Source organism: Cynocephalus volans, chromosome X (genome assembly GCF_027409185.1).
Source record: "Cynocephalus volans isolate mCynVol1 chromosome X, mCynVol1.pri, whole genome shotgun sequence".
In the NCBI taxonomy this organism is placed as follows: Eukaryota; Metazoa; Chordata; class Mammalia; order Dermoptera; family Cynocephalidae; genus Cynocephalus; species Cynocephalus volans.
This window is the reverse complement of record NC_084478.1, coordinates 126,679,623-126,823,801: the sequence shown is the minus strand read 5'-3', so window position 1 is coordinate 126,823,801 and position 144,179 is coordinate 126,679,623. Positions and strand designations below refer to the sequence as shown.

The window sequence follows — 144,179 nt, the reverse complement described above, 5'->3', positions numbered from 1 at the left end:
CAGTTATTTGGGGCATATACCTAGAGTGTGGCTGGAGGGGAAGGAGAGGAGGTCAGAGAAGCCTGGGGAACACAGACCATCTAGGGGGAGTCTTGGTGGCCATTGTGAAACCCTGGCTTTTCTTCCAAAGGGAACGGGGAATCATTGGAGAGTAGAGACGTGGCCACATGCGATGTACGTTTCAGTGGATCACCTGGCTGCTGTGCTGAGCGTTCACTGAAGGGGAGGGAGGGTGGAAGCAGTAGCTAGTTAGGAGGACACTACCATCACCCAGGCAATGTGACAACATCGTGGTGCTGACTGGATGGTGGCAGAGAACGTGCTGAGAGGTCATCCGATTCCAGATATGTTTCAGGGTGGAGCCATGAGGACTTTCTGGCTGACTGGCACCAAGGCCCACAGCAAGGTTTTCTACCCCAGCATTTAGAAGAATGGAGTTGACATTGCCCAAGACAGGAAAGACTGCAGATGGAGCAGGGTTGAGTGGGGAAGGTTAAAGGCTCTATTTCAGCCATGTGCGAGGGGTCTCGTAGATGTAAGGGAGACATGGAGCAGTCAGTTGGACATGCCAGTCTGCGGTTCAGAGCAAAGACTCAGACTGGAGTGTAAATTTGGAAGCTATTGGAACGTAAATGTCATTGAGAGCCATGAGGGCAAACGACATCACCAAGGAACGAGTGTGGATGGAGAAGAGAAGAGACCCACGGGCCATGCCCTGGAGTCCTCCAACCTCGAACACCAGGAGAAAGGAGACTGAAAGGAGCAGCCAGGAGCACAGCCAGGCGTGCACGGTGCTGGATGCGAGTGGACTTCTGCGTCCAGGAAAAAGGAAGGACTGGCAGCGTCACATGTGGCTAAGAGGCACACGCAATGAGGACTGAGAACCAACCAGTGGTTTTAGAGGGCCAGGTCATCTCCAACCTTGACACGTGCAGTTGCAGCGGAGTGGTGGGGTTCAAAGCCTAATTGGAGTGGGTTTAGGAGAGAACCAGGAGAGGAATCAGAGGACCTGGTATAGACAGCTCTTTACAGGAGTTTTGCTATAAGGGGGAGCAAAAAGCAAAACACAAGGAGAGAGCAGGTGTCGGGGAAGTGGGTCAAGAGCAGCCTTTGTAGCATGTGTCAGCTGCAGGAGCGATGCAGCCCAGGAGGGAAGCAGATGATGCGAGGTGTGTTTGGGGAGGGGGTTGCTGGAGGGGGGCCTCTGAGTAGCGGAAGGGCGTGGGATCTCCCACTCGGGCAGAGCTTAGCTGAGGAAGTGGACAGGGCACTTGTAGCAAAAGGCAGGTGCGGATACTAGCAGGTGGGTTGACATAGGGGTGTGCACATCTTGTTAGAAGTGTGCTGCTTTCCTAGGGGAGGAGAAAGCAAGGTCATCGGTTGAGGGTGAGGAAGGAGGAGGAGGTCTGGGGGGTTTGAGAAGGGAGGAGATGTGGGTACCTTGGGCCCCTTAGAGACTTGTGACCCCGAATTTAAACTGAAATCAACCCGTGTGTTTACATTTCTCTCCTATGACCAGCTGTGCGTTGTGGGTGTGGAGTAGGGGGAGCATTGAGCTGACCAGCACTGGGCTTGGCCAAATAAGACCAGCAGAGTGAGAAAGGGACACTGGGGTGACAGCACCTGCCATGGCTTGAAGCTGGGGAAGTCCACTGTTAAGGTGGTAGGACCACAGATTGGGGGGCCCAGTGGAATAGAAGAAGGGTAGATTTGGGGTACCTAAGCACGTGAGCTAGAAAGAACAGGGATAGCAATCAGAGAGTTGAGTCTTATGGGTAGAGAATACAGATGATTTTTTGTTTTTTCCTTTTTTTCAAGGTATATTTTCTGTAAGGTATATGTATTCTTTTTTTGTGACATAATTATTTTTCAAAGAGAAAGAAATGTGTTTTGAAGTGTGGATAGGATTGGAATAGATGGAGGTGGTCTCGTGGAGGATGTTTCAGGAAAAGGAAGTACAAAGTTGGTGTGTATTTCACGAACACGAATGCTCCAGTATGGCCGGGCCATGGGGTCTGTAGGGTTCATGGCTGGAAGGAATGGAGACAGGCAAGGATGCCCAGGAGGAACCTGCACTTCGTTCAGAAGAGACTAGGGAGCCACTGAAGGGCTTTGAGGAGGGGAGATATCCAGAACACAGATGGGCCCTTGGTCACATGTCAAAGGAGGAGACATTGAAACTGAGCAAGCTTCACCCCTCTCGGTGAAAGTTCCTGGGGCTGCCACCCTCTCCTCCCCGTCTCTCTCTTCCTCCACCCATCCTCTCTCAGCTGGGACTGTTGTGTGCGTTGCATGTGTTTTGTGTAACAGCAACAACAAAAGGCATTATTTTTAATTTCTGTTCTTCTCCGCTGTAGTGGAGCTATTTTTAGGCTTTGGCGGATCCCTTAACGTGAGGGTCATTTTTGAATGATTTTGGATTGAAAGAGTTGCACTAATGGTGGTCATCGCACTTGAGTTTGAAAAATGAGGCTGTAGGCTCACGTTCCAGGATCTCATCAGCCCAAAGGGTCATTGGCCACGGCCCCCACAGCTGGCAGGTGGCGAGGACACCTCGGAGGGCAAGTGGGGCCATGCTCTGCTCTTGATTCACTGATGTGAGGACAGGGCTGGCTAACCTGCCACTGGCATGGCAGTGGCAGATGGGGCGGGTGGTGGCTTCCTGTGGGAAGACTGATTCTCCCTGGACATGCAAGGCTGGCTGCCCATTGCAGTGCAGTCGGGTAGTTCTAGAATTCAAAGCAGTCGCCCACTGCACTTGCCAGCAGCACTGGCCGGCCCAGCCGTGGGTGAGGATGTGCCTTTGAATCGTTTAGTCTCCATGACGTCCACAAGTTAGACCTTAGCTGCCTGCTGGGGCCTTGCCTGCTCCCAGCCCTGTGGGGAGGGCCCCGGAGCCCCGGCATCTGCAGGGATGTGGCCTTCTGCTTCTGCTTCAATGGGGGACTGCTGCCTCCCAGGGGCCATGGCCAGCCCCTCCTTTCCACAGGCTCTTCGTGACGCTGTGATAGATTTTGACCGTGACCCTCAGGAAATCTCTTCCCATGACACCAGGAGGAATCATCCTCACGCATTTGGTCCACACCCGCTGCATCAGGAGCAGCCTCCTGCCCCTTTGTCCTCGGGTTCTGTTGGCCCACGCAGGTGCAGACAGAGGCCTCCCGGGAGCCCTCGTGCCAGCCTGGGCAACTGTCCTGCCCTGGCCTTGTTTCAATGAGGAGGCGCTAAGGGGACCTCGTGGTTCTGTTCTGAGAAATGCCAGGACTTCTGATATGGAGACTGGTGGGCTGTGCCACACAGGGCTGTTTCCAGCAGAGAGGGGGCCAAGTCACACTATGAAGGCTTCTCTCCGTACCACCCACAACCGAAAACTATCCCCCAGAGAGAACCAAGTTGTATTAAAATATCAGGCTGCTTGGCAGGAAGAGATGTTACCCAAGGGGCAATCCGAGAGGGCTCTGGAAGGAAGAAGACAGTGGAGGTGAGCTCTGGATCCCTGCCCTTTCCCCTCCCCCGTTCTTCCTAGCACCTCCCTGTCCTCTCCCTTCTCCATCTTTCCTCCCTCCCTCCTTCCCTTTCAGCTGCAGCCAGAGCACACTCCCTGCTGTCCAGTTGGTCCCTGAAGCACCGTGGAGCCCTTCCTCACAGGGGTCATCGCACAAAACTGAATGAGTAGTGCTCATTCACTTATTCAGAAGATATCTAACAAGTGCCTACCCTGTGTCGGGCAAGGCACCCGCTCCTGGGAATACGAGAGATTACAGGGACCGCATCTCTGCTCCCAGGGAGGGACCTGACAGTCCTCTGGCAGAGGAGCTCCCCAGGACAGTTCTGCTGGTACAAACACAATGCCAGAGCCCCATCTCTGTAAGTGGAATTTCGTGGTTCTGGGCTGGACCCAGGAATCTACATTTTCTAAGGAGCCGTCAGCGTGGCGCTGCAGCAGCTGAGCCCTAGACCAGCCGCTGGGGCTCCTGAGGCTGTGCCCATAACCACAGCCTCAGAGTGTTTGTTGTGTGACTGTTCCCTGTGATGTCCACTGTCCTGCCTGCCTTGGAGGGTTTAGAGAGCAGAGAGTCTTGGGGCAGGTGTTAGTTATACACACTTGTCAGTGGTGGACATTTTCAGACTCTGAGCACAGGCTTTTGGGAAGATCGTTCTAACCTGTCAGAACCTCGTGATGTGCTCACAGCTGCACCCTAGAGAATGGAGGTGACAACAGGGCTGTCTTCTTCCCCTCATCCTCTGCAGACTCCAGCATGCCCAGGGATGCTCCTTACAGCCAGGCATGGGTGTCACTGACGTGTCCATAACTCAGGTGGACCTGGCTTTAGCTCTCGCAGAGTGATCCTGCAGTTTGCCTCTTCAGGCTGTGTGATAAAGCCTTCTTTTTCCTGCCCTGGATCGTAAGTAGGAGGAGATAGCATATGGCATTGTCCCCATAAGTTGAGGATGGCTGACCGCAGATGCCGGGGCAGAGGGGAGAGCCAGGCCTCTCGGTGATGGGAAGCCAGGTCACTGGACAGCCACTCCCCTGTGCACCTGCCTCCTCCCTCTGCTCCATCCTCCATGGGCACAAGGCCCAGCATGGCAGTAGCCTGAGCCCCACCAATGCATTAGATTGCCTTGTCCAGCTCTCAGCTCTGTCTCGATTCCAAGCTCAGGGGACACATAATTTGGTTAACCTGGTTTGGGATCAGTGCTCATTTCAGGTTCAGCTGACTGAGGCCAGGAGATGGGCTCATATCGTACTGTTCCAGTTCAGAGATCAGGCTGGTTCTCTAAGAGGGGCCAAGGGTTTGGCAGAAATGGCTGACGAGGAAGCCTCTGCTGTCCCTGGGGGATCCAAGGGCGGCACAGCTGCGCTAGCAGATGTCAGTGTCCTGTGCACAGCCATGATTGATGCGGGATTTCTGGAAAACATGGAGGAGCCTCATTGCAAGCGGGCAAAGTCACATCATTTATTGAGCTCCCGCTCTAAGCATGGGCACATTCCATATCTTCTCTTGTTTAATCCACACAGCAACACTCCGTAGAGACTTAACTGGGATCAGAATGCTTCTGATTAACGTAACACGATTGTGCGTTTCAGCAGCAGCGCTAGCATTCCGCTCTGCGTGTGCTTCTCCCGTGTACCCACGGCTGCGTCACTACGTGGGTACCAACAGGTGTTCTGCGGAGTCAGAAATCTGGACAGTAAGGTCAAAGTCCAGTCAGAAATCAGAATGAGCAGATGAGAGTCTGAGATGACGGTCCACATTTCTCCAGAAAATTCTGCGTAATAGCTTCCTGGTGGTCTCCTGTGTGAGACGTCTCTTTGGCCCAGAAAAGCATCATAATGGTATTTCTGAGCTTTGGCAGGGTGGGAGTTTGCCAGCTCCTACATGAAGCCTTTTCTGAAGGGTGTAGTAAAGCACAGGGCTAAAACTCAGGGCTTTGAAGTTAGGTGTTGAGTTCTATCCTGTGACTCAGCAGGTCACTTAACTTCCTGTCACATGGAGATGGTTCTGCCTCCTTTGCAGGGTGGTGCAGGTGTTCACCTGGGGCAGGGCGTGGAAAGGGCTTTGCACCTCGTGCTTGAGACAGTCATTGTTGGATACGTGGTTGCAACAATAGCAATTATATTGTTATGTTCACTCTCAGTTGCTGGAATGAGGGAAGCCTGTCTGTGTTTCTCTACCCCTGCAGCAGAATGCCTTAGGCATGGTGGATGCTGAGACATCTGCCGAGTGACTTTATTATAAAAGGGTGTCTATGAAGTCTGCAAACAGAGGCAAAAAGACATAATAAATGGCTTACTGATGCTACACTAACGGTACACGGCATAACACGAGTACAGTGCAGTACGATATGTAATATGTACCAGTGTGTTGCCCCTCATTAGCAGTGCAGGGTTCCACGCGTCCTGCAGAATTGCAGTGAGCATGGAGCATTAAGAGGGCAAATGTGTGTGATGTCGCCTCACATCGTTTCTGTCTCTGATCTTCGTTGAGTCAACTTGGGCTCTTAGCCTACCCCAGAAGAAACAATCAAGGGGATCAGTACATACAAAAGTAAACTACTTTTTCCCCAGATTTTACAGTCACCCCGTAGATGCTCTTTGCATCTCTCCCACTCAGCACCCTGTCTGTGGGCTGAGGCACCTCTCTGCCACTTATCATTGATATCCCTGGGTACTGATGGTTTCCTGCCTAGTCGTCTCCCTTCTCTAGAGACCCACACCCTGAACCACTTCCTCCCACCTTGGCATGGAGATTGGGTGTCTTGCTTCTGACCTTCCATCTCCAGTCTCCCCTTGGAGCAGCCGTCTTGCCAGATCTCTTCTCCTTCCTGGGGATGGGAGCAGATGCCCCTTGCTCCTCACCACTGAGCTTCTTTGAGGCTGCCCCTGGATCCCATCCTGTCACTCAGCTGTGCCCCTAACGCAGGGACAATCACGCCCCATCCGGGCAGACAGCACGTGGGGCATGAGACCAGTCTCCATGCAGTTGACAGAGGACGCCTTGGGGGCTCCAGAGGTTCTGACACTAATAGGCAGCCTTATGGAGGGGGTGGTGACCCAGGGCCTCAGGGGAGTGACTTGACTTTCTGTGCTGGGCCAGCGCCAGTCCGGCGGGCGGTTGCTACACCAGGGTTTCTGGGGCTGGTGCCTCCACGATCTTGGCTTCTTTCTGTGTCCCGCAGGATGCCAGCCATGATCGGCTGCTCCTTCGTGGTCAACAGGAAGTTCTTTGGTGAAACTGGTCTTCTGGACCCTGGGATGGATGTGTACAGAGGAGAAAACATCGAACTTGGAATCAAGGTTTGTGACACGGCGTCCCTCCCTCTTCATCTGTTCTTGCTGCGAGCAGAGCTGCTTGGCCATCCTCGAGGGGAATGTGAAGCTTCTTGTAGCTGATGAGTGACAGATTCACTTGCCACGCCCCCACCCCGGGTAGGACGTCATAGCAGGGTTGTCACCCCTCCTTCCACGGGGGACTCCTGGGCTGTCCTCTGTAGGGGTTGATTTGTTTCCCGCCTGGGTGACTCACTCTGGATGTTGGTTCCTGCTCCTATCCAGGGTTGTCTTTTCCTTATGTTTTTCTTAAAATTAAGTGATCTTCTTAAATTACTCTTTCCATCCTAAGTGTTTCGGTAGTTCATGTACATCAAAGAACCGTAAGATGCCAGAGGAGGGAAGCGCCAGGTTCCGGGACCCTCCCTTTTCTCAGAAGTGCTTCTAGGAGAGCGTGATGCGGGAGGGGACCAGGAGGGAGTGGAGTGGGCCCATTGCTGGGCCCCAGCCAGGATCAGCTCCACTGTCAGAGATGCTATCTGCCGGGCTCTGCTTAAGATTTTGTTCAAAGGAAGAATTCCACTGGAAAAAAATGAAAGTTAGAAACCATTGATGCATTCCAACCTCCTAATTTTAGAGTTAAGATGAATGAATCCCAGCAAAAGACAGATGGGTGTAGGAGGGACTCCTTTAGTATCCACTGACAAAGGGTCTCTGCTTGAGCAAACTTTTGTCAGGCTCCTGAGCCTTCTCCTAGGCCCATCTGTACACTTCTTGTAAAATCCAGTCTTAGCAAGAACCTTAAGTCAGTTTAGCAAAAACCTCCTACCCTTCATATTTGATCACCCTCCATATCTGATCAAGTTTCTTATCCTCCATCATTTCCCAGGTGATGTCTGATCACCTGGCCTGTCTTCAGCAAGAATCCTTTTAGTTCGGTGTAGCCAGAATCCACCTTCCACCTGATGTTTCCTCTTAGCAATTTCTCATTCACTGACCCCCACCCTGCTCCTTGGCTATAAATTCTCAATTGCCCACGCTGTACTCAGAGTTGAGTCCAGTCTCTCTCCCCACTGCAAAATCCCATCAGAGTGGTCCCTACACCTATCACAATGGTCCTGAATAAAGTCTGCCTTTATCATACTTCAACAAGTGTCATTGAATAATGTTTTTCTTTAAGACTGGTAACCACCAAGCAGGGAACTTGCTTCTCCAGGCTGGTGCATCTTCCACTACACTCTGAAGATGCTGGGGGAAGCCAGGCTGGGGTCTCTCTGTCTGTTGCCCCCTGTCCTGAACCTTTCCATACATGAGCGCTGGCAAAGCAGGCTTGTTGGCAACAACTCAGGACACAGTTGTAAGGTTTAAAGTTTATTAAATTTCTTCTGCCTTACTCTGCTGTATTCTCATTTTTTATACTTATTTTTATCCTTCCTAGGCATTTACCCAGTGTATACTTATTTTTACCTACCCCCAATCAAAGCCTGCTCTCTGCAGTTGGTTTCACTGGTTTATTCCCAACTGCTTGTCTGGAGCAAAGGCAAAATGTCCACCAAACTGAGAAGGTACCTTGAGACTGAAAAACGAAACAGGCAATTCCATGCAGTAAAGTGAAGGTTTTTATTAAGGGGTAACTTACGCACAGGATGATGGATTGGGCAGACAAAAACTCACAGGCATACACAAAGTTTCTCTGCATTACCTCCTGGTCAAACTCAGGTTTATGCAGTCAGTTCGCACAAAGCAGTGGAAAAGGTCAAAGGTAGTTACTCATTAAAAAGCAAGCTAATGTAACTAGCTCCAAATGTTGATGCGGGTGGTCAGGCTGGCCTATTGCCCACACTGGTACTTAATGATTTCTTCTTAATAGTCAGCAGGCTGTTCCTGTCTATTGTTCTACCTCAACCCTAGCTACTGTATAACTTTTATGGGCAAAGCTCTCACAAAGGACATAGTAAGCGGTAAGGGTTCAAGATGGAGTGAGCTATGCTCATAGTCCCACAGTGCTGAAGACCTTTAAGACACCCCATCGGACCCTCATCTGCACGTGAGCTCTCTTTGTGGAATAAGGGCTTTGTGCCCTTATGTAATCAGTGTCCAAGCTGCACAAGTGAAGGGAATGGTGGGGTGTTGGGAAAATATAGGAAAAAGGTCAGGGCCCCTCAGATGTTCAGAATCTTGCTGAGCATTTGATGTAAATGGGCACGTGGGCTCAGGTGTTCCTTTAGTTATTGTCTGACGTAATTGCTCATGTGCACCCAGGTGTCCTGGGTTATGGACTTAAGTATAAAGGATGAGTGGCTGTGATCCACAGTACCTCCCACCCCCGGGATGACCCCGTGGGGGCAAGTGCCACGGGGAGGCCACTTTGCTGCTGGAGACTGTTGCTACTGCTGCTAGTGTCCCCCGGACCCTCCACAAGGCCACCGCCACCACCGGACCTGTAAGCTACCAGACCTATAAGCTGCTGCTGCTGCTGAGGACTGAACTCATGTCATCTGCCAACAGCTCCTGGAATTTTCCCAGTTACCTAGCATGGACCTGCATGTGAGGGGTCTGGGGACCCAGTCTGTACAATGGGTTTGAAGGGTCTGAGCCCTAGCTCTGACAATATAAATGGAAACTTAGTATGACTAAAATAATAACTAAAATAATGAAACATTTTGTCTTTAGTTATGATTTGCCTTGCTTTACAGTGGGGACATTCCTGACTTCCTAAAATCACTCCCTTGTGAAGACTGCACACTCTTCTTTCTGTGCTTTCAATTCCAGCCTGGTTCTTCACTCAATGGAATTTGCCCAGAATTCCTTTGTAAAGCCGAGCAATTCAGAAGCCCATGATCCTAGCTAATATATGTGTCATTCATCCTCTTTGAATTTGATTGAAGAAAAGATCTGGACCCAGCATGGTGATCCTTGACGTTCAACTTAAATGTCAGTCCTCTCCCCATCTTCTCGTTCTTGCTTGAGCCTTTCTGCTTTTTTTCCTTAGCACTCCTCAACTTCTAGCATACCACAGAATTTACTTATCTCTTATGCATGTTGCTTTTCTTTCTCTTCCCCTCACTAGATTTCAAGCTCGGGGGGGGGGGCGCAGATCTGTTTTGTTCACCTTTGCATCCCAAGCGTGCAGAACCACGAGTAGAAGCATGGAGTGGGGGAGACGAGCCAGACTGGAATACGTGGAAGGTTAATTGGGAGGTGAGAATCTACCAGTCCAAATAACTGTTCCAGGTACTTATCTGTGAGAGGAAGGAGGTGAAGGAGGCCCTGCATGGAGAGAGTTGAGCTTTTATGTTTTTTAAATTTTATTTTGAAGACAAGAGAGTTAAATATCTCTGTGCTGTGAGAAGGGAGCCAGTGAAGGGTAGAACCACAGAGGAGAGGGCAGGGCGGTGCACGAAGGCCTACCCTTGCAGAGATGAAGCCAGGTAGGGGATCATCGTGGCCAAGAGAGACCCTCCCATGTGGGTGGCCACTGCAGGCTGTGCCCAGTGGACCACAGAGGCTGTGACAGTAGAACTCATCGTTAAGGCTCTCTGGGGAGATGTTTGGCTCTCCACACTCACAAAGGCACTTGCTTCCCCTCCCCCAACTTGTAGATTTACTTTGTAACAGTTTCATTGAGACATAATTGACATAAAAAAATCGGATATATTTTAGGTGGACAACATGATGTTTTGATAACATATATGGTGTGAAATGATCACCACAATCAAACTAATTAACAATCATTACTTCTACCGGGTTACCAGTTGGGGGGGAGGGAGAGAAGATTTAATGTCTGTGCTCCTAGCAAATTACAGTATTGTTAGGTATCATCCTCACAGACCTTCAGAAAGGACTCCCCATTGCTTTGCAGCAGCCCAGCAGGAAAGGTCTGAGGGCAAGGTTCTGCCAGTCTCAGTGGTGATGGTGGCAGCTGCCTGGCAGGCAGGACTGTGTGGCTGTTCACCATCCCTGAACCCTGATGGAGGCACAGGCCTGTGCCCCTGGTCCCTGCACCTCCAGCTGCGGGGCCAGCGAGTGCCAATCCCCACACTCCTGGTTGCCAAGCCTGAGAGAATGGGCCCTGCGGAGTGGAGTCTGCCCCCAGGGGGTTGCTCCCTGGCTTTGTCTTCTCATTGACAAGGGGGCTCCTGCTGCTCAGTCATCTTTATTAGAGTATCAGATGGATCTGGGCATGGAAGTCACCCTCGAGGGCAGTCACCTGCCTCTTACTGCACTCCCAGCACAGCCAGCATCTTGCTAGAGAGGTGGGAATGATTTTGCCTCTTACTTCCCATAGACCACAGTGTCCCACAGGCTGTGAGCTGACACCTGATAGTCTTGCCTCTCTGCCAATCTTTAAGGTGGGACCTGAGCGCTGTTGGTTCGGCAAAGGCCAAGGCCTGGGCTCGGGGTCTACACATTTTCCTGTGTTTCTCAACACCTGGTCCTCAACCAGCAGCATCAGCATCACCTGGGAACTTGTTACAAATGCAAATTCTCGAGCCCCATCTCAGACCTGCTGAGTCAGGAACTCTGGGGTGGGACCCAGCTACCTGTGTTTAACAAGCCCGCCAGGTGATTCTGTTATGCACCCAGGTTGTCGAGCTGCTGGTCCACACCTGAGATCAGCCAGCTCCCAGGAAAGTACCTGCCTGCATCTGAAGGGAGCCCAGGCGAGCCCACCTCTTCCCAGTCCCTCTTCCGGGTGCCCCTCCATGGCCACCCTGGCCCACAGTGAGTCTTCTCCTAGCTCCAGCCTGTGCAGCCAGGCACCAGCGTCTGCCTCCTCGTAACTTCATGTGCAGGTATCTCAACCAGGTGACTGCAAGGTTCCTAGTGACAGGGCTCCTTTTTCAATGAAATAATGTATGTAAGGTGCTTTGTTTTATAGACTGTATTCCTTCTTTAATTTTGTGCTATTTTATGCTGCTTAGAGCACACATTAGTTGAATAATGAATGCACTCTTAAGAAATCTATCCCCACTGCTTGAAAAAAAAAATCAGCCTATGTAAATATATACGCACACATAAACATATATATAATTTTTATGTAGTGTACACACACGTTTACATACACAAATTTACCTATAAGAAATAACACGAGGCTCTATGCTTTAGTTAAATGGAAAAATTTTAATATAAGAACACGTTCTTGGTGACTTGTCACCAAGAAATAGGTCCATGTGTGATCATTCTAACTATTCTCTGAAATTTTTTGTTACTTTTTGATTTCATCCTAAGTAGAGGCAGCACAAGAACAGAAAGTCTTACTGTGGGTCAGGAACATAAATCTCAGAGTCGACTCTAGGGTTGTTGCTTGGATGCAAGGCAGCTTGTCTGTGACCAAAGCAATCAACACAGTAAAGGGGAAGAATGCTCTCCCGGGACCAAGAAAATAAATGAGGCTGGAAGTGGTAAGTTTTCATCTCATCTCCATTAACCAGAAACTATTAACAAGGAGTATTACAGTAACATGTCTAAATGTTAAGAGAAAAAAATTATCCAAGGAGAGAACACATAGGCTACTTGTAAATGATGCAAAATCAGATGGCCTCAGATTTCTCCAGTATATCAGTCAACTTGAGAGGAAAAGGCATCATCATCTTCTGAGCCTTTGTGTAAAAGGTGGCACCCAAGACTGCTGAATCCTGCTGGGCAGCCATTCTTACAGGGAGACTGTGGAAATATACTTCCAGATTTTCAAACCATCAGAAAATGTCTCAGCTAAATTAGGAACCCCGACGACTGAATAAAAGGCAGAATTCCTGTGTGTAACGTTGCTGAAATATCTGTGAGACCAGTGACCCACTAGGGACGTAGGTGGTGAGAGGGTTTGGGGATGCACAGGTGTGATAACCCTCCTGCCTGGTCCAGCTCAGTGCAGGGCCTGTCCATGGTGTAGCCTTTGCAGGGGACCTGCTTGCAGGTCCCTGAGGGGCCACGGCAGTCCCCAGTGCAGAAGTTAGACACTGGCTTGGCCATGTTATGGTGAATGACAGGCAAAGGGTGGACGCATTTTAATTCACATGGGGCAGAAGTGATGTTCTTAAAAAGCAGAGTTTAACCTGAAGGCCTTGATTGCTGGTTGCATAGTTCACCATGCCCTGAGTCACATTATGTCCCTGAGGACCTGGGATGCCATTTTGACAACACAGGGGGACTGAGATTGGCATGTCTGCCATCTTTCCAGCTCAGTCCATTCGGACTCAGGGCACCGAAGACCTGAAGTGCCCCCTGCAGACTCGGGCCTCACTGTTCCTGAACCTCCACCATAGATTCGAAGGCTTGCCTCCTTCAGAGGGGTTATTTAGAAATTAGGGGCACTCTGGTGTGGCCAAGGCCCCAGGACCTCAAATGAACATGGCGTGGGCACTCACACTGGTCTCGTCGCCCTGTCTCTTGTTTTCAGCTTTACCCTGCTCTCCACTTGTCTGCAACTGGCTCAGACACACCCTGCCGACTGCCACCTGATATACACTCCAGCTGCCCCACCGTAGCTTTAGCAATCATCATCCAGCATCCATGTTAACCAGGAGAGATCCCCCTGCGCTCTCTGAGACCCCTGGCATTGAGTACCCTGGTGTCCAGAAGTCACTTGTGACCTTTGTCATCCATTTAGAACTCTTGGGCTCAAGTTTGCTATATCCATTGACTGTCGTGATTTGAGTCATGGTCACTCCCAGAGGGGACCAGACCATCAGTGCTTTTTCATTTTCTTAATCCTTAGATTGCATGAGGCTTTGGTTCTCCCTCCACTACTGGCATTGGTCATGGTTAGATTGAAGACATGGTTAGAAGGAAGTCCTCTTTGGCTGTGTGAATGTCTTCGTGGTGTAGGGTTAGGGTATCTCTGTGATAGAATTCGGAGCAAAGTTCCTAGTGTGGAGTTTGTTTTGAGGTATCACAGATTGGTCTTTAATCGAGGTGCATGTTCTGGTCAGCAGTTCATGTGAATGTGTTTGCAGTAGAGACTTGTGCATGCCTTCTGCACTCCAGCAGGCACTTGTGCTGGAGATACACATCCTTGCATGCGGTTTCCATCTTCATGAGATTTGTGGTCAGGCAGAGACACCATGCATTAAACAGACAATGACCAATGAGATAGTCTTCAAGACAGGATGGGGGTGCTATGCGAGAGTATGGTAGGGAATATAGCCTAGTCTGGGGAGATGGGAGGATCCTCCCTGAGGAAATGACGTTTAGGAATTTAAAGATGAGTCTAATTTAGATAGGGAGAGAAGGAGGTGTGCGGGTAAGAGTATTCCAGGCAGAGCAAGAGGCCTACGCAAGAATTTGGAATTCCAAGGGGGCAGTGTGTTCTAGGAACTGCGGGAGGTCAGGATGGCTGGGGCATAGAAAGGGGGAGGAAAACCTGCCAGGCAGAGGAAGCAGCAGTGGCAGCAGTCTCGCCATAGCCTAGATTATGGAGGATTTGTAAGCATCGATGTGGCTTTTTCTTAAGGACCACTGTGGACATTTTTGATAGCCAGGTAGGTAGGTACATAGGTAGATAGATAATAGATAAATAGATAGGTAGGTACATATATAGATAGATAATAGAGATAGATGACAGATAGATAGATAATAGATGGTGGAGTGATGATAGATAGATAGACTGACAGAGGATAGGTAGGTAGATAGATGATCGGTATATAGGTAGGTAGGTAAGTAGATAATAGATGGCTAGATGATTGATAGATGATAGACAGATTACTGATAGATAGATGATAGATGGATAGATCCGTGTACCCATAATCAACCTCCTTTAAAGGGATTTAAGGGAAGTAAGATGATCAGACTTTTCAAAAAAATAAATAAAAAGATCATTACGACTGCCATGTGGAAGACGGATTGTAAAGCTGAGTCCACTCAGGAGGAAGGGCAGGAGAGAGAGCTGAGGCTTAAGATGTCCTTCATGTTCTTCATCTATTTACCTCTCTGTGATCTATTCTGAGTAGTTTCTTAGGTTCATCTTCCATTTCACTGATTTTCTCTTCATTTATGTCTAATCTGATTTACATTCTATCCATTGAGTTTCTAAACCTAATAAATATTTTTCCTTTCTAGAAGTTCTATTTCAATATTGTCCAAATCTACCCATTCTTTCTTTATAGTGTTTTCCTCTTTTATTGTGTTTTTTAAAAATCCTTGCTTCGGGTCTTTAATTATGTTTAGCACACCCATTTTGTACTTTCCATCTGATGATTCTATAATGGGAGTCCTCTGAAGAACTATCTGGCATCTCAAGGTCTGGCTTCCAGTTTGGCCAGCATCTTTGGGAGTTTCCAAAGAAAAACACCTTTGGTGAGCCCATCATCACTCCTGTGCAGGGAACTGATGACAGTGACAGTGTTGAGGAGCTACCCTTGCTGGGCTTCCTGGGACACAGAAATGAATAGTGGGGGAAGAAATGGCAAAGGAAAAGCTATTCCTTTCATTCCAGGCTAAGTGTGGGTGAGAGGTTTGCTTGTCAGCTTCTGTGCGCCACACTCTGGAAATCACACAGACCTCTGGATGAAGCTTTGATGTTACTGACAGGTTTGTGCTACCAGGTGGAGGCCAATTAAGGTTTATGGACTCAATAAAACATAGCTCTGTGGTCAGATTCTACATATCCTGAAATATTTACCAAGATCTGTATGTGAAAACCTAGAAATTGTTCATCTCAGACCCATCAACTCACAAAAGAAAAACAGTCTCAGAAAAGGGCAGTTATCTGATCAGACTCACACAGGAAATTCAGGACTATAATCCACTTCTTCTGCCTCCTATCTTCATTTCTTTTTACTGCAAGATGACATTCTACCGCCAAATCATTTGTAGCCCCTAATATTTTCTGCCTCCAAAGTTCTATAGCTCTGTTATTAACATCAACAACTGTTGAGTGGCCCAAATTGTAACTCTGGGTGGGATCATGGTCCATTGCTCTCCCTCAGTCCACACATCCTATCCATCTTCAGATCCTAGAAATCCGTCAGATCCATTCACTTCTCTCCATCTCCACTACCTTCACCCCAGTCAGTTAACACATATTTATTGAAGACCTGTGATTCTGAGGTGTGTGTGTGTGTGTGTCGGACAGAGAGAGAGAGCAACCCGTGCAACTAACACTAACAAATGCATGACTAAAAACATTGGATGTGCAGTTTAAATGGATAACCTATATGGAATGTGAATTATATCACAATGTAGCTGTTTAAAAATGCATCTAGATCATTTGTGCTTCTTTTTCTGCGAAACTCCTATTTATTTATTTTACCCACTTTTTTAGTGAGTTGTCTTCTTGTTAGTTTATAAGAGCTTCTTATATATTCTGTATTACAATCCTTTGTTAAATATACTTGCTTAAATATACTTTTTTAAGGGTGAAATATAACATACAAACAGCCAACTGCAAACCCATACAGTTTAGCAGTGATTATGAAGCTAATACCCATATATCCACCACACGAGTCTAGATATAGAATATTACCCAGCAATGCGGAAGTGCGCCCATGTGAATTACAGCCAACTTTCTCTACAGTAAAGGGGGGCTTTGTCATAATCGTTTTGTTTTCATTTTTTAAATTTTACTGCCTTTAAATACATTCATTAACAATATTGTTTAGTTTCACCCAACTTATGAACTTTTTATTCAGGTTTAATTTTCAAAAGTAACTTGCATAGGTTTTGAGTCCACAGTTAGATGAGTTTTGACAAATGCATATCATAGTGTGTCCACCACCCAAATCAAGATGTAGAATTTTTATATGACCTCAGAAAGTTCCTCATTCCATTTTCTACTCTATCTTTTCTCATCCAAAGCAACCACTGTTCTGACTCCCACCAGTATAAATTAGTTTTCCATGCTCTCATACTTTATATAATTAAAAGCATACAGCATGCACTTTTTGTATCAGGATTATTCACCCCAACATAATGTTTTTGAGGTTCATTTGTTGTGTGGCATGAATCAGTATTTTATTCATTCTTATTGCTGAATTCCATTGTATGGATATATCAGAATTTGTTTAACCCTTTACCTGTTAAATGACATTTGACTCATTTTATTTTTGGCTTTTATAACCCTGCTATGATGTTCATGAACATGTTATACAAATACTATACAAATATTTTTGTAGACCTTAGGTCTTATTTATTTTGGGCAAAATACCTAGGAGTAGAATTTCTGGGACATAGGGTTGCTATTTTTTTAACTCTATTTAAGAACTGCCTGGTTTTGGTTAGATTCCTAAGAGATTTGTACACGGAAAGATGATTGGAAAGTGCTTTTTGGAACAACATCTGTAAGAGAGTGAAGGACGTAGGGAGGGAGAAGCAGCAGAGGGAAGGATCAACTGTGAACTGTTACAACAGAGACTCCATCCAATTCCATGGGGAACTCTGCAGCTGTCATGGCCCTTCAGAGTTGTCCTGAATTGAGGCAAAGGGACCAAGTCTTTATACTCTTGCATTGATCAGGCATCGGATGTAGGTTTCTCCTGGGGAGATTATATAACCTTTGGGTAGGTTAAGCCTTCCATTTAAAAAGCAAAGATTGTCATATTAGACAAAAAGATTAACCCAATTATATATATATATATATATATTTTATAAAACCCTACCATATGTAGAAACAGATAAATGAGAAATAAAAGAATGGTAAGTGACATACCATGGATTAGCCATACTAACAACAGATAAAACAGATTTTAGAGCAAGGAATATTATCAGGGATCAAAAGTAGATATTTCACAATGATAAAGGAGTCAGTCTACCAAGAAGACATACTAATTCTAAGTGTGTTTGCACCTAATAACAGAGCTTCAAAATAAATGAAGCAAAACTTGTAGAAGTAATAGACAAATTCACAATTATATTTGGATACTTCAGTACCTTTCCCAATAATTGATAGAACTAGTACACAAATATTAATAAAGATATGAAAGACTTGGACAGCATTATCAACCAATATGACATAATTGGCATCTACAGAACACTCCACCTAAGAACATCAATATACACATTCCTTTCAGAATACACTTTTTTTTTAGGTGCATATGGAACATTTACCTAGATAGACCATGTCCCGGGCCATAAAACAAGTCTGAATAAATGAAAAAGATTGGAGCAATAAAAGTATGTTCCCGTACAACAACAGAATTAAGTTAGAAATCAATTAAGAAATATATCTGGAAATCCCCCCAAATTTGGAAATTTAACAATAGACTTCAAAATAATCCATAAATCAAAGATGAAATCCCAAGGAAAATTAAAATTTTGGGAATTGAATCAAAATGAAAATACAACACATCATAATTTGTGGGATGCAACTAAAGTATTACTTCAAAGGATATTTAAATGCTTAGATTAGAAAACCTTATAAAACTAGAAAAAGAAAAGGAAATTAAAGTCAATGTAAGCTAGAAAACAGACAAAAAGCAGTAGAGAAAAGCAAAGACACTAAAAACCGGGTCTTTGAAAATATCGGTAAAGTCAGTGAGCTTTGAACGAGATAGCTCGGAACAAAACAAGAAAGGACACGCATCACCGCATCACCGATATCAGCAGTGACATAGGTAACGTAGCCACAGACCCCACAGCCGTTAAAAAGATAAGAGAGTATCATAAACAAGCATATGCCAAAAAAGTCAACAACTTACAGCAACTGAGCAAATTCCTATAAGATACAAACTACCAAGAAGGTAGTAGATCATCTAAACTGGTGTATATCTATTAAAGAAATTGAACTAGTGGTTAAAATCTCCCCACCAATAAAATTCCAGTCTGAAATGACCACACAGGTGAATTCCACCAGATATTTCAGGAAGGAGTAATACAATTCTACACAATCTTTCCCAGAAAATTGAAGAGGAGCAAATACTACCCAAGTCATTTTACGGGGCCCTTTTTACTCTGATGCCAAAGACAGAAAAAGACCACACAAAAAAGGAAAATGACAAGACCAATATCTCTCATTAACTCAAATGCAGAAACTCTCAATAAAATATTAGTAAACTATATTTAGAAATGTATAAAAAGACTTATACTCCACGATAAAATGAGATTTGTACAGGTAGGAAAGACTGGATCAACATTTGGAAATCAATTATTGTAGTCTGTATTGACAGGCTAAAGAAGAAAAATCATATAATCATATCAATTTAAGGCAAAAAAAATCTTTTGACAAAACTCAACACTCATTTATGATAAAAACTCTCAGCAAATTGATAATAGTGGGAAATCACCACAACTCGATAAGGAGCATCTACAAAAAACGTACGGATAACATTGTACTTAAAGGTAAAAGACTGTTTTCCCCCTAAGATTAGGAATAAGGCAGGGGTGTCTGCTCTCAGCTGTCATCACTCTTATTCATAATAGCACTAGAAGCTCTAACCACTGCAAAAAGGCAAAAGAGAATGCACAGTTGGCAAGTAAGCACATGAAAAGATGTTCAACATTATTGGCCACTGGAAATATGAACTAAAATCATACTGAGGTATTACTATACACCTATCATAACTACTAAAAATATTATTTTCTATTGAAACATGATTGATTACACATATTTGTAGAGTACAGAGTTGAATATCCATACCTGTGTACAACATGTGGTGATCAAATCAGGACAATTAGTATATTCATCATTATACAGTGTAATCAATTCTTTGTGACCCTTTACCAATTTCTCTCTAAACCTCCCTCCAACTCCCCCCTTCCCACCTGTGATAACCTTAGTTCTGTTCTCTCCTTTTGAAAATTCAATGTATGATTGTGATTGTTGTATCTTTCTTTCTTTTTTATTTGTCTATTTTTTTAGCTTCCACTGTATGAGTGAGGACATGCAATATTTCTCTTTCTGTGCTTGGTTTATTTCACTTAGCAAAATTTTCTCCAGCTTCATCCATGTTGCTGTAAATGGCAGAATTTCATTCTTTTTCGTGGCTGAGTAGTATTTCATTGTGTATGTATACCACGTTTTCCTTATCCAGTCATCCATCAATGGACATTGTATTAGCCCGTTTCTGTTGGTTACGACAAAATACCTAGAACTGGGTACTTTGTAAGAAAACAAAATTTATTGCTTACAGTTTCTGAGGGTCGGAAGTCTAAAGTCCAGGGAACACATCTGGTGAAGGCCTTCTTGGTGGTGACAGTGACCCAGGGGTCGCACAAGGCAGAAATCCAGAGCAGAGAGAGAGAGAGAGAGAGAGAGAGAGAGAGTGTCGCTCATGTGCTCTCTTTTTAAAGTCCTCAGAACCATGCCCATGGCCACCATTATTAATCCATTCATGGTCCTCAGAATCTAATCACCTCTTCAAGGTCCCACCTTTCAATTACCCTAATGGGATTTCACACTCTCTTAACAGTCACAGTGGTGATCAAGCTTCTAATACATACAACTTGGGGGACACAATTCAATCCATATCAGATATTTAAGTTGTTTCCAACTCTTGGCTATTGTAAATAGAGCTGCGATAAATACGAGAGTGCAAGTATTCCTTCAACATTATGGTTTCCATTCCTTTGGATATATACCCAGCAGTGGGATTGCTGGATCGTATGGCAGTTCTATCTATAGTTGTCTGAGAAAGCTCCATGCTGTTTTCCATAACTGCTGTACTAATTTACAGACCCACCAACAGCATAGAAGGGTTCGCCTTTCCCCACATCTTTGCCAGCATTTGTTATTCTCTGTCTTTTTGATAATAGTCAGTCTAACCAGAGTGAGATATCTCAATGTGGCTTTGATTTGTATTTCCCTGATGCTTAGTGATGTGGAGCATTTTTTCATGTACTCGTCGGCCATTTGTATGTCTTCCTTTGAGAAATGTCTATTCAGCTCCTTTGCCCATTTTTAAATTGGGTTACTTGTTTTTTTTATCTTTACTATTAAGGTGTTTGATTTTCGTGTACATTCTGGATATTAATCTCTTGTCGGAAGCATACTTTGCAAATATTTTCTCCCATTCTGTAGGTTGTCTTTTCACTCTGTTGATTGTTTCTTTTGCTGTATATCTGCTAAAATTAAAAATAGTGACAACTCCTAACACTGGCAATGATGTGGAGAAACTGGATCCCTCATATATTGCTGATGGGTGTATAAGATGGTACCATGACTCTGAAAAAGAGTTTGGCAATTTCTAATAAAATTAAACATGCAATTAGAATATGACCCTGAAATTGTGCTATTGGGCATTTATCACAGAGAAATGAAAACTTAAGGAGATTTATCTTCAGGGCTCAGTCTTCACCCAGTCTTTGTCCTCTCTGGCAAGGAGTGGACTTGTTTATCTGACCCCAACCCCTCAGGACCCACCTCCCTCCCTCCCCTCCCACACCTGCCTCTTCCCTTCCTTCCCCCACCCCATCATCACAAAACACGCAGACATACACTTTATTTCACAAGGGGCACATTTTATTTTAATTAGCACCATCGTGTACCCCGTTGGTATAAAATTCACTGGCCACTACCCGGCATCCAGCCCTCTGGAGACTTCGCAGTTAGTTTCGAGGTCTCCGGTCTCACAATTACGTTCGTGGCTGCCATGTCCCTACTTGAGATGGGGGGTATCTTCTCATCTTTTTGGTCCTGCTCTGGCTCATTTTCCTGCAGTTCCTCATTCATCCAGTGATAATGGCCGAATAGTCAGCTTTTTCCCTTTTGGGGGTTCAGCTGAAGGAGTGGTCATTTCTGGAGTGGCGTTTTTTTCTCAGACTCCTTTGCAGGGGTCTTTTAATTTTCATGGATGTCTTGGGCCCCTGTAAGGACAACAGGGAGATCACAGAAGGGCAAGGTTTAGGGAAGAGGATGGAGAAGGGATGGGAACAGGGGCTTCCTGAGAATGTGTGTGGGCTGAGGGGGTTGCACGAGGCGAGGACAGGGTAGGAGTCTTGGGAGAAAGGAGTCAAGGGGAAGACGAGAAGGAGCTTGGGTGGTCATCTCACCTTGCCCTTTCCTCTGGACTTGGGTGGAGAGGGGTTCTTCCTCTTCTTCCCCGATTTGGTGTTTCTGGTGAGCTGTGGTTTCCTGGTCTCTTTGCCATGTCAGCACTGCCCAGTGGTCTGTCCCAGGGCCCCTGGCCTCCCTATATACGCCCTGCACAGGACAATGAGCAGCCACAGTCTATGCTTCATTTGGTCAGCAAGCCAGTCCCCCAGCCTGTCTAGCCCTGTCCTGGCAGGGGTGGCTCAGACATCACAGTGGCCCATCCTGACTCCTCCGGGAGTGGGGGGAGGCCAAGGTGCCCTGGTTGGAAAATGGGGTGTTTTCTTAGCAACCGACAGCGCCTTCTGAACAAACCTGCCACACTCCTCATGGTTCAATTCTGGGGGATCACATGGCAAGGAGAGGGTGTCTTCTCCAAGCCCTTCCCCAGGGCCACCTCATTCAGTGGCTCATTCTGTTCTCTCCCACCCTTCACCATTACCTGGATTTTGTATGTCCTACCTACCCATGGTAATGTGGCCACGCTTAAGTCTGTGTGGAAATATGAATCATCCTACTACCTTCCTAAAAATTTCTCTTATGTACCCTGAAGACCACTCACTTCCTGGCTGCCACTAGGAAACTTTTCTATCCGACTTGCTTTTCCCGGTGTCCACAGATGTCCTCTGTGTTTTGTTTTCCAGTCTGAAATCACTGCCTTCAGGCTGGCAGACTCAGTAAATAAACTTGCTCTTCTGCGTATCCCAGTCTTGTTTCGAATCTGGGGGATCTACTTATCTCAATAGATGTAGTACCGAGACTTGGATTTTAACAGTGTGTGTGCAGGGGTGAGGCAGATATTTACATGCCCGATGTTGTGCTGGATGTTTGCATGGAGGAAACTATTATCCAAGAATAATAAATTCATGATAGGGGGAGGGAGATTGCTCAGTATGTTACCTGGGATTCTGTTGAGTGCAACAAGGAAAATATTAGGCCTCCAGATTGGAAAAGGAGAACTAAAACTTTTTTTCACAGGCCACAGTTTTGTCTATGCAAAACGCTATACCAATCTAAAAAAAATGCTACCAGAACTAATGATGGAGTTTGGCAAAGTTAAAGAACACAAGATCAATACACAAAAATTAATTGTAGTTTTATAAACTTGCAATGAACAGTTGGATATTAAAATAGACAACAGTGTCTTTTAAAATAGCTTTAGAAAATAAGAATTATGTAGGATTAAAGCTGACCAATAGTTACATTAATAAAAGTTCAACATCACTATTTATTAGGAAAATTACAATCAAAATCACAATGAGATATCTATACACCTATTGGAATGGCTGAAATTGGAAAGAATCACCCCATCTAATGGTTATCAAGCATGCAAAATACTGGAACTTTCATACATACCTTGTGAGAATATAAAATGATACCTTTTCAAAAACAATTTGACAGTTTCTTAAAAAGTTAGTCATATCCCTACAGTGCACTGCAAACAACCCCCTCTCAAGTATTCATATAACCCTTTTCAAAATTCAAGCTAATCTACCATGACAGACAAATCTATAGTTGCTTGGGACTGGTGATACAGGAAGGGGCTGGAGGGAGGAATTGCAAAGGATTAGGAGGAATCTTTTAAGTGTAATGGATATGTTTCCTATCTTGATTGTGGTGATGATTTTGCTGGTGTATAGATATTTAAAACTTTTCAAATTGGACACTTTGGGAAATTTATTGAATGTCGATGTCAACATACCTCAACCAAACTCTATTTTAAAATTATATTCTCTACAGAGTAAAGCAACTTTTGAAAAGATTAAAGATAAGAGATTTCTGCGGAGAGTATTTTGTCACTTTATACTGGGATATGGTGGTGACAAAAGTCAAGGCTGGCTTTTATTCAGTCTTATCACTGTTGTAAAATTCTCCATAGAGATTCAACTTCCACTTCTGAGAAGATGGAGTAAATGTGTTTTCCCCCATTTCTCCTGCTAAGTACAACTAAACACTAAGAACAATATATGTAAAACAAGCATAAGAAGAATGAACAGTGGAGAGAGAAAGGCAGGCTGGTGAAGACCTTGGGGTCCAAGGAACCACACAGTGGTGAGTTCCTTGGGTGTTCCTTATGCCTCATATAACTCAGAAATGGAGCTTAAAAAGCTAGCAAATGAAAAGGCCAACAGGTGCAGATGGTAATAAAAGCCTCAACCGAAGCCTGCTCTGTCTACCTCCCAAAAAGGAAGAGGGCAGCCTAGTAAGACGGAAATCTTTTAGACAGTAACTGCTCTGCTCCCACCAAACACCACCACCAGAAAAAATAAAAAAATAATAATAACTGGTGTCTCCCCTCACACCCACATCAACAAAATGCAAGTAGGAAGCCTAGACTGGTGGTAGCTGATGTGCTGGTGAAGAAGCCCATGCACTGCTGTCCCTGGAGGCCCCCTCCCATTGTGGAATTAGCTCAGGGTCATCCCATGATACCTATCCTCTCTACCTTTAGAGTACCTCTGACCTCAAGAGAGACCCCTTCCTTTGCTCTGTGAAGTACTCCAAGTCCCAATAGTGGGGATCCCCAGAGAGGGTTTCCCACAAAAGCGCAGGATCTGCAGGACACCTTGAAGTGAGCATAAAATGAAGGAAGCAAAAACCCTGAAACCCTTCCTCCCATCAAGAGCTCACATCCTGGTGAGGACGGAGGTAGGACCCTGCTCCTGTCACATGTGGATAACCTGGCACTGCCTCCAGGGGGGTAAAGTCTTCCTGGGCTTGTTCAGAGTGTCAGCCCAACATCTCTTGTCACGAGTCTCTGAATCGTGCTGTCAGGCCATTCTTGTTGAAGCTCCAGGGCTCCAGATTTCAGCAGGGGATGCTGTGGGAGGTGGAATGAACAGATCATCGATCCAGGTAGCTTTCTCCCAAGCCACCTCTACATTCCCGATTGTGCTCTTTGAAAAGAAAGGCCCATGAAGGTGGCAAGGCAATCTACGTTGGAGACAAAGGGCAGAAGGAGCTGCCACTTCCTCTCGTTCCCCCACTCATATCATCTGCATCCTTTCTGATACTGACCTGACCAGCGTCCCCAGCCTCCTTCAGTCCTTTCCCGTCCGGCATTATCAATGCCCTACTTGACCCATGCTGCTAGCTCTCTAGATGACAGATATATATGAAGGTTCGTTTTACTATTCTACATAATTTCATGTATGGCTGACATATTTTACAACAATTTGAAAACTAGGTCTAATTCCTCTGCTATTAGCTTTTGTATAGCGTCAGGAGGGTTCCAGTTGCATTTTCTATCCTATTTAGAGACACAGTTGTTTCACTGTGATTTATTAAAATGACTGTCCTCTCCCCCTTACTTCGCAGTAGCACCATTTTCATAAATGAAGGGTCCATTCAGTACCCAATTTCAGAGTAAGACCTTTCAACTTTTCCCCATATAAATATAATGTTTGCCATAGGTTTTTCATACATATTCTTCATTTCGTTGGCTCAATTTACTTTTTTTCAATTTTTAATAAACTTCTTTTAGAATAATTGTAGATTTACAGAAAAATTACAACGATAGGACATAGAGGGTGCATATGTCTCACTCAATCTCCCCTGTTACTATCATCTTAGTATGGCACAATTGTCACAACTAATAAACCAAAACTAATAAAATGTTATTATCAAAAATACACACTTTATTCAGATTTCCCTTCATTTTTATCTAATATTCTTTTTCTGTTGCAGGATTCTACCCAGCATTTCACACAACATTTACCCATGATGCCTCCTTAGTCTCCTCTCTTGGCTGTGACAGTTTCTCAGGCATTCCTTGTTTGTGATGATCTTGACAGTTTTGAGGAGTGCCATGCTAGTCAGGCATATTTTAGGATGACCCTCTTTTGGAATTTTTCTGATGATTCTGTCGTGATTACACTGGGATTATGAACTTGGGAAGGGGAAGACCACAGAGGTAAAGTGCTATTCTCATGGCATGGTATTAAGGACATATACTACCAACAGTGCCTTACCACTGTTGATGTTAATCTTGACCACCTCCCACAGGTGGTGCTTTTCAGGCTTCCCTACTGTAAAGTTACCCTTTTCCCCCCATCCACACTGGAAGAACATCACTAATACACAGCCCACACTTGAGGAGTAGAGAATACCTGCATAAATGGTCAGCAATTCTTCTGCACAGGAGATTTGTCTACTCTTCTCCATTTCTTTATTTATTCGGTCATTTGATTATATCCTTATGTATTCATAGCACTATATTTTATACTTTGAGATAACATTTCTTTCACTACTAAAGTATGTTATTTTTATTGAATACATTTAAGATGAATTGAGATATGATTTTTCTCACTCAATATATTAATGTAGTTAGCCAGTCTTAGTACTATTTGCCCACAGACCCATCACTCATTCTTCTGCTCTGCTCTCTGCTATACAGGGATTGACCCGTGCAGGCTACAATTTCTAAGCTCACCAACATTTGGCTGCCATTTTGGTTTAATCAACTGGAGGGACCCACAGGAGATAAAACCAGGACCGAGCAGCCAGAGTTTTTCTCATTCTTCCTCTGCACCAGGTGGCTTCTCCTTAATGACTAGATATTTTCCTTGGCTCCATCACATATTTCCATGAGCCACCATCACGTTGTCCCACCATGACTTCAGATCCTGTCAAACTCAACACATAGGCTCCAGTAACATCCTCTCCTCTCAGCCTAGAGGTGGGATTTACTACTTCATGTTGCTAATTATTGGATTCTCCACCTCTGCCATCTTTGGCTTCTCCTACACTTATGTAACCAGTCCCCTGCATTATATTCCTTCTGTATTAAATGTTCAGAAGGGTTTCTATTTTCTTAACTGTTACAACTTGGCAATTATATTGATTGATCTTATAGTGTTAAACTTCTTTGCACTGCTGCAACAAAACCAACTCTGTCAACAGCATTTGAATATGGTTAAGTCCCTTCTATAACTAATGACAAAAATAAAACAAAACAAAACAAAATGTCCCTGGATCCTGAGATCTCCTCCAAATGACATTCTATCCCTCTCAAACTTTTCACAATCTTCTGAAAAATAATTTTACACCCCCTTATATGGGGATATATATGGAAAAAATAATAGGATAAGTAATAGAGTAATATACTCAACTTTTGAAGGGTTCAAGCAATACACATAAAGTATTTAACACTGAATGTGTGATAAGGCTCAAGTGATACTCAGAGGGAAAAGTATATCCTTAAATGTATTAGAAACTTAAAAAAAACATTTAAAACATCCAGGCAAATCAAAAAGCTGGGGAATAAATACAATATCAAGTCGAAGTTAGAAGAAAGAAGGAAATAATAACGATAAATGCATTAATAATGAAACAGATATCCGAGATAACTAACAAAACCCAGTTCTTTGAAAATGCTTATAAAATAGACTTTTTTTTGCAAAGATGATCAATTACTAAGAAAAAAAGGCATAAACAAAGAATAGAAGTTAAACTATATATGTTAGATATAGATGCAGGAGAGGTGTTTCTAAGGCAACACTATAGATATGACTGTCTACCACTGGTCTTCCCTGCTGCAGCTCCAGACTTGGAGTCATTTTTCACAAAGGTTGCAGTTAGACAAATTCTCAGATGTGACAGGGAGGACATCTCCCAGAAAGCATTTGGTCATGAAGCCAGTTGCCAGGATGGGGGCCCTCATGAGTGACGTCGGAGGGGTCCACTCCCCAAAACAAAGCAACTTCAAAGACTCCATCTCGTGCTGTCTGGTTAGCTCAGTTGATTACAGAGTGCTTTGATAACACCAAGATCAAGGGTTTGGATCCCTTCTCCATCCAACCACCAACATATATAAAGAATCCATCTCCACCCGTGCCGTAAACCCTGCAAGGACCCAGACAGAGGAGTCAGGGTGACCAATTCCCCAATTTTCACCTATACAAGGATTCACTTACACAAGTCCATTTCTGCCTCAAGGAATCGGGGAAGTGTGGACCTCGGTCCAAGAGGGGCATATTCAGGTAGGCCCAGGGAGGTATCACAGGCCTCCTAGGAATGAAGGTGAGGACCTTGAGGGTGAAGTAAGGGGACCCATACAGTCCACTTTTCCTGGACACTCCTGGCATGCTGCCGGAAGTCACGTCCTCTGACTTCCGCCTTGGGGAGTCTGAGAAACCGGAGCGGTTGCTGTGAGGTGCACTATTCCAGTCGGCAGAGGGGACCTTGATCAGTCTGTGCTAGAGTCGAGGTGAGACTCTCAGCGGGGCGAGGGACTCAGAATCATGCAGCTGTGCCCCTGCTGCCACCCGTGGACCACTCGGGGCAGACTTGTGAGGCTTAGCCCCACTCCCACATTCCCACCTCGGGAACTCACGGAGTTAGGCCTTGGTGTGACGGGGCAGATTCAGGTCACAGGGGACAGGGCTCTAGCCTCTGCCTGCAGCCAAGTTGAGGCAATAGGGGGTTCACTAGAGGGACCCACGGATTCCATTTAAGGCAGGACACGCCGAAAACGGTGCCGGAAGTCACGTCCTCTGACTTCCGCATTGGGGAGTCTGAGAAACGAGAGAGGTTGGTGTGAGGTGCACGATTCCAGTCAGCGGAGGGTGCCGAGATCGGTCTGTGCTAGAGTCGAGGTGAGACTCTCAGCGGGGCGAGGGACTCAGAATCATGCAGCTGTGCCCCTGCTGCCACCCGTGGACCAGTCGGGGCAGACTTGTGAGGCTTAGCCCTACTCCCACATTCCCACCTCGGGAACTCACGGAGTTAGGCCTTGGTGTGACGGGGCAGATTCAGGTCACAGGGGACAGGGCTCTAGCCTTTGCCTGCAACCAAGTTGAGGCTCCAGGGGGTTCACTAAGGGGAACCACGGAGTCCATTTCAGGCAGGACACACCGAGCATGGTGCCGGAAGTCACGTCCTCTGACTTCCGCCTTGGAGGTCTGAGAAAATGGAGGGCCTTGGTGTGAGGTGCACACTTCCAGTCGGCGGAGCGGACCCAGCTCTGTCTGGGTTAGAGACGAAGTGAGATAATGAGGCTGGACTGAGGGTCCGGAATCTTCCAGCTGTGCCCCCGTTGTCAGCCGACAGCCACTCGGGGACATACTTGTCAGGCTGAGGCACCCCTCCCCCATGCCACTTCAGTCGACTCTGGAAGTCAGAGCTTTTTTGTGATATGGGTGACTGGGTTTGAATAAGGACAGGACCAGGCCCTGTCAGGCGCGAATGTCAGGACCCTGTGAAAGAACTGAGGAGACCCACAGAGTCCATCTCCACCCCCGCTGTCAGCTTCGGAAGCCCCAGGAATGGCGCCCTAAATGACATCCGCTGACTTCTGCCTTTGAGATGGGGAAGAGGCGTGGGCCTTGATTGGAGGATAGGGGGCCGAGGCTCTTCCGGGTAGACAGGTGAAAACACAGAGAGAAGAGGGAATGGGCATTAGAATCCAGAACGAGGGAACGCCACAGAAGCCTGAGCCTGTTGTCAGCCCTGGGAGGCCTTGGGCATGTGTCCTGACTTCCACATCCAGGTGTGGGAGAGAGCAGGGGCCTGGTATTAGGAGCATGAGCTCAGAAAAGCAGAGGGATGGCCCAGGATCTACCTGGAGTCAAGGTAAGGATTCAGGGGACCCAGGAGCCCAGGTAAAATGGGGCCCAACCCCGCCCTGGGAGAACGTGGGCAGGATTGCCAAAAGTGTTGCATCCTTGCTTCTCCTTTTGGGGAGTCAGGGAGGTGAACACCTTTGCCTGAGGGACGACTGGGGATACTGCCACCCCAGAACAGCAGAGAGCTCCCAGGAACACACTCTGTCACTACTGTCGGCCCTAGAAGCTCCAGGCAGGGTGACCAGATATGATGCTCCTTCGCTGCTGCCTCGGGGGCTCTGAGGGTGGTGAGGATTTTGGTCTGAGGTTTGAAGCCTCAGGTCGGCACAGGAAAGAGTCCCAGGCCCTGCCAAACATACAGGTAAGGACACAGAGGGAGGAATAGTAGGGACCTCCCACCACAGAAAGCGAGGACCCAACAACTCCCCACCCCTGTTGTTGGCCCTGGGAGGACCCAGACAGGGCTGTCTGGATGTGGCGGCCTCTGACTTCAGCCTGGGAGGATGTCAGGGAGGAAATGACTTTGTTCTGAGGGAAGTAGCCTTACATCAGCTGAGGGACAAGTGCCAGGTATTTCAGAAGTTGAGGTAAGTACCCCTCGTGAAGACTAAATATACCTACCCATATCAGAAAGGACACTACAGAGTCCAGCTTCCATGTTCTCAACCCCTAGGTGATCCAGGTAAGGGTAGCCGGCTGTGACATGCTGTCGATTCCACCATGGTGGGGAAAGGGGGTCCTCAAGCACGTGAGAGCTTGGCCTGAGCTAAGGGAGGTGATGCCAGCTCAGCATAGGCTTGGTCTAGACCCTGTCAGGATTACAGGTGAATACTCTGAGGGTGGACTGAGGGATGCCCCAACCCAAAACAGTCTGGACCGAGGCCTTGCTGTCTGCCCTGGGACATCCTGGGCCAAAGTGCCCAGATACGATGCACCCTCACTTTTATCTTGGGCCTCTCAGGGAGGTGAAGGTCTTGGTCTGAGGGGCAACTTCAGGTCAGCAGAGAGAGCCACATCTGGTCACAGAAGGATTCATCTGAGGCTTAGCCAGGAGTCAAGGTGATAGATCTAGTTGAAGGTAACCCCTAACTCCCAAAAGAAAGGACCCCACAGAATGCAGTGGTCCCTTGTTCTCTACTCTCTGAGACCCCAGGCAGGGGTGACCCACCCAGGACATGACACCTTGTCACTTCTGGCTTGGGGTTTTCAGGGAGCTGAGGGCCTTGGTTTTAGGGGTGAGATTGGACCAGAAGGGAGAGAGACATCCGATCAGCTGAGGGAGGAATCCCAGGATATGTCAAGGGAAGAGATTTTGGTGAGGACTGAAGGTATCCCCAGCCCAGAACATAAAGAGGGCCCCACAAATATCCACCGTGGCCCTGATGTAAGCCCAGGAGACTGTGGGGAGGCCTTCAGACTGAGCCTCACTTCTGGCTCAGGAGTCTCAGAGGGCAGAGGACCTTGATCTGAGAGGGCCATGCTCAGATTGACAGAGAGATTTGTCCCAGGCCCTACCAGGAGTCAAGGTGAGGGCTGAGGGGACCACCCAGACCAGAACACACACGACTCCAGCGCCTCCCTGTTCCTTCTGTGAGCCATGGGAAGACCCAGGGAACAGCGGGTGGTTGGGCTCTCACTTCCTTTTCCAGTGTCTCATGGAGACAGGGCTTTGGCATAAGGAAGGTGGCCTCACGTCAGCAGAGGGAGAGTCCCAGGACCTGCCAGACATAAAGGTGATATCACGCAGACCGCTCACTCCAGGACACATGGATCCCACTTAACTTGGCTCCTCCTGCGGTCCTCCCTGGGATGCCCTGGGCATGTGTGGCCAGATGTGGGCCCCTCTCTGGCTTTTGTTCCATATCAGGGGTGTGAGTTCTTGTTCTGAGAGTTTCTCAGGCCAGCAGATGGGTTGGGTCCGGGTCCTGACGACGTAAAGGTGAGGGCTCTGAGTGAGTATGAAGGGGACCATTCATTCACCACAGAACAGTGGGGACCTCACAGAGTCCGGCCCACCCCTCCTGTCGGTACTGGGAGTCCAAGGTGTCTTTGCAGTCTGCAGCTTGAGGACTTCCTCTATTCCTCTTACAGGAGCTCCAGGAACTGAGAGGTGAGACCTTGGTCTGAGGCAGTGTCCTCAGGTGACAGCAGAGGAGGCCCAGGAGAGCCAGGCGTCAAGGTGAGGTGCATGCCCTGAATGAGTTACAAGAGCCCCACCGGCCCCAGAACAGAGGGGACCCCACAGTTCCCGGCCCCACCCACACAACTGTCAGTGCTGGAGCCTCATTCTCTGCTGGCTGCACCCTGCAGAGCCATCTCATTCCCCCTTCATGTCCACAGGAGACAGGCCGACCAGGAGGACAGGAGCCCTGTGAGGCCCTAGAGCACCAGTGAAAGAGAAGACCTGTAAGTAGGTCTTTGTCAGAGCCCCCTAGGGTGTGGTTCTAGGCTGAGGCCACTCAACCGCTCTCTCTCTCCTCCAGGCCTATGCATCCCCATCCCCGTCACCCAACTCCAGCCCACACTCCTGTTTTCTGCCCCCAGGGAAAGTCGCGATGCCTTATTGTGACAAGAGTCAGCTCTGCGAGCTTGAGGAAGACCTTCGGGCCCAAAGAGAGGCACCAGCCCTGGTGGGTGCGCAGGTTCCTGGTGATGAGGACGACATGGAGGTGTTCACCCCCTCTTCTTCTTCCTCCAACTCCTCTGCCTCCACCTCTCCTCTGATCCCAGGCACCCCGGAGGACGTGCCTACTGCTGGAACACCAAGTCCTCCCCAGAGTCCTCAGAGTGTCTGCTCATCCCCCACTGCCACTGTCTCCCCTCCATGGAGCCAGGCAAGCGAGAGCCCCAGCATCCAAGAAGGGGAGGGCCCGAGCAGCTCACAGGATGTGGGATTCCCTGAGTACTTGCTCCAGGGTGCACCACAGGAGATGATGTATGATTTGCTTAATCTCCTGCTCCTCAAGTATCGAAAGAAGGAGCTGATCACAAAGGAAGAAATGCTGAATGGAGTCCTCAAAAATTACGAGGACCAATTCCCTGCCATCTTCAGCAAAGTCTCTAAGTACATGGAGATTGTCTATGGCATTGCAGTGAAGGAAGTGGACCCTGCCAGCCACTCCTACATCCTCAGCACCTCCCTGGGCCTCACCTACGATGGGATGCAGAGCGATGACCAGAGCGTGCCCAAGACCGGCCTCCTGATTATCACCCTGGGCTTGGTCTTCATGGAGGGCGACTGCACCTCTGAGAAGAGCATGTGGTATGTGCTGGGTGTGCTGGGGTTGTGTCCTGGGAGGGAGCACCCCATCTATGGAGAGCCCAGGAAGCTCATCACCGAAGATTGGGTGCAGGAAAACTACCTGGAGTACCGGCAGGTGCCCAACAGTGATCCTGCGTGCTATCGGTTCCTGTGGGGCCCACGTGCCCACGCTGAAACCAGCAAGATGGTAGTTCTGGAGCATTTGGCCCAGTTCAATATTACTTTCCCCAGTTTATTCCCACACTTGTATCAGATGGCTCTGAGAGATGAGGAAGAAAGCGCCCAGGCCGGAATTGCCACCACAAATGGCACTTCTGCCACAGCCAGTACCAGTTCTAGTGGCACACCTTGAAGCTTCTCTAACCCCAGATGAAGTCTAAGGTAGATTCTCCACTGTGTTTGAAAATAGCAGTCACTGTTTTTAGTAGAAAGATAGTGTGGGGCTAGGGAAATAGAGTGAATAACAAACAGCTTTGGTTTCCTGTTCTATAAGGGTAACTTGGAGCTTTCTCTTGTTTTCAGTTTGGAATTTTTCAAATGTTATTCCTTTAAATGGAAGGTTTAATTAGCTTAAGAAACTAAGTTTACGAATGACATTGATCACACATTTATTACTCTTTATCCAGTTCAGTAGTAAAAGTTTTGCTATTTCATAAAACAAATTGAAATCTTATTTTGTGGTCTGTAACAAGAGAGCATGGCATCGGAATAGGAATTTACTTGGAAATATGAAAAAACTTAACAAAATAATATAAGGACAAAAAATAGAGAAAAAAGTAAGAAATCAGTAATTTTTGGCTTCCTTTTCCCTTTAACTCTGTTGTTCTGTGAAATTAAAATATATATGTATACCTGGATTTGCTTGTGTTCTTCCATGATGTAGGAGAAATTACATCTCCATAAATGAATCCACTGCTCACAACTCGTTTATTCTGCAAACATTCATTGAGCATCGCTCTCTGGAAGGCCCTGTGTTAGTCGTGGAGATATTAGGATAAGCCCAACCCATAGGGTGGTTGAGCCTAGGAGCAGCGGCCATATCGGGAAGGTGGTGAGATGTCCTCTAAATCCTACAGAACAAGTAGAAAAGGGTTAGGCAGAAGGTGGGGCTCCAGATGAGAGCAGTCGACTGTAAATGTCCTGAGCCATGCCAGCCTGTGGCTTTGGAAGCTGCACTTCCCTCTGTGGGAGTTGCCTGCACTGAAGCTGGGTGGTGGCAGGGGCCAGGCTCTCAGACGCTTTGTCTTAGGGCTGCGAGCAGAGCCTGGATTGGAAATCTTCTCTGAGCAGTTCCTTTTGGATGGTGGATGGAGCAGAGAGAAATCTCCACCTGGGGCAGGTATGGAAAGTGTCCTGCACTCCTGTCCTTGTTGCAGTTGAACACAATGCAGGAACTAGGTGATTTATACCCACCACGTGCAAGGGTTTCCTGAGAAATAAGAGTGAATCTCCCAGGAGGTGAGGCCTAGAAGCCACTGGCCAGGTACTCTTCTGCCTGACTGGGACAAGCAGAGCCAGCCCCATTAAAATGCCATTTTAATTAGGTTATCTGGAAGGCAGTTAGGGCAATTGTAAGCAAGGGCTGGATTTTTGGTGGGGAGGGGGATTAACGAAAATAGGGGTATGAATGGAAGAGCAGCTGGGAGAATTGGAAGAGTTTTGTCCTTGACTCAGATTCTACAAGCTTTGAGTTGCATCCAGCTGGGGAAGACTTCCACACACCCACATGAGATAATAGATCATCTAGGATGGAAATCTTACCTAGTTTTATCTTTCAAGCAACATTTATGGCTGAATTGGTATTCCTTGTACTATTGTGCTGCATACTCTGTGAGGTCTCCTAGATGACAACAAAAACAATAACTTTCCCAGAGGAGAGGCTAGTAGGATCTGAGGTCCGAATAGTGATACAGATAACTGCCAAGCATTAAAAGTCTAATACATGTCAGACACTGTGCCAAGTGCTTTGCATGCATTACATACATTTCAACAGTCCTACAAGACAAACTCATTAGGACACCCATTTCACAGATGATGAACCTGAGGCTCGGAGGGCTTTGGTAATTTCCTGTAACCACATGGCTAGTAAGCAACAGGGCTGGGGCTGGATCCCTGGTGTTATGGGCAAAATTGTGTCTGCCACAAAACTCCTAACCCCCAGTGCCTCAGAATGTGACTGTATGTGGAAATGGAATCTTTACAAAGGTTATTAGGTTAAAATCAGATCATTAGTGCAGGCCGTACTCCAGTATGACTGCTGTCTTTATAAGAAGAGAAGATTGGAACACAGATATGCACAGAGGAAAGACCACGTGAAGACACAGGGAGAAGATGGCCATCTACAAGCCCAAAAGAGAGGCCTCAGGAGAAACCATCCCTGCCCACACCCTGATCTTGGACTTCCAGCCTCCAGAACTGTGAGGAAATGAGTTTCTTGTTGTTTAAGCTGCCCAGTCTACTTTACTTTGTTAGGGCAGCCCAAGCAAACTAATACACATGGTCTGAATTCCTGTAGAGCTCACACGGTTATCACTCCCCCCAACCTAAAGCAGGCCTTCTGTCGCAATTCATTTCTCTTCCCATGACTCTGTAATGTCTCTCAGACAACCAAACGATGGGCCCCAGGCTGGTGGTACTAAAAGCAGGCATAAAGAAGTGCTAGGGATTGAATTGTGTCCCTCCAAAATTTACATACTGAAGTCATCATGCCCATGTGATGGTATTTGGAGATGGGGCCTTTGGGAGGTAATTAGGTTAAGATAAAGTCTTGAAAGTGGAGCCCCTCATGATGGTATTGCAGCCCTTATAAGAAGAGACACCAGACGCCCCTCCCTCCCAGACACATGGAGAACGTGGCTGTCTACAAGCCAGGAATACAGCCCTCGCCAGACACCCCCTACGCTGGCATCTTGATCTTGGATTTCCCAACCTCCAGAACTGTGAGAAAACAAATGTCTGTTGTTTAAGCTACCCAGTCGATGGCATTTTATCATATATAGCAGAACGAGCTGACTAACACAAGAAGGAAGGTGACAATGCACAACAAACAAAAATTGGGGATTGGCTGTGGTCCCTTGAGAGCCAATTCTGCCCAGGTGCCAACATTTTTGCACAGTCCCAGCACTTTTCTGCAATGCTGTGGCCTTCTCCTAATCTTTGCCCATCTGTCCTTCTATCCAACTCTGGAATCTGGCCTGTTTCCCAGCTCTTCATGGCTGCATCCACTGAAAGCTGCACCCTGCTCCCAGTGGGACAGCCAAGAATCACCTGCCCTACCCCTAACATACAGCATTTTTGCTCTTTGCAGAAGTCCCCTTCCTGTTCGTGTCCCTCACTCTGGATCCCCTCTGACAGCAAAATCCATTTGACTTTAAATACTGTCCTTTATACATCTAATCATCCCTTTGGATGTCTTCAGCACATTCTCCAAATGTTTTCCAGATAAGCTGGTGGTTGGATTCTGATTTGGCCCATAAGGTACCAGTTCCTAGGATATCACCCTGAAGTGAGAGTTTTTGAAACCACCCTGATATTACAGTAGGAAGTTAATGGGATGTCTCATTTGAAACTAGACACTTAACACATACATAGATGAATGACCTCTCCCACATGGTCAAAAACCAAAGCTTCTTACATTAGTGAGCTCAGACTACCATAACAATATACCATAGACTGGGTGGCCTAAACAATCGAATCTATTTCTCATATTTCCGGAAGCTGGGAAGTCGAAGATCAGGGTACTGGCAGATTCAATGCCCGGTGAAGGCTCTCTTGCTGGCTTGGGGATGAACACCTTCACCGTGTGTCCTCACATGGCAGAAAGAGAGAGCAAGCAAGGTCTCTGGTGTCTCTACTTATAAGGGCAGTAATTCCATCGTGAAGGCCCCGCACTTACAACCTCATCAGAACCTAATTACCTAATGACTGAAGGCCCCATTTGCAAATACATCACATTAGGCGTTAAGACTACAACATGTAAATTCATATTTCAACATTATATTTGGGCATAGGGGGGAACAGTTCAGCTTATGTCATCTACCTCATAAATGGTAGATGAGGAAAGACAATGGAAATCACTGTGGAGCAAAAATCTACTAAAGCTAAACTTCTAAAGCCCTGAAATCCTCAGAGGAGAAGTTCGTTGGTGTACATGATAGCTCTGATTACAAATGAAAAAAATGACCATCTTTTCAGTGCCTGTGACCTATGTATCTGTCCCACAGGCAAGTCCTGGCTTTCAGTGTGTCTAATGGCACCTGTACAGGTAGATGTTTTGCTGTGTGGAGTGTAGCAGAGACGGGCAGGTTAAGATTTTGCCCATGCATCAAAAGCAGGAAAAAATTTTCGGCCTACTGACATTTGAGGTTACTGCAAAGGATAGTGCAGAAAAGTGCTACTGAATAAAAAAGGCTCCCCACTGAGATTTATGGGATCCTTGGCAAACTACATGGGGTGATGTATTTGAAAGTATCTGTCATATAGTAGGCACTTAATAGCCAAGATATGGAGTCAACCTAAATGTCCACCAGTGGACAATTGGATAAGGAAAATGTGGTATATATACACCATGGAATACAACTATGCCATAAGAAAGAACGATATTCTCCCATTTGCAGCAACCCAGATGAGCTTGGAGAAACTTACATTGAGTGAAATAAGCAAAGCACAGAGGGAAAAATACCGCATGTATCGTTCACAAGTGGGAGCTAGGAGAGAAAGAAGGAAGGGAAGAAAGACCACAGTGGTGTGCTGGGCTTGCAGAGGGAGAGAATATGCCTAGGGATGCAAAGCGGAGTGGGAAAAGGGGGATGGGGAGGGAGGTCGGGGATGATTGGGTGGTGGACTTGGGGTATAATCACCACTTGTGGTAATGGGCATCCTGCCAGTATGGTTCTGGCCATCACATCTTGGGCACGAGTGGTGACAATTAGCTTTTTACCCCATGAATATTCATAACCAATAAAAGAAACCGAAAAATAAGAAAAAAGGAAAGAATTGAAAAACTTAAGGGACATCTGGCCTTCTCAGAACCTTCTAGCAATGGATACGGCTGTTTTCTTAACAAATTAAAATAGTTGCTTTTCGTTGAGCACCTATTATGTAACAGTTTATGGGGAAGGCTTCAAGTGCTCTTAGACATCTTGCCTTCCTGTCTTTCCTGGACACAGCGACAGTACGTTGCCAGTCCACTTGTAGTTAGCAAGAGTCATGTGACGTTTCCTTACCACTGAAACATGAGCAGGAGCGTTGTTTGTCACATCTAGGCATTTGAGAGCCAGTGGGCCATTTCCATCCTCTCTCGCTCCGTTCATCAGCAGACCCGGCGATCCCACACTGAGACGGTAGGACCCCAGGAATAGAAGCAGCCTGGATCTCTGGGTCACCTGAGACTGGAGAGCCTCTGCCAAGCCACATCAGAGTTTCTGTGCACAAAAACAAACTTTTGTCCTGTTTCAAGCCATTCAAATTTTGGGGTTTGTCTGTTGCATCAGTTTGCAGTTACTTTAAATAATACACAGCTACTATTTACGTTGTTAAGCTTATTTCGATATTTTAATTGCAAATGTAATAGTGCCTATATTCTTGTTGCAAAAAATGTTTAAATACAGACAAATCACATTTTCTATCTTTAGAAAGATCTTTCACAATTTAGCCACCTCCTTAGAGGCCACCACAGTTAATAATCTGGCGTATACTGTTTTAAAGCTTATTCTACAATGTTTCATACATAGATTTGCTATGAAAATATATAGTATTTTTTAACACACATGAGTAATGATGTACATACTGATCTGTCACATGCCTTTGCCGCTTAAAAAGAAGGATGCAAGGTGTCCTGCAGATCCTGCTCTTTTGGTCTTCTCATGGCTTTCAGTGAATAGGCGAAAGAAAGGAGTTACAGCGTTTGCTGGGGTTAATGATCCTGACTACCAAGGCGAAGTTGGGCTACGACTCCACAAAGGAAGTCAGGAAGAGTATGTCTGGAATACAGATGATCATTAGGGTGTCCCTTAGTATTACCATGCCCTGAGATTAAGGTCAGTAAGAAACTACAACAAACCACTCCAGGCAGGACTGTTAATGGCCCAGACATATGAAGAATAGAGGCCTGAGTCACCTCACCAGGCAAAGAACTATGACCAGCTGAGGTGCTTGCTGAAGGCAAAGGGAATACAAAAAGGGTAATAGAAGAATATAGTTATCAATACCAGCTACACCCACACGATGAGTGTTTTGTCCCTGTTTTGTTATCAATATGTTTGTCAGCAAGAATGCCTTTGAATTGATACAGGTCGTGTGTTTCAAGACTTTCCTTCCTATTGCTCAGTAGTATACCATTGTATGGATGCACCATCGTTTGTTTATCTTTCACCCATGGAAGGATATTCAGGCTATCTTCAGATTTTGGAAAATATGCATAGAACTTCTACAAACCTTCATGAGTGGGTTTTCGTCCGAACATACTTTCTTACTTCTCTCAGGAGTGGCATTTCTGAATCATATTGTTAGTGCCTGTTTATGAGAAATCACCAAATGGTCTTCCACATGGCTGTACCATTTCAAAACTCCCACCAGCAATGTAAGAGATTTCAAGTTGTTCTTTATCCTTGCTCGCAATTAGTCGTGTCAGAATTTTTAAAATTTTAATTGCTTTCAAATGTGTATAGTGTTATCTCATCTTGATTTTGACTGACATTTCTCTAATGGCTAATGATGTAAAACAATTTTGCATGTGCTCATCTGCCATCATATGCCCGCTTTGGTGAGGTGCTCACGAACGTCTCTTGCCCATTATTAAAACTGGGTCATTTGTTTTCTAATTTTCAAGTTTTGAGAGCCCTTTACGCACCCTAGATACAATTCCCTTGTTGGGTATATAGTTTGCAAATATTTTCTTTCAGTCTGCAGTTTGACTTTTCGACTTTTTATTGTCTTTCTCACAGCAAATGTTTTTAATTTTGAGGAAGTCTCAATTATTTTTTCCCCTTTATGAATTGTGCTCTTGGTGTCATGTTCAAGAGCTCCTTGCCTCACTTTAGGTCATGAGATTTTCTCCTGTGCTTTTTAAAAAAGTGTTACTGATTTTCATTTAATATTTAGATCTATGATACATTTTTTACACATGGGTATCCAATTGTCCCAATACCATTTACTGAAAAGACCAGCATTTCTCAATTGAATTACATTTGTAAAACTTTAAAAGCCATACTGGTCTGTGTCTATTTCCCGAGTCTCTAACCAGTTCCTTTGATCCTGTGTCTGTCCCTTAGCCAGTAGCACAGTTTCTTGCTTACTATAGCCTTATCTTAAAATCAGGCAGTGTGATTCTTCAAACTTTATTCTACTTTTTCATAATGTTTTTTTTTTCTTTTTGACAAATGAAAATTGTGTATATTTAAGGTGTACAAGTGATGTTTTGATATACATATACATTGTGAAGTAGTTACCACAATTAACATATTCATCACCTCCTATAGTTCCTGTTTGTGTGTGTGGTGAGAACACTTAAGATCTACCCTCTTAGCAAATTTTAAGTATATAATCCATTGGTATTAGCGATAGTTACCATGATATACATTAGGTCTCCAGAACTTACTCATTTTATAACTGAGATTTTGTAAAGCTAGAGAAAATCCTTTCGTTCCCCCCAACCCCCAACCCCTGGCAACCTTTCTACTCTCTGCTTCTATGCGTTTGACTGCTTTAGATTTCACATGTAAATGAGATCACGTAGCATTTGTCCCTCTGTGCCTGGCTTAATTTGCTTAGCATAATGTCCTCCAGGTTTATCTATATTTTCCCAAAGGGCAGGACTTCCTTCTTTGCTAGGGCTGAATAATATTCCATTATACGTATTTGTCACATTTTCCTTATCTATTTAGCCATTGATGGACTCTTAGGTTGCTTTCAGGTTTCGGCTATTGTGAATAATGCTGCAATGAACATGGGAGTGCAGATATCTCTTTGAGATCCCTATTTCAATGTCATTGGATATACACCCAGAACTGTGGCTGCTGGATCATAAGTTATTCTATTTTTAGTTTTTGAGGAGTCTCCATACTTTATTACATAATGGCTACACCAATTTACAATCCTACCAACGGTGTACAAGGGTTCCCTTTTCTCCACATCCTCAAAAGTACTTCTTATCATTTGACTTTTTGATAATAGCCATCCTAACAGGTGTGTGGTGATATCTAATTGTGGTTTTCATTCGCACTTCACTGGTGCTTAGTTGCCTTGAGCACTTTTTCGTGTATCTGTTGGCCATTTTGGAATATCTTCTTCAGAGATATGCCTATTCAGGTCCTTTGTCCATTTTTTTTTTTTTTTATTTTGTCGATATATATTTCGGCTGGTTATTGTTCCCCATCACCAAAACCTCCGTCCCTCCTCCTTACCCCCCCCCAACAATGTCCTTTCTGTTTGCTCCTGGTATCAACTTCAAGTAATTGTGGTTGTTATATCTTCTTCCCCCCCCCCCGGTTTTTTTTTGTGTGTGTGTATGTGTGTGTGTGTGTCTGTGTGTGAATTTATATATTAATTTTTAGCTCCCACCAATAAGTGAGAACATGTGGTATTTCTCTTTCTGTACCTGACTTGTTTCACTTAATATAATTCTCTCAAGGTCCATCCATGTTGTTGCAAATGGCAGTATTTCAGTCATTTTTATAGCTGAGTAGTATTCCATTGTGTAGATATACCACATTTTCCGTATCCACTCATCTAATGATGGGCATTTGGGCTGGTTCCAACTCTTGGCTATTGCAAAGAGTGCCGTGATGAACATTAGGGAACAGGTATACCTTCGACTTGATGATTTCCATTCCTCTGGGTATATTCCCAACAGTGGGATAGCTGGGTCGTATGGTAGATCTATCTGCAATTGTTTAAGGAACCTCCATACCATTTTCCATAGAGGCTGCACCTTTTTGCAGTCACAACAACAATGTATGAGAGTTCCTTTTTCTCTGCAACCTCGCCAGCATTTATCGTTCAGAGTCTTTTGGATTTTAGCCATCCTAACGGGAGTTACTTTGTCCATTTTTTAAATTGGGTTACTGGGGTTTTTGGTTTGTTTCTTTGTTTTCCTGCTGAATGTTATGAGTTCCTTATATTTTTTGCATGTTAGCCGCCTATAAGATATATGATTTACAAGTATTTTCTCTCATTCTGTAACTTGCTTTTTTATTTTATTGATTTTCTTTCCTGTGCAGAAACTTTTTAGTTTGATGTAGTTCCAATTGTTTATTTTTGCTTTCGTTGCCTGTACTTTTGAAGTCATAGTCAGAAAGGCATTGCCAAGACCCATCTCTAGATGTTTCTCTCCTATTTTCTTCTAGAATTTCTAGATTTTGGGGCCTTACTTTTAAATGTTGAATCCATTTTGAGCTGGTTTTTGTTTATCATTTAAAAGAAGAATACAATTTTATTCTTTTGCATTTGGAAATCCACTTTTCCTAACACCATTTATAAAAGAGACTCTCCTTTCACCTGAGGCATGGAGAAATGGACCAGATGCCCATCCCACAACCAGGCAAACCATGCCGGCACCTCGGTGCCCACCCAGGTACCCGAGGCATGGACCCGGGGACCAGACACTCCCCACAACCAGGCACATCTCCAGCACTGAGAAACATGGCAAAAACATCACCTCCGTGTGGGTGGCCCTCCATACCCTTCACCATAACCATGGCTGCCACGAAAGCGGCTAGACACCACAACCAGCATGGAGATGGTCCGCCATCCACTGGAGTGCATTGCCACAAGGAGAGTCACCAGCAGAGTCCAAAGAAAAGAAGAGGATGTCTCTCTCCATGAAGCCCATTTCAGAGTGACAGAAGAAGCATCTGCTCTATGATAATATTGGGGGACCTCATCACACCTCTCAGCATTGGACAGATCATCTAGGCAACAAATCAACACAGTAACCATTATTCTTTCAGAAGGAGAGAAGTAATCTAGGGTAATTAGAGGGGGGAGGGGGAGGGAGAGGGGGATGGGGAGAGATTGGACAGAGGACATAAAGAATTATTATGATTTGTAACAATATATATGCTGGTAATATTGATTTGATCAACATTTCTCAATGTCAAACCCCAAAAGTATGTATAATCAATTTTGATTCAATAAAAATTTAAAAAATTTTAAAAAAATGATCAAGAGATTCTTTTTTCTCCATTGTGTATTCCTACAGCCCTTCTCAAATATTAGTTAACTGTAATGTGTGGGATTATTTCTGGGACTTCTAGTCTGTTCCGTTGGTCTGTGAGTCTGTTTTTATGCCTGTACCATGCTATCTTGATTACAACAGTTTTGTAATACACTTTGACATCAGGGTGTGTGATGCCTGCAACATTGCTCTTCTAGCTCAAGGTTGATCTGGCTACTTGGGATCCTTTCTGGTTTCATATAAGTTTTACGATTGCTTTTTCTACTTCTGTGAAAAATGTCATTGGAATCCTCATAGTAATTCCATTGAATCTGTAGATCACATTGAGTAGTATGAACATTGTAACAATATTGATTCCTCCAACTCATGAACATTCCATGTCTTTCCATTTCTTTGTGTCTTCTTCAATTTCACCAATGGTGTATAATTTTCAGTGTTCAGACAATTCATTTCTTTGTTTAAAATTATTTTTTTATAAAAATTAAAAGAAAAATGTTTTTTAAATGGGGAAAACATGAAAAACAAATAAAATTATTTTATTAGTTTTTGATGCTATCATAAATGAAATTTTTTCTTAGTTACTTTCTTGATAGTCTGTAGTTAATAGAAATGCAACTGATTTTTGCATGTTGATTTTGCATCCTGCAAATTTACGGAATTTGTTCATTGGTTCTAACAGTTGTTTGGGGAAGCAATTAGGGTTTTCTATATCCACAGCCATGTCATCAGCAACAGAGATGATTTTACTTCTTCCTTTTCAATTTAGATACCTTTTAGTACTTTTTCTTGCCTAATGTATCTTGCTAGGACTTTCAGTGCTATGTTGGATAGAAGTGGCAAGAGTGGGCATCCTTGTCTTGTTCTTCATCTTAGAGTTAAAGCTTTCAGCTTTTCACCAATGAGTACAATGTTAGCTATGGGCGTGTCATACATGACTTTTATTGTGTTAAAGTGCATTCCTTCTATACCTAATTTGTTGAGAGTTTTTCTCATGAAAGAATGTTGAATTGTGTCAAATGATTTTTCTGCACATATTAAGATGACCATATGATTTTTGTCTTTCATTTTGTTAAATGTACTGTATCACATTTATTGATTTGTATATGTTGAACCATTCTTGGATCCTAAGGATAAATTCTGCTTGATCATCATGTATAATACTTTAATGCGCTGTTGAATTCAGTTTGCTAGCATTTTATTGAAGATTTTTGCATCTGTGTTCATCAGGGTCTCTTAATTGTTTTATCTCGTCTAGTTCCTTTGCTCTTCCATAAACTTTATAAAAAATTTTGTTTTAATTTTGTCATTGTACCTGTTTATGGGATACAAGTTGTTGTTTTAATACATGCATATATTATATAATGATCTAATAAGAATAGTTAGCATATCTATTATTTGTTTGTGGTTATACCATTCAAGATCCTCCTCGAGTGGTACAATAATGTAATAGTTCTGCCTAACATGATGCACCTATCCTGCATACAACTGAAAACGTGTTAATCCCTTTCCCAGGAGAAGAGGTCAAGTCCTTAGATATTTACACTTCTTCAAATATCCCATGACTTAAGTGCAAATACTGTGATGTAAAGTTAACAATATTAAAATGTTGATATAAAGCCAATAAGTCTTACGGTTCATAATAAAGAATAAAAGGAACAAAAACAAAGATAATTGCCTAATGCATGTACAGGCATAGAGATATATCTTTTTTTTAGTTTATTTATTTATTTATATTATTACTTTTTTACATTCTAAGATGTTGTTGCGGAGCAGTTATGGGGAGGGGGAGAGGGAAAGGGGAAAGGAAAAAGGGTTGGAGAAGGAGGAAGGTGGGGACATGGTGAGGCTCATGGCATCCCCCTCATTTCTGCACGGAAGGCCTCGGGCCTTTCAGCTGTGGCTTGGTGGTTGCTGGGCTGGATGCAGTTGTTGGGAGGTGTGGCTGAAGCCCTCGGCTTCTCACCTCCCTGCCGTGGGAGCCTGGTGTATTTCCTGTGGTGGCTTGGTGGTCGTTGCTGGGCTGGTTGTGGGTGTCATGGGGCCATGGCTGACACCCTCAGCCCACCACTGCCTTTGCTCAGGAGCCCAGCGTACTTCCTACTGCAGCTTAGTGGTCCTTGCTGAGCTGGTTGCAGTTGTAGGGGACAGGCTCAGGTCCCTGGCACTCCCAACACCCTGGCTTGGCATCCTGGGGGCTTCCAGTCCTTTTAGGTTTTATAGGTGCTCTTTGGTGATGTGGGACCTTTACTACCTAACTTCAAATTTTTTCTCTGGTCTTTGGGTATTTTATTTTTCCTTTCAGTTCTGTGTTGGATTGTTTGCTATTCCCACCATTTAAATTCTGCACTGGAACTAATTTGTTTTCCTTTGTTCACTTCTAAAATAGGGGAACTTCCTGTGGGGACCAGCACTTGAGCCCTGTGGTTGAGCTAAATTGCTGCTTTGTTGCTGATTCCCTGGGGAAGGCTTTTTGTGCAGCCCGGGTTTTAATTATTGACTTTATATGTACTTCTGGGTCTTGTGATTTCTTGTACACCTGGGTTGTGTGGAAACTCTGGTCTTGGGCCTGAGACTTTTCAGCAAACTACACCCTCCTGCAGTTCTATATTCCTGACCAGTCTCTACTAAGTGGTCCTGCGCTGATTGGAGGGCCGATCTGCTGTCCATGCTGTGCCCCAGTGTTCCCCTGGTGGCCTGTCTCCCCCACCACCTAGGCTCCAAACACTTCCCATGGGATTGGCTGTGCACTGATCCCTTGACATGACTCACTGGCTTCTGAGTGGCTTTTTTCCATTTGTTGTGGCTCCTCGCTCCTGTGTGGGTCCTCATTAACCTGTTCGTGGTCTTACTGGCCTTTGGGCCACCAAGGCCCTCTTTTCCCCTGCTGCCTCAAAGCAATTTCATACGAAGAGCGTGGCAGCGACTTTTGCCAGCTCTTGCTCCATGTGTTCACCAGCTCCAGGCTTGAAGCAGCTGGGATTCGAAATGGTCAGAGCAATCCTTTCTTTCTCACACAATGGCTTCTCCTGCCTTCATGAACTCTGTAGGTCTGTCTTCCTCTTCCCCTGAGCTCTAGTGGCCCCAGCTTGTCTGTCAATGCTTTTTTTTTTTTTTTTTAAAGATAACCGGTAAGGGGATCTTAACCCTTGACTTGGTGTTGTCAGCACCACGCTCACCTAGTGAGCTAACCGGCCATCCCTATATGGGATCCGAACCCTTGGCCTTGGTGTTATCAGCACCACACTCTCCTGAGTGAGCCACGGGCCAGCCCTGTCAATGCTTTTTAATAGCTGTAAATTGGTTGATTTGTGGGAGAGAGTGACACTGGGGACCATCCAGTCTGCCATCTTTGAGACATATTCTTAGCACAATACTGAGGACAATTACAATCCCCCTTTCTGTGACTGGTCACGTGGTCAAATTGGTATTTATAACTACCTTCTCCTACTACCCATTCTGTACTCTATTTGCCATCACTGAGCACCTCAGGTTGTCATGATTCTTTACCTGGGGGAGGAGGGGGTGACTCAAACCTGTATCCCTGAAGAGTCTGGGACATTCGTCATCTTGCCTGGATTGAGTTGTTGTAATTTTCCATTAACCTTAATCACAGAGGATGGTAGTACAAAGAGATACCCTTAGTACTAAGGGATCTCCTGTATTCCAGACATAATCTTCCTTACCTCCATTGTGACATAGTCGTACAACTTCCCCTTGGTAGTCTGGGTGAGTCACTCCAGCCAACACTGTAACTCCTTTCTTAGCCTGTTGACTTAGAGGCATGAGGAGCCCTAAGTGGTCAGGTGGCAGCCTTAACTTCCAGTTCGATGGGATCACTTTGTGCCTCTTGATGGAAGCATTTCTCCCTCTGGAACCAAGACCTCTAGACCAGCAGGGCATAAAGTTATTGGGACGGGAAGCAAAAATTTTGCTAGTGGGTCATTAGGGATAATGGCATATGGTGCCACTTCTATTTCCACCCCTTGATTCTTGGACCTGTGAATCCTGGTTATGGCAGAAACAGTACCATATATTGGGCACTGATTTAGAGCATATACAGCCTTCTGGAGAACCTTGCCCCAGCCCTCTAGAGTATTGTCACCTAGCTGGCACTGTAACTGTGACTTCATAAGGCCATTCCACCATTCTATCAGAACAGCTGCTTTAGGATGGTGGGGAACATGGTAAGACCAGTGAATTCAAAGAGGACAAGCCCATGGCCGCACTTCTTTGGCTATGAAGTGAGTTCCTTGTTCGGAAGCAATGCTGTGTGGTATACCATGACAGTGAATAAGGCATTCCGTGAATCCACAGATGATAGTTTTGCCAGAAGCATTCATGCTGGGAAGGCAAATCCATACCTAGAGTAAGTGTCTATTCCAATAAGGACAAAACACTGCCCTTTCCATGATGGAAGCAGTCCAATGTACTCAACCTGCCAGCAGGTAGCTGGCTGATCACCCTGGGTAATGGTGCCATGTTGGGGGCTCAGTGTAAGTCTCTGCTGCTGGCAGATACAGGTAAGTTGTCATTTCTCTGTCACTGTTTTCAGATATCTGTCTTTGTCTTTAGTTTTCTGAAATGCTGATTATGACATGTCTTGGAGTCAATTTCTTTAGGTTTATCCTGTTTGAGATTCACTCAGTTTCTTGAATATGTATGCTCTCAATTTATGCCTTTCGCCAAATTCGGGAGGTTTTCAGGAATTTATTCATTTTAATACTTTTTTGAGCCTTAATCTTTTTCCCCTCTCCTTCTGAGACTCTGATGTCAAAAATGTCAGATCTCTTATTATAGTGCCATTGGTCCTCAAGGACTTATTTATTTTTTCCTTCTTTTTTTTTTTCTCTGTTGTTCAGATCAGATAAATTTATTGCTCTATTTTCAGTTCACTGATTCCTCTATTCTCTCCATTATGCTGTTGAAAGCATCCAGTAAGGTTTTTATTGCAGTTATTTTATTTTTCAGTTTTGAACTTTTCATTTAGTCCTTTTTTATATATCCTGCTTCTTTGTTGAGACTTTCTATGTTTTTATTATTTCAAGTGTGCTTATGATTGCTCATTGAAGCATCTTATGATGGTTTCTTTCTAGTACTTTCAGATAATTCCAACACCTGTGTCCTCTTGGTATTGCTCTCTCTTGATTGTCTACTCAAATTCAAGTTGAGACTTTCCTGGCTCTTGGTGTGATGAGTTATTTTTTCTTGTATCCTGGATATTTAAGTATTGGGCAATGAGGCAATGGATCTTATTCAAACCTTCTGTTTTAACTGACTTCTTCTGACACTGCTTTAGCAGGAGAACGGGACCACTTCTTCATCACTGCCAGATGTGGATGGAAGACCAGGTTCTCCACTTGGACTCCACTGATACCCAAGTGGGTTCTCTGTGTTACTGCTGGGCAGTTGTGGCAGTTCCAACTTCCTACTACACCTCCCCTGAATATTTTTTTGGCTGGGGAGGGTAGGGCTGCCTCATTACTGCTCCCCATGTGAAGCTCTGATGCCATGGGGCTTGGGGGTGGCCTCACAATTGCTGGGCCAAATTGAAGTCCTGATTCTCTACTAGGCCTCCTTGAATACCACCACCTCAATAGTGAGCGTCCATGGACAGTCTGGGGGCAGGCGGAAGTAGTGACTGGGAGGCCTCATTACCAACTAGTGGAGAATCAAACTCCCAGGTCCCTGCTGAGTCTTCTCTGTCACCATCCCTGGTGGGGTACAGTGGAATGGGGGTTCAGATGCCTTGGTATAGCCTGGTAAGTTTAGAAATCTAGTCTCACTACTTAGCCTTTGCTGGCTGGTTGGGATAGAGCCACAGTTTTCTGTGGTGTTTGGCTAAAGTAGAGCAGTTCTTGTCTAAAAGGTTTCTGTCCTACTGGGTTGCACCTTTCCTGGTCCTTTGACTAGAGAAAGCAGGCTTTTGTTGTTTGTTTTTGTCTGTGCCCATTGGCGTTTCCGAATTGCTACTTCTACATCTCCAAGTCTGGAATATATGAAGCAAAAAGAAAACCCAGGGAACTCACTAGCATGTCATTCCTTGTGTTCCAAGGTCACTAGACAGTCTATTTTCTTTCTACATTTCAGAGTCATCTTATGTTTGTTTTATATACAATGTCGAGGCTGTTTAGTTGTACTTAGCAGAAAAAAATAGGGAAAAGTATATCTACTCCACGTTCTTGGAGGCAGAAGTTGAATCCTTACAGAGAATTGTTAAATGGTAATGAAACAAATTTTAAAAGTCTTGATTTATATCAACACCATACTGTAGCAATACTAAATAATTTCAATGACTAAATACTTTCCCTTACAAATCCTTTTATTTTTATTTTTTCAAAAGTTGTCTTTTGCAGAAAATACTATTTTTAAAAACAGCTTTATTGAAGTATATTTGACATACAAAAAACTACATAATGTGTAAATTTGGTAAGTTTTGACACATGAATACACCCTGGAAGCCATCACCACAATAAAGACAGCGAACAGATCCATCACACCCAAAAATTTCCTCTTTAGCCCTTTGTAAATCCTCCCATATGACTTTTCCTGCAGCTCCATCCCCAAGAACCCACTGATCTGTCTTCTATCACAATAGATCCTTTTGCACTTGAAAAAGTTTTATCTAATTACCTAGGAGTCGGATGCCTGCATCACATAGTAGGTGCATCTGTAACATTTTAACAAATTGGCAAACTGTTTTGAATAACGATCAGGACATTTTACATTCTCGCAGGTGTATATAAGAGTCCGGTACTTCAAATCCTTACCAATGCTTGCCATAGCTAGTCTTTTCAATATTAGCCATTCTAATAGGTCGATAGTGGTATTTCGTTGTGTGTTTGATTTGCATTTCCTCGATGACTAATGTTGCTGGGCTTTTACCCATGTGTATATGTCTATCTGTATGTCTTTCTGTAGAAGTGCTCAAGTTTTCTGCCAATTTTAAATTGGGTTGTTTGGTTCCTTCCTAGTGAGTTTTAAAAGTGCTTCTTTGTATTTGTTATGTAAGACCTTTATCAGATACGTGATTTCAGAATATTTTATCCCAGCCTGTAGGTTGTCTGTTCACTCTCTTAACAATGATTTTTAAGAGCAGAAGATCTTAATTTGCAGAAACTCCAATTTATAATTTTTTGTTAATTAACGGATTGGGCTTTTTGCTGTATCTAAGAAATTGTTGACTAATCAAAGGCAACACTTGTTTTCTTCTGGAAGATGTATAGATTTAGTTTTACAGTGAGGTCTATCATTCATTTTGAGTTACTTTTTAAAATATGCTTTGAGGTATGGATTGAAATTTATAATTTGTAAATGGATATCTGATTTATCCACACCCAATTGCTGAAAAGACAGTTTCTCCTTTTTTCTCTAATCTTTCTTTGCATCTTTATTTATATTCAGTTGCCTATATATGTGTATATAAGAGGATCTATTTCTGCACTGTTCTATTGACGTATTACTATCATTTTGCCAATACAACACCATATTGACTATTCTTACTTTATAAGAAGCCTTAAAATCAAGTAGTGTAAACTTTCCATCTTTGTCCTCTTTTTCATTACAGTTATTTCAGCTATACATGTCCTATCCATTTCGATATGAATGTTATCATCAGCCTGCCAAATTCTACTAAAAGCCTCATGGATTTTGGTTAGAATTGCATTAAGTCTATCAATAAATCTGGAAATTATTGACATCTTAACAATAATGAGTCTTCCAACTTTAGAACAAAATATCTATCTCCACATATTTGCATCCTTATTAATTTCTCTTCATTGCTTTCTAGTTTTCAGTGTACAGATCTTCAACAGATTTTGTTAGATTTATATTTATGTAAATACATCCCTAAGCGTGCAAATTTTCTAAAGCTATTTTAAATTATACTGTGCTTTATTTCAATTTTCCAATATTCCTTGCTAGAATATAAAAAATATAATTGATTTTTATATTGATTTTGTATTCTGCGACCTTGCTAAACATAGTTATTAGTTCTACAAACATTTTGTTAGATTGATAGGATTTTCTGCATACAGTATCCATTGTTTGTGAATAAAGAAGGTTTTACTTTTCCCTTTCCAATATGGAGACCTGTTTTTTTCCTTGTGGCACTGAAAAGAATCCCAAGTAAAATACTGAGGAATTCCCCTCTCCTCTAATGAATTTATTATTCTTGGATAATAGTTCCCTATTATACGGGAACATCCAGCACGACTTCTGGCATGTAAATATCTGCCTCACCCGTGCACACACACTGTTAAAATCCAAGTCTTGCTATTACACCTGTTGAGATAAGTAGATCCCCCAGACTTGAAACAAGACTAGGATACTCAGAAGAGCAAGTTTATTTATTGAGTCTGACAGCCGGAAGGCAGTGATTTCAGACTGGAAAACAAAACTGAGGGGACCTCTGTGGACACTGGGAAAAGCAAGTGGGATGGAAAAGTTTCCTGGTGGCAGCCAGGAAGGAAGTGCATGGTCTTCAAGGTGCGTAAGAGAAATTGTTAGGAATGCGGTAGGATGATTCATATCTCCACCTAGATTTAAGCGTGGCCACATTACCGTGGGTGTATTGTAGGTAGCATATACAAAAACCAGGTAATGGTGAAGGTTGGGAGAGAACAGAATGAGCCACTGAATCAGGTGGCCCTGGGGAAGGGCTTGGAGAAGACACCCTCTCCTTGCCATGTGATCCCCCAGAATTGAACCATGAGGAGTGTGGCAGGTCTGTTCGGAAGGCCCTGTCGGTTGCTAAGAAAACACCCATTTTCCAACCAGGGCACCTTGGCCTCCCCCCACTCCCGGAGGAGTCAGGATGGGCCACTGTGATGTCTGAGCCACCCCTGCCAGGACAGGGCTAGACAGGCTGGGGGACTGGCTTGCTGACCAAACAAAGCGGAGGGTGTGGCTGCTCATTGTCCTGTGCAGGGCGTATATAGGGAGGCCAGGGGCCCTGGGACAGACCACTGGGCAGTGCTGACATGGCAAAGCGACCAGGAAACCACAGCTCACCGGAGACAGCAAAGCGGGGAAGAAGAGGAAAGGGCAAGGTGAGATGACCACCTTCTTCTCGTCTTCCCCTTGACACCTTTCTCCCAAGACTCCTACCCGGCCCTCGCCTGGTACAACCCCTCAGCCCACACGCATTCTCAGGAAGCCCTTGTTCCCATCCCTTCTCCATCCTCTTCCTTATACCATTGCCCTTCTGTGATTTCCCTGCTGTCCTTACAGGAGCCCAAGACATCCGTGAAACTTAAAAGGCCACTTCAAGGGAGTGTAAGGACCAAAGCCACTGCAGAAATTATCACCCCCTCAAAACCCAAAAAGGGAAAGGGCCAACACTATTCAGCCACTATCAACAGCTGAATGAGGAACTGCAGTTAAAAGAGCCGAAGCAGGACCAAAAGGACAAGGAGATCCCCAGCACTTCCAGTGACGAGGAGATCCCCAGCACAAGTGATGACCTGGGCAGCCACTAAATTAAGAGTGAGACCAGAGAACTCAAAGTTATCTACCCAGGATTCTGACAATTGAACCTATGAGGACTTGCCTGAACTTTGGTCCCCCTTGCAGCTGCAGCCCAGCCTCATAACCGGGCCCCAGTACCTTCCATGCCTCAGCAGGCGGCTCAGCAACCTCCTGTGTCTACATCTCCGCTTAGTGACCAGGCTGCAGATTCAACTCTATCTGGCTCCACCGCCTATGCTAGTCCTGTCTCCCTACCTTGTAGGGAAACTCATAAAATTCAGCAGTAAAACAAACAAAGAAACAGACGAAAAACCCCAGTTACCCAATTTCAAAAATGGGCAAGGGACCTGAATAGACATATCTGTGAAGAAGATATTACAAATGGCCAAGAGATACACGGAAAAAGTGCTCAAGGCAACTAATCACCAATGAAGTGCAAATGAAAACCACAATTAGATATCACCACACACCTGTTAGGATGGCTATTATCAAAAAGTCAAATGATAAGAAGTACTTTTGAGGATGTGGAGAAAAGGGAACCCTTGTACACTGTTAGTAGGATTGTAAATTGGTATAGCCATGATGTAATACAGTATGCAGACTCCTCAAAAACTAAAAATAGAACACCTTATGATCCAGCAGCCACAGTTCTGGGTGTATATCCAATGAAATTGAAATCGGGATCTCAAAGAGATATCTGCACTCCCATGTTCATTGCAGCGTTATTCACAATAGTGGAAACGTGAAAGCAACCTAGGAGTCCGTCAATGGCTAAATGGATAAGGAAAATCTTACAAATATGTATGATGGAATATTATTCGGCCCTAGCAAAGAAGGAAGATCTGCCCTTTGGGAAAACATAGATAAACCTGGAGGACATTATGCTAAGCAAAATAAGCCAGGCACAGAGGGACAAATGCTATGTGATCTAATTTACATGTGAAATCTAAAGCAGTCAAACGCATAGAAACAGAGTCGGAAGTTTGCCAGGGGTTGGGGGTTGGGGGGAATGAAAGGATTTTCTCTAGCTTTACAAAATCTCAGTTATGAAATGAGTAAGCTCAGGAGACCTAATGTATATCATGGTAACTATCGTTAATAGCAATGTATTATATACTTAAAATTTGCTAAGGGGGTAGATCTTAAGTGTTCTCACCACACAAACAGTTAACTGTATGAGGTGATGAATATGTAAATTGTGGCAATGACTTCACAATGTACATGTATATCAAAACATCAATTGTACACCTTAAATATACACAATTTTTATTTGTCAAAAAGAAAAGGAAAACATTATGAAAAAGTAGAATAAAGTTTGAAGAATCACACTGCCTGATTTTAAAATAAGGCTATAGTAATCAAGAAACTGTGCTACTGGCTAAGGGACAGACACAGGATCAAAGGAACTGGTTAGAGACTCGGGAGATAGACACAGACCAGTATGGCTTTTAAAGTTTTACAAATGTAATTCAATTGAGAAATGCTGTTCTTTTCAGTAAATGGTATTAGAACAATTAAATACCCATGTGTAAATAATGGATCATGGATCTAAATGTTAAATGAAAATCTGTAACAGTTTTTTAAAAAGCACAGGAGAAAATCTTACGATCTAAAGTGAGGCAAAGAGCTCTTGAACATGACACCAAGAGCACAGTTCATAAAGGGGAAAAAATAAATGAGACATCCTCAAAATTAAAAACATTTGGTGTGAGAAAGAGAAAAAAAATTCATAAAGTCAAACTGCAGACAGAAAGAAAATATTTGCAAACTATATACCCAACAAGGGACTTGTATCTAGGGTGTGTAAAGGGCTCTCAAAACTTGAAAATTAGAAAACAAATGACTCGATTTTAATAATGGGCAAGAGACGTTAGTGAGCACCTCACCAAAGTGGGCATATGATGGCAAATGAGCACATGCAAAATTGTTTTACATCATTAGCCATTAGAGAAATGTAAGTCAAAATCAAGATGAGATAATAGTATACACATTTGAAAGCGATTAAAATTTTAAAAATTCTGACACGACTAATTGCAAGCAAGGATAAAGAACAACTTGAAATCTCTTATATTGCTGATGGGATTTTTGAAATGGTATAGTCATGAGGAAGATCATTTGGTGATTTCTCATAAACAGGCACTAACCATATAACTCAGAAATGCCACTCCTGAGAAAAGTAAAAAAGTATGTTCGCACGAAAACCCACACGTGAAGATTTATAGAAGTTCTATGCATATTTTCCAAAATCTGAATATAGCCTGAATATCCTTCCATGGGTGAAAGATAAACAAACGATGGTGCATCCATACAATGGTATACTACTGAGCAATAGGAAGGAAAGTCTTGAAACACACGACCTGTATCAATTCAAAGGCATTCTTGCTGACAAACATATTGATAACAAAACAGCGACACAACACTCATCGTGTGGGTGTAGCTGGTATTGATAACTATATTCTTCTATTACCCTTTTTGTATTCCCTTTGCCTTCAGCAAGCACCTCAGCTGGTCATAGTTCTTTGCCTGGTGAGGTGACTCAGGCCTCTATTCTTCATATGTCTGGGCCATTAACAGTCCTGCCTGGAGTGGTTTGTTGTAGTTTCTTACTGACCTTAATCTCAGGGCATGGTAATACTAAGGGACACCCTAATGATCATCTGTATTCCAGACATACTCTTCCTGACTTCCTTTGTGGAGTCGTAGCCCAACTTCGCCTTGGTAGTCAGGATCATTAACCCCAGCAAACGCTGTAACTCCTTTCTTTGGCCTATTCACTGAAAGCCATGAGAAGACCAAAAGAGCAGGATCTGCAGGACACCTTGCATCCTTCTTATTAAGTGGCAAAGGCATGTGACAGATCAGCATGTACATCCTTACTCGTGTGTGTTAAAAAATACTATATATTTTCATAGCACATCTACGTATGAATAATTGTAGAATAAGCTTTAAAATAGTACACGCCAGATTATTAACTGAGGTGACCTCTAAGTAGGTGGCTAAATTGTGAAAGATCTTTCTAAAGATAGGAAATGTGATTTGTCTGTATTTAAACATTTTTTGCAACAAGAATATAGGCACTATTACATTTGCAATTAAAATATCGAAATAAGATTAACAACGTAAATAGTAGCTGTGTATTATTTAAAGTAACTGCAAACTGATGCAACAGACAAACCCCAAAATTTGAATGGCTTGAAACAGGACGAACGTTTGTTTTTTGTGCACAGAAACTCTGATGTGGCTTGGCAGAGGCTCTCCAGTCTCAGGTGACCCAGAGATCCAGGCTGCTTCTATTCCTGGGGTCCTACCGTCTCAGTGTGGGATCGCCATGTCTGCTGATGAAAGGAGCGAGAGAGGATGGAAATGGCCCACTGGCTCTCAAATGCCTAGATGTGACAAACAACGCTCCTGCTCATGTTTCAGTGGTAAGGAAACGCCACATGACTCTTGCTAACTACAAGTGGACTGGCAATGTACTGTCCCTGTGTCCAGGAAAGACAGGAAGGCAAGATGTCTAAGAGCACTTGAAGCCTTCCCCATAAACTGTTACATAATAGGTGCTCAACAAAAAGCAACTATTTTAATTTGTTATGAAAACAGCCGTATCCATTGCTACAAGGTTCTGAGAAGGCCAGATTTCCCTTAAGTTTTTCAATTCTTTCCTTTTTTCTAATTTTTCGGTTTCTTTTATTGGTTATGAATATTCATGGGGTACGAAGCTAAATGTCACCACTCATGCCCAAGACGTTATGGCCAGATCCATACTGGCAGGATGCCCATTACCACAAGTGGTGATTATACCCCAAGTCCGCCACCCAATTATCCCCGACCTCCCTCCCCGTCCCCCTTTTCCCACTCCACTTTGTATCCCTAGGCATATTCTCTCCTGCTGCAAGTCCAGCACACCACTGTGGTCTTTCTTCCCTTCCTTCTTTCTCTCCTAGCTCCCACTTGTGAACGATACATGCGGTATTTATCCCTCTGTGCTTTGCTTATTTTACTCAATGTAAGTTTCTCCAAGCCCATCCATGTTGCTGCAAATGGGAGAATTTCGTTCTTTTTTAATTTCGTTCTTTTTTATGGCATAGTTGTATTCCATGGTGTATATATACCACGTTTTCCTTATCCAATTGTCCATTGGTGGACATTTAGGTTGACTCCATATCTTGGCTATTAAGTGCCTACTATATGACAGATGCTTTCAAATACATCACCCCATGTAGTTTGCCAAGGATCCCATAAATCTCTGTGGGGAGCCTTATTTATTCAGTAGCACTTTTCTGCACTATCCTTTGCAATAACCTCAAATGTCAGTAGGCCGAAAACTTTTTCCTGCTTTTGATGCATGGGCAAAATCTTAACCTGTCAGTCTCTGCTACACTCCACACAGCAAAACATCTACCTGTACAGGTGCCATTAGACACACTGAAAGCCAGAACTTGCCTGTGGGGCAGATACACGGGTCACAGGCAGTGAAAAGATGGTCATTTTTTTTCATTTGTAATCAGAGCTATCATGTACACCAAGGAACTGCTCCTCTGAGGATGTCAGGGCTTTAGAAGTTTAGCTTTAGTAGATCTTTGCTCCACAGTGATTTCCATGGTCTTTCCTCATCTACCATTTATGAGGGAGATGACATAACTCAACTGTTTTCCCCCTACGCCCATATATAATGTTGAAATGCAAATTTACATGTTGCAGTCTTAACGCCTAATGTGATGTATTTGCAAATGGGGCCTTCAGTCATTAGGTAATTAGGTTCAGATGAGGTTGTAAGTCCAGGGCCTTCGTGATGGAAATAGTGACCTTATAAGTAGAGACACCAGAGACCTTGCTTGCTCTCTCTTTCTGCCATGTGAGGACACACAGAGAGGGTGTTCATCTCCAAGCCAGGAAGAGAGCCTTCACCGGGCATTAAATCTGCTGGTACCCTGATCTTGAACTTCCCAGCTTCCAGAAATGTGAGAAATAGTTTCGGTTGTTTAGGACACCCAGTCTATGGTATATTGTTAAGGTAGTCTGAGCTCACTAATGTAAGAAGCTTTGGTTTTTGACCATGTGGGAGAGCTCATTCATCTATGTATGTGTTAAGTGTCTAGTTTCAAATGAGACATCCCATTAACATCCTACTGCAATATCAGGGTGGTTTCAAAAACTCTTACTTCAGGGTGATATCCTAGGAACTGGTACCTTATGGGCCAAATCAGAATCCAACCACCAGCTTATCTGGAAAACATTTGGAGAATGTGCTGAAGACATCCAAAGGGATGATTAGGTGTATAAAGTTCAGTATTTAAACACAAAGGGATTTTGCTGTCAGAGGGGATCCAGAGTGAGGGCCACGAACAGTAAGGGGACGTGCGCAAAGAGTAAAAATGCTGTATGTTAGGGGTAGGGCAGGTGATTCTTGGCTGTCCCACTGGGAGCAGGGTGCAGCCTTCAGAGGATGCAGCCATGAAGAGCTGGGAAACAGGCCAGATTCCAGAGTTGGATAGGAAGACAGATGGGCGAAGACTAGGAGAAGGCCACAGCATTGCAGAAAAGTGCTGGGACTGTGCAAAAATGTTGGCACCTGGGCAGAATTAGCTCTCAAGGAACCACAGCCAATCCCCAATTTGTGTTTGATGTGCATTGTCACCTTCCTTCTTGTGTTAGTTAGCTCGTTCTGCTATATATGATAAAATGCCATTGACTGGGTAGCTTAAACAACAGACATTTGTTTTCTCACAGTTCTGGAGGTTGGGAAGTCCAAGATCAAGATGCCAGTGTAGGGGGTGTCTGGCGAGGACTCTATTTCTGGCTTGTAGACAGCCACATTCTCCATGTTTCCGGAAGGGGGGAGAGGGGTCTGGTGGCTCTTCTCATAAGGGCTCCAATCCCATCATGAGGGGCTCCACTTTCAAGTCTTCATCTTAACCTAATTATCTCCCAAAGGCCCCATCTCCAAATACCATCACATTGGCCATTATGACTTCAACATTTAAATTTTGGAGGGGCACAATTCATTCCCTAGCACTTCTTTATGCCTGCTTTTAGTACCACTGGCTTGGGGCCCATCGTTTGGTTGCCTGAGAGACATTACAGAGTCATGGGAAGAGAAATGAATTGCGACAGAAGGCCTGCTTTAGGTTGGGGGGAGTGATAACCGTGTGAGCTCTACAGGAATTCAGACCATGTGTATTAGTTTGCTTGGGCTGCCCTAACAAAGTAAAGTAGACTGGGCAGTTTAAACAACAGAAACTCATTTCCTCACAGTTCTGGAGGCTGGAAGTCCAAGATCAGGGTGTGGGCAGGGATGGTTTCTCCTGAGGCCTCTCTTTTGGGCTTGTAGATGGCCATCTTCTCCCTGTGTCTTCACGTGGTCTTTCCTCTGTGCATATCTGTGTTCCAATCTTCTCTTCTTATAAAGACAGCAGTCATACTGGAGTAGGGCCTGCTCTAATGACCTGATTTTAACCTAACAACCTTTGTAAAGATCCCATTTCCACATACAGTCACATTCGGAGGTACTGGGGGTTAGGAATTTTGTGGCAGACACAATTTTGCCCATGACACCAGGGATCCAGCCCCAGCTCTGTTGCTTACTAGCCATGTGGTTACAGGAAAATTACCAAGCCCTCCGAGCCTCAGGTTCATCATCTGTGAAATGGGTGTCCTAATGAGTTTGTCTTGTAGGACAGTTGAAATGTATGTAATGCATGCAAAGCACTTGGCACAGTGTCTGACATGTATTAGACTTTTAATGCTTGGCAGTTATCTGTATCACTATTTGGACCTCAGATCCTACTAGCCTCTCCTCTGGGAAAGTTATTGTTTTTGTTGTCATCTAGGAGACCTCACAGAGTATGCAGCACAATAGTACAAGGAATACCAATTCAGCCATAAATGTTGCTTGAAAGATAAAACTAGGTAAGATTTCCATCCTAGATGATCTATTATCTCATGTGGGTGTGTGGAAGTCTTCCCCAGCTGGATGCAACTCAAAGCTTGTAGAATCTGAGTCAAGGACAAAACTCTTCCCATTCTCCCAGCTGCTCTTCCATTCATACCCCTATTTTCGTTAATCCCCTTCCCCACCAAAAATCCAGCCCTTGCTTACAATTGCCCTAACTGCCTTCCAGATAACCTAATTAAAATGGCATTTTAATGGGGCTGGCTCTGCTTGTCCCAGTCAGGCAGAAGAGTACCTGGCCAATGGCTTCTGGGCCTCACCTCCTGGGAGATTCACTCTTATTTCTCAGGAAACCCTTGCACGTGGTGGGTATAAATCGCCTAGTTCCTGCACTGTGTTCAACTGCAACTAGGACGGGAGTGCAGGAAACTTTCCATACCTGCCCCAGGTGGAGATTTCTCTCTGCTTGATCCACCATCCAAAAGGAACTGCTCAGAGAAGTTTTCCAATCCAGGCTCTGCTCACAGCACTAAGACACAGCGTCTGAGAGCCTGGCCCCTGCCACCAACCAGCTTCAGTGCAGGCAACTCCCACAGAGGGAAGTGCAGCTTCCAAAGCCACAGGCTGGCTTGGCTCAGGACATTTACAGTCGACTGCTCTCATCTGGAGCCCCACTTTCTGCCTAACCCTTTTCTACTTGTTCTGTAGGATTTAGAGGACATCTCACCACCTTCCCAATATGGCCGCTGCTCCTAGGCTCAACCACCCTATGGGTTGGGCTTATCCTAATATCTCCACGACTAACACAGGGCCTTCCAGAGAGCGATGCTCAATGAATGTTTGCAGAATAAACGAGTTGTGAGCAGTGGTTTCATTTATGGAGATGCAAATTCTACTACATCATGGAAGAACACAAGCAAATCCAGGTATACATATATATTTTAATTTCACAGAACAACAGAGTTAAAGGGAAAAGGAAGCCAAAAATTACTGATTTCTTACTTTTTCTCTATTTCTTAACCTCATAGTATTTTGTTCAGTTTTTTCATATTTCCAAGTAAATTCCTATTCCGATGCCATGCTCTCTTGTTACAGACCACAAAATAAGATTTCAATTTGTTTTATGAAATAGCAAAACTTTTACTACTGAACTGGATAAAGAGTAATAAATGTGTGATCAATGTCATTCGTAAACTTAGTTTCTTAAGCTAATTAAACCTTCCATTTAAAGGAATAACATTTGAAAAATTCCAAACTGAAAACAAGAGAAAGCTCCAAGTTACCCTTATAGAACAGGAAACCAAAGCTGTTTGTTATTCACTCTATTTCCCCTAGCCCCACATTAACTTTCTACTTAAAACAGTGACTGCTATTTTCAAACACAGTGGAGAATCTACCTTAGACTTCATCTGGGGTTAGAGAAGCTTCAAGGTGTGCCACTAGAACTGGTACTGGCTGTGGCAGAAGTGCCATTTGTGGTGGCAATTCCGGCCTGGGCGCTATCTTCCTCATCTCTCAGAGCCATCTGATACAAGTGTGGGAATAAACTGGGGAAAGTAATATTGAACTGGGCCAAATGCTCCAGAACTTCCATCTTGCTGGTTTCAGCGTGGGCACGTGGGCCCCACAGGAACCGATAGCACGCAGGATCACTGTTGGGCACCTGCCGGTACTCCAGGTAGTTTTCCTGCACCCAATCTTCGGTGATGAGCTTCCTGGGCTCTCCATAGATGGGGTGCTCCCTCCCAGGACACAACCCCAGCACACCCAGCACATACCACATGCTCTTCTCAGAGGTGCAGTCGCCCTCCATGAAGACCAAGCCCAGGGTGATAATCAGGAGGCCGGTCTTGGGCACGCTCTGGTCATCGCTCTGCATCCCATCGTAGGTGAGGCCCAGGGAGGTGCTGAGAATGTAGGAGTGGATGGCAGGGTCCACTTCCTTCACTGCAATGCCATAGACAATCTCCATGTACTTAGAGACTTTGCTGAAGATGGCAGGGAATTGGTCCTCGTAATTTTTGAGGACTCCATTCAGCATTTCTTCCTTTGTGATCAGCTCCTTCTTTCGATACTTGAGGAGCAGGAGATTAAGCAAATCATACATCATCTCCTGTGGTGCACCCTGGAGCAAGTACTCAGGGAATCCCACATTCTGTGAGCTGCTCGGGCCCTCCTCTTCTTGGCTGCTGGGGCTCTCGCTTGCCTGGCTCCATGGACGGGAGACAGTGGCAGTGGGGGATGAGCAGACACTCTGAGGACTCTGGGGAGGACTTGGTGTTCCAGCAGTAGGCACGCCCTCTGGGGTGCCTGGGACCAGAGGAGAGGTGGAGGCAGAGGAGTTGGAGGAAGAGGAAGAGGAGGTGAAGAAGAACACCTCCATGTCTTCCTCATCACCAGGAACCTGCGCACCCACCAGGGCTGGTGCCTCTCTTTGGGCCCGAAGGTCTTCCTCAAGCTCACAGAGCTGACTCTTGTCACAAAAAGGCATCGCAACTTTCCCTGGGGACAGAAAACAGGAGTGTGGGCTGGAGTTCGGTGACGGGGATGGGGATGCACAGGCCTGGAGGAGGGAGAGAGCGGTTGAGTGGCCTCAGCCTAGAACCACACCCTAGGGGGCTCTGACAAAGGCCTACTTACAGGTCTTCCCTTTCACTGGTGCTCTAGGGCCTCACAGGGCTCCTGTCCTCCTGGTCGGCCTGTCTCCTGTGGACATGAAGGCGGAATGAGACGGCCCCGCAGGATGCAGCAGGCAGAGAATGAGGCTCCAGCCCTGACAGTATTGTGGGTGGGGCCGGGAACTGTGGGGTCCTCTCTGTTCTGGGACCGGTGGAGCTCTTGTAACTCATTCAGGGCATGCACCTCACCTTGACGCCTGCTCTCCTGGGCCTCCTCTGCTGTGACCTGAGGACACTGCCGCAGACCAAGGTCTCACCTCTCAGTTCCTGGAGGTCATGTAAGAGGAATAGAGGAAGTCCTCATGCTGCAGACTGCAAGGACACCTTGGACTCCCTGTGCCGACAGGAGGGATGGACCGGACTCTGTGAGGTCCCCACTCCTCTGTAGTGAATGAATGGTCCCCTTCATACTCACTCAGAGCCCTCACCTTTACGTCGTCAGGATCCCGGACCCAACCCTTCTGCTGGCCTGAGAAACTCTCAGAACAGGAACTCACACCCCTGATATGGAACAAAAGCCAGAGAGGGGCCCACATCTGGCCACACCTGCCCAGGGCATCCCAGGGAGGACCGCAGGAGGTGCCCAAGTTTAGTGGGATCCATGTGTCCTGGAGTGAGCGGTCTGCGTGATATCACCTTTATGTCTGGCAGGTCCTGGGACTCTCCCTCTGTTGACCTGAGGCCACCTTCCTTATGCCAAGGCCCTATCTCCATGAGACACCGGAAAAGGAAGTGAGAGCCCAACCACCCGCTGTTCCCTGGGTCTTCCCATGGCTGACAGAAGGAACAGGGAGGGGCTGGAGTCCTGTGTGTACTGGTCTGGGTGGTCCCCTCAGCCCTCACCTTGACTCCTGGTAGGGCCTGGGACAAATCTCTCTGTCGATCTGAGCATGGCCCTCTCAGATCAAGGTCCTCTGCCCTCTGAGACTCCTGAGCCAGAAGTGAGGCTCAGTCTGAAGGCCTCCCCACAGTCTCCTGGGTGACATCAGGACCACAGTGGATATCTGTGGGGCCTTCTTTACGTTCTGGGCTGGGGATACCTTCAGTCCTCACCAAAATCTCTTCCCTTGACATATCCTGGGATTCCTCCCTCAGCTGATCGGATGTCTCTCTCCCTTCTGGTCCAATATCACCCCTAAAACCAAGGCCCTCAGCTCCCTGAAAACCCCAAGCCAGAAGTGACAAGGTGTCATGTCCTGGGGGTGTCACCCCTGCCTGGGTTCTCCGAGAGTTGAGAACAAGGGACCACTGCATTCTGTCGGGTCCTTTCTTTTAGGAGTTAGGGGGTACCTTCAACTAGATCTATCACCTTGATTCCTGGGTAAGCCTCAGATGAATCCTTCTGTGACCAGATGTGGCTCTCTCTGCTGACCTGAAGTTGCCCCTCAGACCAAGACCTTCACCTCCCTGAGAGGCCCAAGATAAAAGTGAGGGTGCTTCGTATCTGGGCACTTTTGCCCCGGATGTCCGAGGGCAGACAGCAAGGCCTGGGTCCAGACTGCTTCGGGTTGGGGCTTCCCTCAGTGCACCCTCAGGGTATTCACCTGTAATCCTGACAGGGTGTAGACCAAGCCTATGCTGAGCTGGCATCACCTCCCTTAGCTCAGGCCAAGCTCTCACGTGCTTGAGGACCCCCTTTCTCCACCATGGTGGAATCGACAGCATGTCACACCCGGGTACCCCTACCTGGATCCCCTAGGGGTTGAGAACAGGGAAGCTGGACTCTGTGGTGTCTTTTCTGAGATGGGTAGGTATATTTAGTCTTCGCGAGGGGTACTTACCTCGACTTCTGAAAAACTTGGCACTTGTCCCTCAGCTGATGTAAGGCTACTTCCCTCAGAACAAAGTCATTTCCTCCCTGACACCCTCCCCAGGCTGAAGTCAGAGGCCGCCACATCCAGACAGCCCTGGCCCAGGGCCAACAACAAGGGTGGGGAGTTGTTGGGTCCTCGCTATCTGTGGTGGGAGGTCCATACATTCCTCCCTCTGTGTCCTCACCTGGATGTTTGGCAGGGCCTGGGACTCTTTCCTATGCCGACCTGAGGCTTCAACCCTCAGACCAAATTCCTCACCACCCTCAGAGTCCCAGAGGCAGCAGCGAAGGAGCATCATATCTGGTCACCCTGCCTGGAGCTTCTAGGGCTGACAGTGGTGACAGAGTGGGTTCCTGGGAGGCCTCTGCTCTTCTGGGTTGGCGGTATCCCCAGTCGTCCCTCAGGCAAAGGTGTTCACCTCCCTGACTCCCCAAAAGGAGAAGCAAGGATGCAACACTTCTGGCAACCCTGCCCACGTTCTCCCAGGGCGGGGTTGGGCCCCATTTTACCTGGGCTCCTGGGTCCCCTGAATCCTTACCTTGACTCCAGGTAGATCCTGGGCCATCCCTCTGCTTTTCTGAGCTCATGCTCCTAATACCAGGCCCCTGCTCTCTCCCACTCCTGGATGTGGAAGTCAAGACACATGCCCAAGGCCTCCCAGGGCTGACAACAGGCTCAGGCTTCTGTGGCGTTCCCTCGCTCTGGATTCTAATGCCCCCTGCCTCTTCTCTCTGTGTTCTCACCTGTCTGCGTGGAAGAGCCTCGGCCCCCTATCCTCCAGTCAAGGCCCACGCCTCTTCCCCATCTCAAAGGCAGAAGTCAGCGGACGTCATTTAGGGCGCCATTCCTGGGGCTTCCGAAGTTGACAGCGGGGTTTGAGATGGACTCTGTGGGTCTCCTCAGTTCTTTCACAGGGTCCCGACATTCGCGCCTGAGAGGGCCTGGTCCTGTCCTTATTCAAACCCAGTCACCCATATCACAAAAAAGCTCTGACTTCCAGCGTCGCCTGAAGTGGCATGGGGGAGGGGTGGCTGAGCCGCACAAGTATGTCCCCAAGTGGCTCTCGGCTGACAACAGAGGCCCAGCTGGAAGATTCCGGACCCTCAGTCCAGCCTCATTATCTCACTTCGTCTCTAACACAGACCGATCTGGGTCCCCTCCGCTGACTCGAAGTGTGCACCTCACACCAAGGCCCTCCATTTTCTTAGACCTCCAAGGCGGAAGTGAGAGGACGTCACAAACCGCACTATGCGGTGGCAGCAGGGGCACAGCTGGATGATTCTGAGTCCCTCACCCCCCTGAGAGTCTCACCTCGACTCTAGCACAGACGGATCTTGGCACCCTCCGCCAAATGGAAGTGGGCACCTCACACCAACCGCTCCAGTTTCTCAGATGCTCCAAGGCGGAAGTCAGAGGACGTGATTTCCGGCAGCATGCCCGGAGTGTCCCGGGAAAGTGCACTCTGTGGGTCCCCTTACTTCACCCTCAAGGTCCTCACCTTCATTCCTAGGAGGCCTGTGACACCTCCCTGGGCCTACCTGAATATGCCCCTCTTGGACCGAGGTCCACGCTTCCCCGATTCCTTGGGGCTGAAATGGACTTGTGTACGTAAATCCTTTGGTGAAAATTGGGAAGAGGTGACCCTGACACCTCTGTCTGGGTCCTTGCAGGGTTTACGGCACGGGCGGAGATGGATTCTTTATTTATTTTGGTGGCTGGATGGAGAAGAGACCCAAAACCCTTGATTTCGGTGTTATCACAGCACTCTCTAATCAACTGAGCTAACCAGACAGCACGAGATGGAGTCTTTGAGGTTGCTTTGTTTTGGGGAGTGGACCCCTCCGAAGACACTCATGAGGGCCCTCATCTTGGCTACTGACTTTACGATCAAATGCTTTTTGAGAAATGTCCTCCCCATCACATCTGAGAATTTGTCTAACTGCAGCCCTTGTGAAAAATGACTCAAAGTCTGGAGCTGCAGCAGGGAAGACCAGTGGTAGACAGTCATATCCTTAGTGTTGCCTTAGAAACATCTCTCCTGCATCTATATTTAACATATATATTTTAACTTCTATTCTTTGTTTATGCCTTTTTTCTTAGTAATTGATCATCTTTGCAAAAAAAGTCTATTTCATTAATATTTTCAAAGAACTGGGTTTTGTTTGTTATTTCGGATATCTGTTTCATTATTAACGCATTTATTTTTATTATTTCCTGCTCTCTACTAACTTCGGCTTAATATTTTATTTATTCCCTTGTGGTTGGGTGGTTCTCTCTAGCAGTATATTTTGATTTCTTGCTATTTATTTTTAGTATGTCTCATAAGTTTTTGTGTTATAGTTGTCATGAGGCTTACCAAAAACTTGTTATAATTATAACAGATTATTTTAGACTAATAACTTTACTTTGATATCTAAAAAGAAAAAAAACAAAGCCAACTTTCTACTTTGGACTCTTTCCTCACTTTCTGACATTGTTTTCTCAAGTTACATTTTTTAATATTGACTATCTCTTATATGGTTGTTGTGTTTGTTATTGTCTTGTTAGGTTTGTCCTTTAGTCTTCATACAGAGGATGTAAGTGGGTTATTCACCACCCGTATCACACTGGAGTATTCTGAGGTTGTCTTGTAGTTATTTGACTAATGAATTACGTACTTTCAAATGTTTTCTTGCTGCTCCTTCGTGTTGTCTTCTTTCAGACTGAAGGACTCTCTTTAGCGTTTCTTGTAAGGCAGATCTCTTGTTTATGAATTCCCTTAGCTTTTGTTTATCTGGGAAAGATTTTATTTCTCCTTCATATATGAAGGTTAGTTTTGCTGGATATAGAATTCTTGGCTGACAGTCTTTTCCTTCAGAACGTTGAATATATCACCCCATTCTTTTCTGTCCTAAAAATTTCTACTGAGAAATCTGCAGACAGGTGTATTCAGGCTCCACTGAATGTTATGTGTTCCTTTTCTCTTGTTGCTTTCAATATTCTTTCTTTGTCTTTGGTTTCTGATAATTTAATTATTATGTGCCTTGGGGTCTTCCTCTTTGGCTTGAATTTGAATGGTGACCTCTTAGCTTCCTGTACCTGGATGCTGTCATCTTTCTCCATGCTTGGAAAATTTTCAGTCATTATTTCCTTGAATATACTTTCTAGGTCTCTTCCTTTTTCCTCTCCTTCAGGTATCCCAATTATGTGGATGTTATTTTGCTTGAGGGAGTCCCATAACTGATGTATTTCTATTTCATTTTTTCCTATTCTTTTTTTTTTTTTTTTTTTTTGCTTCTCTGATTGGATAATTTTATATGTTCTGTCTTTGAGCTCACTGATTCTGTCTTCTGTTTGATCAAGTCTGCTGTTGGAGTCTTCTATCTTTTTTTCTAATTTTTCAGTTCAGATAATGTATTCTTTATTGCTAGAATTTCTATTTTTTAAATTGATTCTATTCCTTTGTCAGTTTTCTCATTCAGCTCCTGGATTGTTTTCCAGATATTTAATTTTCTATCTCTATTTTCTTGTGACTCTTTGAAGATCTTTAAGAGGGTTTTTCTGAATTCTCTGTCTGACATTTCATAAATCCACTGTTCTTTTGGGTTCTTTGCTGGTGCTTTGCTTGTTTCCTTTGTTGGTGTCATATTTCTCTGTTCTTTCTCGATCTTTGTGTCTTTACATTGATACCTGGGCATTTGAGGAGACTTCTACCTCTTCCAGGGTTTATAAATGTTCTTTGGTGGTGGTAGACCTTCAGTCATTAATATCAGAGCTTTGTCTCTGGTCTGTTGTATTTTCCATTTTGTGGTGGGGCCTGTGCCTAACTCCAAAATTGGGGGCACTTCCTGTGGAGACCTGAACTTGAGCTCTGTGCTTGAGCTGAATTATTGCTTTGATGCTGATTCTCTTTGATAGGGAAGGCTTTTTGTGCAGATTGGATTTTAAGTGTGGTCTTTTAATCACTTCTGGGTCTTATGAGGTCTCCATTGATATAACTGGGATGTGTGGAAATTGTCTTCCAGGACTAAGTATTTCTTGCAAACTGCATCCCCTGCAGTTTTATCACCCTTACTGGTATTCACTGAGTGGTGCCCATGTAGATCAGCTGCCCACACTGTGCTCCAATATTCCCCCAGCAGGCCAGCCTTCCTCCTCACTCGAAATTCTTCCTGTGGGGCAGACTGTGCATGAGTCCCTTGCAATGATGCACCGAGCTCTGGGTGGTTCCTTTCTCTGTAGGCTGTGGCCCCTTGCTGCTATACAGGTCCTGGAGAACCCTGCAAGTGGTCTTGCTGGCCTGGGAGCTGGAATGGTATGTTCCAAAGCCCTCTTCTCCTCTACAGACTCCAAGAAGCTTCATGCCAAGGGCACTGCTGCAGCTTGGCCATCTTCCAGCAGCTGCTTCATGTGCTGCAGCTGCTTCCTACCCCACACTGCACTGGCCCAGAAGTAACCAGGGCTTGGGACAGTTCCTACTCCCTCTCACCATGGCTTCTCATGCCTTCACATACTGTGCAGGTCTCTTCTCCTCTTCCGCTGAGGCCCAGCGGTCTTAGGATGGCAGTCTTTCCTTTTTAATAGGTGTAAATTGATCAGTTGTTAGGAGGGGAGGAGTAATGCTGAGGATTGTATATCCTGCCATCTCGATGACATCACCCCCAGAAGCAATGTGTTTCTATGGTATATAGAGGTTATGTCACATCAGAGGGAACTTGAGAAAAAATGTTTGGATAAATACCACAAACATTATATTGGTTGGTGTCTGAGAGTGCCAGGATAACAGTGCTGATATAATTTTAAATGCAATGGAGATGAAGCTACAAGCCTGAAGACATATGGTGAGCTTCTGGAGTATGCTAAAATCAATGAAAGTGACACATTTGGTCCTGGAGATGATGACAAAATTAATTTTGATGACGCTGGAGATGTTGATGAAGATATTGATGATATCTAAATTGAGCTCAACATTTCACATTTCTAATTTTTCTGAACATTGTCCTACAGTTTGGATTTTGGCCTTAACCCTTAAAGAAGGTTAAAATTTCTGTGGCATTGAATGCAATTTGTCAAAGCAGGCTGATTTGTTTCTAAGATATTCATGTTTCTTTAAATACTAGTAATGCTGAATTATCTTAAGTGAAGAATTAATCCCACTTTGTTCTTTTGATGTAATGGATCTTCTGGGTAGAAGACCACGTTGGCTGTGTAAAGAAAAAGGAAAACATGCATTGTTGCCTTTGCTATTTTGATCCCTTCCAATAAGAAAATAGATGTTTTGAATAAACCATTTGCCTTGTATGATTAAGCCATAGTTTTGACTAGCCTGTTGACTGTACAGTCTTTCTGTATATTTCAGTTACCTAGATCTTCTCTTCAGATTTTGATACAATTTGAGGGAGGCAGAAATCTGCATTTGGAATAAAAAAAGATAGGTCTGATTTTCACATTTAAGTAGCATGTGGCTATTTTATACTAATTTTGACATCATGTACATTCTTTCTGTACTCTTATTTTGCCATCATAAACATATTTTTTAAAAAGCATTTCTAAAATGTAGTTTTTAGAACCCGAGTTTCAATAGCAATTTTAGATTTGTAAGGTTAGTAGTTGCAGAAATTGAACACTAGGTGGTGCCCAGTTATCTTAACATGGGAAGTATGAATCTTGATATTGTTGACTTTTTTTTTCTTAACTTACTGTGCATAGGAAATTTCCCAAACAAGAAAAGATTATTCTGGTCATACGCATGTATGTAGAATATTTTTACAACAGAAAGATTATCTTAAAAGTGTTATTTTATTTTCAGAATTCATGTACATGTAATCTACAATTTTGAGTGCTTTATAAACACTTAAATATGTACAAATGAAAATTTAATTTTATAACAATTTGTACAAGTTAACCTACCTGTAAGCTTGGGAAAGAGGAAGGAATAACAACTTCATTAAAAGATGGTCTCCAATTTCTGAGTGGAAGAGCTATAGCTGAGAAATATAATAAAGAAAATATTATGCTGCAGAGTATATTATACCCTTACTTTTTGCTAAGGATGCATTTTATTACACGGACAGTTTTTTTTTTTTTCTTATATTGGGAATTTATGTTTACCCTTCCTTATTTAATTTTTAGTTATCAACTCTAATGAAATTAGGGCTGGGCTAGGTAGACTGCACTAGCCACATTAAAATCATATGCAACTTTTTAAAATAAGAGAACCGACATATGGCTTGTAAAACTTTTATTCTGTTGGTCTCCAAAGAACTTTTCAGTGATGAAAAGTAACAAACAGAGGAATAAACCATCACGTGGCTTCAAAAAACAAGTAAATCTTCTCTAATCTCACTCTTACCATAATTTTCTTTCCTAGGTATGCAAACTCTAGATTCAAAATCTGAGGTCCCATAGAACATTAAGTTGAAGAAAAGAAATTGAGTGTAAAATTGTGGTTAATATTTCTTATTCTATTGAGTTCTTGAACATTCATCTATGTGGAATGCATATGAGACTAAGGGCTGGTTTTTAATACTCCTAAGATACTGGCCTTGAAGAATTTACTTAGTGATTTTCTTTATCAGTAATCTAACCTCCTAAGATATTTAGGCTTCTGTACATAAAAGTGTTTTGCTAAATTTACAGTATATATATCCTTCCATGTTATTTTACCAAGAATATTTGAACTATGAATATGTGACACAGTTCCTGGTAGGGATAGTGCAAATCAAACATTAGTTTTTCTACTTACTTCCTCTAACAACTGTGGTTTATCTGAAGAGTTTTTAAAAATTACAACTACGACCCCCAATTCATGTGTTTGCGAGTGGCATATTTTTCTTGCCTAGGTAGTAACAGCCCCATCTAGTGCTGTTGCATCTTGGAAACTCTTGAATCAAAATGATTAAAATAGTTGGGGTAGAGATGTAATATATGCAGCACTACTTGGACACATTCTTGTACCAACTTGTTTTTAATGTGGAAATTGTATAGTTTCATGGATTTGATTATATTTAAAATAAGGAATGGACTGGTCCTCAATTTTTTTTTTTTGGTTATGCTTTTTGATTCCTATAGTACAATGCTGTAAGCTGTGCCCAGAAAGAAAATAAAATGTTTGAAATCTAGGAATGATGGTCCTTAGTGCTAAAATTGCATAATAGGTATTACTGATGAATTTGGTAGGGTTGCATTTTTTCATGCAGTGTTTATTTCACTTCTGGTTAGAGTATAAATACGTTGTATCACTGAAGTAACTAAATAACCAAACCAAGCATTTGTGTAAAAAGACTTGCCAAGACTTAATTGTTTAACGGTTGAATCTTTCTAGAACATCCAGCCTGTAAAGGGACCTTTTTATAAGGCACCTGTAAACTAAGCATAATGGAAATTCCTGTATGGAACGGCCATTTGTTTACTTACCACATCTATAGAATTTTGGCTATAAATTGTTGCTTACAAAACTCTGTTGCGGCTTGTAACTTAACTTAATTATGTATCTTATGTCAATATTAAATTATGATGTTGCATAACATCTTTAATAGGTATAAAGTGCTGTCAGTATTGACTTCAGAGGAAGTCTGAGTGATCATTAGGTAAAAGTATGTTTTGAATAAAACACCTAGATAGATTTATACTCTGTTTGTATTGTGTACAGATTTAACAACATGCAGTATTTGTGGCTTAAAAGTTTAAGTATCAGAATTTGATACTTAAAGTAGAATTTGATGCTTAAGTGAGTTTCTTAGAAAATTTTTTTTCTTCACTGTACACGCTTATGGGGTAAAATGCGTTGTTTCAATACATGCATATATAATGATCCAATCAGAACAGTTAGCATATCTATCACTTAAGCATCATTTCTTTGTGCTTATAATATTCAAGATCCTCTTTTCTGGCTGTCTTGAAATATACAATATTATTAGCTATTGTCCCCCTAGGGCACCAGAACTTATTGTTCCTGTCTAACTGTAACCGTGTACCAGGCTACCAACCTTTCCCTGGCCCCCCCGCCCCCGTCCCTTTTTCTGCCTCTGGTAACGAGAAAGTGAGGTTCTTTATGTTATCTGATTGTCGTAAAGACTAAGAGGATTTTTTGTATTAAAAATCCGCTGATATTGATGAAGATGGTGATTATTATGAAACTGATGATAGTGAACATGATGATTTTAGTGATACTGGTAATAATAATTAAGATGGATAGTGTGATAAAATGATGTTGATAGTGATGAAGATGAAGATTATTAGGATAATGATGAATTGGGTGTTTATAAAGATGATGAAGTTGGTGATGATTCTGGTGATAATAATGAAGATAATGATGACTGGGATGACAAAATCCATGTAGATGATAATGAAAATGATGATGAAGCTGATGAGAATGGTGATGATGATGAAAAAGGTGGTGATGACAATGATTATAAATGAAAGCGAGGATGATGGTGATGGTGGTGCTAATGGTGAGATGACGAAGATGTTGATTATGGTGATAATCTTGATGAGAATGGTGGTAAGAATAGTGATGGTGACATAGATGATGATGGTGTGATGATGATGACAACGACGGTGGTGATGACGATGAAGATGATAGTTGTAAAAATAGTGCTGGTGAAGAGAATGGTGATGCCGAAGTGATCATCATGATGATGATAATATTGATGATGATGATGATGATAATTATGGAGATAATGAAGATGATAGTGATTGTGCTGATAATGACTATAGTGTTAATGGTGAGAATAAAGATGATGATGATAACGAAAATGATGAATATGGTCATAATTCCAATGATTCTGGTGACAGTGATATGAAGATGATGCTAAGGGTGATGATGTCGGTGACGAAGATTGTGATGAAGATAAAAATGGTGATGGAGCTCATGACGGTGATGAATGTCATGGTGTACATAATAACAATGTTGAGAGTGATGCTGAGGAAGATGATGAATTTGATAATGAAGATGATGGTGATAAGAACAGTGATGATGAAAATGATGGTTATAATAAAGATGATGCAGAGGTTGATGATGGTGGTGACTATGATGCTGCTGATAATGAAAATGATGCTGATGCTGATGCTGATGATGAAAATGACAGTGGTGGCGGTTTAGATGATAAAGATGATACAGTAATGTAGTTATCTGCTCAGCCTGCCTTAACAACATACCACAGATTGGGTGGCTAACACAGCAGAAGTTTATTTTCTCACAGTTCTGAAGGCTAGAATTTCAAGATCCAGGTGCCAGGGAAGTTGTTTCTGGTGAGATCTCTCTCCTTGGCTTGCAGATGGCACCTTCATGCTGTGTCCTCACAAGGCTTTTCTCTTTGCCCATGCTGAGAGAGAGAGAGACAGAGAGAGAGAGAGAGAGAGAGAGAGAGAGAGAGAGAAGAGAGCGAGCACGCGCACTCTGAAGTCCCTTCTTTTTATAAGGATGCCAGGCCTATTCATTTAGGACCCCACTTATGTGACCCCATTTAACCTTAATTACCTCCTTAGAGGCCCTGTCTCCAAATTCAGTTGCATTGGGGTTAGGGCTTCAACATACGAGTTTTGGAGGTGCACAATTTATTCCATAACAGATGCTGACAATGATGATGAAGATGATGCTGAGGGCGATGGTGATGAGTCTGCTGCTGGTCATAATGAAGATGACGAGAATGATGATTATCATAATCATGATCGTGAGGATGAGGATGATGATGGTGATCTTCTGCTGCTGATGGTAGTAAAGATGATGATTGTGATCATGATAAAGATCCCGTTGATTATGAAGATGATGATGATGTTGATAATTGTGGTGATGGTAATGATGATGATTAAAAAGATGGCATGGTAAGGATGATGGGATAATGAAGATGATGATGACTCAGTGACGGTGAGGATGATGATGGTGTTGATACTGATGATCATGGGAATGGTGATGATGATGGCAATGGAGGGAGGGAGGAATGAGCAGGTGAAGCATAGGGCATTTTTAGTGCAGGGCAACTACTCTGCATGATACTGTAATGGCGGATAATATCATGACACACTTGTCAAAACCCATGGCATGTATAGCACAAGAAGTGAACCCTAATATGTTGTGAACTTTAGTTAATAATAATGTGTCAAGATTGCCCCATAATTGTGACAAATGTGCGATACTATTGTAAGATATTAACCATAGGGGAACCTGTGTATGTGCATGTTTGGGGGTCGGGGGTCAGGATATATGAGGGTACTTCAAAAAGTTCATGGAAAAATGGAATTAAAAGATAATACAAATCTTTCCATGAACTTTTTGATGATCCCTCGTATGTGAACTTTCCATACTTTTCAGTTAATTTTTAGGTAATCTTAAAGCTGCTCTAAAATGCAAAGTCTATTAATTAAAAAAAAAAAAAATTAACCAGCCTAGAAATGTGCAAGAAAGAAAGATCGACAAAAAAGGAATCAGCATTAGAATGATATCAGACTTTTCAATAGCATTCTGGACACGAGAAAGCAATAGAGCGATATTTATATAAAACATGAAGAAAAATAACCTTGAAACTAGATTTTTTTATCTAGCCAAATTGTTACTCGAATGTGAAGGAATAATAAAAATATTCTTCAGAATATTAGTCCTTAGGGGATTTGCTACACAAGAACCAACACTGAACAACTCAACCAGAAGAAGTATTCAATCAAGAAGAGAAATCCAAACACGGTGCTAGGAATATAGCAAGTTAGGATGACCAAATTTCTTTGGTAAGGTTATTGGTGCCTTAAAAGTAAAATTAAAAATTATTTCAGGACTATAGAGAAGAAAAAAGTGGAAGTATATTATTCATAACCCATAACTAAAATTCTAGACAATGTTAACATAATGGAAATGGCAGCAAACCAAATTAAGTTGAGAAACATACTGCACGTTTTGTTCTATTAGAGAAAAATTATAAGTATTAATAGCTAAGAAATTTAAAAGTTAAATAAACATAAGAATGATTCTTAAGGGCAAACACTATAGAACATTAAAAAATTATAACTTTGAAAACGATAGAGAGAGGAAACCACTGTGCAACGGAAAGCACTTAATGAAGACTGGAGAAACAAAAAGTGTGTAGTATAATCTGATTCCCGGCATTTTCTAAAAGCTCATCCTTCAATGTAAATTCATTAGATTTAGTCCAACTGAAAGAAAATCAAATTTCTTCTTCTTTTAAACACTAGATTATCAAACTTGGAGTTGTCCAGTCCCAAGGATTTAATGTTTTATGGGGCACTGTATGCTCAATATTAAAATGATTAGTGCATATTCAGCTGTTATCCAAATTATAGCATCCATAATTTGTCTGTGTTCTGATTCTGCTCCAAGCACACAATTATGGTCTGGTCATAGAGACAAAGAGAGATATACATATTCTGTGTGTGTGTGTGTGTGTATGAGTGTGTGTGTGTGTGTGTGTGTGTGTGTTTAGTTACTAACGATAAATATGAACATTTTTGCATTTAAAGACAGACTGCTGAAAAGGAAAAAAAGTAACTCGAGATAGTGTGGTGGCTACTCTTTGTTTGGGCACTAGAAGGAGATCATGATTCAATTTTACTCTCTTGAAAATAAGTGCAACTTTTTAAAGAAGTGGGCTGATTTTTTTCCATCGTTCTTATTCTGAACCAGTATTTTCTTTCCAGGGAATTATTTTTCTTCTACTTGGTCCACAGGGTATGAAGTCTGGGTACAGTTGAGAGGATTAGTCTGTGTCTGAGGACATAATGAAGCTAACAAAGTTAACGTTCCTTCATACGTTGATTAGTCATCAGAAATGCCAAATGACTATGCTGTAGCTAGAGTTTTGCTTAGCTTGTAGCAGTAGAAATACTATCTGGCTACCTAAGGTACACAGATCCCTTCACCTCCCCACACCCTGACACACACACACACACACACACACACACACACACACACACACACACACACACACACACACTTATTGCTGTAGGTGGTTAAGGCTGGATTTGGGGAGGCAGCCAGCAGTGAAAGAAAGTTTAGTTTTCCTGGTTACTGCCCAAAAATGTTGTTTCTGTTCAACATCCGTCTGAATTTACTAATCTCCTGAAAAATCAACAGGAAAGCAAAGACTAATTTTTTTTAAATAAGGGTTTTACAGTTGTAAAATTATTTTGCCTCTATTACAGAGTATTATTTGGTCATTTAAATGTAGCCATGTCTAGAAAGCAAAGAACATAGGAAGGTCAAAAAGAAACATTTATAATTTTCAAATTAAGAATATAAATTAGAATTCAGTTTGGGGATATCACTTCCCACACAAAATCTAGTCTGAGACACAGGATGGTGTAGAGAGAGAGCCTTTGTTCCTTTTACTGATGAGGCACCTTGGGACTCATAAATATTTAATTAGTAAGGGGAGGCTAGAACCAAAGATGTCTGGAATGGGGCAGATGCTGGAGAAGAGACCCAGCTCTGGCTAATAAAAGTAAGCCCAGCTCGGAAGGCAGAAAGTACAGAGTCCCGCCTTGTTTCTAACATCAGGGAGAGGATACCACAGGGTATATCTGTATGGCAGTGGGCATTGTATTGGCTGATAGGGGAGTGAGCAGGTTAAGGAAAAAATGCAATGCTCATTGACTATTTTGACCCCCTTTTCTGTGTCTCAAGACTTAAAAACAATCATTTCAACATATTATCTTAAAAATATTGTTGAAAATCATCACTTTTGGAGAATGTTTTCTCCCATTCTTTCCTTAGTTAAACTTGTAGGAATGTGATATTCAGAACAGATAGTGACAGATAACAAAGTGTACTGAAGGCAGGCTGTTGACATAAGAAACTTGGGTTTAGCAATATATGTTCCAAAGGGTGGACAGTGAAAAACAGCAAAAAGGCTTGGAGCAGCTGTTAATAACTGGGGCACAGAGTCAGAGTTAGAATTTGTAGTTAGGATGACCTGATGTTAACTTGCTGATGAAATCAACTAGAGCTCATTACATGTTTTTTTTTTTTTTTTTGACAAAATTAGTTCTGAAGCCTGGAGGACAGGCTGTTTGGTGAGGAGTTGTGGTGGTGACCAAGGAAAATGGGAGGCAGGGAGACATCGTCAGCCCATGAACTGACAATACTACTTATTTTGCTTACTGTGAACAGCATGGTAGAGTGCTATAGTTCTTAACCCGGTATACATTAGAATCACCTTTGGTGATTTTTTTTTTTTTTCTTTGGTCTGACATTTTTTGTTCAGCACAATTTAAAAAAATTTTTTACCCACAAAACAAGTCTTAATACATTTAAAAAGACTAAGATAATAGACAATGTGTTCTCTGACCACAATAACAGAAGGAAATTTAGAAAATTCACAAATGTGTGGAAATTAAACAACATTCTCCTAAATACACAATGGCTAGAAAGAAAAATCCCAGGGAAACGAGAGTACTTTGAGATAAAAATCCAAGCACAACATTTCAAAATTTGTAGGATACAGGGCTCATGGAGCGCTTAGAGGAAAATTTATGCTTATAAACACCTATATTAAAAATAAGAGAAATCTATCAGAAATGTTAACTTCTACCTTAAGAAAATAGAAAAAGAAGAGCAAACTCAACCAAAAGCATATATAAATAGGAAATAACAAGATTACAACAGAAATATATGAAATAGGGGATTAAACAATACTGGAGAAAATCAACAAAGCCAAAATTTGATTCTTTAAAAAGATCAACAAAATTTGCAAACCTTTATCTAGACTAAGAAAAAAGAGTGAAGACAGAAATTACTACAATCAGAAATAAAGTGGGGTCATTATTACATTGTCATTATGGATTTTTGTGGTGGTAAGATTTAGTTTCTTTTTCTCTTTTGCATTTTTGTTCTACCAATGGGTTTTGTTCTTTCTTTTGTATTCGTGGTGCTGATTATTATTTTTTGGATTCCAGATGCAGGACTTCTTTGAGGATTTCTTGTAGGGCCGGTCATGTGGTGGTGAACGCCCACGTTTTTTTGTCCTGAAAAATAGACTATTTTCTCCTCATTTCTGAAAGATGGCCTTTTGGGAATAGTATTCTTGGCTGTCATGTTTTATTTTCTTTTAGTGTTTTGAATATGTCATCCCATTTTCCTCTGGCTTGTAGAGTTTCTGTTGAGAAGTCTGCTGTTAGTCTCATAGGGGATCCCTTATAGGTGACTTGACACTTTTCTCTTGCTTCTTTTAAGATTCTCTCTTTGTCTTTGAGCTTTGCCAGTTTGACTGTAATGTGTCTTGGAGAGGATCTTTTTTGGTTGAATCTGTTTGGGGATCTTGAGCCTCCTGGAACTGAAGGTCTGTGTCTCTCCCTATATCTGGAAAGTTTACCATTATTATTTCATTGAATAGGGTTTTTGTGCCTTTTCCTTTCTCCTCCCCTTCTGGAACATCCATGATTCGAATGTTTGTGTGCTTAAGGTTGTCTGATAGCTCTTAGATTTTCTTTATTTTTTTAAATTCTTTTTTCTTTTTCTTTTTTGTCTGCCTGGGTTATTTTGAAAAGAATGTCTTCAGGATCAGAAATCTTTCTTCTGCTTGTTCTAGCCTTAAGCTATTGGTTGTGTTTTTAATTTCATGGAGTATATCTTTTAGTTCCATGAGTTCTCCTACATTCTTATTTATGATATTAATCTCTTTGTAAATTTCCTCCTCCATATCCTGGATTTTTTTTCATTTCATTATGTTTTCTAACTGAGTCTTCTCATTTCTCAGTGAATTTCATTAAGATTGTTGCTCAAAATTCTTTCTCAGTCATTTCAAGGGTTTCTCACTCTATAGGGAATAGTATTTGAGAATTACTGTATTCTTTTTGTGGTGTCATATTTTCTTGGTTTTCATATTTCTAGTATCTCTACTTTGGTGTCTGGTCATCTGGTAGAGCAGTTGCTTCTTCTCTTACTCTGGAGTGGGCTTTGAGAAGAGATACGTCCTCTTCTTTTTCCAGTGTCCACTGGTGACTCTCCTTGTGTCAATGCAGTTGAGTGTCTGGCAGGTTGCCTGCACAGTGGCTGTCACAACTGCTGTGGCATTGAGCCACTTTTGTAGCAGCCATGGCTCTTATGGTGGCTGTTGTGGGCCACCCATGCTGAAGTAGTGTTTTTGGTGTGCTCAGTTGCCTGCTTCCAGATGGAGGTGGCTGCCCTTGGCTCCTGCCTAGAACCCCTGGCATTGCTGTATTGCCTGCTACTGGGCAGAGCTGGTGCTTTTAAAATATAACCATTCTGAAAGTCTATGGCAGGTTTAATGAAAGTTGAACACACACACACACACACACACACACACACACACACACACACACACACACACACACTGCACTTTCCCTCCTAGGTAAAAAGCAGTGTTTCTCAGTAATGTTTCTTTAATTTTTTTTAGTAATGTTTCTGTAAAAAAACACCTTTTAAAATTTTCCCTCTCTCCTTACTCCCAGCACCTGGAACACTTTTAGATATTTTTGTTTTCCTTATCATGCCCACTCCTTCATAAAATTTTAATACTCAAGATATATTGTATATGTGTTTATGCTATTTATGTATTATGACCTTTTGGAGGGCTACAAACCATTGCAATATATGTTTGGTTTTTGTTTGTTTGTTTGTTTATTTGTTTTGTCTCTCCAAGAACCAATTTTCATCCCCATTGAGGGTGGTTTTTTTTGTTTGTTTTGATAATGTATGATTCAAAGCTGAGAAATGGGGCCTCTGTCCATCAAAAGACATGTATAAGAATGTTCTTAGCAGCTTTAATTATATTTGCCTCAAAGTGGAAACTAACCAAATGTTCATCAGTAGTGAACAGTTAAACATATTGTGGCAGATCCATAGAATTAAAACCCTATGCAGCAAAAAAAGGAATGGACCACACATTCACACAACTGTACATTTGTTTCATGAACGTTTCTCTGCATGCTTTGAAAATATATGTATGCCAATATCCTTCCCTCTTCCCCTATACCTAAATAGTTGAATCATAATCTCTGGGAGTGGGGCTGCAAATGATTTTAATATGCATATTAAATGTGAGAGATGTTGGGCTGGTGGAAGGATCATGGGTTTTAGAATCAGAGAGTTGTGGGTCCAAATCATGTTTCTGCCACTTACTAATTTTTGTGTCTCTGAGACAGTTTTCTCACATGTAAAAAAGTGATAGGAATACTACCTATCTTATGTGACTGTTGGGAGGATTAAACACCATGTCAAAGTAGAAGGCCCAGAATATAGGAAGTTCTCCATAAATGCTAGTTTCCAACCTCTTTCCTCCTTTCCACCACTGTGGGCAATAGAAAGAGTTTATAACTGCTGAAACTACCATGTCCTTCAGAAATTCTGCTCTAAGTTAGAACTGTTCTTGTACATACATAATGGCCTGAATTATTAAATTTTGGTGTTGTGCTGCAGCCCTCCCCTAAGAGATATTGTACGTGGAGTAACTTGATTAGTGATACACTCTGTTGGTCAGTGTATATGATTGCCATCCTGTTTTCTAACTTCCTTCCCATAATCAAAGCAGGAGAGGACCAATATCAAGTAGTTAAATTTGTCATACCTAGGTGTATTAGTCAATATCTGTTGCTTATAACAAAATACACACAACCGGGTATTTTATAAAGAAAACAAAATTTATTGCTTACAGTTTCAGAGGGTAGGAAGTCCAGAGTCCAGGGAACACATCTGGTGAGGGTCTTCTTCGATGGTGGCTTTACAGCAATGAAAGGATCTCATGTGGCAGAAAATGGTAGAGCAGAGAGAGAGAGAGAGAGAGAGGGACTCTTCATGTGCTCTCCTTTTAAAGCCAACAGAACACTCCCATTATTCCAGGAATGGATCAATACATTCATGAGGGTTCAGTCCTCACAGTCCAATCACCTCTCTAAGGCCCCATCTTTCCACTACCACAGTATGATTTCCCATCCTCTTAACACTGTCACAGTGGGGACCAAGCCTCCAACACATTAAACTTCGGGGGGGACAAAATTCAATCCATAATAATAGGTCAGAAGTACTTGTTCATAGTAGCTTTCCTTTTCTTGCTCCCTCAAGTTAGGTCAGCTGGGGCTTCTGGAAGTCTATCTCTAACTCCCCTCATTTTCTTTAACTTTCCATAGTTTCCTTTGTCCTACAAATGGCCACTTTGGGGACTTCTCGTATATATAATATATATATATTTTTTTGGCAGCTGGCTGGTACAAGGATTGAACTGTGGATCTTGGTACCATGCTCTAGTCAACTGAGCTAACCAGTCAGCCTTCCTCTTTTTTCAAGACTCTCTTCATAGACTCTCAGTACATAGTTTTGTTTTTCACAACATTGGGCATTTTTTAAATTAGCATTTAATCAGTTTTTTAAACACCATCTCAATGATCCGGTAAGTTGGAACCTATCTTAGTATTATTTCTACTTCTGGAAATGGACGTTCTTTCCTTCTTTCTTGTTTGTTTGTTTTTGTTTATTTTGCCTAGTTTTGAATGTGCTGTGAATTAAACTTTACATTTTATACATGTTATTATGTCTGGCTTTCAGTCATTATTAGTTTATCAATTTCATCCATTGTTTTTTTAAAGATGATCGGTAAGGGGATCTTAACCTCTGACTTGGTGTTGTCAGCACCACGCTCTCCCAAGTGAGCTGATTGGCCATCCCTATATAGGGATCCAAACGCATGGCCTTGGTGTTATCAACACCACACTCTCCCAAGTGAGCCCATTCATCCATTTTTTTAATGTGCAGCTGTAGTTCATTCATTTTTACTCTTGTATAGTATTCCATTGTTTGACTATGTCACAATTTATTTATTCATTGCATTGTTAAGTGACATTTGGGTTATTTCCTGTTCAAGGAAGTTGAATGAAAATACAAGTTGGAGATTGGAAAAAATGGCAATTTTCTGAGAGAGTGTGTGTGTGTGTGTGTGTGTGTGTGTGTGCGCGTGCACGTGCGTGTGTTGGGGAGAGGGAGAATGTAAAAGATATAAATGTAACATAAAGCCACAGTAGATAGGAAGAAGGGGAAATATTTCTGAAGTGAAGATATTTCTTTGTTGACTATAGGAACATGGGCCTCATGTGGTGCCCAAGATTTATTACAAGACATATAAGAAGTCTAGAAGATTCAGTGGAAGCAAAGTTTACTGAAACAATTTAAGTTACTGTGTAATATTTCATCTCCTCTTCACATCTGTCACATAGAGAGAGATAGGGGAGGTTGAAACTGGGAAGTAATCTAAACCCAGAGTTTGGAGATAGGCCTTTTCTCTGAGCTTATGAAATTCCATTACCCACCTTGGTTCTGGCCTGCTGCAGGATTTTCCCACTTCTGTGTTCATGTTTGGTGAGGGCCGAGGAGCCCGGTTTTGGACTTGAGACCTCAGTACTCCTCTCCACAGCTTCTCTTCTATACAGGCTTCTGTTCAAGATTCCTTTCAGAAACTTGTCTCACATTCAAGGTGTACAAACACAGAAAATCATTTCCAAATTAGTGTGTGTGTGTGTGTGTGTGTGTGTGAGTGTCAGTGACTAAGGCCATGTTTTCAATCTTTGGATAAAATTGGGAATTGGGAGTAGATGTATCTGTTAGGAAAGTAGTCTTAGTCACATTTTTCCCTCCAAAAAATACAGAAGCTATAATAGGGAGGATAGCAATATTTGAATTGAAAAAATAGACAATTATTGCTTGTGAAGAGATATTAGGAATAAAATTAGAGGACTGATTAAATAAAAAATATTGTGATATTTATGAAAAAATTATTAGTAGCTATAATTTACTGTAAGTCCTTAAAGTGATAAAAACAAGAAAACACAATAGATTAAAGAGAAAAGAATATGGATAAGCAAATACTGGGACAGGAAACCCAAATGGTCAATAAATCAATGCAAAGGTGCTAAACTACCCTACCTATCCAAGAAATGTAAAATAAAGAATAATACTTATAATCTTACAGTTTGGAAAATATTAAAATTGAGTTAAAATTTACTGCTGGAAGAGAGAGATAGAGGTGTTTTCATATATTGCTGGTACAAAAATTATTTTAAAAGCCTTTTAGTAAAACAATTTGATAAAAAATGTAATTTGACTTAATAAACTTACTTTAAGACAATGCATCAAAGAGAAAACTTTTAGTAACTAATAGTAGATAGAAAAGAATGCCAACTATTTTGTAACTTGTAATGGCGAAATGTTGGAAATAACCTCAATTTCTTTTACTGGGAGAATTATGGAATAAAGTATTGCACACTCATACGTATGAGATATAGGCAGCCATAAAAAGAATGTTCTAGATCTATAGCAGTTATCCTAGCCATAATTCTGACATAAAGTCCCAAGAGTACCAAAAACCAGAGAATAAAATATAACACGATACCATCTTTGTAAAACATTCTGTACACATACACATGTATATGTGTATATGTTCATTTGCCTATGAGGGAAATTTATGAAAAAATGAACATTAGGTCATTAACTATTTTTCTCTTTTTTTGGTGGTGGTGGTTAGGAATGGAGATGGTATATATGATTTGATTGATACTCCCTCTAAAAAATTTTTTTAAAAAGAGAGAGAAAAAAGAAGCTGTTGCTATGGGTCAAATGTGTCCTCCAAAAGTTCATGTATTGGGAACTTGATCTCCATTGTAACAGTGTTAAGAGGGTGGGAAATCCGAATATGGCATTTGAAAGGTGGGGCCTTTGAGAGGTGATGGGACTGTGAGGACTGTGCCCTCATGAATGGATGTTGCTCCATTCACGGAGTAATGGGCATGGTTCTGATGGCTCTATAAGGAGAGCACGTGAGAAGGTTAGTTCTCCTGCTCAGGCCATGCTCGCCGTGTGACACCCTGCATCATTGTAGAGAGTCGCCACCAAGAAGAAGGCCCTCACCAGATACGTTCCCTGGACCTTGGATTTCCCAGCCTCCAAAACTATAAGAGTTGTCCAAAGTGAAAATGTCATGTATAATATAGTTTGAGTAAAAATTTCATATGTATGTGCACATATACATAAAAATGTATTTAAATGATTAGTATAAAAATAATGCTGGTCTTCCATGTGAAATTTCTGGTGAAACAACATACTGTACCCCACAAATATGGACAAGTAAAGGTTAAAATAAAACAAATATTTCTGATGATTTTCATTTCCTTTTGTATTCATACTTCCATTTGAATTTTATGATGATAATGTATTATACATGAGTCAGGAAACTGTAGCTGTTTTAACTGATGAAAACAATCAAAGCACCAGACCTGAAGAGACCTGGATTCAAAGTTTTACTTCAAAAAAATTTTCTTTTTCTTTATATATTTATTTACTGAAACAATTGATTGTATATATCTGGGGGGTACAGAGTTGCATATCAATGCCTGTGTGAAATTTGTGATGCTCATATGAGAATAATTAGTATACTCAATATTATACAATGTAATTGTTTTTCATGGCCCTTTATCGATTCCTCCCTTACTCCTCCTTCCCCTTTTCCCACATCTGGTAACCTCAGTTGTGGTTCTGTACTTTTGAAAGTTCAATGAACAAAATTTGACTTTTGAAGAGATAGAACCATATTATTTTAACTTCCTGTTCTCTTAGTAAGACTATACTATAGTCTGGGTCACCTTTGATTTAATAACAAGGATAACTTTTCTTGATATTGGGATATTCTTTCTGTAAAGACAAACAGATATTGAAAAAATTCTTCAAGATGAAATGTTGCCACCATCAAATGAGGTTTCTGTCCATTTCCAGATATAGAGATAACATAATCTTGGACTTGAAATCACCTCATCCAATTTTTCTTCTGTCATATATGAAATCCCACTACAATATCCTTGCTAAGTAGTTACTGAGTTTCTGCTGACATACCATCAGCGATAGGCAGTTCACTACCTCCCAAGGTTGGCCCGCACCATTTTTTGTCTGGTTCTGACTGCTGGAAATGAATTGCTAGTTTCTGAGGGCCTTCTAGCTCTGGGGTTCTTATGATTATGGTGGTTTTATTACACTCTGGGGCAACACTACTTAACATGGCCTGTGGACCTGATGCGTCTGGATCAGCTGGGAGTAACTGTGACAGATGCAGTTACCTAAGCCTCTCCCCAGGTCTGTGAGGCCACCAGTCATTAGTGTCCCTCTTCATATTTCTTTTCTTAAAATGTATTTATTTTTGATTATACATATTTATGGGCTACAGAGTTGACTGTCCGTATTTGGGTACAGCATGTGATGATCAAATCTATATTCTTAGCATGTTCATCATTACAAATCATAATTACTCTTTGTGTCCCTTACCCAATGACTCCTTAACCCCCCCTCCCACCCCCTTTCCACCTCTAGTATAGGTCTATTCTCTCCTTTTGAAAATTGAGCGTTTTATTGTGGGGTCTCTCTCTCTCTCTCTCTCTCTCTCTCTCTCTCTCTTTCTTTTTCATACTTTCTTAGCTTCCACTTACGAGTGAGTACAGATGGTATTTCTCTTTTACTGCCTGCCTTATTTCACTTAACATAATTTTCTCCAATCTCATCCGTGTTGCTGCAAATGGCAAAATTTCATTCTTTTTTTATGGCAGAGCAGTATTCCATTATGCACATACACCACAATTGTCTTATCCAGTCACCTATCGATGGGCATTTAGGTTGGTTCCACCTCTTGGCTATTTTAAATATAGCTGCAATAAAATAGGAGTGTAGGTATCCCTTTGACGTGATGATTTTCATTCCTTTGGGTACAAACCCAGAAGTGAGATTGCTGGATCGTATGGTAGTTCTATTTGTAGTTGTTTGAGAAAACTCCATACTATTTTCCATAATGGCTGTGCTAATTTACAGTCCCACCAGCAGTGTAGAAGAGTTCTCCTTTCCCCACATCCTCACCAGCATTTTTGATAATAACCAATCTTTTTGATAATAACGAGTCTAACTGGGGTGAGATGATGATATCTCAGTGTGGTTTTGATTTGCATTTCCCTGATGATTAGTGAAGGTGAGCATTTCTTCATGTACCTTTTGGCCATTTGTACATCTTTCTTTGAAAAATATCTATTTAGCTCCTTTGCCCATTTTTTAATTGGATTATTTGGGTTTTTTTACTGTTAAGTTGTTTGAGTTCCTTGTATATTCCGAATATCTATCCCTTGTCAGATGTATAGATTGCAAATATTCTCTCCCGTTCTGTAGGTTGTCTTTTTTCTCTGTTTTTTCTTTTGCTCTGCAGAAGCTTTTTAGTTTGACGTAATCCCATTTGCTTATTTTCTTTTGTTGCTTCTACTTTGGGGGTTTTATTTATAAATTCTTTGCCTAGACCTACATCTCAAAGTGTTTCCCCTTTGTTTTCATTTAGAAAGTTTATAGTTTTCAGGTCTTATACTCAAGCATTTAATCCATTTTGAGTTAATTTTGGCATATGATGAGAGATATGGGTGTAGTTTCATTCTTCTACACATGGATATCCAGTTTTCCCAGCACCATTTACCAAAGAGGCAGTCCTTTCCCCAATGTTTGTTCTTGGTGCTTCTGTCAAAGGTCAATTGGCTGTAAGTACCTGGGCTGATTTCTGGGTTCTCCATTCTGTTCCATTGATCAGAGTGTCTGTTTTTATGCCAGTATCATGCTCTTTTGTTTACTATAGCTTTGTAGTATACTCTGAAGTCAGGTGGTGTAACGTCTCTTGTTTTGTTTTTTGTTTGTTTGTTTGTTTGTTTGTTTGTTTTTCTTTCTTTTTGTTCAGTATTGCTTTGGCTACTCAGGGTCTTTATTGTTCCATGTGAATGTTAGGATTGTTTTTTCCTATTTCTGTGAAGAATGTCATTGGTATTTTGCTGGGGATTACATTGAATCTGTAGATTGCTTTGGGTAATACAGACATTTTCACAATGTTAATTCTTCCAATACATGAACAAGGAATGTCTTTCCATCTTTTGGGGTCCTCTTTAATTTCTTTTAGCAGAGTTTTGTAGTTCTTCTTCATATTTCTGTAGGGTGTAGATGGTGACATCGTCTGTCCCACAGATTGGCTGTGATGTTCATCTGTTCAGTTTAACCTGAATGAGCATGGTGGGATAGTGCAGGAGGGAAAGAGTAGTATTTGCTCCAGATTCAGAGCTCCTAAGATGACCATGCCCTTTCCTTTTTCTTGGATTATTATATCCTGTTTCTACATTTGGTGGCTGAGTTCAGGACCCAGCCCTGCTTTTCTTTACTCTGGCTTCACCCTTCTAAGTGTAGTTCCAGATTCCTTCCTGGGATATTAGGAAGGTAGCACATGCTCTCAGTGCTTCTCTGCAAGTGCTTGTTTTAACAGTTGACTGGAGAGAAATCTCTCTTTTGACTAATGCTTTGTGCAATTTTTCAAGGCTTGTTGTTTAGCACCACAAAAATGAACCCAGGGTTAATTTTTATGCCATTCTCTTTTGACCCAGGCAAATATATGCTGTTCCAGATTGATTCTGATGATGCGACTGAATCCTGAGGGCCAACATTTATAAAGAATCACTAAATTACTCATTGATTGTTTTCAAATAATTTAATTTCCTTACCTGGCCAAGGGTAATGATATCATTATCTTAATTTGCCAGGAAGAATGGCAGCAAGATGCTGATGAGATCCTGAGCAAGACCCAGTACTTAATGTGGAACAGCTCAGGACAATTCCTATCCTATGACTTTCCTCCATTGACACAGTCTAGGCAATGTACAGACAAAGTTCCAGGAAATGGGATTTTGAAAAGCATATACCTCTTCTTAGGTAAACTTGGGGGCCAGATGACATAGGAGACAACTTCAGTTATTTATGCCTGAAGAGGAGATGTGATTTTATTAGATGAGAAAGCACAAAATAGAGGATTTTTAAGTGGCTGGCTGGTAGGCTTAGTTGGTTAGAGCATGGTGCTGATAATACCAAGTTGCAGGGTTCTATCCCTGTACCAGCCAGCTGCCAAAAAAAAAAAAATAATAAAAGGAGGAATTTTCAGAACTCATTTTTCTGTTGATTTAAATTTATCATGTCGATCAGATTGTTAAAAAGGGACCTACTACTATAATTTATTTCGTAATAAAATATAAACTCTCTAGCTTGATCAAACCACAGAAAATCTCATTTAGCAAGCTTGGTCATTTGTTCCTGGCCTAAATTGAACATGAAATGTATTGAGCTTAATAGACTGCATGTTTCAGTTTGATTTATCTAGATCTAAATATTTTCAGGAACACTTAAGAGAATATTTACAGATACTTGTGAAAAAATTTCCATATGTCTTCAATGTAATTGATTGGCTTTGTGTAGAGACTGGTGATATTTGAAAATTTTGAAGACTTGTGGAGATGTATCTGAGTAGAGATTAAATCAAAAGTTTTGGAAGAAAAGAAATGAAAATGCAAAAAGAAAGATTTCATGGTCACTAGAGTAATTAATGTGATTTGTTTAAAAAGACCACTTAAAGTATTAATATGAGATATGTCCATGAGAAATTTTTGCTCAGATGCACCTCTTGGACTCTTGAGCACATTAAATAATCCAGAGTAAAAGAACATCACCACAGTGTGGTCTAGCCAAAGATCGTGAAGGGGAGTCTGGTGATGAATACACTAGTTTTAAACAGTACTGGCGAAAGCATTTATGGGATTTATGGAAATAGTAGATATCATAATTTTGGCAGCAGGATGCCTAAGTTTTTTTTTTTTTTTTAACAGAGAAACACCTTCTGAAAATCACGTGGGTTACAGTTAGGAACACATAACTATGTAGGCCACACCGAAGGTAATGCAGAAAAGGTAAGCTGGAACGTTTTAAAGAGTTGAGTCACTAGACTGAGTTTTTGTCAGTGTGTAACATGTAGCTTGTGTCTTTTGCAGGCCTGTGAGGCTCATCTGTGTTGCAAGGGATAGCTCAGAGGAGTAGGGCCCCTTTATTATAGGCCTTACTGGCTGCATAATAGTGGTAAAATTCCCTTCCTAGGCATGCACCACATTCTCATCCAGGGGGAGGGGAGGGGCTGTGGCATAATTGGGCAGGGCATGTCAGCCTAGGAACAGGCAGGAAGGGAACAGATTGTACCTCCTGACCCATCCATGGAAAAGGAAAGGAGAGGACTGAATCAGTCTATCCACTGGCGAGAAGGCGTTGATTTTGGAGGTGGGGTATGGTAGGAGCCTATAGCAAAGGCAGCAGAAGTACAACTATTAAAATTTGTCCCAGGCACAAAAGGAGGCTTTGAGTGAGGTTAGAAGCCATTTTGATCTGCAAAGCCGGTGATTTAACGATTATTTTGCTCTCCTGAGAAACTTTCCTGCCTTGCTTGGGGAACCCGGTTGGCTCATTCTACTAAAGCAGCAGTTGTAAATAGCAGCAAGTATGAGCAAGATGAGACAAGACAGGCAGGGCCAGAGGCATAACACGGAGTCCTGAAGGTGTCACAGCCAGGATTCAGTTTGCATAGGCAACCTTTGTAAGACAGTAGAGGTTTGGCCAATGAAAGAGAAATCCTCGGCGACATAACACAGTCTAATTATCCTAACAGGACCCACTAGCATCTAGACACGCAGCACTTCAATTATCTAAAGTACAGTCTGACTTACTCATAATAAAGTAACACAAAGATGAACAGAGGTATGAGTCCTTATAAATCCTCAATTACCTCCCATAGGTACACAAATGAAACAAAAGCCTCTTATTAAAATACGTTTGAGATTAATGTGAAAAAGAAATTATAGCAACTTGGATTTTTGCCTCTTCTATTCTCTAATTGACTTTCCATTCACTTGTTCCTGCATTTTTTATTTATAACATATTAATTAAGCATCTACTATGTACTAAATAATGTACTATGCAATAGGGATACAAAAATAAATATCAACAAATCAAGCCCGGATGATAGAAGAGTCATACAAGTAAATCGAGGTCCACACTTCCCCGATTCCTTGGGGCAGAATTGGACTTGTGTAAGTTAATCCTTGTATAGGTGAAAATTGGGGAATTGGTCACCCTGACACCTCTGTCTGGGTCCTTGCAGGGTTTACAGCACGGGCAGAGATGGATTCTTTATATATGTTGGTGGCTGGATGGAGAAGGGAACCAAACCCTTCATCTCGGTGTTATCACAGCACTCTGTAATCAACTGAGCTAACCAGACAGCACGAGATGGAGTCTTTGAGGTTGCTTTGGTTTGGGGAGTGGACCCCTCCGATGTCACTCATGAGGGTCCTCATCTTGGCTACTGGCTTCATGACCAAATGCTTTCTGGGAGATGTCCTCCCCATCACATCTGCGAATTTTTCTAACTGCAGCCTTTGTGAAAAATGACTCCAAGTCTGGAGCTGCAGCAGGGAAGACCAGTGGTGGACAGTCATATCTATAGTGTTGCCTTAGAAACATCTCTCCTGCATCTATATTTCATGTATATTTTTTAACTTCTATTCTTTGTTTGTGCTTTTTTTCTTAGTAATTGATCATCTATGCAAAAAATGTCTATTGTATAAATATTTTCAAAGAACTGGGTTTTGTTAGTTATCTCTGATAACTGTTTTATTACTTATGCATTTATCTTTATTTTTTCCTACCTTCTACTTAGATTTAATGTTGTATTTATTCCCTAGTTTCTTGACTTGCCTGGGTGTTTTAAATGCTTTTTTAACTTTCTAATACACTTAAGGATATACATTTCCGTCTGAGTATCACTTGAGCTGTATCACACAGTCAGTGTTAAATAGCTTTATGTGTATTGCTTGAACTCTTTACAAGTTGAATATATTACTCTATTACATATCCTATTAATTTTTTCCATATATATCCCCAAATAAGGGGGTGTAAAATTATTTTTGAGAAGATTATGAAAAGGTTGAGAGGGATAGAATGTCATTTGTAGGAGATCTCATGGTCCAGGGGCATTTTGTTTTGTTTTGTTTCATTTTTGTCATCAGTTATAGAAGGGACTTAATCATATTCAAATACTGTTGACACAGATGGGTTTTATGCAGGAATGCAAAGAAGTTTTACACTATAAGATCAATCAGTATAATTGACAATGTGTAACTGTCAGGAAAATAGAAACCCCTCTGAATATTTAATACAGAGGGAATATAATGCAGGGGACTGGTTAGACAAGTGTAGGAGAAGCCAAACATGGGATAAGTGGAGAACCCAGTAATTAGCAACATACAGTAGTAAATCCCACCTCTAGGCTGAGAGGAGAGGATGTTACTGGAGCATATGTGTTGAGTTCGACAGGATCTGAAGTCATGGTGGGCCAACGCGATGGTGGCTCAGGGAAATATGTGATGGAGCCAAAGAAAATATGTAGTCATTGAAGGAGAAGCCACCTGATGCAGAGGAAGAATGAGAAAAACTCTGGTTGCTCTGTCCTCCTGCTTTTATGCCCTGCGGATTCCTCCAGTTGGCTGAATCAAAATGGCAGCCAAATGTTGGTGAGCTTAGAAATTGTACCCTGCAGGGGTCAATCTCTGCATAGTAGAGAGCAGAGCAGAAGAATGAGTGATGGGTCTGTGGGCAAAAACTACTAAGCCTGGCTAACTACATTAACATACTGAGTGAGAAAAATCATACCTCACTTAATCTTAAATGTATTTAATAAAAATTAACATACATTAGTAGTGAAAGAAATGTTAGTCTAAAAGTATAAAATGAAGTGCTATGAGTTCATACTGATATAAATAAATGACTGAATAAATAAAGAAATAGAGAAGAGTAGACAAATCTCCTGTGCAGAAGAATTGCTGACCATTTATGCAGGTATTCTCTACTCCTCAAGTGTGGGCTGTGTATTAGTGATGTTCTTCCAGTGTGGATGGGGGGAAAAGGGTAACTTTACAGTAGGGAAGCCTGAAAAGCACCACCTGGGGGAGGTGGTCAAGATTAACATCAACAGTGGTAAGGCACTGTTGGTAGCATATGTCCTTTATACCATGCCATGAGAATAGCACTTTACCTCTGTGGTCTTCCCATCCCAAAATTCGTAATCCCAGTGTAATCACGACAGAATCATCAGAAAAGTTCCAAAAGAGAGTCATCCTACAATATGCCTGACTAGTATGGCACTCTTCAAAACTGTCAAGATCATCACAAACAAGGAATGCCTGAGAAACTGTCACAGCCAAGAGAGGAGCCTAAGGAGGCATCATGCGTAAATGTGGTGTGAAATGCTGGGTAGAATCCTGCAACAGAAAAAGGATATTAGATAAAAATAAAGGGAAATCTGAATAAAGTGTGTGTTTTTGATAATAACATTATATTAGTATTGGTTTATTAGTTGTGACAATAGTGCCATACTAAGAAGATAGTAACAGGGGAGATTGAGTGAGACACCTGCACCCAATCTGTACTATCTGTGTAATTTTTCTGTAAATCTAAAATTCCTCTAAAAGAAGTTCATTAAAAACGGAAAAGAAGTAAATTGAGCCAACTGGATGAAGAATATGTACCAAAAACCTATAGGAAACCTTACACATATATGTGGAAAAGTTGAAAGCTTTTACTCTGAAATTGGGCATTGGATTCCTGCCATCACCATTTCTATTCAACATTTTGGTATAATGACTATGCAGTGCAGTAACAGGAAGCATCAGGAGAAATAAGAGACAGGGATCATAAAATTTTTAAAAAGGTCCATGATTAACAGATGATTAGACTATGAGGGAAAAAAATCCGAAAGAAATGAAATTAAACTATTCAATGAATAAAAGTGTTTATGAAGGTTGCTAAGTGTAACATCAATATACAAAAAGTAAACTTTCTTTCCGTAGCAACAAACACTATGAAGTAAAAATGGAAGTAAGCAAAATGCAACTTGTAAAATATTATACAAAATATCAAATATCTAAGATTAAATATAGCCAAGGTACGTTTAAAAACTTTGAAGAAAAAATATTAGAATACCATTTAGAGAAATAAATGAATGCCTACATGAATATAAAATATAACATGATCATGGATATAAAGATTTAATATTGTAAACATGTTAACTATCCCTAAATTAATCTACAGATTGACTGCAATCTTACTAAAAAGTACAAATGGCTTTGTGGGTGAATGTGTGTGTGTGTTTATGTTCATGTGTATGTGAAACGTGACCCAATGATTCTAACAGCTAAATTGACATTCAATAGGCAAAGAATCGGCTCTTGAGGTAACAGAAGATAAGAGGTGCCACCCTAGCAGGGGAGTAAGAATTATTAAAATGCTATAGTAATAAAGTCTGTGGTATGGGTACAGTGATTGATAAGTAGACCAAAAGAACTAAACAGAGTACTGAATGGACCCTTGATTTATGAAAAAAAGGTGCAACTGCAGAGCAATGGGGAAAAGACACTCATTTTAATAAATCACAGTGAAACAACTGTGTCTCTAAATAGGATAGAAAATGCAACTGGAACCCTCCTGACGCTATACAAAAGCTAATTGCAGAGGAATTAAAAACCTAGTTTTCAAATTGTTGTAAATAATGTCAGCCATACATGAAATTATGTAGAATAGCAAAATGAACTTTCACGTATTTCTGTCATCTAGAGAGCTAGCAGCATGGGTCAAGTAGGGCATTGATAATGCCGGACGGGAAAGGACTGAAGGAGGCTGGGGAAGCTGGTCAGGTCAGTATCAAAAAGGATGCAGATGATACGAGTGGGGGAACAAGAGAGGAAGTGGCAGCTCCTTCTGCCCTTTGTCTCCAATGTAGATTGCCTTGCCACCTTCATGGGCCTTTCTTTTCAAAGAGCACAATCGGGAATGTAGAGGTGGCTTGGGAAAAAGCTACCTGGATCGATGATCTGTTCATTCCACCTCCCACAGCATCCCCTGCTGAAATCTGGAGCCCTGGAGCTTCAAGAAGTATGGCCTGACAGCACAATTCAGAGACTCGTGACAAGGGATGTTGGGCTGACACTCTGAACAGGCCCAGGAGGACATTACCCACCTGGAGGGAGTGCCAGGTTATCCACATGTGACAGGAGTAGGGTCCTACCTCCGTCCTTACCAGGATGTGAGCTCTTGATGGGAGGAAAGGTTTCAGGGTTTTTGCTTCCTTCATTTTATGCTCACTTCAAGGTGTCCTGCAGATCCTGCGCTTTTGTGGGAAACTCTCTCTGGGGATCCCCACTACTGGGACTTGGAGTACTTCACAGAGCAAAGGAAGGGGTCTCTCCTGAGGTCAGAGGTACTCTAAAGGTAGAGAGGATAGGTATCATGGGATGACCCTGAGCTAATTCCACAATGGAAGGGGGCCTCCAGGGACAGCAGTGCATGGGCTTCTTCACCAGCACATCAGCTACCACCAGTCTGGGCAGGATATGTCATGGAAGTCTTAATGAAGACCCTTCACCATTAAAATGGGATTTGGAGTTCCTAGTTGGAAAGGCTTCAGGTTAGCAGTCAGTCTCGGAATGAGAATGGGGTCACCCAAACTGGAGCTCCAGGTGATGGGCTGAGAAGGCACTGCAGGAAGGAAGAACGCCATCTTGATTATCACATCTGCCCATGGATAGTTGCTGGCCCAGATCAATGTGTGCCCCGACCTCTGCTCCACCTACTTCCCCTCAGCTGTCCTCTCTCTCTCTTTTTATTCTTTTCCATTTACAAGTTGGATTATATTATATTTTGCTTTATTTTATTTTAAATTTTTAAATTTATTATTAGCATATTCATTCTTACAAATCGTTATATTTCTTTATGCCCTTTTTTGGCTAAGATCAAGTGTAGTGCCCTCACTCTTGACAGGGCCCTCACGGAATTCAGGAACCTCAAGATTCCTTAAGTGGTTGAATTGTGGTTTTGTCACAGATTTCACTGAAGGTGTGGTTCATCTCCACATCTACTCTGCCCAGGAACAACTGAGCTCTTGTGGAGGTTGCTTTCTTCCTCAGTTTTGGCTATCAGTGTCTCGGATGCGGTTAGCCTCTCTTGTAGCCAGAATGGGGTACACAATGTCAGCGGTGAAGGTAGAAAATCTTGGGTGTTTATTTCACAATGGTTCCTCTTTGCCTCCCCCGGCCAGATCCACAAGGAGATCTTTCTCAGTTCTTCATTTTGACAACCTATTGGGGTTTCTGGGGGTAAGGCCCACGAACTTTCCTCTAAAGCCTGCAGCCCCACGTAGCTTATTACTCTCATAGTACCCCACACTCAACCTTCAGAAATTCATCAGAGTTACCACTTAGATATTCTTACCAGTTTATGGCTCCAGCAGCTTTTGCTCCAGGTAAACGGATCTTTCTTGTGGCTCTTTGTATGCACCTGTCTCTCCACATTTTGGGTTGGTGGTTTGCCCTAAAGTCTCAGTTCTCTGATGGGTGTAAGAAAAGTAGTTAATTTTTCAGTTTGTCAAGCATTTTCTTGTTGTAAGAATGGGAGTGTAGACAGCTGTACAGTTTTTTGGACTGCTTTAGTTATTACATATACATATTACCTCCCTTCATGTCTTTTTACCCTTCCCAATTTATGTCTTGATTGTCTTAAATATTTCTTCTATATACATTTAAAGCCACATCAATGTGATAACTTTTGCTTAACCTGTCAAACATAACTTAGAAAACTCAAGGGGAGAAAGAAAGTCTATTCTATTCACCCACATTTTTGCTTACTATGTTCTTTTTTCATTCCTGATGATCCAACTCCACATTAACCTTTTCATAAATTTATTTTTCTGTTTGGGGAACTGTCTTTTTCTTCATCAGAAAACGTCTTGATTTCCCTTTCATCCTGAAGGATATTTTACTAAATATAGGATTCTTTCTTCACTCTTCTTTCCTTTAAGTACTTGAGAAATTTTTCCTTCTGGCCTTTGTGATTTGTTTTGATAAAAAAAAAAAAAAAACCCACTGTGATTTGAATTGTTTTCCCTCTGTATTAGGCTGTAATGTGCAAAGAAACAACGTTTATTGCTTATAGTGTCAGAAGCTGGGAAGTCCAAAGTGCAGGGAACACTTCTGGTGAGGGCATTCTTTGGTGATGACTTCAGTGTAACAGGGAGAACTGGTGGATGGCTTGAACAGAGAGAGAGGGAGCTTCTCGTGTGCTCTCCTTTGAAAGCCAGCAGAACTACACCAATGACCACCCATCAACGGATTAATTCTCATATAGTCCTCACAATCTAATCACCCCTTTAAGGTCCCTCTTTCAGTGACCATAATAGGATTTCCATGCTCTCGACATTGGCAGTCAGGATTAAGCTTCTAGTACACAAACTCGAGGGACATAATTCAATCCATATCATCCTGTAAGCTGAGGTGTGGTTTCTTTCTTGCTGCTTTTAAGATTTTTTCTTTGTCTTTAGTTTTCGGAAGTTTGAGTGGTGTGTCTTCACTTGGATGTTTTTGGGTTTTATTTTTTTAAATTATTATTTATAGTATTTGGGTACTGAGCTGCTTGAATTTGTAGGTTTATGGCTATTCTAAATTTGGCAAGTATTCAGCTATTTTTATTTGGGAGCTTTTCAAGCCCTATCCTCATTTTCATCTCTTTCCTGTGCTCCAGCAACATGAATGTTAGATCTTTTGTTATACTCCTGTAGGTTCCCAAGGCTCTGTTCATTTTTATATCAGTGTATCTTCCATCTCTTGTTCAGAGTGGGAAATTCCTAGTCTATCTTTCAGCTCACTGATTCTTTCCTCATTATCTCCATGCTCATGTGAGCCCGTCCAATGGGTTTTATTGCAGTTTTTCATTTGAGGAAACTTCACTGGATTTTTCTTTGTATGTGCTACTTTGTTAAGACCTCTTTTTTTTTTTTTTTTTTTTTCCATTTGTTTCAAGTGTGGTCCTAATTTTGTATTGAAACATTTTTATGATGGTTGATTTAAGATCTTTGTCAGATAATTCTTTCCTGTCTGTCACCTTGGTGTTGGCATGTATGGATTGTATGTTTTTACTTGTTTAAGATCTTCCTGTGTATTTTTGCTTTGTTTAAGTTTTTTCTGCTTCTTGTTATGTGAGTGAATTAAAATTTTTATTGAAGCATATTGATTGTATGTATTTATGGAGTACACAGTTATATTTCAATATGTACATACAATGCGGGATGATCTAATCTGGTAATTAGCATATTCATCCCTGCAAACCTTCATCATTTCATTGTGATGTGGACATTTGACCTCCTCTCTTCTAGTTGTATCATAATCTGTGTTAAACCGTTGTTATTAAAGATTCTTGGGTCCACTGCATAGGAATAGAATTTATTTTTCCTTTCTAGCTGTAATTTTGTGTCCATTAACCAGCCTCTCACTTCCCTCCCTCCTCCCTGCCCTTTCCCAAATCTAGTAACCACAGTTCTTCCCTCTCCTTTTACCAGTTCAATGTATTATTTATTTGTTTGTTTCCTTGTTTGTTTTTAGCTCCTACATATGAGTGAGATCATGCGGCATTTCTCTCTCTGTGCCTGGCTTATTTCACTTAATTTTCTCCAAGCCCATCTGTGCGGCTGGAAACAGCAGATTTTCATTCCTTTTTACGGGTGAGTAGTATTCCCTTGAGTCTATATACCACATTTTCTTTCTTTTAGTTGAAAGATAATTGATTATACATATTTGTAGGATACAAAGTTGAATATCAATACCTGTGTACAATATGTGATCAGTATATCAGGATAATTACCATATTCACCATTTCAAAATTTGATCATTCTTTGTGACCCTTAACCAACTTTTCGCTAATGCCCCTTCCCCTCTCCCTTTCCCACCTCGAGTAACGACAGTTCTGTTCTCTCCTTTTGAAAGTTTAGCAGATCATTGGGATTGTTGTTTCTTTCTTTGTTTGTTATTTATTTGTTTGTTTGTTTTGTAGCTCCAATTTATGAGTGAGGTATTTCTCTTTCTTTGCCTGGCTTATTTCACTTAACATGATTTTCTTCAAGTTCATCTATATTTCTGCAAATGACAGAACTTCAATCATTTTTATGGCTGAGTAGTGTACATATAATTCCATTGTGTATATATACCACAGTTGCCTTATCCAGTCATCTGTCAATGGACGTTTAGGTTGGTTCCATATCTTGACTATTGTAAATAGATCTGTGATAAACATTGGAGTGCAGGTATCACTTGGACATGATAATTTCCATTCCATTGGGTATATACCCAGTAGGGGGATTGCTGGATCATATGGTAGTTCTATCTGTTGTTGTTTGAGAAAACCCCATTCTGTTTTCCATAATGGCTGCACTAATTTACAGTGACACCAACAATGTACAAGGGTTCCCATTTCTCCACATCCTCACCAGCATTTGTTATTCTCAGCCTTTTTGGTAACAGCCATTTTAAAGGAGCAAGAAGATATCTAAATGTAGTTTTGATCTCCATATCCCTGATGATTAATGACGTGGAGCATTTTTTCATATACCTGTTGGCCATATGTATGTCTTCTTTTGAGAAATATCCATTCACCTTATTTGCCCATTTTTAAATTGGTTTATTTAGTTTTTTACGATAGACTTGTTTGAGTTCCTTCTATTTTCTGCGTATTAGTCCATTGTCTGATGCACACTTTGCAAATATTTTCTCCCGTTCTGCAGGTTGTCTCTTTGCTCTGTTGATTGTTTCCTGTGCCGTGCAGATGTTTTTAGTTTGATAAATCCCATCTGATTATTTTTGCTTTTGTTGCCTGTGCTTTTAAGGTCTTATTCACAATATCTGTGCCCAGTTCTACATCGTGGAGAGTTTCCCCTGTGTTCTCTTCCAGAAATTTTATAGTTTTAGGACTTACATGTAAGTCCTCAATCCATTTTGACTTCATTTTTGTATGCGGTGAAAGATAGGTGTCTAGGTTCATTCATCTACACATGGATATCCAGTTGTATCAGCATGATTTATTGAAGGGGCTCTTCTTTCCCCAATGTTATGTTTTCAGGGCCTTTGTCAAGGATCAGTTGGCTATAAGTACATGGATTTATTCCTGGGTTCTCTATTCTATTCCATTTTTCCATGGGTCTATTTGTATGCTGGTACCAGGCTGTTTTGGTTACTACAGCTTTGTAGTACATTTTGAAGTCAGGTAGTGTGATACCTCCTGTTTTATTCCTTTTGCTGAGAATTCCTTTGTCTATTCGGGAATTTTTGTTTGTTTGTTTCATATGAATGTTAGGATTTTTTTTCTATTTCTGTGAAGAATGTGATTGGGAATTTGATAGGGATTGTGTTGAATACATAGATCACTTTGGGTAGTATGATCATTTTCACAATATTAATTCTAGCAATCCATGAGCTTAGAATATCTTTCTGTCTTTTTGTGTCCTCAATTTCTTTCAGCACTGATTTGTAGTTTTCATCGTAGAGATCTTTCACCTCCTTGGTTAGATTTATTCCTACATATTTGACTTTTTTTGATACCTATCGTAAATGGGATTGCATTCTTGATTTCTTTCTCTGCTAGTTCATTGACAGTGTGTAAAAACACTACTGATATTTGTATACTGATTTTGTATCCTGCTACTTCACTGAATTCTTAATTGAGCTCTAACAGTTTTTTGATAGACTCTTTAGGCTTTTCTCTATATAAGATCATGTCATGTGCAAACAGAGACAATTTTACTTTCTCCTTTCTAATATGGATGTACTTTATTTCTTTCCTTTGCTCAATTACCCTGGCTAGAACTTCCAGTACTATGTTAAATAGGAGCAGTGAGTGTGGGCATCCTTGTCTTGTTCCAGTTCATTGAGGAAAAGCTTTCAAGTTTTCACAGTTCAGGATGATGCTAACTGTGGTTTTGTCAAATATGGCCTTTACTGTGTTGTGACACTTTTCTTCTATGCCTAGTTTGTTGAGAACTCTTATCTTGAAGGGATGTTGAATTGGATAAAGAAAGGTTTTTTTGCATCCTTTGACATCATCATATGACTTGGTCTTTCATTAAGTTGATGTGGTGTATCACATTTATTGTTTTGCTTATGTTGAAACTTCCTTGCATCCCTGGGATGAATCCCAGTTGATTAAGTGACGTATAATCTTTTTGATGTTCTGTTGGATTTGTTTTCTAGTACTTTGTTGAGAATTTTTGCATCTAATTCATCACAGATATTGGCCCGCGGTTTTCTTTTTTGGTTGTGTCTTTGTCTGATTTTGGTATCAGGTATGCTGGCCTCATAGAATGAGTTTGAAAGCCTACTGTCTTCTTTAGTTTTTTGGAAAGTTTGAGAAGAATTGGTATTAAATCTTCCTTAAAAGTTTGAGAAAATTCATCAATGAAGTCCTCTGGTCCTGGGCTTTTCTTTGTTGAGAGACTGTTGTTTACTGATTCAATCTCATTGCTCATTACTGGTCTGTTCAAGTTTTCTGTTTCTTCTTGGTTCAGTCTTGCTGTGTTATATATGTCCAGACATTTATCCATTTTCTCTAGATTTTCAAATTTGTTGGCATATAGTTGTTCATAATAGTCTTTAGTGAGTCTGCATTTCTGTGGATTCAGTAGTAATGTCTCCTTTTTCATTTCTGATTTTGGTATTTGTGTCTTCTCTTTGTTTCTTCGTTAGTCTAGCTAATGGTTTGTCAGTTTTGTTTATCTTCTCAGAAAAACAAGTGTTTGGTTCATTAATCTTTTGTATCTTTTTTTTGCCTCTTTTTCATTAACTTATGCTCTGACTTTTATTATTACTTTCTATCTACTAATTTTGGGGTTGGATTTTTCTTGCTTTTTTAGTTCCTTGAAGTATAATATCAGGTTGTATATTTGAGATCTTTCATCTTTATTTGACATAAAAACTTATTGCAATAAACATCCTTCTTCAAACTGCTCTTGCAGTATCCCGTAGGTTTTGGTGTGATGTGCTTCTAGTTTTATTTGTTTCAAGAATTTTTTTGATTTCCTGCTTTCCCTCTTTTTTGACCCATTGGTCATTCAGGAGCATGTTGTTTAATTTCAGTGATTCTGTATAGTTTACAAAGTTTCACTTGTTATTGATCTCCAGATGTATTCAATGTGGTCTGAAAAAAATACTTGATGTAAGATCAATATTTTAAAATTTGTTGAGACTTGATTTGGGCCTAATATGTGGTTTACCCTGGAGAATGATCCATGTGCGATGAGAAGAATGCATATTCTGCATTTGGATGAAATGTTCTGTAAAGGTCCGGCAGGTGTGTTTGCTCTAACGTGTGGTTTAACTCCAATGTTCCTTGGCTAAATTTTTGTGCAGGTGATCTGTCCAATACTGAGAGAGGGATGTTCAAGTCTCCAACTATTATCATATTGGGGTCTATCTGTCCCTTTAGCTCCAAGAATAATTGGTTCATATATCCAGGGGCTCGGATGTTGGGTGCATGTATATTCATGATTACTACATCCTATTGCTGAATCATTCCCATTATCATTTTATAATGTCCTTATTTGTCTCTTTTTATAGTTTTTGTTTTAAAGTCTATTTTATCTGATAGAAGTGTACTTATTCCTGCTTGTTTTTGGTTTCCACTTGTGTGGAATAACTTTTTCCATCCCTTCTCTATTAGTCTATGTGTGTCTTTATGTGTGAAGTGAGTCTCTGGTAGGCAGCATATATATTTTGTTCTAGATTTTTAGTTCATCAGTCAGTCTACATCTTTTTATTGGGTAATGTCATCCATTTATATTCAGGGTTGTTATTGAAAGGTTTTGCCTTACTCCTGGCATTTTATTGACTTTTTTAATGATTGTTTTATGTTTGTTTTGCTTGTTTTGTTTCCTTTGATTACTTTTCTTTTATGTTTTTTGTTTTTCCTTTTCTTCTAGTGATAAAATATAGGTTTTTTCTCTTTCTTGTTTGCGTATCTACTCTACCAGGGAGTTTTATTCTTTCTCATGCATTCATGACAATGATTATTGCTCTTTTGATTCTGAATGTAATACTCCCTTGAGGATTTCTTGTACGGTCAGTCTCATTGTGGTCTCCTTTACTTCTGAAGGATAGCACTGCTGGTTATAGTGTTCTTGGTGGGTCATTTCCTATAAGGTTTCTGTTGAGAAGTCTGCTGTTAGTATGCTGGGGATTCCCTTATAGGTGACTTGACACTTTTCTCTCACTGCTCTCTCTCTCTCTCCCTCCTTCTCACTTCCCTCTTTTTTTTTTTTTTTTTTTGACTTCTGACAATTTAACCATAGTATATCCTAGGAGGGCATTTTTTTTTTTTTGAGGGGGGGTTTGAACCTGTTTGGGGATCTCTGAGACTCTTGAGTCTGGACGACCATATCTCTCAGAATACTTGTGAAGTTTTCAGCTATCATTTTGTTAAATACATCTCTAATGACTTTTCCTTCCTCTTCTTTTTCCAGAACACCCATAATCTGTATGTTTTCATGCTTAAGCTTGTCCGATAGATCGCATAAGCTTTCTTCAGTTTTTAAATTCTTTTTTCTTTTTGGTCCAACTCAGTTAATTCAAAAGCCTGTCTTCAAGTCTAGAAATTCTTGCTTCTGCTAGTTTTAGGCTCTTGCTTAATCTCATGGTGGTATTTTATTATTTTGCTGAATGAATTCTTCAGTTCCAGGATGTTGCTATGTTCCTTTTTATGATATCCATCTTTTTGTTGAATTTCTCCTTCAGGCCCTGGAATGTTTTTCTCCCTTATTGTTATTTCAGTCTATTTTCTTGCATCATGCTGAGTTTCCTGAAGATTATTATTTGGAATTCCTTTTCCGGCATTTCATAGATTTTCTGCTGTTTGGAGTCTGGTATTGGAGAACTATTGCTTCCTTTAGTGGAGTCACGTTTCCTTGTTTTTTTCATGCTTCTCATGTCTGTGAGTTGATGTCTGGGCATCTGGTGTGGCAGTCATTTCTTCTAACTTTTGGGGTAGTTCTTGAATGGAGAAACTGTTCCTGTAGAAGTGTTCTATATTATCAGTCAGGTTGAGTATTTCAGGTTTGGTTCCAGGTGAGCACCGTAGGGTAGTCTTCGTGCCACTTCTTCAGCTGCATTCAATCTTGGAGCTCTCTGTGGGTGTCTTCATGGCTGAGGCAGTGGGGCCTTTGGCAGTTTCTTCTTGGGAGTGGGTAACACTGAGTAGGGTTTTTGTGGCTACAGGCACAGCATTAAGTACCTTTGGGGTAGGCTGGTTCGCTCAGTGGTTCCTGTGCCAAAGTGAGTGACTCTGTATGGTGTCGCTGTGGTCACCAGTCGAACTTTGATTCCTTGGATAGGTGTTGTGGTAATGGTCAGTTCCTCTGGTAAACTGGGCAGGGGTGAAAGGGTAGTGACCAGAGTGCACAGTACTGGGCAAAGTGCTGGTGCACTTCTTTGTGCCCCTGAATGAGGTGGGCAAGCTTTCTGAAGTTTCCCCACTGGAGTGTGTGGGTCTATGCAAGTTTATCAGGGCCACAATGCACTATGCATACCTGGGAGAAGCCAGCACGCTCCCCTCAACCTCTCAGTTGGAGTGGGAGTTCCCAGCAGGCTCTCCAAGGTGGGTAGGACACTGCATTGCCCTGGGGAGGTGGTTGGGCTTTCTGAAATTTCTGTGCTGGAGTAGGTGGATCTAGACAATATTACCTGAGATGTGCCCGACTGTGAGCACCCAAAGGTGCTCCAGACCATCATGCTCCTGCCACCCTCTGCACTGTGTTGGGTGATTTTTGTTTGAGATGTTGCCATTTTGGTTGTCATGGTATTTTACTCTGGATCTTATTTAATGCTTCTATTGTAGCTGGCTTCCTCTGACACCACTCTAGCAAGAGAAGCAGGGTACCCTTTCATTACTGCCATGTGGAAATGGAAGACCAGGTTCCCGTCTTGACCTCCACTGACACCCAAGTCTCTTCATTACTGCTGAGTGGGAGTGGCTGCTCTGGGTCCCCACTAGGCCTCTACTGATACCTCCTTATATGGGAGTGGTTGGTATTTTCACTCATGTCCCCCATGTGGCCTCCACTGATACCACGGTTTGTGGGGGATGCCCTCATTATTGCTGGACAGTAGTGAAAGTCTTCACACTTCATTAGGCCTACTTTGTTGACATCCCAGTTGACAGAGGAAGGGGTAACTTGTTATTTTTGGATGGAAGACCATGTTCCCCTCATAAGCTGTACAGACAAGCTGGGGTTGGGTGTAGGGGAAGGCCTCATATGTTCCTGGTGGGGAAGAAACTCCAAGCTCCCACTCAGACTTCTCTGACACCAATCTAATGGTGGTGAGGGGGCAGTTGGAGCACCATGGTATATCCTGATGAGGGTGAAAATCTAGGCTTCCTACTTGGATTTTCTTGGTGTGTGTGTGAGGGAAGCCTCAGATCATTTAAAACATTTTTTTTTTTTGGTCGTGGTGTTTGGTGGGAGTAGGGCAGTTGTTGTGTAAAAGATTTCCATCCTGTTAGGCTGACCCCTTCCTTTTTTGCATAGACAGAGCAGGCTTTTGTCGAGCCTTTTTTTGCCCCCTGCACCTGTTGGCCTTTTCATTTGCTACCTTTTAAAGCTCCATTTCTGAAATATATGAGGCATGAGGAAAACCCGAGGAACTCACCACTGTGTTATTCCTTGGACGCCAAGGTCTTCACCAGCCTGTATTTCTCTCTCCACTGTTAAGTCTTCTTATGCTTGTTTTACATATAATGTTCTGAGTGTTTAGTTGTACTTAGCAGGAGAAATGGGGGAAAACACATTTACTCCATCTTCCCAGAAGTGGAAGTTGAATCCCTATGGAGAATTTCACAACAGTGATAAGACTGAATAAAAGCCAGCCTTGACTTTGGTCACCACCATATCTCGGTATATCTACATAATTCAATTGACAAAATACTCTCCCCACAAATCACTTATCTTTAGTCTTTTAAAAAGTTGCTAGTTTTTTTAAGGTATTTTTGACATTGACATTCAATGAATTTCCCAAAGTGTCTAATTTGAAAATTTTACATATCTATACACCAGGAAAACCATCACCTTGGTCAAGATAGTAAACATATCCATTACGCTTAAAAGGTTCCTCCTATCCCTTTGTAATTCCTCCCTCCAGCCCCTTCCTGTATCACCAGTCCCAAGCAACTATTGATCTGCCTGTGGTGGTAGATTAGCTTGAATATTGAAAAGGCTTATATGAATACTTGAGAGGGGGATGGTTGCAGTGTATTGTAGGTATATGATTATCTTTTTAAGAAACTGTCAAATTGTTTTGAAAAGGTATCATTTTATAATCTCACCAGGTATGTATGAAAGTTCCAGTATTTTGCATGCTTGCCAACCTTTAGATGGGATGATCCTTTCCAATATCAGCCATTCTAATAGTGTATAGAATTCTAATTGTGATTTCGATTTTAATTTTCCTAATAAATAGTGATGTTGAGTTTATCAATGTGACTATTTCCCAGCTTCTTCCTACATAATTCTTATTTTCTAAAGCTATTTTAAATGACACTGTTGTCTATTTTAGATAGGTACAGCTTTTTGCATAGACTAACTTGTGGCCTGTCAAAAATAGTTTTAGTTCTCCTTTTCCAATCTGGAAGCCTAAATTTTTCTTGATGCACTGAACAGAATCCCAAGTACAATACTGAGCAATCCCCCTCCCCGTATCATGAATTTATTATTCTTGGATAATAGTTTCCTGCATGCAAACATCCACCACAACTTCTGGCATGTAAATATTTGCCTCACTGCTGCACACACACTATTAAAATCCAAGTCTCGGTACTACACCTATTGAGATAAGTAGATCCCCCAGATTTGAAACAAGACTGGGATACGCAGAAGAGCGAGTTTATTCACTGAGTCTGCCAGCCTGAAGTCAGTGATTTCAGACTGGAAAACAAAACTGGGGGGACCTCTGTGGACACTGGGGAAAGCCAGTGGGATGGAAAAGTTTCCTGGTGGCAGCCAGGAAGTGAGTAGTCATCAGGGTACCTCAGAGAAATTTTTAGGAAGGTAGTAGGATGATTCATATCTCCTCATAGACTTAAGCGTGGCCACATTACCGTGGGTGGATTGTAGGTAGGACATACAAAATCCAGGTAATGGTGAAGGGTGGGAGAGAACAGAATGAGCCACTGAATCAGGTGGCCCTGGGGAAGGGCTTGGAGAAGACACCCTCTCCTTGCCATGTGATCCCCCAGAATTGAACCATGAGGAGTGTGGCAGGTCTGTTCGGAAGGTACTGTCGGTTTGCTGAGAAAACACCCCATTTTCCAACCAGGGCACCTGGCTTTCCCCCACTCCCGGAGGAGTCAGGATGGGCCACTGTGATGTCTGAACCACCCCTGCCAGGACAGGGCTAGACAGGCTGGGGGACTGGTTTGCTGACCAAACAAAGCGGATGCTGTGGCTGCTCATTGTCCTGTGCAGGGCGTATATAGGGAGGCCAGGGGCCCTGGGACGGACCACTGGGCAGTACTGACATGGCAAAGGAGACCAGGAAAGCACAGCTCACCGGAAACAGCAAAGCGGGGAAGAAGAGGAAGAACCCCTCTCCACCCAAGTCCAGAGGAAAGGGCAAGGTGAGATGACCACCCAAGCTCCTTCTCGTCTTCCCCTTGACTCCTTTCTCCCAAGTTTCCTACCCTGTCCTCACCTGCTACAACCCCCTCAGCCCACACGCATTCTCAGGAAGCCCTTGTTCCCATCCCTTCTCCACCGTCTTCCCCAAACCATTGCCCTTCTGCGATCTCCCTGTTGTCCTTACAGGGGCCCAAGACAGCCGTGAAACTTAAAAGACCCCTTCAAGGGAGTGTAAGGACAGAAGGCACTGCAATAATTATCGCCCCCTGAATTAAACCCCAAGAAGGTAAAGGGCCAACACTATTCAGCCACTATCAACAGCTGAATGAGGAACTGCAGTAAAAAGAGCCATAGCAGGTCCAAAAGGATAACCAGATTTGTCGTTGCACCTCGGGTGAAGAGGAGATCCCACGTACCAGTGATGATCTGGGCACCCGCCAAATTAAGAGTGAGACCGGAAACCTCGAAGTTATCTGCCCTGGATTGTGGCAATTGAACCTATGAGGACTTGCCTGAAATTTGGTCCCCCTTGCAGCTACAGCCCAGCCTCATAATCGGGCCCCAGTACCTTCCATGCGTCAGCAGGCAGCTCAGCGCCCTCCTGTGTCTGCATCTCCGCTTAGTGACCAGGCTGCACATTCAACTTTATCTGGCTCCACCGCCTATGCTAGTCCTGTCTCCCTACCTTGTGCTCGGGTTCAGATAGAACCTCACGTTTGACTGGTTTTGTAAGCAAACCTTGGAGGACCAGAACATTCCTGCCCTGCTGCCTCACCACGCCTGACATTTTCTCCTCTCCTCACTGCTTCAAGCAGGCCACTTTGGGGTTCTAATTCCACTCTGGCACTTGCTGCTCCAGGTTGAGGATGAACGACAAGGCCTGATGCAGGAGGAGCAGGTTGGTCTGGGGCTTCTCACCGTTGAGGTGCAGCTGGCACATGCGCCCCAGCTCCTTAAAAGCTTCTTCGGTGTCTCTGATCCCCAGCGGCTCATGGGGGTTACTGGTCAACCGGCCGTTCCTTCTCCCACTCGGCCTTCTGCTCTGGGGTCAGAAGGTCGTCCTCATCTGGGCTCCTCCGTGTCCGGGGGCCTTCGACTCCTTCTCTTCCTCCGAGCTGTCAGCCACCGACGTGTTCTCCTCGTCCTCCGTCTCCTCCCGCTTGATTGCGCTGGCACCCGCCGCGGCACCCCTCGCCCAGTCCGTTGTAGGAGGCGGGAGCGCTCAGGGAGGGCGCTGGGCTAGCTGGGGAGGCTACGATGGCAGGCGGCCGACAGTGCCTGCGAGGCCCTGCTCAGAATGGGCGCCTCCCACCAGGCCAGCGTGCCGCCCGCCCTGCAGCAGGGGGCCTGCAAAGCCCGCGGCCAGCGTCCTGTGGCCACACAGCAGCCCGTGCACTTTGCACGCCCTGCCATGGACCACGTGGATGCTTTCGTCCCGGTGGTCCAACATCTTGTTCAGGCTGTGAGGACCCCATCGCAGCTGGGCTTTAAGGCACAGGGAGCTCCTGCTTGAGGCCACTGCAATGTTCCTGCCAGCACTGTGGGGAGCCCACGGGGGTCAAGGGGCTAGAGGAGAAGTTATTGCTTGAATGATCCGGGGAGTAGGTGGAGGCCAGAGCCTTCCCAAGGGAGTCGTGCAGCTGCAGGCTGTGGTCTCGCAGGAGCCCACGAGGCTGTTGGTCCGCTGATGGCCCGTGTTTGGAGATGCTGCTGTAGGCGGCCCTGAGGGCCAAGGAGAAGGTGGACACAACCCGAAGCCCGCCGTTCACCTCTGCTCCCTGCAGCTGGTAGCCCACGCGCTGGTGCTGGTGCAAGCGACCAAACACACTGCCACAGCTCACTGAGCTAAGGGCCTGGCGGGAGGGGCAGGGGAGACCAGCTTTTGCCCAGCATGGCCTGAAGCCCGCCCGGCCTGGCGGACTCTAGGCTGCTGTCGGCGGTTCTCCACTGAGGGTTGCCGGGGTAGGTACTGGGAGTTACCCTTGATGCCCAAAGGGGACAGTGGCCTGGGGCTGCTGAGTGCCAGCTTGCCCGGCAGGAAGCCAGCCTGAGTCAATTCGCCAACACCCGCGTCTCTCCTGAAAGTGGCATAGGCATTCTGCTCACTGCCCTCGCCTCCAAGTTCAGGTCCCAGGAATGTCGTGGGACTCACCCAAGTGGGCCCTTCACTATAGGTGGGGCTAGGGTCAAAGGGGGAACTGTTCTGGTTGCTGGTGCCCGAGGAACCTGAGCTGGGTGTGTCCTGGAGACCCGAACCTCCAAACCGCTCACCTTCAAGGAGGTGGGCAGGCCCTTCCCACTGGCCACAGGCAGCAGAAACATCACGCTAACGTCCACGAGGTCGCTGACTTCCTTGTCTGTGCACGCAGGTGCCATCCTCTGTGGCTGACTCATTCTCCAGCAGTGCAGTGATGGTGGGCACAGAGGCCTAGAGACAGCCCCGCACAGCACTGCCTGGCACACAGTGAAGGGGGGTGGGGTGTCGGGGCGGCGGTAGCATGAAACTGAGGGCCCTTCCCCGACAAACAGGCATCACTACCCGGCCCCACACGGTCACATGTTGGCGGCCGTGCGTGGCCCTGGCCCCCTCCTCCATGTCACCTGGGCCGCTGGGGCAGGGTCGTGCATGGTCCCTGCGGTGCACGGATCCTGATTATAAATTTAGTTCCATTTTAAAATAATTTAAGATCTTAATTTATATTTTAAAAATTACTCTGTGCTGTAGTTAACTGAAGTAAATGGAGAAGAGATTCCCTGTCTAAAAGGCAAGTTTAGATTTTTTTTTTCTGGGTTTGATCTCCACTGCAGATAAGTGACTGAGATATTTAAATGGAAATGGGCAGTAATTAGTAATTGGGAATAGATTTCAGTCAGAAGTAAAACGGAAACATTGCTGTAATTAAAAATTTTTATGTGCTGCTTTATTAATTTTTGTCTAACCTAACGTCATCATGACATTCTTATGTCTTGTTTTTTAACAGGTCCTTTGGTTTTGTGTGTGTAAGCTCTTATATTTTATTTTTTCTAGCTTTATTGAGGTGTAATTGACAAATAAAATGGTCTATATTGAAGGTACGGAACGTGGTGATTTGATATACATATGCACTATGAAATGATTACCACAATGAAGTTAGCACATCCATCACCACACACAGTTATTTTTGTGTGTGTGCTGAGAACACGTAAGATATACTCTTAGGAAATTTCAAGTATACAAAACTGTATTAACTATTGTTACCATACTGTTCATTAGATCCCCAAAACTTACGCATCTTGTCACTGAAAGGTTGTAGCCTTTAACCAACATCTCCCCATTTCCCCCACACCTGAGCCCCTGGCAACTACCATTCTGCACTTGGATTCTATGCGTTTGACTTTTCCTATCTGGCCTTTATTATTTTGAGGTACATTTCTTCTATACTTATTTTGTTGAAAGTTTTTATTGTGAAAGGCCGTTCACACGATTTCAAATGATTTTGATGATGTTCAAATGATTTTCCTGCATCCACTGAGATGGTCATATGATTGTAGTCCTACACTCTGTTGATGTGGTATATGCCTCTTACTGATTTGCATATGTCGAACCACTCCTGCATCCCAGGGATAAGTCCTACTTCACCATGGTGTGTGAACATTTCACTGTGCAGTTCCATTTGCCTTGCTGATATTTGTGGATTTTTCTGTCTATTTTCATCACAGCGATTGGACTGTAATTTTCTTTTCGTGTAGTGTCCTTGTCTGGATTTGATGTCAGAGTGATTCTGGCCTCATAGAATAAGCTAGAAAGTGTTTTCTCCTCTTCCATTTTTTGGAAGAGTTTGAGGAAAACTGGCATTAATTCTTTAAATGTTTCATAGAATTCAGTAGTGAAGCCATCAGGTCTTGGGCTTTTCTTTGTTGGAAATTTCTTAATGAATGATTTAATCTCCTTTCTCATTGATCTGTTAACATTTTAAATTTCTTCATGACCTAGTCTGGGTAGGTTGCATGTTCCTAGGAATTTATCCATTATATTCTAGGTTATGCACTGTGTTGGCATACACTTATTCAGAATAATCGCATAGTACTTTGTATTTCTGTTGTAGCAGTTGTAATGTCTTCTTTTTCATTTATAATTTTGGTTGAGTCCTCTCTCTTTGTTGTTGGTTAGCTAAAAATTTGTCAATTGTTTGTATTTTCAAAAGTCCGATTTTTAGTTTTGTCGAGATTTTAGATTGTTTTTTTTTTCTCTGTATTTTTACTCTAATCTTTATTATTTCCTTGTTCCTGCTAACTTTGGGCTTAGTTTTTTCTTTTTGTAGTTCCTTCAGGTGCAAAGTTAGGTCTTTATTTAAGATCCTCCTTTTAATTTTTTTAATGTAGGACTTTATCGGTGTAAACTTTCATCTTTGAACTACTTTTGCGAAACTCCGTAAGCTTTGGTATGTTGAATTTCCGTTTTAATCTGCTGTAAGACTTTTTTTTTTTTTTTTTTTACTTTTTATTTATTTTTTCAAGTGGGTTAAGTGAGCCTTTATTAGAATGTTGTAGCAGTTGTGTTTGAAGAAGGCAGGCTTACAAATTAAGGATTTTAAATTAAAGTCCCTAACTGCATCAACAGAAAAACAGGACTGGAGCTGCACTGGGGGACAGAGGGACCCAGTTCTCACATGGACGTACACCTGTGCATGGACACCCGACGCCCTCACTATGCATGGAGCTGGACCAGTTGGCGGTAGACACAGAATGACTTCTGCCTTTAATCGTGGAACTGGTTTTTATTCATTTATTTATTATTTTTTATGAAGGCTATGGGAAGCAGAAAGAAGCAGCAAGTACACGTGCTCCCCACCCAGGTAGTAGAGGATGAGGCATGTGGCAGAGAAGAGACAGCCCCTGAGAAAGCGGAAGGGAAAGCCACGTCCTTGGGAAAGAGCCAGGTATGCGCAAGAATATTAAGAGAACATATGTAGAAGACGCAGAGAGGGGACAGACGGGGACAGACGGGGCCTCCGAAGTGAAAGAAAAGATGGGAAAAAGGGCTGTGGAGAGCCTGACGACGGCGATGGCAGCCGGTCAAAGGGCCCCCCGGTTCTAGGCGGGCACGCAGCGCTCGGCGGGACCCCGCCAGCCTCCCTCTCACGGCGGACAGAAGAGGATCAGGCCACACGCGAAGCAGCTTCCCGCGAGTCTAGCCCTCGCCAGGCGGAGGGACTGCAACCCCCCTCTCCCCACCGTCTCTGATCTTGCGTGACAGTGCTCATGTTCCCAAGGGGGTGCACCTGTGCCTGGAGACACTGCCATACCAGGCCGATGCGTGGACTGGACGGAGCAAGCTCACATTCCATGTCCCTGCTCCTAAAATCCATTTAATATACTGTCCTCCGATACAGGACGTATCAGATATTAAACTGATGAGAATAGATACTACACATGATCTCGGCCAAAAGGCCGAGAAGCGATGTGGAACTGGTTTTTAGAGAGTGGGAGGGGAAAGAAAGAAAGAAAGAAAAAAAAAAAAAAAAACCCAAAACTAAAAGAGGACCTGATCCTTTACAAAACATTTCTGTAGACACTAAAGGGGGTGGGGTAGGGGGAGGAAGTGTGAAAGCGAGCCCTGCCAGCAACCTCAGCTTTAAGGAAAGGCTCTAGCTAGCTAGACCCAAACAGAAATCCTCAGTCTGGGGGAGCAGCTCACCGCACACCTGGACGGCGCCTCCCAGCCCAGACGCAACTGTGCGAGGTCACCAGAGAGCAACGCAGGCCAGGGTGGCCTAAGACTGTGTCCATCAAAATGAATAGGAAAAGAAAAGGAAAAAAAAAAAAAAATACAGTAAACCACCACCAGCAGCCGCACAAGAAAAAACCACACAGCAACCCTCCCCTCCGACTTCCTGGCCAGGCTTCAGGGCGTCGCTGCGGATTCTCTCCTCCCTCCGTTGTGGGCAGCGCGCAGCTTCTGGGATCCCTACTCTCTGGCCGGGTCTGGATTTCAGTTTGTTCTTCTGTTGAGCCTGGGGGGTTGGGGGGGTCTCAGGAAGGCGCAGCAAGGGAGGCTTTCTGGCAGGAGCGAGGCTGCGCTGGCGCTTCCTGCCTCTGCCACTCGTAAGGTTCATGTAGCCGCGGCCGCCCACCCTCCAGCGCACGGGGGCGGCCGGGACTACGTGTGCACAACAGAGACCCCGGGTCTGCTCGGTTTACTTTTAACTCCATCATCATGAGGTGCTTAAAGAAACCAAAAATCTTTCAACCTAGAGTTTGCCCCGAAGGGACGCAGCCACAGATTGGGGGCCGAAGACAGGGAAAAACAAAAACAAAAGGAAACGCCCTGCTGGAGTCAGAAGCCCCGGGGAACCAGCCTTGCTCAGACCTGTCACAGTGTCCATGGTGAGCCTCCCTTGCGCCCTCCTGTGGGCAAAAGGAGGCGGCTTGGGGCAGAACCAGCCCCGGAGGTCCACTTGACTGCTGGTGTTAGGCAAAGTAAAGGGAAAGAGATCAAGGAAGAAAGCCCCGTGGAAAGGTCCCCCAGTTGTAATCCTCGTCCGCCTGTGAAGCAGCATCTCCCAGCCGCGAAGAGACTTTGCAGCCAAGAATCGAGGTGTCGCTTGTGCAGAACGGCCGTCACTCACTCTGTAGGGTGAGCACAGTGGAGGGCGGCACAGTGTGTCCTTCTAGACCAGGGCCAGGTAACAGTGAGGAGGGAGCCTGTCCTCCACCGGTCCTGGCTGGCACTATCCCACGTGGCTGACTGGAGGGTGGAGCGTGGCGGGATCACGTCAAGGACGTACTCTCGCTGGAAGTCCACGGCCGAGGACGTCTTGGGTACTGCCAAACTCTTGGGACAAACGCAAGGGTACTGGGTGTTCAGGGACGTCTTCTTCCAGGTCGAGGCGGTGCCGCCCCTTCCGGTGCTCAAGGCTCTCTTGGAATGTCTGCCAGTCCTCCTGACCAGGGCCGTGCCCAAGGCTGTGTTTTGCAGTTTGGGGGCTGGCTAAACCTGTACAGGACACCATGGGTCATCGTGCCTGAGCTCCAGGACAGCTGGCTGGAGGCCAGTAGCACAGCTCTGTTACTCCAGTCTCGAGCCTCTCCTGAGCCAAGCACCAACTTACAGTGGGGTTTTATGAGCTGCTTCAGTGTGGGTGCAGCGCGGTGGCAGGCGCGGCGTCCTGCTGCAGGAGGCGCTGCTTGATCGCACGCTCCCGCTGTAGCGCCTTCACAAAGGTGGCCTTGAGCCAGCTAGTGCCCTCCACCTTGAGCGCCTGTTCTCGCCCATGATGGCCCCGCCCTTGCGGCTTGCGAAGGCCATCTTGCAGTGCACGCACATGGAAGGTTCCTGGGACAGCACAAGGGCGGCCAACATCCGGCTTGTTTGCGTCTCCAGTAGGTTCTGCACCACTTCCTCCAGGCCAACTAGGTAGACGAACTTCTTGGCAGCACTGGGCAGGAAATTTATCTCCGGGGTGAGGGTTTTGGGAGGGGGAATCTCAAGCAGCATCTTCTCTAGCTGTTTGCACAACACGAGCTCGGCAGCCACCTCTTGGCTGCCTGGAGACTCAGTGGAGGTGATCATGGAGGCCACGCTGGTGGAGGTGGAGTTGGTCTGAGCAGAGTTGGTCGTGAACCCTTTAATGACGCTGAGGAGGGCTACAGGATGTTGATGAGCAGAATGGTGTTGGGGACGTTGGCGACACGGATAAGTCCTTGCTGTATCTCTCTCTATCCCTGAATTTGAACTCTTGGCACCGACACCCTGGGGTCCAGGAGGAGGGGCAGTGCCCCATGCTAGAATGTTGTCTGATGTTGTGGATTTGCTGTGATCCCCTGACGAGTGGGGCCATGACCACCTGTGAGGTCACCTGCAGCACCAGCACTGAGGATGCCTGCTGCCCTTCCCGGACCAGCAGAAGTGGGATCATGCTGCCCGGCATTTAAGTTGAAGAGGTCAGAAGTGACGGCTTGCTAGCAGGAATGTTTTGGGTGCCCTGCACAAGCAGAGGACGGGTGGTCATGGTGCTCCCAGTGGAGCCTGTGGGCTTCTGGGCAGTGGCTGCCTTCTGCATTTGACACTGTGGCAAGTTTTTCAACAAGATGAGTTTTGCTTCCTCTGATCTTAATTCTTCTATCAGTTGCTTGATCATCCTTTCTCATTCTTCAGGACTACTTTTGATGAGGGCCTCATTGCTGGTTTCCATCAAGGCCAGTGCCACTAGCCACATAATGCAACCTTCGGCCGCACAACTGGAGACCAGCATTGGTGTTACAACCTGAGACATGCACAGCAGGTCGATGAGCCTGGCCTGAGGCCCCCAAAACACTAGAGGGCTCTGAAAGGCAAGGTCGCCTGTCCACACTAACTCATCGGCGCCCTTGCTGTAAGACTTAAATATAACTTATTATATATATTTAAGGTCTACAACATGATGCTTTTATATGCCTAGAAATAGTGAAAAGATTACTATAGTAAAGCAAAAGAACATATCTCACATCCCCATTTTGTGCGTGTGTGTGTGTGTGTGTGTGAGTGTGTGTGTGTGTGTGTGGCTAGAGCACCTAAAATCTACTCTTTTAGCAAAATTACCAAGTACAGTAGAATATTAAGTATAGCTCTCATGTTGGACATTAGATCTCTAGACTTCTCATCCTACATATCTGCTACTTTGTATCAGCTTTGTTGTCAGGTTAAAATGGACTGTTATTACTATAATATGTTTCACACAAGACACTTGGTAATCACAAATAAAATATTTGTAGAAGTGACATAAAAGAAAAAAAATACACCTCCACCCTCCACACACAAAGAGGACAGGAAGAGAGAAACAGAGGAGCAAGAGAACTATAAGAGAAACAGAAAACAGATAACAAAATGGCAATAGTAAATCCTAGCCTATCAGTAAATACTTTAAATGTAAATGGACTAAAGTTTCCAATATAAAGATACAGAGTGGCTGAACGAATAAAAAACAAAAGTCAAAGATTCATCTGTGTGTTGTTCTCAAGAACTCCCTTTAGATTCACATACATACAGAGGCTAAAAGTGAAGTGAAGGAAAAAAATATTTCATGCAAATAGTGATCAGAAGAGAGCAGGAGTGGCTATACTAGTATTAGACAGAATAGACTTTAAGTCAAACACTTTTTCTAGATAAAAAAGAAGATTATTATGTAATGATAGAAAGGGTCAATTCAACAGGAATACATCAAAATTGTAAATACATATGCACTCACCATCAGAGAATCTAAGTATGTAAAAAAATTGACAAATCTGAAAGGAGAAATTAAACAATACAATAATAGTAGGACTCTTCAATACCATATTTACAATCATGGATAAAATGTCCAGTCAGAAAAATTAATAAAGAAACAGCAAACTTGAACAACACTATAGAACAAATGTACCTAACAGACATGTATAGAACTTTTCACCCCAAAGCGGCATAGTAAATTAATTCTTCTTAAGCACACTTGAACATTCCCCAGGATATATCACATATTAGAACAAGAAAACAAGCCTTAACAAACTTTAGAATTCAATTTATAGCACATATCTTTTATGACTATAATGGAATGAAACTACACATCAATAACAGCAAGAAAATGGGAACATTTATAAATATGTGGAAACTAAAAAACACACTCTTGAACAACAACTGTGTCAGACATAAAATCAAAGGAAGTTTAAAAATATCTTGGAAACATAAGAAAATGAATACACAATTTACTAAAACTTACACTATGCAAAAAAGCAGTCCTAAGAGGAAAGCTTTTAGCAATAAAAGCCTACGTTAAAACAGAAGAAAAATCTCACATAAACTAACTCTATACGTCAAAGAACTACAGAAAGAACAAACTAAACCCAAAGTTAGCAAAAGGAAGAAAGTCGTAAAGATCAGAATAGAAATGAATCAAATAGAAAACAGAAAAACTATATAAAAATAAATCAACTGAAGTAAGAAGTTTTTTTTAAATAGCCAAAATCAAGAAAAGCTTAGCTAGACTAACCAAGGAAAAGAACCCTCAAAGTCAGAAATGAAAGAGAAAACTTTTCAATGGATGTCTCAGAAATAAAAAGGTTCACAAGGGACTATTATTAGCAATTATGGAACAAATAATTGGATAACTTAGAAGAAATGACCAAATTCCTGGGAACATAAAACTAACCAAGACTGAATCAAGAAGAAATACAAAGCGTGAACAAACCAATAACAAAGAAAAAGATTGAAACAGTAGCCAAAAGCTTCCCAGCAAAGAAAAGGCCAGGGCCAGATGGCTTGATGGCTGAATTCTATGACACATTTAAAGAAAAATTAATACTAATCCTTTTTAAACTACTAAAAAATAGAGGTAGAAGGAATATTTGCAAACTCATTTTAGATGGCTAGCATTATCCTCATACCAAAGCTAGAGAAAGACACCACAGGCAAAAAAACTACAGGTCACTCTCTCTGATGAACATAGATGCAATGAACATGACACAATGGGATTTATCCCTGGTATGCAATGCTCTTTTAACATACCAAATTCAATCAATGTGATACACCACATTAACAGAATGAAAGATAAAAACCACATGATTATCTCAATTAATGCAGAAAATATATTTGAGTAAGTTCAACTTCCATTCATGATAACAACGCTCAACAAAATAGTTATAGAAGGAAATTTCTTCCACATAAAGGTCATTTATGAAAAGCCCACAGCTAATATCATAATCAATGGGGAAAAACTGTGAGCTTTTCCTCTAAGACTTGGTACAAGGCAAGGATTCCCATTCTCACCACTTCTATTCAACATAGTACCAGAAGTACTAGCAAGAGCAATCTGACAACAACAAAAAGGCATCCAAATTGGACAAGAAAAAGTTAAATGGTCCATTTCCAGATGACATGATTTCATAAGTACAAAACCCGAAATAGTCCATGAAAAAAATGTTAGAACTAACAAATTCAGTTATGTTGCAGGATACAAAATCAACATACAATCTTTAAGTCCCTGCTGATATTGACAATAAATTTCCACTGACTATATTTACAATATTCAAATTTGTGTAATAGTAAAATTGTTGGCTGTTTGCTTTAGGTTTACTATTTCTATTACCTACCTGAGCTTGCTCCAGAGGGGATTGGAACATGCTATTGTAACATATGCCATAAGGATTAATTTGAGCTAAAGGCATTTAAGACTCAACAGATGCAGGAAGAGTTCTGTCCTCTTTTAGGCTTTTTCTGCCTCAAAGGCAAGACATGAGTTGCCCTTTAAGGAAGGTGCCCCCTTTATACCAGAGAAAGAAGAGATACTATTCTCACTGAAGACCGAGAGCCAACACCAAGGTGAGTAAGCATAAACAGATGTCAATAAAGTAGCCCATATCTTTCATTACTTCACCCATGTATTTCCATCCATCCTAGTCACGTGAAGCCTATTAAAAAACAACTTGACAAACACTTTAAAGATTTAATTGGCATTTCTAGAATCATTTCAAAGTTAACTTACTTACACAGTTAACATACCCAGGACTTCCTTATGGTGGCTCAGGTGTTGTTCCTGTGAATCTTCTGATTTTGGGGGGAACTGGCCCACTGCTAATTTGGTTTCATGGCATTTAGCTAAAGTATCTCCATTCTTGTTTACTGAGTCCAAATAATGGACTCCCATAAACTTTGCTTAATTAAATCCAAACCCTTTTTCCTTCATTAAAAAGGTAAATAAGCCCCTCAATCTACCCTTGAATTCTAACAAGATATTGTTGTGAACCCCAGTGCATGTAAATAATGAAAGATATATGCTTAGAAAAATAAAGAATCAATATACAAAAATTAGTTGCATTTCTCTGTACTAACAATGATCTATATGAAAGGAGAACAACCCCATTTATGATAGCATCGAAGCATAAAATACTTAGGAATAAATTTAACCAAAGTGGCAGAAGATCTGTACACTAAAAACTATAAAACAATGATGAAAGAAATTGAAGAAGACACAAAGAAATTTTCGTGGATTGGAGAATAAATATTATTCAAATATCCATAGTATTTAAAGGTAATCTCTATCCAAATGCAAACTCTATCAAAAGTCCAGTGGCATTTTTTGCAGAAATAGAAAAAACTCTCAAGTGTGTATGATATCACAAAAGATCTCAAATAGCCTTCCTAATCTTGAGAAGGAATAAAAAAGTTAGAGCATCACACTTCATGATTTCAAAGTATATTACAAAGTTATAATAATCAAAACAGTATGGTAGTGGCATCCAATTAGACACACAGACCGATGGAACAGGATAGAGAACTCAGAAATAAACCCAAGCATGGTATGGTGAACTAATTTTTGAGAAGGGTGCCAAGAACATACAATGGGAAAGGATAGTCTCTTCAATAAACGGTTCTGGGAAAATTGGATATGCACATGGAAGGGAATGAAATTGAACCATTATCTTACACCATTCACAAAAATTAAGTTAAAATGGATTAAAGACTTAAATGTAACACCAGAAACCATGAAACTTTTTGAAGAAAACACAGGGAAAAATCTCCATGACAATGGCCTTAGCAATGGTTTTTTGGCTATGACACCAAAAGCTCAAGTTACAGAAGCAAAAATAGACAAATGGGATTATATCAAACTAAAATCTTCTGTACAGCAGAGGAAACACTCAACAACATGAATAGGCAGCCTAAAGATTGGGAGAAATTATTTGTGAATCATATATCTGATTAGGGGTTAATATGCAAAATATATATAGAACTCATATAACTTGTTAGCAACACCAAAACAAAGAAACAAAACAACCCTGTTTTTAAAATGTTCAATGCATCTGAATAGACATATTTCTAAAGAAGGCATACAGATGGCCAGTAGGTATATGATAAAATGCTCAACATCACTAATTATCATGGAAATTCAAATCAAAACCAAAATGAGATCACCTCATACCTGTTAAAATGGCTATTATCCAAATGACAAGAGATAAGCATAGGGGTGTGGAGTAAAGGGAACCCTTGCACGCTTTTGGTAGGAATGTAAATTAGTACAGCCATTGTAGGCAACATTATGAAGGTTCCTCAAAACATTTAAAATAGAACTGCCATATGATCCAGAAATTCCTTCTCTGGGTGTTTACCCAAGGGAAATGAATTCAGTGGCTTGAAGAGGTATCTGTACTCCCATGTTCACTGCAGTATTATTCACAATAGCCAAGGTATGTAAACAACATAAATGTCCATAGATGGGTATGTAGTAAAGAAAGTGTGACATGCACACACGGGGATATTATCTAGCTTTAACGGAGAAGATAATCTTTCCATTTGCAACAACATGGATGAACATTAGGTTAAGTGACATAAGCCATACACAGAAAGACAAATACTGCGAAATCGCACTTATGTGTGGAATCTAAAAAATTCATATACATGGAAGCAGAGAATAAAATAGTGGTTACCAGGGGCAGGAATGTGGGGACAATGAGGAGATGTTGGCCAAAGTGTGCAATGTCATAGTTATGTAGGATGAGTAAGTCTGGAGAATTAATGTAGGATATAATAACTATAGCTAGTAATACTGTATTGTGTACTGCAAATTTGGTACGAGTATAGTTTTCAGGTGTTCTCAATACACACATGCACACACATGCACGCACACACGGTAACTATGCAAGGAGGACGATATGTTAATTTGTTTGACTCTAGTAATCATTTCATTATATATATATATATATATATATATATATATATCAAAACTTCACATTGTTCACCTTAAATACATATAATTGTTATTATAAAGTCAAAAGATTAACTCATAATAGATTAGAGGTCTTAATGTAAAAGTGAAAATTCTAAAATTCTTAGAAGAAAACATAGTTCTGAGTCTTCATGATGTTGTAGTAGGCAATGGCTTCTTAGATGTAACTGCAACCGCACAAGCAACAAAAAAATAGAGAAATACGACTTCATCACTTATTAAATACTTCTGTGCTTTCGAGCTTATAATCTATAAAGTAGGAAGACATCCCACAAACTGTAAGAAAAATTTTGCTAATCTTATATCTGATAAGGGAATTGTATCTAGAATATATACGAACATCTATAACTCAATAATTAAAAGGTAAATATCCTGAAATAGCAAAATATTTAAAAAGACATTATTCCCAGAAAAAAGGCCAATAGGCACATGAAAAGACAATCAATATCACTAATTATCAGTGAAATACAAATCCAATCCAAAATGAGATACCACTTCTCACTCACCTGTATGACTATAACAATAAAGAAAGACAGGCAATAACAAGCGTTGGCAAGGAAGTGGAGAAATTGGAGCCCTCATACGTAGCTGGTAGGAAGGTAAGTAGTGCATCCAGTTTGGAGAAAGAGTCTGGCAGTTCCTCAAATTTAACATAGAGTTTCCTTACGGCCTACCAACTTGACTCCTCTTTATATTCCCAAGAGAATTGAAAACAAATGTCCACACACAGATTTGTACAAGAATGTTTATAGCAACGTTATTCATAACAGCCAAAATCAAAAAAGTGCAAACAACCTAAATGCCCATCAACTGAATGAATAAATAAAAGGTATTGTATCCATTCAAGGAAATATGATTTGGCTATAAAATATGAAGTACTGATAAATGCTACAACATGTGTTAACCTTTAAAACATTATGCTAAGTGAAAGAAGCCAGATATAAAGGCCACATATTGTATGTTCCCATTTATACGATTGTTCAGAATAAAAAATTCATAGAGAAATGAAGTCAATGAGTGGTTACCAGTGGCTGGGGATGGAGGGAGTGTGGATTGGGTTCTAATGGGTACTGAGTTTGTTTTTATGTTCATAAATCTGTCCTCAAACTGCATACTGATGATGATTTCACAACTTTGGCATATACTAAAAACCACTAAATTGCATACTTTTACATGGTGACATTTATGTTATGTTTATCTTCATAAAAATGAGGCATATTCAGTTATAGTTAATACTAAAACATTTTATAAACCATAAAATTTTAGAACAAAATTATAGAGAAGAAATTAAAACATTCCCATAAAAATAGAAACTGAGAAGAATTATTACTATCAGACCTGTCCTATAAGAAATAGTAAAGGAAGTTTTCCAGGCTGAAATGAAAGGACAGTCAGTATTACTCTAATCCACATGAAGAAGTAAAGGTCATCAGTAAAGGTAACTGTACAGATAAACATTTTATACACACACACACACACACACACACACACACACACATTTTTGTTTACCTCCTTTTCTCCTATTTGATTTAAAAGAAAACTTTGTAATTCAATAATTATAAATCTGTGTTGATGGGCATACAATGCATAAAGATGTAGTGTTTGTGTTAATAACCACATAAAGGAAGGGGGTATGAAACAAAGATTTTGTGTCCTATTCAATAGTTCTGTAACAAGTAAAGGAATTGAATTAGTAATCAAAATCTTTCTATAAAGCAAAGACCAGAATCAAATGGCTATACTTGTAAATTATTCCAAACACTTAAAAAAAATACTAATGCCAATTCTATCCAATTTTCTTAAGAAAACAGAAGAGGAGGAAACACTTCTCAATTCATCTTATAAAGCCAGTATTACTCTGATACCAAAAAGAGATAAAGTTACTGCAAGTAATAAGAATCTTTCTATGAACTTTTTGAAGTACTCTGGTACATTCTGTCCTTTCTGTCAGTTGTCTCTTCACTCTGTTAATTGTTTCCTTTTCCTTGCAAAAGCTTTTTGATTAGATGTCATTCCATTTGTTTGTTTTTGCATTTATTACTTCTGCTTTTGGGGTCATATCCAAAAAGTCATTGCCTAGACCAATAGCGGTTTCCCCCTATGTTTTGTTCTAGTAGTTTTTACCGTTTTGGGTAAAAACTCTTCAATCCATTTTGAGTTGATTTTTGTATATGGTGTGAGATAACGGTCTAATTGTATTCTTCTGTATGTGGATATCAGATTTTTCTAACATCAGTTATTGAAGAGACTGTCTTTCCCCATTATGTGTTCTTGGCATCTTTGTTGAAAAATCAATTGATTATAAACGTGTAGATTTATTTCTGGGCTTTCTGTTCTGTTCCATTGATCTATGTATCTGTTCTTATGCCAGTACCATGCTGTTTTGATTACTATAGCTTTGTAGTATACTATGAAATCAGGTAGTGTAATGCCTCCACCATCATTTTTCATTTTATTGTTATAACATTTCCATTTTATTATGAGTTAATGTTGTTAATCTCTTACTGTCTTCATTTTTTAATGCTTTTTAAAATTGAAATATTGTAATTGTACATATTTATGGGATACATATGTATGTTGTATAATGATCAAATCATGGTATATAATGTATACACCAATTCATGCATTTATTATTTCTTTAAAATGAAAACATTCAAATACCTTTCTTCTAGCTATTTTGTAATATACAATATCTTACTATTAACCATGGTCACCCTACTGTGCAATACAAAAACAGAACTTATTCCTCCTATCTAATTGTAACTTCGTACCCATTGGACAACTTCTCTCCATCCTCCTCTCTCTCCTCCCCTCGCCAGTCTCTGGTAACAACTGTTCTGCTCTCTGCTTCTAAGATATCAACTCCTCTTTTTCTTTCTCTTCTTCTGTTGTTTACATTCCACATATGAGTGGGATCATGTAGTATTTGTCTTTCTGTGTCTGGCTTATTTTACTTAATATCATGTCCTTCAGGTTCATCCATATTGTTGCAGATGACATTTTTTTTTAAAATGACATTTTAAAAAATGGCTTAGTAGTATTCTATTGTGCATGTATAGCACATTTTCTTTATCCATTCATCCATCATTGGACACTTGTGTTGATTCCATATCTTGGCTATTGTGAATAGTGCTGCAATAAACATGGGACAGCAGATATCTCTTTGACATACGTTCTATTTTTAATTTTTTAAGGAAGCTTAATACTGTTTTTTTTTTAATAGTGATTGCACTAATTTACAATCCCGCCAACAGTATGTGTTTCCTCTTCTCCACATCCTCGCCAATACTTGTCTTTTGTCCTTCAATAATAGCATTTCTAGCAGGAGTGAGATGGTATCTCATTATGTTTTTATTTCACATTTACGTGAGCTATTTCTCATGTACTTGCTGGCCATTTGAATGTCTTCATTTCAGAAACATATATTAAAGTTTGTTGACCATTTTTAAAATCAGATTAATTTATTTATTTTGCTTTTAAGTTAAGTTCCTTATATAGTTTGGATATTAACACTTTTATGTATAGTTTGCAAATATTTTCTCTGACTCTGTAAGTTGTCTTTTCACTCTAACATTTCCTTTGTTCTGCAAAACTTTTTAGTTGAATGTAATCCCATTTGTCTATTTTTGCTTTCTTTCCTGTTCTTTTGATGTCTTTTTTCAAAATTCCTTGCCTGACCCAATGTTGTGAAGCATTTCCCCTATGTTTTCTTCTAGCAGTTTTATCGTTTTGCAATTTACATTGAAGTCATAAACCCATTTTGAGTCGATTTTTGTATATGGTCTGAGGTAGGGGTCTATTATCTTTCTCCTGAATATGGATATCCAATTTTCCCAGCATCATTTATTGAAGAAACTGTCTTTTCTGCAGTGTGTGTCTTGGCACATACATCAGTTGGCTGTATGTATGTGAATTTATTCTCAGGTTCTCTATAAAGTTTCAGTGGTCTATGTGTTTATGTGAGTACCATGCTGTTTTGATTACTCTAACTTTGTAGTATACTCATATTGTGAAGTCAGATAGTGTGATGCCTCTACGTTCTTTTCCCTCAAGATGGCATTGGTAGATGCTGAGCAAAAAATAAATAAATACATAAAGCTGGGGGCATAACACTACCTGACTTTAAACTATACTACAAAGCTATAATAACCAAAACAGCATGGTACTGGCATCTAAACAGACACACTGATCAATGGAATAGAATAGAGAATCCAGAAATCAACCCACACACCTACAGCCATCTGATCTTTGACAAAGGCACCAAGCCTATACACTGGGGAAGAGAATGCCTCTTCAGCAAATGGTGCTGGGATAACTGGATATCCATATGCAGGAGAGTGAAAATAGACCTATAACTCTCACCATACACTCAAGTCAAGTCAAAATGGATTAAGGATTTAAATATGCACCCTGAAACAATAAAACTTCTTAAAGAAAACATAGGAGAAACATTTCAGGAAGTAGGACTGGACACAGACTTCATGAATATGACCCCCAAAGCACGGGCAACCAAAGAAAAAATAAAGAAATGGGATTATATCAAACTAAAAAGCTTCTGCACAGCAAAAGAAACAATTAAAAGAGTTAAAAGACAACCAACAGAGGGGGAGAAAATATTTGCAAAATATACATCTGACAATGGATTAATGTCCACAATATATAAGGAACACAAACAACTTTACAAGAAAAAAACAAGGAACCCAATTAAAAAATGGGCAAAAGAGCTAAGTAGGCATTTCTCTAAGGAAGATATACAAATGGCCAACAGACATATGAAAAAATGCTCAACATCACTCAGCATCCGGGAAATGCAAATCAAGACCACACTGAGATACCATCTAACCCCAGTTCGGATGGCTAAAATCCAAAAGACTCTGAACGATAAATGCTTGCGAGGTTGCAGAGAAAAAGGAACTCTCATACATTGTTGGTGGGACTGCAAAATGGTGGAGCCTCTATGGAAAATGTTATGGAGGTTCCTCAAACAATTGCAGGTAGATCTACCATATGACCCAGCTATCCCACTGCTGGGCATATACCCAGAGGAATGGAAATCGTCAAGTCGAAGGTATACCCATTCCGCAATATTCATCGCAGCACTCTTTACAATAGCTGAAAGTTGGAACCAGCCCAAATGTCCATCATCAGATGAGTGGGTATAGGAAAACGTGGTATATCTACACAATGGAATACTACTCAGTTATAAAAAAGAATGAAATACTGCCATTTGCAATGACATGGATGGACCTGGGGAGAATTATATTAAGTGAAACAAGTCAGGCACAGAAAGAGAAATATCACATGTTCTCACTTATTTGTGGGAGCTAAAAATAAATTAATAAATACTGAAAAAAACGGGGGGGGGAGGAGGGAAGAAGACATAACAATCACAATTCCTTGAAATTGATACAACAAGCAAACAGAAAGGACATTGTTGGGAGGGAGGGGGAAGAGGGAAGCAGGAGCGAGTTTTCAGTAATGGGCCACAATAATCAACCACATTGTATATTGACAAAATAAAATAAAATAAAATAAAATAAAATAAAATAAAAAAGTGATTGAGCAGGGAATCCAAGAAAAAAAAAAATCCCTTTCTCTCCACATCTTCTTCACCAAGACTTGGAATTATTAAACTTTTTACCTGACGTATGGAAAGAAATTTGTTTTAAAATGCTTTTTATTACTCACTGCTGTTTGTAGGTTCCTTTTCATATGTGTACCGGCTATCTCAGTTGCCTTTTCTATGATTGATTATTAACTCATTTTTCTCAGCTCACTTCCACTGCTCATTTTCCTGTTAAATTGTTTAGCCTCTCTATTTTAATTCGTAATATATACAAATATACATATTTCTAATATATCAAGGGCAGAATTCACACTTTTTCTCAAAATAGCCTTGATTATTTCCATATGGATTTTAAGAGTTGTCAATTTCCATGAATTCCATGTAAGAAAATTGTAAAGATTGCATAAGATATATATCTAATTATGGAGTATTGGGGAGAATATAAACAAATGGGTGAAACAGATTCTATCCTTCTAAGAACATTGTATATCTCTGCAATCATTTGGGTTTTCTATTTTGTTTGGAAAAAATTTCTGGTTGCCTCCAAAAGATCTAAAATGAGTACTTGCTTAATTTGCTTAAGATTTAGAATTGCTTAGTATTTGCTCAGTATGTCCTTTTCCAATGCTTAATGTTGAAATTCTTTGTTGTGTTTAGGTTTAAATAAAATCTACTTTCTTACTACTTAAAAAAAAAGAAATGTAGTTAAAAGATCTGAATAGACAGTCTCCAAAGAAGACATACAAATGGCCAATAAGCCCATGAAAAAAGTGCTCAACATCATTATTCATTAGGGAAATGTAAATCAAAACCACAATGAGATACTACGTCACAGTGGCTAGGATGGGTATAATGAAAAAAATGAACCATAAAAAGTGTTGAGATGATGTGGAGAAATTAGAACCCTAAAAAAAGAAAAACGATTGCATTTGTAGTCTTTTTTTCTTTTCTGTAGTTCCATAGGAATTTTAGGATTTATTTCTATTTCTGTGAAAAATTTCATTGGAATTTTGATAGGAATTTCATGGAATCTGTAGATTAGTTTGAGCAGTATGGACATTTTAGCAATATTAATTTTTTCACTCCATGAACACAGGACATCTTTCCAATAATTTTTGTCTTCTTCAATTTCTTTTATCAATATTTCATAGTTTTAACTGTATCAATTCTTCACCTCCTTGGTTAAATGTATTCCTAAGTATTTAATGTTTTTGTTGGCTGTTGCAAAAGGGATTTTTGAAAAATTTTTATTGGAGAGTTCATTTTTAGTGTACAGAATCACTACTGATTTTTGTATGATTTGTATCCTGCAAAATGTTGAATACATGTTGGAAAACGTTCTAACAGTTTTCTATTGGAGTCTTTAGTGTTTACTATGTATGAAACATATGTTGTTCCTAACCTTAGGAAAAAAGCTTTCAGTTTTTCACTGTTGAGTATGATGATAGCTGTGAGCTTGTTATATATGGCAAACAGAAGATATCCAGCATCAAATCCATACTTATTTTAAGCTGAATCATCAGAAAATGGAGACAAAACCGGAGGTATGCCAGTTGAATTGTGTTACTTTCTGTGATAACACTATCCTTTCCTGTCAAATCTGTGCCAACTCAAGATGTTGCAAGTGATCGTTTTCTAGTTTGTAGATTGTGAACAGAAGGGATGTACCCGGTGCATATAAAAGTCTACCATATGATATTCTCCATTCTCTTTATCCCTTCCAAGTGTCTGGAACACAGAGAGCTAGAGTGGTGGGAAAAACCATTTGTTGAAGTTGGCAAGGCCCCCATCCCTCTGGTAATCATCCATCAATCCTTGTAATAATTCAGGGGAATGATTAAAATGAATATGGTGGCTGCTGACTGGAACTCTGGCCCTCAACCAAAGTGGTAAGGAGCTTTCTTGTTTTGAAGCCACTGAATATCTGGGGTTTGTTTATTTATTTATTTGTTTTAGCAGCTTGGCCTACCATTAGTAACTACCGTATTCCAGAGGTAATCTGGATAAGTAACATTTCTGCATAAAATCACACAGATTTTAGGAAAATTAAATGATCAAATTGAAATAGTTAAAGAAAATACATACATGAACCTAGAACTAAAAGTTTGAATGTGATTGTGCCTCTCTCTTTGTCTCTCTCTCACACACACAGACACATTGTAAAACTGTGGTGTAGACAGGGGAAAAGCTGGTTCAATTTTTCTCTATTTTTCTTATCTTCACATCCTCTCTTGAAAGTTATGTTTACTAATGTTTATATATTTAAAGACAAAGATATGCGCTTAGAAATGGAACTGAAAAATTTAAACACTGTGTTTGTACAAATGAATGAACCTTAAAAATTAGTGTTCAACGGACAAACTTCTTAAAAATAATTTTCTACTTAGAACGTGCTGTGGAGTGAATTGTGTCACCCAAGGTCCATGTATTAGACACTTAACCCCAATGTGACAGTGTTAAGAGGGTGAGAAATCCTATTATGGTAATTGAAAGTTGGGACCTTGAAGAGATGATTAGATTGTAAGGACCATGCCCTGGTAAATGGATTAATAAGTTGATTGTTTAATGGTGGTCATGGGCACCCTGGTTCTGAGGGCTTTAAAAGCAGCGGTGAGGAGTTAGCTCTGCTCTGCCATTCCCGCTGCGTGACACCCTGCATTGCTGTAAAGCCGCCACCAAAGAAGGCCTTCGCCAGATGTGTTCCCTGGACTTCGGACTCCCTCGCCTCAGAAACTATAAGCGATACATATTGGCTCTTTGCAAATTATCCCGTTCCAGGTATTTTTGTTATAAGCAACAGAAATGGACTAATACAGAAAGGTAACTTTTAAGTGGAAAAACAATTTTAATATGTGTAATGGACAACATAAAACTTTCAAAATAGAATGTATGTTGAGATTTGGCCAGATAGATTACATGCATATAAAATATATTTACGTGAAAAGCAGATATTATGACCTTTTGTTACAAGATGAATAATACCAACCACACATGGGAAAAACTTTTTGAAGATTATTATGTCTTGAAACCTCATACTTTAAAAAGGAGGTTAATATTTTTTTCTGGCTTTACCATGTATGATTGTAATGGGGATGGTGTACCCCATGCTTTTTATAATATAAGATAATTTAAAATATTTATAATTTTGAAATGCCTTCCGTTCAAGAACCTTTCAAACATTAAAATCTATTAAGACTAGAATTACAGTGTGACAATATGTGTAATATAATCCCAAGTAATGTTTCAACTAGATAAAAATAATTTGTGTTTTTACTTTAAATATAATTGTCTCTTTTGTCTGTGTGGTGATAACCCATTTATCCAAAAATTGGGATAGAGTTTTCAAATACATGTTGATGCAAAAATTCAGATGTCTGAATCAAAGTTAAAATTGTTCTGTTACAACTATTACACTTACCTTTCTTCATAAATCTCAAGTAACATTACTTAAGTTGATTGTAATGTCCAAGCAAACAAAGATTCACAACTGGGATGCATTAAAATCTAAATAAGTAATATTAAATTACTTTCAAAAACTATTATAAAATTGTGTAGATCTATTGAATTGTTCTAGTGCTATCCTCTAGTAAACCAGGGTCCCTTGGGGAGTAGTTGATTTTTGTGATGCAAACGGGAATGTGCAAGCTGAACCTATATGTCTTGTTGTTTTTAAATAGTCTAGGAGTACGAGACACAGGAGCCAGTTCAAATGAGCTACCAACTGCCAAACTGTGACATATGATCATCGAAGAGAGAATTATTACATTTAATTAAAACCAGACAAGTCTATGAAATGCGAAGTGTCTATAATGTACTCAAAGGGGAAAATTATTATTTCTTCCTTTTCAAATGACTAGTACTATACTCAGCTGATTTTATGAGGAGAAGATGACAGACTGATATCACAGTTTGTTGAGGCATTCCGTATACAGGTATGAAAAACTAACCAATTGACCTATATGAACCGTGCCATGTTCTACAGTGTGAAGATGAGAGCCACATCAAAAATGGTGTCATATATCCCTGCCTAAGGCCATACCTAGTCCTGTTCAGATCCTAAACTGAAATAAAGAACGTGCTTTACTGGATGTAAGATCCCGAGTTCTCATATCATAGTGCATTGTACAGCATAACACCTCAGGGAGAGATTTGTGAGTATTTCTGACAGAGCAACAGTTAGCACAGGACCCAACTAGAACCTTCTTCAGCCTCAACTTCACTTTCAGTCTCCTCATAATCAAATAAAACTAGCATTTTTAGAAAAGAATGTACTCGTAATTGCTCTCATGACAGGTAAAAACAGTGTTCTAGGGCATGACCACTATGAATTTACCTGTGTATAACAATCACCCTAGAGATTGCGGGTTTGTGTCAGTGAATCTCAGAATTAAAAAATGCCATTCCAAAGGGAAGGATAAGAGACTTTGGCAATGCAGAGAGAAAGGGGCTCGCTACAACTGAGTGAATAGTTTAATCTTCATGAAATTGATCAGCTTTCATCTGCTTCCTGCTAATGTCTTTTTGTTTCACAAGTTCAAGGACTTAAAGGCAGTGCTACCATCTTTATGGCCGATCAGTATGTGAGAGATTTAAATATCTAAATGTGTGTCTGTGCCAATATTCCCCATAGTTCTAAAGAAATATTCCCATGATGCAGTAACTTTCACTTGGTGTGATAATATGTCATTTGAAAAATTTTGAGTAAAAGCTACCTTAACTGTAGTAAGTATGGGAGCTAACAAAGTTTTCTGAGTGAGGAAAGACAGGGCTTATGTATACTACAGATGACTAATAACACAGACAACTCCTCAGACCAAATGACAAGAAAAAAATATAAAGTCATATGGATCTCAATATTATTTTATCCAGCATAAAGGAATATGTGACATTATTAATGAATCATGGCACATATACATTAAAAATAATTCAGAACTTATCCATAATACAAGTGGTCTTCAAAAAGGTCATAGGAAAGTTTGTATTATCATTTAATTGCATTTTTCAATGAACTTTTTGAAGTACTCTTGTATAACCACTCATAGTAATATAGAAACCTTCATATTGTATGAGCCTAGTATTGGTATAATTAGTCTGGGGCAATATGTTAAAAGACTAAGAACTAAAATTGTTCCAGGTAACAAAATTATACTAAAAACGATTTTCGCTTTACATCGAAAAAATGATGATTAAAAGCAACTAACTATACCTATCAAAACAAATAAAAAACATCCTAAAATACATTAAAAACTTACGTGTTTTCAAAAAGGCATTAAAGGATGTGTTGTGTAAGTTATATGTATGTATATCTATAAATTAAAGAATAATTTTGTTCCACATTCTTTAAAATTAAAACTAAAGCGTAGGTCACAAATTCTTTAAAGTCCTCGGTTATTTATTATTCAAAGGGATAAGGAAGACTAAATGGAGTGGCTACGTTTGGTAGTGTTGGAGAACACAGTGGAAGAAGAACCTTAAGCCAAGGGGAATAAAGACTTTCCTTTAACTTTGAATGAATACATGATCTGTCTCTTGTAAATATAACGACAGTTTCCATTGTATGTTTGGTCTTCAATGGTTGAGAGAGCCTGTAATATGACATTTTTAACTACAAAGGCTGTAGTCTGTAACTTTAGTGTTTAAATTTACTACAGGAATTACATTTTAAATGTTTATTATAGAAATGTGTTTGTATTTCTAAAGTTAAAAATGATAGAACTTCAAATTTGTCACTGAAAATTACATTTGCTAAACGACGTCGTGATAACAAACCCATTTTTTATTACCTCACTGGCCTTATTACCATTTGCGTCAACATAAATTTTCTTGCCAGTTAGAAAAATGTATAGACTTATAATCTGAGTTATTTTTCTTCTTGTGTGTTGTTTAAATAAAATAAATGCTGTTTACAGATGCTGTTTTTCTTCACTAATAAAAGGAAAAAATCGGTTTTTCCATATAACTCAGAGATGAACAGCAAAAAGAAAAAAAATAACACACCTTAATTTAAAAGTTGAACGTTAGTCATGTTTGTTCCTAGACCTGCCACTGGGAAGTGTTCACTGGTTCCGTCTACAATTCAAGTGCTGACCTACTAACATTACACACTGGGTCCCATTTCACCCTCCTTTGACATTTCCTTCTTTTCTCTTCAGCTCCTTTGCCTCCTACATCCAAAATATCTTGGCATTTCTTAGAAGATTATGGGACTATTCATAAATACAGACCTTACTCACATTGGGTATTATCAGATTTGCTTGTGTGTGTGTGTGTGTGTGTGTGTGTGTGTGTGTGTGTGTGTGTGTGTGTGTGTGTGACACCCATTCTGACGGGAAAGAGTCTGATATCTCAGTTTTATTTTAACTGTGGTAAAATATACATAGAATCTTTAGCCTTTTAACCATATACAAGTGTGCAATTCAGTGGCATTAAATACCTTCATATTATTGTGTAAACCTCATCACCATTTTAGTCTGTTTGGATTGCTGTAACAAAATACTTTAGCCCAGGTCATTTATAGCAACAGAAATTTATTGCTCACAGTTCTGGAAGCTGGAAGTCCCAGATGAAGGTGCCAGCAGATTTGGTGTCTGGTAAGGGCTGTTCCTCCTGATGGCACCTTCTATGTATTTTCACGTGACAGAAGGGACAAACAGTGTATTCTCACATGGTGGGAGGAGCAAACCGGCTCCCTCAAGCCCTTTTGTAAAGGTACAAATCCCAATCATGACATCATCACCTCCCAAATGTTTCATCTCTTAATACCGTCACCTTGGAAGTCAGGTTTCAACACATAAACTTTACATTTTTTTATTTTTTGTGGCCAGTACGGGGATGGAACCCCAGACCTTGGTGTTAAACATGAATTTTAGAGGAACACAAACATTTGGACTGTAGCACTATCTATACCCACAACTTTAAAAAATCATTCTGAAACACAAAACTCTGTACTTGATAGCATACTGCATAATAGCGAGAGAGGCTTTTGAATGTTTTTGCCACAAAGAAATGATAAATGCACGAGGTGATTGATACATTAAGTACCATAGTCTGATTATTATACAACATTATATACGTGTCAAAACATCAGATGGTACCCCATAAATATGTAGCATATATCAGAATCTCCTCCCCCCCCCCTTTTTTTGACCAGTAGCATCCACTTACTGGACAATTCCAGTTTCTTTCCTAATAAGACGCAGCTCGTGCCTTTATTCGGATATTTCTACAGTCCAGCCAGTTAGGGGAGAAGAAAAGAGAAAGGCACGCACAACCACAGACGCACATATGTTGGGCGAAATGTACTATAAACCATTTTTTCTTCTTTTTTTGGTTATAGAAAAAAACTTCGTTTTCTATGTCTTACTCATAAGTAAAAGGGGGATAGAAAAAACTTGCTTTTAATCTGGTATTTATATGTGTCTTCCCATTTCACATGTACAGGTTATTCAAGTAACAGTGCTGTCTACCGAGGCAATACCTAAAAGCCAAAAGAAATACTAGGAAGGAAAATTCCTAACAATTGGAAGTTCAAGAAGATACCTTCAGGAGGCTGAGCCACGAATGGCCAGCAGCATCAGTAGAAGCACACGGTGTGCAGAAAGGTCTTGCCCCTCTTCTTCTCCAACTCCTGCAGCAGCTCCTCCATCTTGTTGTCCATGTCCTCCAGGAGCTGAAGACACTGGCAGATCTCACAGATGAGGAACGCTCCAAGGGTGGCCTCTTCTTGGTTGTCCTGGATGTCCACGTTGACCACGTGCACTGGCTGGCAGGTCTCCTGTTCTCTGGAAGTGAGATGTTCTACCACCTTGTCATAGACTCTCTCTTCACACGTGAGGATCAGATCAAACACATCGTTGCAGCTCTGGAACCTTTCTGGCCGGGGCTTGATTCTCTTATTTCTGTCCAACATATACAAAATGCCATTGCTTGTATAGAATTCTTTGTCTTTCCTAAGAAGATCATTGTACATCTGATCATATGTGGTACTGAAATCATAAACATTCGGCTTGTGGGGTGTTGATCCTGGAAGCTTCACGTGAGTTGCTGTTCCAAAGGACCGGACATTGAATCCTCGTTTGCTGAGGACGTTGTGTGCCTCCATGCTCCGATTCTGGTTGCTTGAGCACACCACAGCCACCCTCAGTGGTGACGACTGCATGGCGACAGCAGCTCTGTCAGCTCCGTTCAGCTCCAGGAAGCCCACCCGGCTGTGGGTCTTCAGCATGAGCAAAATGGCGGCGGTGGCGGCCGGAAGTCAGGTAGGAGGAAGCTTCAGCTGTGGCGCAACACATGGGGACGCACAGCCGGGCGTCTGCAAGGCTCCCGGAAGTCCTCGCTGGGTCCCCGAGCACCAGGCCTGGGCCAGAGAGGAGTCCCCGCCCCTCGGGCTTCCAGGCCAGCTCCCTGCAGTCTGTTCATGTGCTGCCTGCTGGTCAGGTGCTTTGCGCCAGCCTCCCGATCTCACAGCTACCTGCGCCAGCGCTGAGAGTCTCATTCCTGTTATGACTGAATAATATTGCCTTGTAGGTATAGATCACATTTTGTTTATCCATGAATTTGTTGATTTGACACATCTGTTGCTTTCACCTTTTGTCTATTGTGAGTAATGGTGCTGTGAACATTGATGGGCTGGTATCAGTTTGGGTCCCCACTTTTGTGTGTGTGTGTGTGTGTGTGAATTTATTTATTTATTTTTATCTCACACCAATAAGTGAGAACATGTGGTATTTCTCTTTCTGTGCCTGACTTGTTTCACTTAATATAATTCTCTCGAGGTCCATCCATGTTGTTGCAAATGGCAGTATTTCATTCTTTTTTATAGCTGAGTAGTATTCCATTGTGTAGATATACCACATTTTACACATTCACTCATCTGATGATGGACATTTGGGCCGGTTCCAACTCCTGGCTATAGTAAAGAGTGCTGCGATGAACATTGAGGAACGGGTTTACCTTCGACGTGAAGATTTCCATTCCTCTGGGTATATGCCCAGCAGTGGGATAGCTGGGTCATATGGTAGATCTATCTGCAATTGTTTGAGGAACCTCCATACCATTTTCCATAGAGGCTGCACCATTTTGCAGTCCCACCAACAATGTACGAGAGTTCCTTTTTCTCAGCAACCTCACCAGCATTTATCATTCACAGTCGTTTGGATTTTAGCCATCCTAATTGGGGTGAGATGGTATCTCAGTGAGGTCAGGATTTGCATTTCCTGAATGCTGAGTGATGTTGAGCATTTTTTCATATCTCGGTAGGCCATTTGTATATCTTCCTTAGAGAAATGCCTACTTAGCTCTTTTGCCCATTTTTTAATTGGGTTGCTGGTTTTTTTCTTGTAAAGTTTTTTGAGTTCCTTGTATATTCTGGATATTAATCTTTTGTCAGATGTTTATTTTGAACATATTTTCTCCCACACTGTTGGTTTTCTTCTAACTATATTAATTGTTTTTTTTTGCTGTGCAGAAGCTTTTTAGTTTGATATAATCCTATTTCTTTGTTTTTCCTTTGGTTGCCCGTGCTTTTGGGGTCGTATTCACGAAGTCTGTGTCCAGCCCTAATTCCTGAAGTTTTTCTCCTATGTTTTCTTTAAGAAGCTTTATTGTTTCAGGGTGTATATTTAATTCTTTAATCCATTTTGAGTTGATTTTAGTGTATGGTGAAAGGTATGGGTCTAGTTTCATTCTCCTGCATATTGATATCAAGTTCACCCAGCACCATTTGCTGAAGAGGCATTCTCTTGCCCAGTGTATAAGCTTGGTGCCTTTGTCAAAGATCAGATGGCTGTAGGTGTGTGGGTTGATTTCTGGATTCTCTGTACTATTCCATTGATCAGTGTGTCTGTTTTTATGCCTGTACCATACTGTTTAGGTTTTTATAGGTTTGTAGTATAGTTAAAAGTCAGGTAGTGTTATGCCTCCAGCTTTATTTTTTTTGCTCACCATTGCTGTGGCTATGTGTGGTCTTTTGATATTCGATATAAATGTCTGGATAATTCCATTTCTGAGAAAAATGTCATTGGAATTTTGATGGGGATTACATTGAATATGTATTTCATTTTGGGTTGTATGTACATTTTCACAATGTTGATTCTTCCAATCCAAGAACATGGGATATCTTCCATCTTCTTATATCCTCTCTAATTTCTCTCAGCAGTGGTTTGTAGTTCTCATTACAGAGATTTTTCACATCCTTAGTTTACTCAATTCCTAAGTATTTTATTTTTTTGGTGGCTATATATTGTAAATGGGAAAGCTTTCTTGATTTCTCTTTCGTTATGTTCACTATTGGAGAATAGAAATGCTACTGATTTTTGTGTGTTGATTTTGTATCCTGCTACTTTGCTGAAATCATTTATCAGCTCCAAGAGTTTTTTTGTAGAGGCATTAGGCTGTTCGATATATAGGATCATGTCATCTGCAAACAGGGACAGTTTGACTTCATCTTTTCCAATCTGGATGCCCTTTATTTCCTTCTCTTCTCTGATTGCTCTGGCTAGTACTCCCAATACTATGTTGAATAGGAGTGGTGAGAGTGGGCATCCTTGTCTAGTTCCTGTTCTTAAAGGAAAAGCTTTCAACTTTTCCCCATTCAGGATGATATTGGCAGTGTATCAAATGCTTTTTCAGCATCTATAGGGATGATCATATGGTCCTTGTGTTTGATTTTATTAATACGGTGTATCACATTTATTGATTTGCATATGTTGAACTAACCTTGCATCCCTGGGATGAATCCCACTTGATCGTGGTGAATAATTTTATGTATGTGTTTCTGTATTCTGTTAGCTCATATTTTAGTGAGGATTTTTGCATCTGTATTCATCAAGGATATCGGCCTGTAGTTTTCTTTTTGGGTTGTACCTTTACCTGGTTTTGGTATCAGGATGATGTTTGCTTCATAGAATGAGTTTGGGAGATTTGCGTCTGTTTCAGTGTTTTGGAATAGTTTGTAAAGAACTGGTGTTAATTCGTCTTTGAAAGTTTGGTAAAATTCTGCTGTGAATCCATCTAGTCCTGGGCTTTTCATTGTTGGGAGCCTTCTGATAACAGCTTCAATCTCCTTTATTGTTATTGGTCTGTTCAGATTTTCTACATCTTCATGGCTCAGTTTTGGGAGCTTGTGTGTGTCCAATAATTTATTCATTTCCTCCAGATTTTCAAATTTGTTGGCATATAGTTGTTTATAGTAGTCTCGAATGATTCCTTGTATTTCAGATGAATCAGTTGTAATATCACCCTTTTCATTTCTCATTTTTGTTACTTGAATCTTCTCTGTTTTTTTTTTTAGTTAGCCATGCTAATGGTTTGTCAATTTTATTTATCTTTTCAAAAAACCATCTTTTTGATTCATTGATCTTTTGTATTGTTTTTTGGGTTTCAAATTCATTCAGTTCTGCTCCGATCTTAATGATTTCTTTCTGTCTGCTAACTTTAGGTTTGGATTGTTCTTGTTTTCTAGTTCTTTAAGGTGAAGTGTTAGGTTGTTCACTTGCCATCTTTCCATTCTTCTGAGGTGTGCATTTAATGCAATAAATTTCCTCCTTAGTACAGCTTTTGCAGTATCCCACAGGTATTGGTATGATGTATCATTATTTTCATTAGTTTCCATAAATTTTTGAATTTCCTGTTTTATTTCTTCTTGGACCCACATGTCATTAAGTAGAATTCTGTTTAATTTCCATGTGTTTGTATACTTTCCATAACTTTGTTTGTCATTGATTTCTAATTTTAATCCATTGTGGTCCGAAAAAATACATGGTGTAATTCAAATTACTTTGAATTTGTTGAGAGTTGATTAGTGACCTAATATGTGATCTATCCTGGAGAATTATCTATGTGCTGATGAGAAGAATTAATATTCTGAGGTCGTTGGATGGAATGTTCTGTAGATATCTGCCAAGTTCAATTGGTCTAGAATATTGTTTAGATCTTCTGTTTCTCTGCTGATTCTTTGCCTAGATGATCTGTCCAATATTGACAGTGGGGTGTTCAGGTCCCCTGCTATTGTGGTATTAATATCTATTTCCTTCTTTAGGTCTAATAGAGTTTGTTTTATAAATCTGGCTGCTCCAACATTGGGTGTGTATATATTTATGATTGTTATGTCTTCTTGATTGATCAATCCTTTTATCATTATGTAGTGTCCCTCATTGTCTCTTTTTATGGTTTTTAGTTTAAAGTCTATTTTATCAGATATAAGAATAGCTACTCCAGCTCGTTTTTCTTTTCTGTTTGCATGGTAAATGTTTTTCCATCCTTTCACTCTTAGTCTATGTGAGTCTTTATGGGTGAGGTGGGTCTCTTGAAGGCAGCATATAGTTGGGTCCTCCTTTTTAATCCAGTCAGCCAGTCTGTGTCTTTTGATTGGGGGAATTTAAGCCTTTTACATTAAGAGTTGTTATTGAAAAGTGTTGATTTATTCCTAGCATTGTATTGATTATTCTTTGGTTGTCTTAGGTGTCTTTTGTTCCTTACTTTCTGATTTAGGGTTGGTTTTCTGTGTTTGTTGGTTCCCTGGGTTATAGATAGCCTTTTCGTTTGTTTGTTTTCTCTTCATGAATGCCATTTTCATTATACTAGTGGGTTATGATTTTTCTTCGGTTTATATGGCAGTGGTAGTTATTTTTCAGGAACCAAACCCCGTAGTCCCTTGAGAATTTTTTGTAAGGGTGGTCATGTGGTGGTGAACTCCCACAGTTTTTGTTTGTCTGAGAAATATACTATTTGCCCTTCATTTCGGAAGGACAGGCTTGCAAGGTACAGGATTCTTGGCTGGCAATCTCTGTCTTTTAGTATTTTGAATATATCATCCCATTCCTTTCTGGCTTTTAGGTTTTGAGATGAAAAGTCTGATGTTAGCCTGATTGGGGCTCCCATATAGGTGATTTGACCCTTCTCTCTTGCAGCTTTTAATATTCTCTCTTTGTCTTTGAGTTTTGCCAATTTGTCTATAATATGTCTTGGAGAAGATCTTTTTGGGTGAATACGTTTGGAGATCGTTGAGCTTCCTGGATCTGAAGATCTGTGATTTTTCCTATACCTGGGAAGTTTTCTGCCACTATTTTGTTGAATAAGTTTTCAATGCAATCTCCTTTTCCATCCCCTTCTGGAATTCCCATGACTCGGATATTTGAGCGCTTAAGGTTGTATGATATCTCTCTCAGATTTTCTTCAATGCCTTTGATACTTTTCTCTTTTTTTTTGTCTTCTTGTGTTATTTCAAACAGCCCATCTTCAAGGCCAGAGGTTCTCTCTTCAATTTCCACAAGCCTGCTGGTTAAACTCTCTGTTGTTTTTTTTTTACTTTGCCGAATAACTTCTTCAGTTCGGCAAGTTCTGCTACATTTTTTTTCAGGGCATTGATTTCCTTGTACATTACTTCTTTCAGGTCCTGTATACTTTTCCTCCTTTCATCATGATGTGTACCTGAGTTTTCTTGTATCTCATTCATTTTCCTTAGAATTATCACTCGAAATTCCTTGTCAGTCATTTCAAGGGCTTCTTGTTCTGTAGGATCTAGAGCTTGAGAGTTATTATCCTTTGGTGGTGTACTTTCTTGATTTTTCGTATTTCTGGTATCTTTTCTTTGATGTTTATTCATTGTGGCAGGGGGTTTCACAGTCTACAGGTTTGACACTATTGACTGACTAAGATGTTGCTGTGGTTGCCAATTTAGAATGGCTACCTCAGTGACTGCTCAGTTGGCCACTAGTGCCTTGTGTGTGTGGTTGCATCAGGTCTTGGGCCTCTCCAGGGAGCCACTTCTCTTTTCAGCTTGGACTTGGTTGGGCTACTGGATCACGGGGTGGTACCACAGGGTGTGTGGTCTCTGCCGAGCTTCCACCTCCCGTGCTGGACTTCTCCCTGTTCCGTGCGCTCTGGGTCGGGATGCTGGGTTGTGTGGATGCACTGCAGTGCGTGTGGTCTCTAGGGAGTTTCCCCTTCCCCTGCTGGATGTCTCCCTGCACCATGCGCACTAGGCCAGGCTTGGGATGGAGCTGGGTGGCAGCGGTGCTGCTGCTGGATCGTGCGGCGGTGGTGGCCCCCCACAGGGTGTGTAGACTCTATGCAGCTTCTATCTACCCTGCTGGATGTCTCTGTGCTCCCTATGCATTGGGCTGGTCTGCTGGATCGCACGGCAATGGTACGGTTCCTGTGGAGTTCTCGCCTCCCCTGCCGGACGTCTCCCTGCTCTTAGCGCTCTAAGCCATGCTGGGAATGGAGCCAGGTTCCTGCAGTGAAGCCTACCTGCTGGATCACGCAGTGGTGGCCCCACAGTGTGTGTGGTTTCTGCGGAGCCTACCCCTCCCTTGCCAGACGTCTCCCAACTCTGTGGGCATTGTGCTGGGCTGGGAATGGAGCCAGGTGGTGGAGGTGAAGCCTATCTGCTGGATCTTGTGACGGCAGCTCCGCAGAGCATGTGGATATGGGAATTTGGATATAAAAGGGGAATTCCTGGGTTTTATGGTAATTCTATTTTTTTTTTTTGTGACTGGTAAGGGTATTGTAACCCTTGGCTTGGTGTTGCCCACACTGTACTCAGCAACTGAGCACACCGGCCATCCCTATGTAGGATCCGAACCCGCGGCCTTGGCGCTTCCCAGAGCCGCTGCGCTCCCAGTGCTGCACTCTCCCGAGTGAGCCATGGGGTCGGCCCATATGGTAATTCTATGTTTAACTGTGTGAAGATCTGCCAGACTTATTTCCAAGGTGGCTGTAACATTTTACATTCTTACCAGAAGTGTATGAGGGTTCTGATTTCTCCAAATGCTCATCAAAAGATTTTTATATCTCTCTTTTTGATTATGATCATCCTAGTGGGTTTAAAGTTGCATCTCTTTGTGATTTTGATTTGTATTGCCTGATGGCTAATGATGTCAAGCATATTTGTAAGTGTTTATTAGCCATTGTATATCCTCTTCGTAGAATGTCTATTCGAATGTTTTGCTAATTTTATTTTTTAATTTATTTTGTTGAAGCATAATTGATTATACATATTTTGGGGGTTCAGTGTTGACTATCATTATTTGTGTACAATATATAATGATCAAATCAATATTATTAGCATATTCATTATTACAAATTGTAATTAATCTTTGTGCCTCTTAGCCAATTTCTCCCTAAACCCCCTCTTCCTCCATGGTTTCCACCTCTAGAAACCGTAGGTTTTTTTCACTCCTTCGGGAAGTTCAGCATATTATTATGGTTTTTCTTTCTTTTTTAGCATCCAGTTATGAGTGAGGACATGGTATTTCTCTTTCTGTGTCTGGCATATTTCACTTAACATAATTTTCTTCAAGCTCATCCATGTTGTTGCAAATAGCAGAATTTCATTATTTTTTGCCATTTAATTTTTTAAAATTTTATTTGTTTTATTTATATTTTTTCAGTCTTTAATTAGATGTTGTCTTTTATTTTTATTTATTATTTTTATTTTTATTTATCGATATACAATGCAGTTGATTTTCCTGTCCCTTTACCAATTCCTCTTTACCTCCTCCTTCTCCCCCTCCCCACATCAAGATCATATCTGTTCTCTTGTCTTAACAAGTTCAAAGAATTGTTGTGATTGTCGTCTCTTCTCCACCCCCACTTCTCTGTTTGTATACTTGTTTATTTGTTTATTTCTATTAGCTCCCATAAATAAGTGAGAACATGCAGTATTTCTCTTTCTTTGCCTGGCTTATTTCACTTAATATAATTTTCTCCAAGTCCATCTATGTTGCTGTGAATGGCAGTATTTAATTCTTTTTTTACAGCAGAGTAGTATTCCTTTGTGTAGATACAGCACATTTTCCTTATCGCCTCAATTACTCAAGGCACTATGAATGCATTGAGAAGCCTGGAATGACTGCACTTCAGTAATTTCCCCATTAGGAGGAGAAAGCTGAATGTTACAGCCCCAATTCAAAGTTAGCTTCTCCCTTTTATTGTAAAGACAAGGAAGTTTTGCAAGAAAATTCAGTTGATTTAATCATTACAAAGAACACAAGGACATGGGCAGAGTTTTGGCTAAGTATAGTTTTAACAATGGAAACTAGCAACATCAGTGTAGTAAACAAAGTGACATTCTATAATGCAATTAGCAAAAGGTTAAGTCAATCCACCAAGAAAAGCTTATTCTTAGCAAACACTTTCTTTTCCTACAGCAATTTCCTCATTATGTTTACGTAACAATCAAGTAACTTTCTCAACATAGTGATCAGTAGGTTAACCTGCACCAAGGGCATCTGCCCTTTGAGCCAGTAATTTTGCTGTGTTACAATTCTTTATTTACAACAGAGACTTCAGTCGGGGAAAGTTTCTTGTCTTTTGCAAGCTTAACATTTCTATGTGTAATTTTACAAAGTTAGTTGCTGTGAAATACATTTGTTTTATTAATGTTAGTACTCTCCACAGCCCCGTTTATCATTCTCAGTCTTTTGGATATTAGCCATCCTAACTGGAGTGAGATGGTATCTTAAAGTGGTTTTGATTTGCATTTCCTGAATGCAGAGTGATGTGGAGCATTTTTCATGTGTCTGTTGGACATTCATATATCTTCCTTTGAGAAATGCCTATTCAGCTCCTTTGCCCATTTTTTAATTGGGTTACTTGGTTTTTTTGCTGTTAAGTTATTTGAGTTCCTCGTGTATTCTGGATATTAGTCCTTTGTCAGATGTATATTTTGCAAATATTTTCTCCCACTCTGTTGGTTGTCTTTTCACTCTGTTAACTGTTTATTTTGCTGTGCAGAAACGTTTTAGTTTGATATAATCCCATTTGTTTATTTTTCCTTTGGTTGCCTGTGCTGTTGGGGTTGTATTTATAAAGTCTATGACCAATTCTACTTCCTGAAGTGTCTCCCGCTTTTTGCCCGTTTTAAATTGAGTTATTTGTCTTTTCATTAATTGTGAGTTATCAGTTGTGATTGTTCATCTATTTTAGATACAAGTCCCTAATTAGGTATATGATTTGCAAAAATTTACTCCCATTATGTGAGTTGTCTTTTCACTTTTTTGACAGTGTCCTTTGAAGCATAGACCGTTTTCTTTTGATGTTGTCCAGTACATCTATTTTATCATTTTTTTGCTTGTGCTTTTGGTATCTATGATATTATTGCTAATTCTGGCTTCGTAGGGGTCACCCCTGAGTCAGAGCAGCTTTGTTGTTCAGTCAATGTTTTGTCAGAGTTTGTGTTTAGACCCCTTGTGCCAGTGAAGTTTGTGTCCTGTGTTGATCTATGTGTGGCTTGGAGAATGCTTGCTTATCTACCCAATGTCTTGCTTAATGTTTACTTCTGGTTGGTTACAGCCATGCTTATGTGCAGACTTCCCCAAACCCAGAGTTGACTGTGATCCAGAGGGCTCTTCTTGGCTGTTTCTTTACCTGGTTTTCTCTCTTAAATGGCTAACATGCTATTTTGCCTGTATTAGAGCTACCAGCCTTTTCTGTACTGTTCTCCTCCAAGACCCCCAGTGATCATAGATTTCTCCACTCTCTTCTAAGTAAAGTTAATCCCTTCAGACCTAGCAGCAGAGCTCTTAGTCCTTATGGCCTATCTTTCTCTTGGAAAATCCCCTGTGCCACTGCACCTGACTAGGGACAATGAGCCACTTTCCATGAAATAACGTTTTGTTCTAAGAATGGACACTGAAGCCTCTACTCTTCATGGCTTGTCCATCCTGCTGTGGAGCTAGGATGATGTTGGTAGTGTCCCATTATTCTGGGCAGCCACCACCTCTCATGTCCCCTCTTCTTCTCCTGGCCTCCAGGGTAGAGATAAGCCCCCAAATGTTTGTGGTCCGGTATTGGGATGACAATCCATTCTATGTATTGTGTGCCCTGAAGGACCATCCCTTTTGCCTGAGGAGGGAGGAAGGCATGGGCTTCAGGAAGCCAGAGGAGAAACCTCTTGTTCTGTGCCACTTGCTCAGGGAGAAATATTTGTCTGCCTTTGAGTAGGATCCCTGCTAGCAAGAGCACAAACGATGTCCGATACAGAACAATACAACAGAAAATGTACCATTCAACATTCAGAAACCTATTTACATGTCAGAGATTTTAAATGAGTGGATTTTCAAAGGACGTTATCTTAAGTTGTATCAATCATAGGCCTTAGTTGCTCCCTCCAAGACCAGGCACCACTGGAGCACTATCTCCTCCAGCTCTTTGCCACAGAACTGCTAGGGGACCAGCACCTCTTCCAGGGGCCACTGCAGGTGGCATTCACACTGCCAACATGGGTGGGATGTTCTGGGCTGGGTCTAGAGGAGTGACAGCGACTGGCAGGTTTCCCCTGCCTGTCTGGTGTCTTTGATATCAGAGGAGACAGTGTGTGAAGGCCTCGTAGCTGGCCTCGACCCACCCTGTCCTCTAGTAGGTTCTTGACTCTGCCACAGGAAAGAATTCAAGGACGGACACACAGTACAAAGTGAAAACAGGTTCAATGTAACAGTTAAGAAGTACAAGCTTCACTGAGCTAGTGTGGCTTAGCTCCAGAGACTGAGCAGAGTCTGCACCAAGTTTAAAACAAAAGTAAAAAATGCACACTGGAGGTTTAGTACAAAGTGTAGGCTGGCTCAAGAGAGTGAGCAACAGCCCCTTAGAAATAAGCTTACCATGAAAATAAAGTTTGTGCACCTCTCCCGGAGAGTTGCAGGTGGGCTCCAGGAAAGCCAGCAACCAACCGCAGCAAGTCTAACACAAAAGTAAGAACTACAAGTTTACAAAGAGCAGGCTGGCCCCAGAGTGAACAGCAGCCTGCTAAAGGCAAGTTTAATGCAAAATGAAATACAGACCTCAGGTGAAGTGCAGACTGGCTGTAGAGTGAAGCAGCAGCAGTCCCACTTTCTCCTGGGACTCAACTTTATAGTTTGACTATCAAATACATATTCACTCTATCTAATGAATATTTAACTAAGGGGGTGGTTCCCAGTTATGTAGCATATTCTTGCACATGCTCAGTTGGTCTCTTTTTAGAGCTCATTCATTGGTTAAATTCCAA

The 144,179-nt window shown here is 41.7% G+C and overlaps 2 protein-coding genes, 1 non-coding gene and 2 pseudogenes across 3 annotated transcripts; all 5 read right to left on the bottom strand.

Annotated features, from left to right (window-relative positions):
- Positions 1-60,521: 60,521 nt before the first annotated feature.
- LOC134368356 (melanoma-associated antigen 10-like) lies at positions 60,522-61,586 on the bottom strand. Its single transcript, XM_063084880.1, has one exon. The coding sequence runs from the start codon at positions 61,584-61,586 to the stop codon at positions 60,522-60,524; it is 1,065 nt and encodes a 354-aa protein (XP_062940950.1).
- A 10,749-nt stretch (positions 61,587-72,335) lies between these two features.
- Positions 72,336-108,307, bottom strand: LOC134368355 (transcription factor E2-alpha-like; annotated as a pseudogene).
- A 2,856-nt stretch (positions 108,308-111,163) lies between these two features.
- On the bottom strand, positions 111,164-111,355 carry LOC134368868 (U2 spliceosomal RNA). Its single transcript, XR_010022555.1, has one exon. It is a non-coding gene; the product is annotated as a U2 spliceosomal RNA (small nuclear RNA).
- A 1,162-nt stretch (positions 111,356-112,517) lies between these two features.
- Positions 112,518-114,090, bottom strand: LOC134368354 (transcriptional repressor p66-alpha-like; annotated as a pseudogene).
- An 18,674-nt stretch (positions 114,091-132,764) lies between these two features.
- Positions 132,765-133,349, bottom strand: LOC134367580 (RNA polymerase II subunit A C-terminal domain phosphatase SSU72-like). The gene has a single exon (XM_063084325.1). It carries the CDS (start codon positions 133,347-133,349, stop codon positions 132,765-132,767), a length of 585 nt encoding a protein of 194 aa, XP_062940395.1.
- Between the last annotated feature and the right edge of the window lie 10,830 nt (positions 133,350-144,179).

What these genes read in the sequence shown, in the direction of transcription:
- LOC134368356 (XM_063084880.1), bottom strand. Translation starts at nt 61,586, where the DNA reads ATGCCTTTTTGTGACAAGAGTCAGCTCTGTGAGCTTGAGGAAGACCTT.
- LOC134367580 (XM_063084325.1), bottom strand. Translation starts at nt 133,349, where the DNA reads ATGCAGTCGTCACCACTGAGGGTGGCTGTGGTGTGCTCAAGCAACCAG.